Here is a 144,179-nt window from a genome sequence, read left to right as displayed (position 1 = left end):
CAGAAAGCTATGCAGCATTATGTTTGCCAGTGCCTTATCAACTGCACCCTTGGTAGACAAAGGGTGCTAAAATGATCCATTGACATGCTGAAAATTATGTTTTTAGCTAGATACAGGTGTTTCAGCATTTCTAGCGTTATAACCCTTGGTCGCCTATTGGGGCGCCGATTGTTTTCCACTCTAGTGGGCGTGGTTTTCAAAGTATGGCGCATTGCGCTCTGTTTCTAGGTTAGCATGCTCATATCCAATAAGGCTCATTTGCATTCCATGCATACGAGTCTAAAATGTGTGTGTGTGTGTGTGTGTGTGTGTGTGTGTGTGTGTGTGTGTGTTCCTCCTTTGTGGTGTGTTTGTCGCTATGCACTGCTCCCCACAGTTAACTAGGCCACACAGCAACGTGAGGTATGAGGGGCCGCTGATATAAATACGGGGAGAGTGAACTAGTTTCAGTGAGTCTCTGGTCGGAGCTGTGCAGATGGCGACGCCTGCAGTGACCCACTTCAGTTTCAGCCGAAAGTCACTGCGGCAACATCCAAATGATTCTGATTCAGGGTCATGTGTGTGTGTGTGTGTGTGTGTGGGTGGGGGTGTTGTTTTAGCGAGCCACCCTCACCTTACAACCCTCACAGGCGTGGACGCCGTAGTGGAAACCAGAGGCCACGTCGCCGCACACCTTACACAGCAGCACCAGGCCGTTGATTTCTGATTGATACAAAAACATTCTTATAGTTCACCTGGAAAAAGGAACACACTAGTGACTTTGTAAACGCCTTAACTAATATTTTACATTATTTATTATAAGTGTAAAGTGAAGTATTTAAGAATAAAATCTTACTCGTGATGCCACATTTTGCAGTGGAGGAGGCGCGTCCGCTTTTCTTAGTCCCTGGAAGGTTTTGGCTGCCGGTGGGGAGCGAGGGGTCAGCCCGCTGACCCGGCTGGTGGCGGCTGGGCGAGGAGCCGTGGGGCGGGGAGGACGACTGGTAGCTGCCGTTGGAGGAGTCGCTGTGGCACGACTCCGGGCTAGAGCCAGAGCCAAAGCTGGACGAGCTGATGTAGGCTATTACACCTCCTGGTGGAGAAGAGAGAGAAAATGGGCCATGACCACAGGGAATCTACTCACAAGTATTGTGTGATATATCTACTTCCTCTGTGCCATAGAGCTCCATTGTTGTCCAAAAACTATTAAAAACACACCAGTTCAGCCACACTGCTGCACTGGCTGACATGTTCGTTCATCACCATGAACACACACACACTGTAGTTTGTTTTGACTCAATCCCACACACCGTCCTGTTGCCACAAATACTCAATAAATGCACAAATGTGTATTAATCCGCTGCAGAAAATAGTCCCCAACAAATACACTATTTCCTCCTGTTTGAGTAATAAGCTGTAACAATTAATCGATTAATTGCCAACTATTAAATTAATCACCAACAATTTCGATAATCGATTTATCAGTTTGAGTAATTATTTAAGGAAATTCACATTAAAGAAGCTGGAATCAGAGAATTATGACTCGTTCTTTAAAAAATACTCAAACCGAATATTAAAATAGTTGGCGATTAATTTAATGGTTGACAACTAATCGATTAATCGTTGCAGCTTTAATATCCTTTAATTCCACTTTATCTTTTCTACTATGGTAATAAGATGCAACCCAAACAGATGTGTATTCTCGGTTAAAATACCCAATATTTGGTGCCAAATGACCTAATAATCACCAAATGCTGTGACATCTTAATCCTTTAATTTTCTGTTGATTATATTCAAGTTTCTGTAGGTGGCGCTTTATTCATTGTCAGATCTGTCATTGTGGCTGTCACTGCTCATGCCAGCTCCCTGCGGTTTCCTTTCCCTCTGATGAAATGTAACTGTAGCTTTATCACCAGCTACCGGGGAGATTCACGTTGAGAGGGCCGATCACACTGCTACGACAACAGCTTCCTCAGCCAGTAGGAGCTGAGCAGACGGCCTGCTGCTGTCACTGAGAAGGTTTTCTCCCTCAACATAGGCTGGCCTGATTTCTCCCCCCTGCCATTCTCAGTGATTAGGTAACAGCCATTACATAATGTCAGCCTCACAAGGGTGTGAGGTAGGTAGTCTGGCATGTCCCCTGCAGCCATCCACGTACTGTATATACAGGCTACATCACAACATGCCAAATCACATTCCTAAATACTGACCATCAATAAATACCTATCATTATATGTCTGTGTGTTAGATAATATGGAGCATTTGAAAAAACAGGACATAAAATAGTTTTCAGAATAAAACCTTTGTCAAAATGAATCACATCAAAGTGTATTTCAAAATGCAAAGATATTGAAGCTCAACAATCCTCAACATGTAACAGTTATTACTCCTGCTTGGTATATAATGGCATAGTACTATAATGCCAAATTAAAGTGACAAATATAACAATATAAGATTTTGTACGGAGGATTAACTTGCAATACATCTTATTGTCTGTTTGATTTATTTGATACAGATTTGACAAAGCTGGAAAACTGCATCCAGAAAAGAATTCAATTGGAAACCCGCAGGTCTAGTTAAACCACATATTTTGGAGAGATTATGTCAATTGTGTCCTGTCATTTGGGTTTGTAAGCAAAAAAAACAGAAAAAAAAACATTCATTTTAGTTTTTCAAAAGGAATGTAACACAAACAATTCTATTATTATAAACAATGGTAACAGTTCACATAATATATTATCACATAAAAACTGAGTTGGGTGTCATTTCTAGAAATATTTTTCAGCCAAGAAGAATTGCTGCATTCAGGCCCCATGGGAAATGTTAATCTTTCAACTTGTAGGTCTAGTTAAATCACATTATGTCAGTTGTGTCCTGTCATTTGGTTTTATAAGCAAAGGGAATGTAACACCAAATATTTATACTATTATTCTAAATTCACTGAATAAATCGACGACACATAGTGTTCGCATAATATATTATCGCATAAAAACTAAATTGTGTGTCATTTCTAGAAATATTTTTAAACCAAATATGTTGGAAAAATTATCATGTCATTTGGGTTTATAAGAAAAAAAAATCTACACAAAAAAAAATATTATTTTGTTTTTCAAAGGGAATGTAACACAAACTATTTATATTATCAATCAAAATTCACTGAATAAATAATGTCAAAATCATAATGAAAACTCAGTTGTCATTTCTAGAAATATTTTCCAGCCAAAGCCCCTGAATAACACTGTACAATACACAAAGCGCATTGTGTCCCATGGGCCCTGAATGCACCACAGCAATCTAGCTTTTTTTTTCCAACTTCTAACCGCCCCCACGTGGAGCTGGCATGTTTTTCCCCGGGAAAACTGGGTCACCGCGCGCTGCTGTGAGCAGTCTCACGTGTACCCGTGGCGAGACCCCACACCATCCTGACGCCACCAATTATGCAATGTTGACGTCACGGCGCCTCTCGACCAATGAGCGTCGACGCACGTGGAGCGTAAACACACGGGCACATGGCTAGACGGACGAGTCCATGTGAGACAGACTGACTGACTGCTGCAGTCATCTACTACTGGGGCAATAACAACAGACCCACTGGCACCCAGTAACACAGGTTAATACTAACACACCAGCACACAGTTTAAAGGGTTTTATCAGGATATAAAGATATCATGCTAGTAATAAACATAACAGCAGCACAATTAAAGCCCACTGCAACAAGCTGCTGCAGCTACTATTACTAAAGTGTATTTAAAGCACACTCACCAGCTTTGGTTGACTCCATGTCCTCTGAGTTTTGGGGGTTTTCCTCCTCCTGTGCTACCTCAGTGCTGAAGCCGTGTTTCTGTTTGTGTTCAGCAACTGAAGAGTCGCTGATGGATAACTGGTTTAGCAAACTGCCTGTTAAGCTACAGCATTTAAATTAACAACACAAAAACAAAACCACGATTTGGGTGTCAGTGACAGACAAGAAGCGATAATAATCACTGAGAAAATCTCACATTAAAAACCGAAGCAGCAAGTTTTCAAAATATAAGCGCAGTTTTTTCGTCGTCGACGGTAATACTAGCTTAAATCTACTAAAACAAGCAAAACACAACTCGTTTCAGTGTAATTGAGTTAAATGTAGAAATCTGCCGTGTTCCATTCAATGATAGTAGTTCTGCGGTATAGAGAGAGGTGCAGCTCGGCGGTGTGAAGGACTGGGGTTTTTTGCAGAGACTGTTATCCGAGTCCAGTGTGCAACCATGTGACCCAGTTCATCGGCTCCTCCCTCCCTGCAGCTCTGCACTGGTGTCAATGTAACCCACTGACATACTTTCACCAGTCAACGTGAACAAAGACAGTTGGGGAGTACATCCGCTGGCCACAAAAAACTCTAGTTGCAGTAGAATTATAGAACTTATCATAGTTTGGTAATATCCAAATGTGTTCTTGTTATTTTTTATTAAAGGTCCCATATTATAAAAAAGTGAGATTTTCAGGTTTTTCTTTTTACTGTGAAAGTATCAAAACACTCAATCCACAGGGAGATACACACAGCCCGTATTCAGAAACTCTGCATTTGAAACAAGCCGTCAGGATTTCTGTCCATTTGTGATGTCACAAATTTACAATATTTAGATCCTTTACACAATTTTAAACGTAAACATTCTAAATGTGTCCCAGTTTATTACTGGTTGCAGTGTATGTGAATGTCATCAGGGAATGTCATGACAGGAAGTACACATGGATCCAAGCTGTTGCCTAGCAACGCAATTCTGTTGCAATTCCGTCGCCATTCCGTCAAAATGCACTAAAATGGAGCGTTTAAGACAGAGGGTAAATGCAGGCATATTCAGGCCGACAGTATGAGGAAAATAAAGTTTTTTTTTAACATTACAGCATGTAAACATGTTCTAGTAGAAACATAAAATCAAGTATGAACCTGAAAATTAGTATAATATGGGACCTTTAAAGGTCAAAGATGAACTCAAAAATGTCTGATGACACATTTATTTCTAAACACAAGTAAAAATTTCCTCTCATCTGCTTTATATATTTTACTGGCAATATACTTTTTTATATTGCAAAAAAATCCTACATAAAAGTCATCCTCTCAGTGTTTACGACGTTCTTTTAATCAGGGCCATATAGTCAGGATTTTAGAAATACTGAGGTCATGAATCAGACTACTGGTGCCTTCAGATGAAACTCGTGAGCTTGTGTTTACAACATGGGAAGTCGCTGCTAAGCAACGACAATATTAACGTTACAGTCGGCGTCTAGAAGCCACAGACGATAACAATTTAACAAGCTAGCAAGCGGGTAACATAATGCAGGAAATGCAAAGGCATAATGACAGAGGAAAAAGATGAGGCTGTTGAGAATATCTGTCATATTATAAAATTACCAAGAATTACAATATACGACTAAAATTACAATATATTAACTTTAAAAATTAACTTCGAAGGCCTCCACCATTTCTGACAATGTCAACGAACACGTCACAATTCGTAAACTCTGAGCTTTCAGAAACTTTTCATTTACGAGGTCGTGAATACCACAAGAGGGGGGCGTTCATATGTACTCTTCTCGTGAACACGGTAAACACAACCCCATTTGAAGGCAGCATATGACTTAGGCTACGTTACAAATTGCATATTTTTTCTTTTTTCTTTTAGTACGTACTGCAGCTGCCCTTACAAAGTACGTACCGTTGCATGCAGTATGCATACAATCAGGACATACTACTTCCTCATAGCATCCCGCCTTGAACTTTGACCTTTTTGCTCATATATCCACTGCGCAGAGGATTGTGGGTCAGAAAAGCCAGAAAAGCATGCTGGCTTGCATACTGTAAAATGTGACCGGATGTAGTAGGACATCCTGGTATTTTTGGCATACTGCTTTGACATACTGTATTGGAACATACTGAATATTTATCTGGCATACTATATAATGTAGTATGGGCAAAGAACGTATATTGCCAAGAAGTGAGAGTCAATTGTACGTTCCATTGCAACATCAGCGCTCAGCAATAAAGCTACGCTTCCACCATTTTGGACTAAGAGCGTCTACCGGACGCCAGTAAAACGTTCGCCTGAAAAGTGCTGTCCAAATGTAAAACAAAATTATTTTCTATACTATTGTCATGTTCTACCGAAATGGTGTGTGTTGAACAATAAGATATAATAATAATAAGTGTTTTCAGTCCAAAATGGCAACAGCGACTGTTCAATTTAATTTAATTTAATTTAATTTAATTTAATTATTTATTTTGGAAATTTTGCAACATGGAGGAGGCAGGCTTTATGATCTATACTGCAGCCAGCCACCAGGGGTTGATCGAGATTTTTTGGCGTCACTCTTGTGGAGCTGTCATGTTGTCCATCTTTATATCAATCTCGAAGATCTACACTTTGTTCTCTTTGGCAGCGCCTATGGTGATAAGCGGTAATTGCTGACGCCTTTTCCCAGGATGTCGACTTGTCTTACCAGTTCGTCATACTGTAAATGAAGGGGCTTTCATCAGTGGGCCATAGGCTCCCTATACTTAGAGACTTAACAGACATTTATTTAAATGAAAAACTTTGAGATTATTACTTTAACGTTGGAGGTCTAAATGATGTTTAGAACATTCTCCAAAGGGCCAGATGCACAAAATTTTTCTTCGTGTAAATTCACGGCTAAAACTGTGTGTACGCTCAAAGACAGAAATATGTATGCCCAGATAACTGTTTGCCCGATTCTGTTTTATAAATCTCAATCATTGTGGACCTGGATGCACATGCACAAGCCTCATTTCCACTCCCATATTAGCCATAAATGGATTGTAAATACGCCCCGAATCACTTGTTTGCGTAAGGATACTGAAAAATTCCCAAATCTGAATTATAAACAAACAGAGACAAGACGAAAAAAAGGATACAGACTGCAGGTAAATAACATAAAGAGCTGTAGGTCCTGGTGAGTTCTTGCTGGTTCTTATACTCACCGTTGGTGCGTGCATTTTTAGCTAGTTTACAGTTAACGTCTGTACAGTCAGTACTAGATGTTTGTGGAAATCAACACAAACAGCACAAAAACACAAATCACCGCAGTGACAATTCAAATAACCGCGTCTCTGAACGCACGTTAACTCCAATATTTACTCTCTTTTAGCTCTGTTTTTGGTCGCCACCAACTCTTGAGACACATCTGTCTCTTTCGCTGCTAAATGCTCCACTATGTTCACCAGCTAGCCTCTAAATCCCTTTTATGCTGAGCAGGTAGTGTACATTGAGAGTGAAAATATTTTTAATTTCTTCCTTGGAAAGGTTAAAAAGCATTTGAAACATCATTTCGAGGACCATAAGTGAACATTTAAACACTCCATACCATGGACAGTTGTTTTCTGTAACTTCCCTAATTAAACATTCACCATCTGAGCCCTGCACAGTATCACATGTTTGTGTTAATTGTGCCATGTGAGATTACTTTACAAACACACCAGTATTTGGCAGTGGGTGGATGCTGTTTAAATAGGATACGCACCAGACTAGCGGATCCAGTTCTGAGGCTTAATGTCAGACAGCTGTCGGGTCGTTCTCCCCCACCGCTAAATTCTTACTGGGTTAACGTGACATGGAAGAGCTTCCCTCCTCTCCATCACCAAACAGAAGGCAGGAGATGGCCAAAGCTCCACACAAAGATGTAACACCAGGCATTTCCCAAGGCTTTCTCTATCCCAGCTAATGTTTCCTCAGTTACTACAATGAAACCTTTTAGGAGTAAGAAATCCCACGCTGTACCGTCACGTTCTCCACTTTCTTTTTTTTTTTTTTTACGGAGCAGGTCAGAGGTTACTGCTGCCCCGTAAACTAATGTATGGAGAGACAATAGAGAGGAAGTAACGTGAGAGATGAATGTCACTCCGCCCTTCCATGTTCTCAGTTGACCCTTCCGGGGAAATACTATTTTAGTTAAGGGCTTGACTATGTTGTCACTATGACCCAGTGAACTAATTCAGTAGCAGTTTCATAGACGGAAAATAAGAAGTGGATGTAGTCACCCTGACGTCACCCATTTCTGGACTGTTGTTTTGAAGCCTCGAGTTCAGCATTTTGGTCATTTGGAACCAGAAGTGACACTATAGGGTGGAGTTAAGTACAACCGAACGCTGAAAAAGACATTATTTTGGTGACTAAAGTGTTATAATTAACTTTGATGAACTGAAAACACACCGTGAAAGAAATAAAGTTCTAACACGAAAACATGGACAACTCCCAGACTGGACTAAGCCGTGGTGGCGACCTTTCAATCACAAGGTAGCCACGCCCTAAAGCATCCCCTGCTTTATGGTCTATTTGACTCTAAATGGGACCGTAATTTACTAAATGAACATCATGCTGTATTGAAGAAGACTTGAAACTAGCGATTGAGACCTTAAACTCATGTTTACAATGTTTACTGAGGTAATAAATCAAGTGAGAAGTAGGCTCATTTTCCTCATAGACTTCTTTTTGCAACCAGCGGAGTCGCCCCCTGCTGGCTGTTAGAAAGAATGCAAGCTTAAGGCATTTCCTCATTGGCTTCACTTTTCAGACCCTGAGTTGACCACTGAGCAGTTTACCTAAAGATACATAAACACATTAATGATCCCTATGGCGACACTGGGGGCCTCAGAGTCCCATCCTCCTGTAGGACAGCAAAAAGGACATAAAGACTACAAATAGTAACAGCCCACAAAATTGAAAAGACATTTTAATCAACGCCTTATTTCCACATAGCTTTGTGTACGTATATGCTAGTCAGTCGAAAGTCCATTCATTCTTATGGGAACCTCTGTGATCTCTGATGTGTTTGTGAAACTCCTTCAATTTATTTCGGTCCATAATTTGCCTCAAATATATTGAAAAGGTTTTGTGTGTGTCACATGCTAACTTCCTGTGGAATTAGCAAACTAATAACTGATTGATGAATGTGATAGAGTGCTCCGGGGATGACATATTTTTGTAGGCCAACCAGGAAGTTAGCATCGCCCTGGTTCCGTTGACAAAAAGCCAATGGGGTTTTTTCCATTGGCTTTTGGATTATTGCAGAAAATAAGCTCCGTGGCAAACACACGTTTATGATACTTACAAGTTTTGTTCAGTAAGATAATCTCCACAAATGAACACCATTTTTATGATTTTTTAAGAGTGAATGCAATCGCCAGAAGTAAAAAGCTAACCCCTGGGGGTCCCCGGACCCCACTTTGTCACTGTACTAGGCTGTACGGATTTACAGACACAAAACTGTGTGGAAACGAAGTAATCATTGTAATTTTGTTCATGATCGCTACATTTATGCATGAAGAACTGCACCAATTTACTATTCTGAGCCAGAAGCCAGCAGATTTCCTGCTAAATCTGACCTACTGGCACTAGTAAATGTAAAATAAAGCATAGACTCCAGGAGCCAGATGTATAAAAAAACATGCACATGTACTCTCAAGCAGGCACACAACACGCATGCATGTTGACAACCAGTTCGCTGTTTTTGTGTCTTTGTGATTCATTCAAATGCAACTTTTAGTAAAAGAGACGAAACAAAACTTCTGTGCTAGTTCTCTGAATTCACCCTGGTTTATCCGAGACCTCACATCCAGCTGGGTGTACTACTTTAGAGGCGCTTGTTGCCTCAAAACCATAACCTAATTTTTATGTCTCACCAGTAAAATGTGCACAGCAAGGGAAAGTATATGATGCGTAATGTGGGACAACGGTGGCCTAAAAGGTCAGAGAGGCAGGCTTGTGTCCATTCCAACACACAGACTAAGTGGGGAAAGTGAAAGAGCAGGGCCCCTCGCCGTAACCTGAACTGCTCCAGTGACCAACACATCAGACTGTGGTTGTATTGAGTATTCTCCAAGTGTGAATGTGGGTTACTAACAGAAGAGCATTGCATACAGTGATGCTTCGCTGATTAAATAACGTTTAAAAATGACGCTTCTCTTGTTTGACTTCAGGCTACATAAAAGGATCATACCAAACTAACAGGTGATTGTCATAATGACTGCTCAAAAATACATGTCCAACTTGAAGAACAGGAATAATGTGCTGCATAGCAGACGTTCACTAGTTATTGTAAAACCGGTAGCTCAAATCAATCAAATCTGACAGCATCCTATAACCACATACCACTGCTACGATGTCTAATTCCATTATAAAGAGGATGGTAAACAACAATAGCATTTTAGCATCAGCAAGATGTGCAAAAAAAATAGCGTGATCCAACTTAATCCTAACATTAATCATTAGTCAGCTGATGTGCTGTCTTGTCACTTAATGCCTGGAGGGAAAACTCTGATGAAGATTGGAAAGCAGCTTGTGCTGATGATCATACTAAGTCTATAAATTAGGGCTGTCAATCAATTAAAATACTTAAATGTGATTAATCGCACATTTTTTATCTGTTCAAAATGTACCTTTAAGGTAGATTTGTCAAGTGTTGAATACTCTTATCAACATGGGAGTGGGCACATATGCTGCTTTATGCAAATGTATGTATATTTATTATTGGAAATCAATTAACAACACAATTCAATGACAAATATTGTCCAGAAACCCTCACAGGTACTACATTTAGCATAAACAATATGCTCAAATCATAACACGGAAAACTGCAGCCCAACAGACAACAACAGCTGTCAGTGTGTCAGTGTGCTGACTTGACTATGACTTGACCCCAAACTGCATGTGATTATCATAAAGTGGGCATGTCTGTAAAGGGGAGACTCGTGGGTACCCATAGAACCCATTTACATTCACATATCTGGAGGTCAGAGGTCAAGGTACCCATTTAAAAATGGCCATGCCAGTTTTTCCTCACTAAAATTTAGAATAAATTATTAACCTCCTTTGCGACAAGCTAGTATGACATGGTTTATACCAATGGATTCATTAGGTTTTTTCTAGTTTCATATGATGCCAGTATCTTCACTCTAGCTTTAAAACTCAGCCCACTACAACCTAAAAATCGCAAGTTGTGTTAATGCATTAAAGAAATTAGTGGCGTTAAAACAAATTTGTGTTAACGCGTTAACTTTGACAGCAATACTATAAATACACACCTTAAACTAATACAGTATAAATGGTTAATTCAAGCTCTGATTTGATGTCCTTTCTAAAGCTGACTAATGATTAATGTAAGGATTAAGTTGGAAAATATGTATATCAAAATACAGTTGTAACAAATAATCTTGTAACGGCATTGTAACATTTTATATTCTTTACAATTGTTGGAAAAATAAGTCAAAAACCACTAACTTGGTTAAATCTCAAAAGATGATATGCTTAGCACTGTACTGTAACCAGCAGATATGTGGTATTTTTTACTTATTAAATGTCTTGAATTATTATTTGAGCAATATTCCTCACATGAAATCCTCCTGATGTTCACTATAAATTAGTTTTTGCTCCCTTTGTTGATTATAACTAATTCTCGCACACCTTGCTAATGTTAAAATGTAAGTTACAGACATCTTTATATAAAAGACTGAAGATGTCTGTTCAGTAATACTTGAACAGTTCACTCTTGGAGTGGCTTTCTTGGATTTGTATTTCCCTTAAAGCTGATTTTTTTACACAGAAGATCCTGTTTAGCTTGTTTAGGGAGGTCAGAAATGATTGAGAGACTGGCTAACACATGGTTGGTTTTGGGCTTTTTTAATGGGATTTGCTGACCGTAGGAAGAATATAGAAAACTACCAAGCTTTAATCTTTAAGTTTCCAGATATGGTGGAAACCTCACACCCAAACACCTCTAGGATTACACCTTTCCCAGACTGATATCACACCCCTTCCCCCATGCAAATCAGTGGTGTATGTGTGTCGTGTATCCTAGCAGTTAAATCAATGTAAAAAACACAAGGACTTACACACACATATTAATGATAATAAACTCTACCAAGGCTGTCTTTAAATGTGACGTAAAGTAGTACAGTGATAGCAGGCGTGATTACAGCACAGAGAAGGTCACCTTTGTTTGTAATGTCGTCTTCTGCCAGAAGCTCTGATGCAGATAGACTGATTAAGAGTTGAAGGTCTGAGAGATATAGATAACTAATAATGTCAGCACAGCGTCTGTGCTGTGCTAATGCAAATACATGACTACATTTCAGACAACCTATTTTAACACCTTAAAGAGGCCTGAAGGTTTAGAAATAAGGTCAGTAATTCCAAGAAGAACAAGAACAAAAGGGTCCAGGTTGGGTTTCTTCTCGTGGTTGTTACTGAAATATGCTTTTAAGCCTGGAGGGGAGTCGATCTGTTCACACAAAGAATTAGTTATAATCAACAAAGGGAGCAGAAAGTCACATGAAATGAGTGATAGATCACTTCAAGTGAACATCAGGAGGATTTCATGTGAGGAATATTGCTAATAATAATCATTCAAGACATTTAATAAGTAAAATACCAAATATTTGATGGTTATTACTTTCTTAGTCCTTGTTGCGCCTGGTGGCACATAGGGCAAGGACTAAGGATCTCCACTCATCTCTGTTGTTTGCTTTCTTCTCAACGCTGTTCCAGCTGTATCCTCTCGTCTTCATTTCTCCTTCGATGGTTCGCCTCCAGGTTGTTTTGGGCCTCCCTCGTTTGTGTTTTCCCTCCGGTGTCCAACGCAATGCCACTTTTGTCATGTCATCAGATGGTTTCCTTAATACATGTCCAAGCCATCTCCATCTTCTTCTTATCAATATTGTTTCCATGTCCAAGCACCCTGTCGTTTGGTGTAGTTCATGGTTTGTGATCTTTCTAGACCAGAATAACCTCATGATCTTTCTTAGGCGGGTATTGTGAAAGCTGGAAAGCTTGCCTTTGTCTTTTTCAGTCATTCTCCAGCACTCAGCACCATATAGAAGTACAGATAGTACACAGATGTTGTATAGCTTTAACTTGGTGTTTCTAGTTATGTGTGTCGACTTCCAGATGTTTCCAAGTCTTAGAAAATGCTGCCCTTGCTTTTCCTAATCTGGCCATAATGTCAGCTCCACCATCTGATGTTACCCAGCTTCCGAGGTATGTGAAACATGACGTACATGTCAGTTGTTTTCCATTTAGCTTTATGACAGGTGGTTCTTTCATGTAGAGGGGCATGACTTCTGTTTTCTTGATGTTGATCTTAAGTCCCAGCATGCTTGCGTTCTTCTATAGCCTAGATGTTTTGTCTTGCATGTGACTTGGTAGATGTGATAGGAGAGCAAGGTCGTCAGCATAGTCTAAGTCCTCTCAGTTGGAAAAGAGGGTCCATCTGATGCCAGTGTTTGAGTTGTTTAGGGTTTTTCGCATTACTAAGTCCACAACTACAATGAACAACAAGGATGACATCACACACCCCTGTCACACTCCTGATTTAACAAGGAAGCTGGTGTCATTTGTGCATCCTACTATGCATCTAAAGTCAGTGTAGAACACTTTCACAAGTGATACTATCTTTGCTGGTATTCCATAATGTCAGAGAATTTTCCAAAGACTGTCCCTGTGGTGGCTATCAAATGCCTTCTCGAAATCAATGAAATTGATGATGAGTTGTCTCTGCCACTCTGTACATTGCTCGATGATATTTCTTAATACAAAAATATGGTCATTGCAGCTTTTTCCTTTCCTAAATCCTGCCTGTTCTTTCCTCAGTATGTTGTCCACTGCTGTTTTCATTCTGTTCATCAATATTTTGCAGAATATTGTGCTTGGGATGGAAAGTAACGTAATTCCCCTCCAGTTGTTACAATTGGTTAGGTCTCCTTTCTTGGGTAGCTTGATGATGGTTCCTTCTTGCCAAGTATTTGGGATGGTGTCATTTTGCCATATCTTCTCAAACAATTGATGTAGAATGTTAGCCGCAAGGGTTGATGGTTATAGTTAAGGTATAAGAATTTTTTTATTTTTTTTTACTTGTAATGGCATTGTAAAGTCTTCACAATTGTTGGAAAAATAACCAGATGAATGTTCGCTACATCTGTATTTGATATATTTTGAGATAAACTACTTTATCGTCTTATATTTCAGTCATGGTGCCACAATTTTATAATTTATGGAAATGATTTTGCTGACACCGACACGCACCCCACTTTGAGAATCACTGTTCTAAAGTACAAATACATGACCATCAAACACTCAACAAAAGGTTTACTGTGGAGACAGACGCTCTTAGTTTCATTTTCCTCCTCTGCATTTCATTCATTACATCCAACGTGCGTCAGTAAATATGTGCAGCAGTACATTTTGTTGCAATGAGACACTTTTTTTTTTTTTTTAATGAAACGGGCGGGCACACTGAACTGAAGTAATACGTACTCCCATCTACTTAAGAAATAGTAGCAATACCGCATTGTAAAAATATTGCATTACAAGTCCTGCATTCAAAATCATACTCAGCGTACTCGTACTACAAAAGTATTAGCATCAAAATATAGTTAAAAGTACCAAAAGTAAAAGCACTCATGCATTAATTATTAATGAATGCATTAATGTGTTCATCACTTGTAATGTTGCAGCTGGCGAAGGTGGAGCTCATTTTATATACTGCTGGGTAGCTTAATCTATAATATTATATCATAATTTATTAGTCGATTTATATGTAAGCGATAATTTACAGCGAGCAGGTCATTGTTATGAAATAAACCCCGACAGGACGATGCAGGATGCAAAGCGGAGAGGTCTTGCATCGCTCTGAAGGGGTTTATTTCACAACAATGACCTGCTAGCTGTACATTATCCTGCTTATTGCACAGCTACTTACTTAAGAAATCAATAATTTGATACCAAAATGGTCCTTCAGACTCCAACATCAGAACTGCGTCCATAGCGACAGTCTGCTATAAAGAAATAACAGACCACAGAACGCTACATTGACCAATCAGAATAGAGTATTCAACAAAGCCGTGTAATAATTTGCATTAATAATCTGAACCTGCAGTTACTTGTAACTAAAGCTATCAAATAAATGTACTGGAGTAAAAAGCTCAATATTTACCTTTGAGATGTTGTGTTTTTTTTTAGTGTAGAGTTTAAGTATAAAGTTGTATAAAATGGAAACACTCAGGTACTTCAACATGGTAAAATACTGTATGTGAGTCGATGCTTTAGTTACTTTGCAACCCCAAAAGAGCCCGTTTTGTTTAATATTCTAGCAGCTGAATGAAGCAGACGGCAGACAGGATTTTCACCATAAAAAGGTTTATTTGTTTAAATGTACAGGCGTGCTCTAACGATAGCGATGCAGCTGCAGGGTGTTGCGCCTCTTCCAGGCGGCACGGCGGGAGCCTCCGATGGTCAGGTGGAACTTGTGGCCCTTGCCCAGGCCTCGGCTCTTCTTTCCTGCAGATGTCAGGCCACGCATCTCTCTGTGCTTGTGCACAGCCTTTGTGATCCATTGGGTGTCTGGGTTGCGTCTGATGGCCTTGTGGAAGGTATCGACCAGAACCACCTCGAAGAACTTGTAGGTGGAGTCCTCGCCCACCCAGTAGGAGCTCAGCACTCGCAGGCCTCCGCAGTGACGCCCAGCACGCTCCTAGGAAATAAAAATATAGATATATTGAATGAAAATGGACTAAAAATCAATCCTATTAAATTAAGCAAATCAACACAAAGTAATATGGCTCCATCTTAAAAGCTGCAAAACCAACTTTGTGCTTTGGCGTCTCCCAGTGGCAGCAAGAAATGTTTAACATTCACCATCCTGAAATGTTATTTAAAATAAAAAGGTGCTACCAGTAAACTGAGATTACATTCTTGTATTCACCAACCGTGCTGGTCTGGGATCACACTGTATAAAAAGGAACTGAGGCAGCAAATCCATGTTTAGTTTGAGTAGGAGACACCTTCACCTCCACATTAATATTCAGTGAAATTGCCCCACAATGTGGATGCTCTTCATTTCACACCAGCAATAGGGCTGAACAATTTTGAAAAAATATCCAATTGCGATTATTTTGACTGATATTGAAATTTCGATATGATTTGCAATATTAGAGGGAATCATAATTTGTACATCTTCATTCTTGTTTTCATTGAATAACATTAAAATGATTATGGTGTGATTTTTGAGGGGATCTGTACCAAACAAAGATGGATTCTTAAGTCTGTAGAATATGATGTGTAGGCCAGGACATCTCTGCAGCATTACAATATTTAATTTAAAATGGTATTTTGACACACATTTCCCCTTAAACTACTGCTGCACCTCCTGCGATTTGAAAAGTGCAAGGGGCCATATTGTGATTTCGACAAACTCTCGATTAATTTTGCAGCCCTAACCAGCCGTTGCAAGTTTAATTTGGGCAAATATGAAACAACTCCCATCAGTAGCGACTTGACGCTTATGTGAACTAAACTGATACCAGTCTTGACCTTGTACTTTTAAAATCACCATTTAGTCATGTTAAACATTGTGTTCAGTTTAAAAAAACTCCCTGCATTGTTACATCAGGATTGTTACCTTGTACTGTGAAGTTATTGCAATGCATTAGATACACTAAAGTGTTGATAAACAATGTGGATATGAGACAGTAGACCATTTCCCTCATAAGCATTTTGTCTGGTCATAGCAGGAAACCAATGTAACATTAACTATGTAGCACATTTCCAATTAAGTGTTCCAATAATTCCTGTCTGTGAGCCAGCACGAACAATACCAAGACCCTGAAACTGACGCACCTAAATCTTAGCTTTTCCTTTTAGTGACATGTCAAAAAATGTCTGAAAAACACTCATCAACACCATTCCTATTGAGGGTGAACTGTGGTGAAAATTTCAACTCCATTCACCGATTCCAAATAACATTACAATTATATCCAAATAGGTATGCTGTGCTTCTTATTTTATGCAAAACCAAGTATGGGGTTTGGCCTTGTAGGAAATGGGGTGCACTATACAGAGCAGTTCTGAATAAGGTATTTCAACCAGGATTTTTGGGGCCGATCACAGATAGCTGGAAGCGATACCAGCCGATCCGATCACAGAAGCCATTTTTCTGCGCCGATCAACAAGCAATTCTGCTCCTCTGCTGTTAGTACAGGTGTGTCTGCTCGTCTCTCTCACTCTCCATTTAGACAACCAAGCTAGTTATCGTCCTGATTCAGCCAAAGTTTCCAGGACACTTTAACACCTTTTAACTGCTGTGACACAGCCACCATTAGAATCTATTGTAATCAGCATCAATAGAAATTGACTCATTAAGCTGTCCTAGACAATTCTGGAAATTTCATTAATCATGGAAAATATGCGCCAACATTTTAGCATTTGCAATCAGAATGGTGACACTTAAACAAATCCATTTCAGATGCAGTACACACTGTACATCTAAAGTTCGTCTGAAGCATTGTCAAAACAGCAAACATGTTTCTTCTGGCCTTAAAGCCACTGTCTAGTGAAGATGAACGTACCTCAGCAGTTGACTGCAAGCTGCGGGCAAACTTGATCTGGTTGACACCATGGTGCACTGGCTTGCCGTAGGTGGCACCCTTGGGCACAGGGCGTTTACGACCTCCACGACGCACGCGGACACGATATACGACGTAACCTATTTGAATAAAACAAAGACATGATTAGCAACTCAAGCATAGATGATGACAGATCACAAAGTGTGCAGGAGAACAAACTCTGGGTTCAACACTCACCCTGCTTGGCCTTGTAGCCCAGTCTACGGGCCTTGTCTGGTCTGGTGGGTCTAGGAGCCCGGTGGAGGTTGGACAGCTGACGGTACTGCCAGCAGCGGACGCGGAGGAGGAAGCGCATCACATCGGACTGCTTCTTGCGCCATAACTCCTGCATATACCTATATGCTCCCATGTTGACTTATCTGAAAAAAGAAACATCAGTTTTTATAAGTTTGATGTCAATTTATACTAGGGCTGTCACTAACACCATTTTTTTGGACTTCGAAGCTTCAGTGAGCAATATTTGAAGGTATTTGAAGCTTCGCTTTGCAGCGCGACGGACATGTTCTCTTTATCTGTTTCCATCTCCCCCGTTACAAATGTTTACATTTTATTTATTACATCTACCCTACCTATTTTACAAGTGCAATTACCTCCGTTTACATTACATCTATTTTTACATTTTATACTTCTAGTGTAACTTCTGTTTATATTTATCTATTACATCTACTTTACCTGTTTTATTTGCTTTATAACTGTGTGTGTGTTACCTGTTATATGTTTTATCTGCCTCGTTTAATTTTGTCAAGTATTTGTTTTAAAGCACTGACCAGAAGTGGCAACTGAATTGCGTTGTATTTAATACAATGACAATAAAGCTTTCTATTCTATTCAGCGCCACTGCCGCACTACTGCACACACAACCACCTCTACACAACAAGCGGCAATATCTGTCTGAGAATAACAAATAATTAATGTTAATATGAATTGTGGGATTATTCCTTATTTCATGGGGTATTTAAGGATTTATACAAGAATATAACACTTATATATAAAACCCCCCAAAACAAAGCATTCAAATACTGACTTGTCAACTACCATGACAATGGTTGAAGGATTTGGGTCAGACCTAGTTCATAGCTTGTTGATGTCTAATAATGGTGCAATTAAATACCCAATATAGGAGTAATATTGGACGAAGTGCAGCCAGCATCTGCAGTTCAATCTATAACAACATGAGACTGTCAAGCTGAGCAACATTATTAATACAGAAAACAAGGAGTTTCAGTCATGTGCCATGTGAAAGTCTCCAAGCAAATAGATGGACTAGCTGCTGCTTTGCTCAGGTTAAAAAGTGACTGTTTTAGATCAATCAGTTTGAAACCCCTGACTCTCAACAGCACATGGTTCAAGACCCCTGGATCTCCATTCATTATATACAGTAGTGACACCAGTCTGTTTAAATGTTTCCAGCCATGATTTAATGCCTTTAAACCAGCGTGATTACAAACACAACGCATGGTATGGCGACCCAGGTGCCTATCATATTAAAGCATAGGTTGGAGATGTCTAACTTGAAGTAGAAAAGATGTCCATGCTGGTTAGGAATGCTGGCTAAAAGTGAAGCTAATGTTAGCATGCTAGTGTTAGCCGCCAAACGTCCGCTTCACCAGAGTGTGACTAGCATTAAAGTTACCACAGAAATCACTCATTATAAATGGGACAAACAAAGCGACGACTCTGTTAACTTTACACAAATGTGAAGACAGCGTGCTACAACATATTAGCGTCATACTGCGGCCGGCAGACTCAATGGTCCGACTGCATCTCAACACCATCAGGTTATATAGCTATAATGAGTGTTTTAACAATGTTAGTCAGAAAATAATCAAGTGGTAGAAGTACGTTATTAAGTCGCTACACAATGTCCTAAGTTAAACAGTCAGATGGAAGGACATTCATAATGATTTTTATGGATTACGTTTTGTACAAAGGTATAGAAACACTCGCTTACATGATGGCGTACCAGCCGGAAAGAGAGAGCGTCATTTCCCAGCATGCCTTATGAAAACGACGATGACGTATTTCCTCCGTTGTGCTCATGGGAAATGTAGTCTTCGTTTTTTTGTTTTTTTTAAATGTTCTACACTTTTGATGATACTTTTGTTGTAATTTGCAAGTTCTTCGTGTTTGTAAATTGTTTTCATGCTTTTTGGTTTATAGTAGTGGTATTATTATGATTAATAATAATCATAATAATATTAATAATAATGTGGTGGTATTATTATTATTGTTATTAGTAGTAGTAGTAGTATAGTAGTGGTATCATTTTTAAATTATTATTATTATAGTATTGGTATTATTATTATTATTATTATTATTATGATTATTATTATTATAGTAGTGGTATTATTAATATATTATTATTATTATTATTATTATGGTGGTGGTGTTATAATTATATTATTATTATTATTATTATAGTAGTGGTATTATTATGATTATCATAATAATCATAATAATAATGTGGTGGTATCATTATTATTGTTATTGTTATTGTTATTATTATTATTATTATTATTATTATTATTATTATTATTTTCTTTCTTTTCATTTTTTCTAATGAGCTCGGTCGCGCATGCGCAGTGACATCATAAGACTCAGCGCTAGCAGCAGAGCAGGATGGATTTGCTGGTTGTGATGCTGCGTCTAAAGACTTGATAGACAGCTACTTCTCCTCCTGATTCAAGTAAGAAACATTAGCCGAATATACCAGCAACTAACACAGAGTGGTTCACAACTAGATCAACGTGATTCGTGTGTTTAAATGAGCTCCATGTCGCAGAATGAGCTGCTCCGTCTACTAGCCTGTTAGCTACACAACAGCAGTCTGTCACAGAGATCCATCATTCAGGACAGAATCACAGCAGTCTGGGAGCTGTCTTATAGGAGCTCTTGATGGTGTTAATGTTATCCTAACATGTTTAATATATATAGCATATGAGATCATAAACACTGTGACCTTGTGTGTTCATACATTGCAGGCTCGACATGGGAAAAGGCTGTAAAGTTGTGGTGTGTGGCCAGGCAGCAGTTGGGAAAACTGCCATCCTAGAGCACCTGCTGTATGGAAATCACTCTGTAGGTAAGTACTGAACTTAGTTATGATGACATCAGTCATGAGAAAATAACATAGCTGCAATATTATACACACACAGGTAACATTATGGGTTCAATATAGGAGACTTTTGTGGCTCTATTTTAGTGCACCTTGCTCTGGTTCTGGAGCTCTCATTGATATTTATTATAATGGTTTCCCTTGTGCTGAATACTGATTGACTCCCTGGTTTGCTGAAAATCTCTTCTTGTTGTGTTGTCTTATATTCCCCAGGCTCGGAGTCCAGTGAGACCCAGGAGGACGTGTACGTGGCCTCAGTGGAAACTGACCGTGGTGTGAAGGAACAGCTGAGGCTTTATGACACCAAAGGCCTCCACGATGGACAAGACCTCCCCAAACACTACTACTCAGTGGCAGACGGCTTCGTGCTCGTCTACAGCGTCGACAGCGTGGAGTCTTTCAAGAAGGTGGACGTTCTGAAGAAGGAAATAGACAAGTCCAGAGATAAGAAAGAGGTGCGGCGGGTTCAAAGTATGCTTTAATGACCAGTAATAATATGTGCTGTCCTCTCTCCTCTCTCTTAGCTCTGTCACAAAATGTATTGCTGCCTTTTATATTTGCAAACATCCACACCTTGTAGAATATCTTAACTAACAACCCTTACTGTATTTTCAGTTCAGTTTCAGTTTGTGTTGTAGCTCTACAGCTGTACATTGTTCTACTACCTGAACACATCAAGGTGTGATAGTGAAAGGCATGAACAAATATAATTAGGACATAAATGGGAACTGAAACACTACATAAAGATATGAGAAGGCTAAGGTTCCTAGTTTGAGAAAATATAATTTGCATTTATTCAGATGGTTTAACTGCCTTTGCATGTTGGCCCTCACAAATTGAGGATGTGGCTGCAGCAGAGATGCAGAAAACTCATTGACACAATAGATTTTTATTTAGTATGTAGAAATAAAGCAACATGATGGAAACCAGTAAAAATACTTTTCAAGAGGTAAAGTTGTATGGAACACTCATTGTTGCATTCCCAAAACTTTTTTTTGCTGCACACCTTGTGTTGAGATAGATATGTCAACTCTAGCTATTTAACATGACCAGTGGCGGCTGGTGGATTTTTTTTTGGGTAGGGCCAATCAATTTCAACAAACATCCTAGTACGATTCAATGCAAAAAAAGGTATCAAAAAGCGCTACTAGTGCTTGGCTGTTCCATTGTCATGCCGTTAAAATGGGCTGTGAGAGAAGAGAAGTGGAGAGAAGCGAGAGACGAGAAGACAAGATCACGCGAGAACTGACATGAGCCCTGACGAGAACAGAGAGAGACACACGTGAACGTGCGCGCGCACACCATGGGCCAAATCAGTTTGGCCCTCCCGGAAGTCTTTTTTACGGCGCTGATTGGATGAATTGTATGTCATTCATGCTTGTAATCATATATCTTTAATCAGTGATTGGCTGTACTGCTTATTAGACCCGCCTTCCTTGGGCCAAATCCATTTGGCCCCAGAAAGTGCACGTGCAGCAGAGCAGCTGAGAGGTGCACTAGCAGAGAGTTCAAGGAGGAAAGCAGATATTTGGCGCAGTTATCCTATTTTACAAATATTACGGGTATATTCCATAGGTCAAAAACACACATATTGACAATTTTTATAATTTTTATAATTTTTATAATTAATAATTTTATAATTTTTTTTTTTTTTTTTGGTGGCTCAAGGTGGGTGGGGCCAGGCCCCGTGGCCCTCTATTGGCCGGCCGCCACTGAACATGACGCATAGAAGTCTCATGAGAAATGGGAGCTAGTAGCAGTTATGACGCTAACCCAGACTGCACAAAGTTAGCACTTCTTACAGTTCTTGTAGTTTGCTGTGCATATCCCAAACTATCTACAGCCAGCACGGGCTAATATGACATGTAATGTTAGCATGTATGAAATGACTGCTGTTTACTGTCATTGTTGTGCAAAAATATCCACTCATGAGAAACTATGTAAATACAGGAAAGTAGTACTTATAAAAATACAGGGCTCTGATTAGATCACTAGATACTAACAGTTAAATCTGAAGGTGTCCTTCTTGGGATGTTTCACACATTAGTTTTGCTGTTCATGCACAAATCTTTGCATAAGCTCTCAGTCATTCTGGTTTGTTTGCGATAACGTTGTTGTAAGTTGTCTGTTATATTTATCTGTTAGATGGCTGTGTTGAATACTCGATTCTGATTGGTCAATCACAGCGTTCTGCAGTCTGTAATTTCTCTATAACAGATCGTTGCTATGTATAACAGACCGTTGCTATGGGCACAGCGTTGGTGTCGGACTCTGGAGGACAGTTTTTGTGTCAAAATATGGATTTCTTAAGTAAGTAGCCGTGTAATAAGCGGGTAATGTATAGTTAGCCGGTCATTGTTGTGAAAGAATTCCCTTAATCCCTTCTGCACCCCGATGCTAAGCAGAGGGGTGCAGCATCACCCTGTCAGGGATTCTTTCAACAGCTCGCTGTACATTTGCCCTTACGTATCTGCACACTGTGCACAAGATGTATGATTGAAAATTGGGCTTTTTTTACTGTCCAAAAAGTATAAAAAAAAATCCACTAAAGATTTAAAGACATTTTGTTCTACATTCTACTGAATTTTGACAATTACCCAACATTTTAACGTCTGTTTGTGCCTTCAGTATTTCTTGAGGAGCTAGAAAAACAGCCACGCTCTAAACTTGATCACAAAGCAATTTAACTTCTGCATTTAAAGTGATGTATGAGGCTAAGAATTTGGATTATCTGGTTTTGTTCTTGCAGGAGCATACATTGTTCCAATTTATGTGAAAATAATACCGGGTTTTCAGCCAACATCAATAATAAAACTGTCTGAAAAGCAAGGCAATATTAAATCTAAATTATAAATAGATTATTGTGTCAAGTTCTCTCCATACAGTAAAGTGCATCCCGTACCATCTTAAATCTTAAAAAAATGTTATTGGATCTGGTGTGTTGTTCTCAGGTGACGGTCATAGTGCTGGGGAATAAGACGGACCTGCGGGAGCGTCGTCAGGTGGACCAGGAGGTGGCGCAGCAGTGGGCGCGAGGCGAGAAGGTGAAGCTGTGGGAGGTGAGCGTCACCGAACGCAACTCCCTCATTGAACCCTTCACGCAGTTGACCAGCCGCCTCACACAACCTCAGAGCAAGTCGACCTTCCCTCTGCCGGGACGCAAGAGCAAAGGCACTCCGTCCAACGACATCTGAAACTCCGAGGATCCCCTCGCTCCTCTCTGCTCCTTTCAGTAGGCTGCGTTCACCTCAGATGGGAATAACGAGACATGGACAGATCATTAGTTTAGCGACATGATTTGGTTGCTTCTGTGTAAATTTGACCATTTTACACACATTCATTCAATTATAAACAGTGTTAACATCATTTTCAGGGGACACGTTCAACATGTTGGGAAATATTTTCTTTCTTTCTGAGAGTTAAATGAGAAGATCGATATCAAACTCAAGTCTGTATGGTACGTATCTTCTCATCTCTCTTACAGAGAGAAAGCAAATTTCTCAACGTGTTTACTAATCCAATGAGGATACATGTTGTATTTCATCTGTCACAAGTAACACCTCTTTTTTTGTACAGTGTGCTCAACACTTTAGTGTGTAGCCAATCAGTTTTTCTTTAAAAACTTAGCACTTTAGTACCAAAGATTTAACTCAACCCAAACACAGATCTTGTGGATTTACACTTAACACAGTACGTTATGTTCCTTTTCAACTGAAATGTGCATACCGTTCCAAGTTAAAGGAATACTTCACCACCAAAATGATCATTTGTATATCAGTTACTCACCGTGTGTTACCTTGAAAACTTTGTTTTCCTCTCATGCCTCCACGGTGAATAGAGAATCCTAAAACAGAGAAAATTCTTGATGAAATGAAGTAAATGGAGGCCGCGTTTAACAACAGCAAAAGTATATCAAAACATCTGTTTAACTCTCACACAGCTCCTGCAGTATAATCCAATCCCAAACACATGCATGTTCTCTAAAACCTGAATATTTAAAAACGCTTCTGCATAAACAGTCTCACGTTTGCGAAGACGCGATACTCGTCCGTGCGAGTACTGTTTATGCTGAAGTGTTTAAGTTATTAAAGGGGCTCTTAGGTAAGAATCAGAAATGGCTTGTTAACAGTTACACCTGTGGCCGCTAAGTCAAGGACAGTCAGCATCCTGTTGCTCATGCTAGCTCTACGTAGACGCAAGCAAGCATCGGTCAAAACAGTGAGGCGACACAAACGAGACTGAAGGTGATTGACAGCTAAAACCACAATATCACTGTATATGTCACATGCTTGTAGCAGTAGTGCTAGCTTACCTGTCCAATAGGAATCTTTCAAGCTCGGGGTCTGTTTTGATACCCAAAACCAAATGAAGGTCGCTCCATGAATCGAAGGCCCGGCCGATGTTGATCCTAGTTTCCCCCCCAACGTCGGTCACATTCCTGTTTAGCAAGACTGGCTTGGATTTTCCCGGAAAAAACGGCTCGCATTCTGCACACTAAAAGCAATCTACAGGCTGATAGAGGAAACCCAGAGAGTCGCGGAAGGTCTCATTTTTTAGGTTAGGTTACAACCTGTTCACACATTGGCAATAAAAAACATTTGAAAAACATTTATACATGTAAAAACTTACATACACTCCCTTTTAAGGTTTTAGCGAAGATGTTTTGATATAGTTTTCCTGTTATGAAACCCCCCCCGCCCCCGTTTACTTCAATTCATCAAGACTAATCTCATGTGAGAAAAACAGTTTTCTTCAAGAATTCAAGGTAACACAGGGTGAGTAATTGATATACAAATGATCATTTTGAGGGGTGAAGTATTCCTTTTAAAGGTTAAGTTTTTCAAGTCTATCTTAATGTTAATACAATACTCACATGTCCATATGTACATTGGTCACTGTAATCGATCCTCTCTATCCCAAGAGATCCCAATCTAGAGTTACTACAAAATCCACTTAATTTTTCTAATTCAGACTGTAATTAGCTTCAGTGAAAGCATTTTTTGCACCAAATAAACATTGGATTTGCGCTAGTAAGGGATCTCTTCATGGCCAGTGTGGATGATTCCAGCAACCTGTCACTCTTTTTAACCTACATATGGGCTTGTTGTATAAAGACAGACTTGAGAAATCTGAAAGCTGTGGCGCCAAACTCTTCGACTTCTCGAAATAAGCTCGTAAATGCTGAAGTCTAGCAGTATTTTCAGACAGGAAGTGTATCTATAATGTTATTTCCCATCTGATGTGAATGCAGCCAGCATGAATCCCCGTCCTCCAGCAGGACTCAGCTAGCCTTCGTCCAGTCCATCTCATATATATCCAGTATGGCCTGGCAGCAATAATACTCCTGGTGCTGCCTTTTACTTGTGATGTAAGAGTTCGTAATGTCTGTCGGCGTTTGTTGCACTCCCGTTGTCGTCCAGCCTGTGTAATCCAATAGGGCTACTAGTGAACGTCTTAACAGTAGAAATGTCAGTGTTGAGAGGAAATATTTATTTTTTAACTAATTTATTTTTGTCACTTTAATGAGCCACATTCCTTGACTTTTTGAAACAATGTGAAGGATGAGCTGCGCTGTTTTCTGTGTCCTCAATGTCTCAAAGTAATAACGTTTAATGTGCTGCTAGTAGAAACAGAGTTAGTGAGACTGTAAATGTGCGAAACCTAAATTATTCTCTGCTCTGTAACTCTTGTCTTAAGATGCACTGAATAAAATGTAGCCTCTTCATATTTAATCCTGTCAAGTTTTTGATTTTGCTGGTATTTTCCCATAGACTGTACATAAGAGGTGATATAAGAATCGCTCGTTTTACACAAATTTCCTGCAGTTATTGCGTTCACTATTTTGGGTTAATCGTACAGTTGTTCTGTTATTGTTATGCATTGAATATATTATGAAATATCCATAAAATATGTCACTTAGTCAGGTAGGAGGGGTAGAAGTAACACAAATTAATTGATTACAAATGGAGGTGATGAAAAAGCTTTTGATTTGAAAAATTAAGCCGTACAAATGGATGTGAATTGAAAAATAGTGATAAATTATTAAGTAATTTGATTAATTTAAAGCCGATTTGACTATAACAGTCGTGATAGGATGAAAACAGCCATTTTTCATAATTTTCCCCATCTTACATTCATCATTCACAACAAAAAATTGCCATTTATCATTTAAGGACAGAGGCCTCAAGGGTGAGAGTAACAAAAAATAACTGAAGACATTATTATTAGTGATAAATGCTTACGAATTAATAATGGAAGTGATGAAAATGTATGTGAATTAAAGAATAGAGTGATAAACTGTCAATTGATTTGATAAACTTGATTGACATTTTATTTTAAATTTAATTATGCATGAGTACTTTTACTTAAGTAAAATTTTGAATTCAGGACTTTTACTAGTAGAGTATTTACACTAAGGTATTGGTACTTTTACTTAAGTAAAAGATCTGAGTACTTCTTCCACCACTATGATTGAGACCACAAACTCATGTTTACAATGTTTACTGATGTAATAAATCAAGAGAGAAGTAGGCTCATTTTCTCATAGACTTCTATACAATCAGACTTCTGTTAACAACCAGAGGAGTCGCCCCCTGCTGGCTGTTAGAAAGAATGCAAGTTTAAGGCACTTCTGCATTGGCTTTGCACTATACACCCATGACAATGTTTTCACTGAGAAGAACAACATCATTATTAAGTATGCAGACGACACAACCGTCCTCGGCCTCATCCAGGGTGGGGTGGAGTCCGCATACAGGGAACAGGTCATAAAAATCATCAGCTATGGAGAGGACAACAACCTTGTTCTCAAAATAGAAAAAACAAAAGAACTCATCATGGACTTCAGGAGGAGAGCCCCCCCCCTCTGCAGACTCTCATCATCCAGGACACAGAGGTGGAGCGGGCTGACAGTTTGAAGTTCCTCGGCCTTCACCTGACCTACAACCTGAGCTGGGCCAAAAACACTACTGAAACAGTGAAGAAAGCTCAGCGGCGGCTGCACTTCATTAGGCTGCTGAAGAAGGCTGGACTCAGACGTCAGCCTCTCACCCTGGTCACGGTGTGGTTTGGGAACGCTACCCAGGCTGGGAGGAAATCCCTGCAGCGAGTCATAAAAACTGCAGAGAAAATCATTGGCTCTAACCTCCCCTCCATGGACACGATATACACCCAGCGCTGCAGGAGAAGGGCACAGAGCCACCTCCCAGCTCACTCTCTGTTCAGGTGGAGGGAATCAGGACACAACCTGAGGCACCACAGGCCAGAGAGCATCTCCACTCACAGAGCACCTCTGGTTTCACAACAGCTTCTTCCCAGCTACAAAAAGACTGGTGGCAAAGGACGTTAAAGAGGGACACAAATACCCCACACCGCACTTCACCTCCATACCATTATTGACACAGTACACCTGAACTGAATGGACTGAAATGCTGTGCAATATGCTGCCTTCCACTGTGTAATCCTCTGAAATATATTATTATTTCTTTTTAAATATTTATATGAGAGCTACAAGTTCTTTTAACATGGTCATGGAGCATATATACTGTATATATATATATTTGTATTCTGTGGGTATCGTTCCTATGCAGACGGTAGTTTAGTTTATTTATTGACTACACTGAGGGCGTTTTATGTTTTAATAATTTATTTATTTATTGTGTTGAGTTGAATGTGCTACTTATTTTGTACTGTAATTAACTTGTGCCTTTTCTACCTTTTTCTTTTCTTAAAGCTGACTGAGTGCAAACTGCTCAGAATTCCAATGTACTTAGGTGCAAATGGCAAATAAAACTCTTGAATCTTGACTTTTCAGAGAAGAAGGTTGCCACGTAGTATTTCCTGATGATCACAAAAATGTTGGAAATGATCAAACAAAGTCGGATGCTTCAGTTGGTCATGTTTAATTCTTATGGGGAGAAACAGAACAGCTTTCTATCAGTACAGAACACAAATCACAACCAATAATCCATCCATATCTAAACATGTCTACATCGTGTGAAACACCTTTTCAAAGAGTTTGGAGGGGCAAGCAAACACCAACTGGAAACTTAATACATGTGAGAATTTACACTGACATAATTGACTGGGAATCATGCTGTGACACATTTCATCTAGCAGTTTTAGTATTAATGTCCATCTTCAAGCACAAGCTAAAAATCCAAAAGAGAAAAACACTGAATGCATTATTGCCAGATTTGATTATATAGTTGGGCCGGAGATAACTTAAAAAATACAATAAACAACAAAATGTCAGGAGTTAAGACTTCAATTCCCAGATAAAAATCCACCCGCCCCTCTATCTTCCCCCGCCTCCTCCCTCCCATCCCCGAGTCGTCCAATTCAGCAGCTCCTCTGGTGATTATGTGGCGTAGCGTTTGGTCCACTGTTTGGCTATCCTGTCGTGTTCTGGTCTGTTTGTTGTGTACTGTGTGGCGATGCTTCCAACCAGAGGGTCAGCTGGGAACGGATACACAAAAACATCAACATTTCTATATGCTTGTTTTTTCCACATCTGTTCCTGGATTATTGTAGTTAAAGATTTCAATCTTTGTTCAGAAAAATGAATAGCTAAAAACATTTTAATTCAAATTCAAAAGGACTTAACACACTGGTTCTTCAATCAATGGTTCTTTGTGGCTTTATGGCTGCCAATACTAATTACAGTTTTCTTAAAAAATATGAAATCTAGTTTCGTCATACCCCTTTTCCACCAAAATTAGCGCATATATGCAGGTTTTTTAAACACTGGAAAACCCAATAAAAATAGGCGATAAACTCCTTTCCCATTGCCAGTAGACGAGTATGCCTTTCTTTGTTTTTTTTTCCTGGTGTGTCATGTTTGACGTCACAATCGTGCCGGAAAACAGGGTTAGTGAACAGTGAAAATGTTACTGTGGTTACTTCTTTTTTTATATCCGTTACTTATTCAGCCTCTCTTTCAAACCCTCAAACCAGAGTTGGTGATTGTTGGAACAGTAGAAAGACTAACAAAGACGGTTTTGTTGAGTTTTATTTTGTTTCTGTCGAGTTTGGATGAAGTGTGTTTCTATGATCAGCGAGGTAAAATTACTGACTGGAGTCTGGTGGCTTTGAGGAGAGCATAGTAATTGTAATTTTTGTACATTAATAAATTATAATACATTTAAATCCCTGATGATTCTATTTATTATATATTCATTTAAACGCGCATCACATAGCATTGTTCCAGAAAAGGTGCGAAAATTAGCGCATCCACGTGGGTGTCATGTTTCCATCACTGCCCATCGGAGCTGGAGCCGATAAATACCCATGACTACTACAGTAATTTGTCCCGGGAATAAATGCCAATTGTTAGTGGGTGTTAGTGTTTTTTTGTCCAGTAGGAAAGGGGCTTTAGTTTATATTCTGGGTCCATATTCCTAAATAATAGGATAGGAACGCTGTTTTATGGTCTCTGGGCAGATTAAGAAGCTATCATGTATAGTTTGTTTAATATGTACTTGAACTTGGAGGTGACAGTTGGGTGGGGATGAGCTTTAATGGAATATGTGTTTTTTGTCTAACCCAGTAATTAAAATACATGAATAATGATTGCCGTAAAGCAGTTCTGCTCATGTATTTGTAACTGATTAACGGTTTGGCAAAATCCATGACGATTGACAAATGTATATAATCATTGCCCAGCCTACACCACAGGGGTCATTATGGTTTCATCTATTAAATACCTGCTACAATAACTGTATAATTATACTGCTATTTGTGTTCAAAGTCATATACTGTAAAATGAGAGGATGACTTCTGCTGTTAAATCACAAACCTCAACATACATCTTACATTTCAAAAGTCGCTCTAAATGCTGCGTAAATCTTTTTCCTGCGGCAGTCCGAACACAAATACCGCACCGACTTCTGTCTTCAGTCTGGATTTGCGAGACACTCAAGAGGAGCTTAATCTGGAGATATAAGACTTTAAGGCTCTTTGATATGAGCTGGAGTCAGGAGAAGATTTAATGAACTGAAGCTTAAAATCCTTAAAGTGTAGTCCTGTATATCACGTAGGGGCTGCCTATATATGAGAGTTAAATGGTCTCCAACATCAGAGATTACTGGATGGAGAGGAGTTCCTGCTGATAAGACCTTTAAGGAGGAATATTGACTTATTGCAGTTAATGAGATGAAACAAACCCTGGTCCAAAATTCATTTTTACTTCATATTATGCATTCATTGTTTCATTAATAGTACCCTGCATTTACATTTATTTAAAAAAAAAAAAAAATTATTACTACTTTGTTGTGCTGTAGCCTGCAGACAAAGAACGACATGGATCAAAGATTTGTGGCTGTGTTTTAGTTGTTATAAATACATTCATCCTCATGATTATTTTGTATCTGTAGTTCACATACAGTGCCGTTAGCAGGAGGTTCGCATTTCTACTACTTGAAAGCTGAGCAGAGCTGAGAGACGCTTCTGAAACGCGCTGCTGTGTGCAGAGTGGCCGTGATCAGCTCCAGCGGCCGCATCGAAGACGTAACATGGCGCAGTTGAATCCGGTGTCAAACTATCGTCATAAATAGCCGGGTTTTCCAGCGGTTCATATCAAGCTCGAAATTGAACCAACCACGGGTTATGTGCGCAGTGTTTCATTTGATGTTTCTCAATAAAAGTCACAGGTGTCTAGAAAACGTATTGACTTTAAAGAGGCAGAGGAGAAAGCGGTGAAATCAGCTGGGGCATTGTGGGCTGCAAGGCATACGATTTTCAGAAGGGCATCAAGGCCAGATAGAGGGGCCGCGACGGCCACGGCTGCTGGTTATAAGTCAAAACTGTTACACATTCAAAAGTCAAAAATATAATTTGAAATATAAGAGAATAAACATATTTAATATTTGCACAAAATAAAGCAGTTGTCAACAGATTGTGTGTGTGTGTGTGCGAGTGTGTTGCATCTCTCACCAGGGTTGCAGTCAGTGAGCAGGGAGCAGATGGACAGTAGGACCTTGGAGATGGTGAGGGCAGGACTCCAGTTGTCCTTCAGGATGTCCAGACAGATCACCCCCTGACTGTTGATGTTGCAGTGGTAGATCCTCGTACGGAACGTCACCTGGACACGGAGACAAAAAGAGAAAAGATGAGTCCGTATCCCACGGCTTTTTATACATTGTTTTTTCTCTTATAGAGATGTCACGATACCAGAAATTTAGCAGTGTATACCAATACAGGTGAAACTCCACGATACCAATTCAATACCACGGTAAAAAAAAAAAAGTATAACATTAATTCTCATACTTAATACATTCAAACTCTATTACCGTTTGCATACCGTTTTTTGTTATGAAGTTAAATAACGGTAGTGTTAAAAAAAAAAAAGATTACTGCCACGTTTTCAGAATTTGGAATCGGTTCTTATGGCATCCCTATTCTTGTAGACTAAACTCTAACGAAAAAAATAATTAATTAAAAATCAGGTACTCTAGACCTTATTTGAATAGGTAACTGTAATTCAAACATCCAACCCACCGAGCAGCAGTTTCATCTATTAGAAACTAGTTTGCTATTACTTTCACAGCCTCATGCAGAATGTGGACATGAATATTGTCAATAGTACGGCTCAATAAGATTACACTAATGCCGAAATGAAGAGTGGTGGCTAATGATTTAGAAAAGCCATCAGGTAATATTTTATGAGGTGTCTATGTTTGGAAACATGCGAGGTCAGAGTACATTTCTACATTTTTTGAATGCAGTTTGGCTGATTTCATTTAGCTGCATTCCAAAGAGCAACGGTGCCCTCTAGTGGCGACATACCAGAATGATATACCTCTTTGAAAATAGAGCCATCTGTGCTCTAGTTTACAGAACAGGCTTTGCCGGATGCCAACAACCGTTCACAGCTCACCTTGGGTGGTTTGAAGGGGTAGTCTGGTGTGAAGGCGATGTCCAGGAAGAACACTCCTCCCTCGTACACGGAGCCTGGAGGGCCCAGGATGGTCGACCTCCACTCATAGATGTTGTCTCCTTTAGGACCGGCACTGTCGGCACACAGGAAAACATTTATTCTTCGTTAACATTTGCGGGCTACAAAACCAGACGGCGTCTTTCACAGAGGAAAACATCTTTAGTCACCCAACTTAACCATAAAATTTAAATGATAGTGGTTATGTGACTGTGGGATTATGATTCTAATTTCTCACTAGAGTGTCTTTGTTTATTTCTTCAATAAAAAACTTTTAAGTTTTTTTTGGACCAAGACCAAGTCAAGTCTCAAGTCTATGAGAGTCAATGACGCAATGGCTAAAATCACACCAAATACTGTAATACTTTTTAATGGAAACATACAGTTGCAAGAAATGAATCAGAGCATCTGTAGGTGTCAAATAGTTCAATGAGAACACTCAAAACAAAAGTGCAACTGTGCAATGAGTTGGTGAGTTTCTGTCTGTTTGAACACTTTCTATACGTCACTGCTCCTGGTTTTGATCTCAACACACAACCATTGAAACTAAAACATTCCAGCAAATAATTATAACAAATCAGCAGCGTAGAGCACCGGGGATTAGTCCTGAAGCTGCTTTACGAGCATAACTTGAAGTCAAGCTTAACCGGCAGCTTTTTGTCAGTATAACTGGGGTTGCAAAAGGATCTGTACATTTCCAGAAAATGTCCAAGGGAAGTTTAGCTCAGGAGTTTTTGCACAATTTCAATTTAAAAAGCTTTTAATAGTGAACTTATTTTGGGGGAAAATGCACATAAAACCTATACTAGGTATTTATAGCGTGTTTTATTTAAAAGTACGAACATTTACTTGAATAGTAACACATGGACTGCATTCAGCAGCGCGCTCTTTCATCACACGTACAGATCATTTGCCAGCATCCCTCATGCATGCACGGTGTATTCTCACCATCACATGTGCAGCCCACACTACTGCCAACACTACTGCACTGTCTGAGCCAAAGGAATACATGCTTTGTTGTAACTTTTGATTATATTACTGGAGTGAATATATCTGATATATTTAGAATATTCCAGTTAACTAGCAGATGGTAGCCTGAAGCAAAGTACAGTTTAGAACTTGTTAACACAGTCTGCTAGTTTTTGGGAGTTAACAATTATCATGTGGGATGAAGCTTGATGAAGCATGCTAATTGAGGAGTTTTAATTCATCTATTTCCATTCATTATTTATTGTAAATCATTTATTTTATAAATTAGTTGGCTCACTTTACACCCCTACGTTTGCACACAGCCCACAATGTTGAAATCCATCCTGAGCAGATAACCCATATATTTCAATTTTAATCCCGTTGATTTCCTGTTAATTCCCATGGAGAGTTTCCACTTTGAATATTCCCGGAATTTTGCAACCGTTAGTAAAATGGAATTAATTAAATTAATATTACATTTTATATATTTTTGTAGTTAAATTATCTTATTTTGTTTTTAACATTATAATCAGAGCTGTCAAAGTTAATGCGATAATAACGTGTTAGCGCAAATTCGTTTTAACGCCACTAATTTCTTTAACGCATTAAAGCAACCGATCTTTAGGAGGTTGTAGCTGGCTCAGTTTTAAAGCGAGTTTAAAGAGTGAAGATACTGGCATCTTACGAAACTAGAACCTAAGAAATCCATTGGTACCAACCAGGTCATACTAGCTTAATGGGAAGGAGGATAAATAACGCTCCAAACTTACGCTAAACTGTCATGGCCATTTTCAAAGGGGTCCCTTGACCTCTGACCTCCAGATATGTGAATGTAAATGGGTTCTATGGGTACCCACGAGTCTCCCCTTTACAGACATGCCCACTTTATGATAATCACATGCAGTTTGGGGCAAGTCATAGTCAAGTCAGCACACTGACACACTGACAGCTGTTGTTGCCTGTTGGGCTGCAGTTTGCCATGTTATGATTTGAGCATATTTTTTTATGCTAAATGAAGTACCTGTGAGGGTTTCTGGACAATATCTGTCATTGTTTTGTGTTGTTAATTGATTTACAATAATAAATATATACATATATTTGCATAAAGCAGCATATTTGTCCACTTCAATGTTGATAAGAGTATTAAATACTTGACAAATCTCCCTTTAAGTTACATTTTGAACAAATTTATTTGAGATTAATCACAATTAACTATGGACAATCATGCGATTAATTGTAATTCAATGTTTTAATCAATTGATAGTAGTAATAGTTATTATGAAAAGGATTAAAAAGAGAGTTCTATTTCAGACTTTCTAAGTGTAAATTGAGTGTTTGAAATCAAGACACACAAGATAGATAGATATATATAGTTATATATAGATATAGTTTCACTGTACATTCTTCACCAGAGGAGCCCTCAATACCTCTGTATTCTCATTTTCTTTTACCGTTTAGCTTATTCTGCTGTCGCACTCCACGTCTGCCAAGTGACTAAATAATTACCATCTTTCTAATGCTCCGCAGTCAGAACTCTATTCCATGTCATCTTATTGGTAATTCATTAAAAACGGTGCAAACGGCCGTGTGAGTCATTACGCCGACGCAGTGGGAAGTGATAAAAAAGAAAAGATCAACACGACTTCACTGGAGACAAAGCTGAGGAGAGGAATAGTGGCTGACGACTACAGCCGCTTCACAAGAGCCTTGATTCAACAGCAGCAACACAGTAAGTCAACAGACGCTTCTGTTAGCGTTTTTAATGCTGCACATACTTTCACACAATTGGCTGCTTGATGAAGCGCTCCAAACAACACTTTCCCAGTTTGCCATTTTCATTTTTAAAATGATAAGTGGGGCTCTTAAAAAGCATGTTTGACAGATCAAAATAAAAGCCGGGTTTCAGTGGGGAAATCGTAACAGCGTTCAGCCAGAGAAACCAGATCAACAAATTTAAATAAATAAACGGAAAATAATCGTATTATTATTCAGACGCAGCAATTCCAAGAATAATTCAGTGCACAAATCCAGTTAGTCTGCACAGAGCTGTGTAATAATCAGCAGCGTCTACTTCTGTCTGTTCTGAATAACGACACAAGAGGTAAATGTCAGGCAATAATCTCACTTTGTGAGGCAGACGCTGCACTCTGCCGCTCTCCATCACGACCGAGAGAGAGCGGAGACAAACATACAGACACACAGTCGGGAATCTAAACCCACATTCACTAGTGTGACTGACTGTTTTACAACCTTTTAGACGGCTCTCAGAGCAGCGGCAGCGCTAAATGTAAAACATTTATTGTTGCTGCCATATGAACTTCAGCAGTAAACAAGTGGCGAAGAGCCAAGAGATCAGAACAGTCCACATTCATAAAGTTAGCACTGTAGCTCTCCTTTATGGCGCCTTTATGGCTAGTGATGTAATTAAGTCCCCATCTCTCACCGTACCGTTTCCATTCACAGTACAAGCCTTCCAGCCATCAGCGGGGAAGGATTAACCCCCTGGATGCCCTAAAGACAAATCATTATTCAGGAATAAATGCCATAAATATGGTGCTTCCAACTTGTCCTCAAATGTGAGGATTCATATTACGGTTTATTGAATATCTTTTGGTTTCATACTGTTGCTCACACAAAAGCAGAAATTAAAAAAAATGTTATCTTGGGCTCTGGGAAGTCACAATGGGCATTTTTTTTTGCCATTTTTTCATTATGTTTTGCAGACAAAACAATTAATTGAGTAGTGGTGAGATTCATCAATAATGAAAATTATCATCAGTAGTAGCTTATGATAACTTGATTAAGCACACAATTATATAGGAATATGCAAGATCAATATTGAAATAATAAAAGGCCTTAATATAAAATATCATCACTTCATTTTATCCTGTTAGACATTTGTGTGAAATTGTCATAATTTGCAAATTAATTCTTGAGTTATGGCCAAAAACGTGACCACCAAATTCTAATCAGTTCATCCTCGAGTCCAGGTGGACGTTTGTGCCAAATTTAAACAAATTCCCTCAAGGTGTTCCTGAGATATCATGTTAATGAGACAACCCGAAAACATCAAGTCTCCGCGTACTTGCCAACCGTGAGACCTCGTAAATAGGGAGGATTTCAAAACCAAAGCTGGGGGTCTGACGGTCGTCCCCGAGAAAGATTTTAGTGTCTGCATTCTGGTGACATTTAAAAATTAAAATTAAAATAATTAAGTACACTGCTACAGCATGTTTATGTTAAATAGAGCCTACTTAAACTTCACTTCTCAGGAAAGAAAACGGAATAATTCGGCCTTCTGGCGTAAACTTATGTGAATCTCTGGCCTAAACTAATATTCATCAGTATTCATTCATTCATTCATTTTCTGCTCCTGCTTGAGTATTTCTTTCTCTTAGTACTCTCTATTTCTCTCTTCTTCTCTCACTCACTGAAGGTCCTTTGCAGAGACAACGCGACAACGGAAATGACAATTTGGTGTAGCTGTATTGTCATCCGGGTGGAAACAGTCGGGCTTATACAAGTTATACAGTTCCAGGAACATGTTGAGATAACAAAAAAGGTAGATTTGCCATAAATCGGGAGAAATACGGGTGGATAGTGACCCCAGGAAGAAACCAGGAGAGAGGGGCAATGAAAAACAGGAGTCTCCCGGGAAAATCAGGAGGGTTGGCAAGTTTGTGCCTCCGGCCACGGCTGTCGCGGGCGCCGAAGCGTAGTGAATGGATTTTTAGGTCATATAATAAAAAAGGTCAATCTTCTTAGTTACCCTCACTGCTACACTGCAAACGCTGGCATGAAGCCAGTGGTCTACCAGGGATATGTGAACAGTCTTAGTATATTTCTTTTAAAGAGAGCCCAAAACAAGATCATAATATTCAGATTTGATGTAACAAACCACAGTGTGCTCTCCAGATGTGAAAATAACTGAGGAGAAACCCCCTCCTGGTATAAAACATACCACATGTTAGAGGAATACCAGCGTTCCCTGACCTCGGGCCGGGACTGCCGATATAGACCTCAGTCAGGGACCCTGCTGCTGCTGCTGAGCCCAGAATAGATATTATATCATTTCCCACTGAATCAACCAGACTGAGGTTTCTCTTCGCCTGACAACAGAGGCGTCTCACATTCACAGACGACGAGCCACAGAGAGCGCCCGGGCTTCCTCCCCGCCTGCCTCCGTCGCACACAAAGGCTACCCAGTGCCTTTGTGTGAGGCAGTAATATGCCATGCTATCACTGTTGTCATTCACTTCAATATCAGGGGGGGCGGGGAGGCGGGGGCTCCTTCTGCCACCTCTGTGTACACCCGCACTGCAAGAAGAGTGCTGACATTTCAGCTGTTTCATTCTCTCTAAGCCTTTAACCTTTCAAACAGGCACACGGCGGTTTGCCCAAAACTGAGGAGAACAGTAGACGAGTATGTTCAGATGGCCGACAGCAGCAGCAGCAGCAGCAGCAGCAGCAGCAGCAGCAGCAGCAACAATGAGGAGCTCTGACATGGAGATCTTAAAAAGGTTCAATATGCAACTTTTCCTCATGACATAAATAAACAAATTTAGCACGAGTAATAAATGAAAATTAGACAGAAGTATTTATTGAAGCAGTAAGAACTATTTATAGAGCCAATCCGACCACCCAACATGTAAAAATATGCGCTACTCAACCACCCGAACCCGACCCGACAACCAACAACTTTATGCATAGCATAGTAGTAGCACAATTGTCAGGACTGAGGGGTGAGACAAGAAGGACCGAGACGGACGGAGCGTCGCTGCCGTGCGTTGTGTGTGTGTGTGTGTATATTTGAGACAGAGAGAGAGAGAGAGAGTGTGACAGAGAGGAAGAGAAGGTGGAAAGTAACAAAAAATAAAGAGAGTTTTTATGTTTTTAAACTACATTTTAGTCTCGTCTTTCTTCATCAACGATATTGCATGTTTGATATCGCCACCGTTAGTGTTTAATTACGTTGATGCCGTCTTGTCATCATCTCGTCTCAGTCATGGAAAAAAAGGATGTTGACGAACATATTTCATCATAGTTTTCGTTAATTTCGAAAGTAACACCGTTACAAATCAGACGACAAACCTCTGGCACCCTTTTGCTGGCAGCTACATCTGAATAAAATCCAATATCAACACTAATAGAATCATTCAACTAATTCAAAAGGTATCTGGTTTTCACATGTTCACAAACTGCTACAAACATGTAAGACAACAAAAGAAGCTAATTTATGTTGTTCATCTGGTGTGTGACTACACGGCTGGCAGTGGGTAGACATGTTGGAATAATGCATGAACACTCCCAAGTCAGATTAACGAGAGGTTCTTTTTCTTCTTCTTCCAATATTGCTTTTAAAATTTCAGTGATGCAACGTTCATTTTTAATATTTGCCCACACAGATATTGATTGCACACAATCAAATTAAAGTACTGACATCACCATTACGGGGGCCGTTACCACTGCAGAAAAACAAATACATCTGAATTTCATCTTTTTGGTAATTACAGTTTTGACCGAATAAGTATACAAGTCAAAACAAACACCGGGGAGATTTACTGTTATATTGCTTTCTACGCTTTCAGTTTGACTTGAAGTATAAAAGCTTCACAAATGATCGTGAAAGATTAAAATGCATGTATTCTCGCCTCTGTACTGAGCTCTTGTTATCACTCCTTATGTTTAAATGAATCTCTCTTTGTACTGTTTCACGGAGCCTTTTTACTCCAAACGACAGTCTCATCTCGTCAGTGTGTGTAGACCTTAATATACACACTGGGCTTCATTTTCAATCACCACTATCTGCTAGCAATGGTATTGTGATGACAGGGAGAAACACTGTAATAAGCTGCCTGACTGAGACAATATAATGACTCCACTTCACTTGAGTGCCGAGGAGACTCTACGCAACGGCACCCCACACACAAACACACACACACACACACACACACACACACACACACACACACACACACACACACACCCCGACAATTTAACACAATGGCAATCAGCCTAAAAATGTTCTTTCAGAGCGTTATGAGGACGGTGCAGGATGAACATCATATGGTAGCATTTATATTCCTCCACTGAGAGAAAAGTGTCAGACTACAGTTTGATAGTTTCTGTCTTTAAATAGACCTGATTCATTATTAGGGCTGAGTGAAACGGATGAAATTAATGGGTATTGTTCATATTTGAACCGATACCGGTACCCAAAGATACCATTTTTAACTCTGTAATGACAAAAATGTAATTTCAGTTGTCAAAAATAAGTCCTAACCAGTGGACAACCACTGGGTCTGTCAAGTGAAGCCAATGCTGAAGTGCCTTAAACTTGCATTCTTTCAAACAGCCAGCAGGGGGCGACTCCTCTGTTTTATAAAAGAAGTCTGATTGTATAGAAGTCTATGAGAAAATGAGTCTACTTTTTGATTTATTACCTCAGTAAACATTGTAAACATGAGTTTATGGTCTCAATCACTAGTTTCAAGTCTTCTTCAATACAGCATGATGTTCATTTAGTAAATTATGGTCCCGTTTAGAGTCAAATGGACCATAAAGCAGGGGATACTTTAGTGTGTGGCTACCTTGTGATTGACAGGTCGCTACCGGTCTGGGAGTTGTCCGTGTTTTCATCTTACAATTATGGCCGTCATTCTATTAAAATATTTAATCGTAACTAATCACATGATTGTCCATAGTTAATTGCGATTAATCACAAATTAATAGCACATTTTTTTTATCTATTCAGAATGTACCTTAAAAAGGGAGTGGGCAAATATGCTGCTTTATGCAAATGTATGTATATATTTATTACTGGAAATCAATTAACAACACAAAACAATGACAGATATTGTCCAGAAACCCTCAAAGGTACTACATTTAGCATAACAAATATGCTAAAAAATGGCCATGCCAGTTTTTACTCGCCAAATTATAACCTAAGTTTGGAGCGTTATTTAACCTCTTTCGCGACAAGCTAGTATGACATTGGTGACAATGGATTCTTTAGGTTTTTTCTAGTTTCATTTGATACCAGTAAATCTTCACTCTAGCTTTAAAACTGAGCCCGCTACAACCTAGAAATCTAAAGTTGCGTTAATACGTTAAAGAAATTAGTGGTGTTAAAACAAATTTGGGTTAACATGTTAACTTTGACAGCCCAACTTACAACTTTAACCCTTTCACAGCGTGTTTTCAGTTCATGAAAGTTAATTATAACCTTTTTGGTCACCTAAAAATGTCTTATTCCGCGTTCGGTTGTACTAAGCTCAACCCCCTCTTCTGGTTGCAAATAACCAAGATGGCGATGGCCAAAAGGCCAAACTCGAGGCTTCGAAACGACAGTCCACAAACCAATGGGTGACGTAACAGCGACTAATTCCACTTCTTATACACAGTCTATGGTCCTACCTTCTCAACTTCAACATTGTTATTGACTTAGAACATGTTACACACCACCCCTCCCTCCTCTGCCCTCCAACCACAGAAGTATTGCGGTTCAGGTCTACCTGTAGCAGACGGGAGATAAAATGAAACTTCTACTTCCCCTCGCTGCCCAGCTAAAGCCCGACACGCAGAGGGGGAGACTTCTTCATAACTGCTGCTGCTGCTTTCGGGGCTTTGTGAAGTAACAGCGCTGTAGTACAGGCCAGCCACTTCCTCTCCAGGGAGGAGGCTTTTTATAGATATGAAGAAGCTGTTGAGAAACCCTCAGTAATCTCAAACAATGCAAGCCGGCAACACTGTGCAGGGGTGTGTGTGTGTGTGGAGGAGAGACTGTTGCTAACATCAGTGACTGTACAGCAGGGGGATCAGATACAGGCCCGGCAGACTCTAGCCAACACACACTGGTCAGTCCTTCAGCTGTATCACCAGGAGAGACTAAAGCCGGGGTTTATGTTCGCTGCAGTGTCCTCTTAGTCGATTACTCGACTAATCAGTCATTTTGATCTTGGTCGCTAAGATTTCTTTAGTCAATTAGTTGTTTTTTATGCGTTTTTCATGCTGATTGACTTATTTCTAAGACACTTTTAAGCACATCTCCCGTAAACACAAGATTTAAAGTGCTTTTGTGTGATTCTTTCTTCTTAATCTGTCGATTAAATCAACTAATTAATTAGTGGATAAAATTGTACGAGTGTTAGTCGACTAAGAATTTCTGTGGTCGAGGACAGCCCTGCTTTTCAGACACGACTACCACAATAAGATAAAAGCAAATAACTTCAATTGAGAAGTAAAATAATGAATAAGAAAGACGAACAATTCATTTTTTAATGCTTAGTAATCTACATTTGTGTAAATATTTTTCCAGCCAAAATCAAACTGTTTACAGGATATTAAACCTTTCAACCTTCGCTTCATTATAATATATTTAATACTTGACTGAACACTTTCTTTACAGGGATTGTATAAAAGGGTAATAAAGTACGTTTATGAATATGAGATATGAGCTTACAGTTAATCACAATTCCTCCTCGGCATTGAGGAGTTTGGTTTATGGCGTTTTTTGCCGATAACACTTGTTGACTTCTTGCTTCTTGTTGACTGTCCTGAATACCATTTTTTGGGCTCCGGAGGGGGCCCGGGACTGCCGTAACTGGAGGAGCACTTTAAACTCTTGTTTTTTTTAACAAAAAATGTGTCATGATGGGTCCATGAATTGATGTTTTTACGCTTCATGTGGACGGTGCACACACGTCTGTCTGTGCTCAGCGTCTTGGGGGCCCTCTCCCCTTAACGGAGCCGTTTTGAGGCTACTGTGTCCACGCTAAGCGCCTCCTCTCCTCATCCCTCAGTGTGTGCGAATGTAAACTTACTTTAAAGTCATGTTTACGGGCCCTCTCCCCCTAAACGGCAGCGTTTGAGGCTGCTGTCTCGTGTCTTTCGGTGTAATTGAAGGCCTTCATTTTTAAGGATTCTGTTATTCTACAGTATTGTTTTTTGTATTGTTATTGAATAAGAAGCAATTTCCAAAAGGTTTTGTGTGTTTTGTTCATGTTTGTAATCCCGAGGGGTTAAAAAAACGACAAGAACGAATATCCGAATAGCAAAATTGAAAAAAAGACTCCCTAACCGACGAACAAATAACCGAATAGTCGAATATTGGGGTCCAGCCCTAGCTGAGCATCAACACCTCTGTGCATGCTCGTAGCATATGAACAAAGCTTAAAGAGGCACAAAAGACATCAAAATGAAGTAACTTCCAAATGGTTCAAGCTAAAAATATCATTAACAGTCTTTAAACACCAGATCTGTCAAACTCCACTTAGCACTAATTAACCTCCTGTAGACGGCGTCTAACTTTCCTTAGCTGTCATGAGCCCCGACCCGGGAATGCCAGGAATCTGACACCCGAGGGCAACAACTTCAGGGGGAGATATAGTGAACGACGTCAGCTTCAGAGGAGTTAAAGATAGAGAGAATAAAGTGTCAGGAAGAGAGCAATAAATACAGTAGCTGGTCGAGAGGAAAAAAGGAATAAAACATGGTGAATGAAAGCAACACAGGGAGGGGAGGGGGCGAGGAGGCCTGTGATGTTTCAGTTCACACTTCAGTGGCAACGAGGCAGCAGCAAAATAAAAGAGAGGGCCTGCACGGCATTCCCTGTGTGGAGTATAATTAGATTTTGATAAATGACAAGATGAAAGACTCATAGTGCTCATAAAACAAAGTTTGCTACAAGAGAGGCGCTGATGATAATGGAAACCAGTCGGGATAAGTCCTTTCTTCATCAGTCAGTGTCCATTTTAAGAGCGAGGAGGCCCGAAACAACCTCGAGAGAAATGAGACGACAGCGAACTGACTCATCGATGTGTAATCCATTAAAACAGCATCTGCAAGGCGTAGCTGGCCAGCTCCATTCATACACTAATGAGTAGATTCTGTGCTAAATGAAGCAGAAAGAAGCAAAATCCACTAAAAAAAAAAATCCCCTTTTCTGCACGTGGTGCTGAATAGAGGGATTTTCACAGAGTGGAACAGAACCAAATGAAGAGATGAGGCTTTTCTCCACGCTGCTGGTGAGATGGAAAGATAAATCACTCAACGCGCTTGTTTGAAGCCGTTTATCTCAACTCTGAAGCATTTCCTTCTTTAGTTAATTTACTTATGGAAGAAGACTGGCGCTATTCTGTTCTTCTTTTAGTCAACAAATCAGATGAAAAGATCAAAACCAATATGTTAATACTTCCCTACGCTGTCTGTGGCACAAAGCCACAAGCCCAACAGTTCCTTCAAATATCAGGCCTGTCCTCGATGTAAGAAATTCTCAGTAGACTGACACTCATAAGATTTTGACGCCTAATTGATTAGTCGATTTAATGGACAGATCTGTGAAACGGAGTTTCTCCACAAAGAATCACACAAACGCACCACTTTAAATCTTGTGTTTACCAGAGATGTGCTCGTAAGTTTCTTGAAAATAAATCATTCAGCATGAAAAAAAGCATAAAAAGGACTAATCGACTAAAGAAATCTTAGTCGACTAAGACAAAAACGTCTGAAGAGGAGGCAGCCCTGACAACCATGTAGTTTCACTTGTTTGAAGAGGCTCAGTAGAGTCCTAAAACAGATATGCAATGTCATTTTTTAGCATACACTACTTAAAAAGAAGGAAACAGTGCATTTGTTGGGAACTATTTTTAGCTGCGGATTAATCCAAAATATGACAGTCTCGAGTTTGGATCTGGTAAAGTCACAAGACAATCACAAATATATGAGACAAGCCTTGCTTAGCCACAAACCTTAAATATTTAATTGTTAAGGTGTGTATGGCTAAACATAGAAAATAAATGATCTCAGGGCTGGGCAATATGATGATCTACATCATCAGAACAATATTAAAATATGTCTATCGTATATATTTTTCTATACTGCTTCTATCATGATATAAGATAGGTCTATATTTATTTCTTTTTTTCTCTATAATTTCACTTAAAACTGTTATGTTCATTTTGCACTCAAGTTCAGAAAATGAGAAAATACTCAGTACTTTACATTTGTCCCAGTTTGTCATAGGCTTTACCATGTGGTTATTTCATGTAGACTATTTATTTACTGAATTACCATGAATTCATGCTATATTGTGATGTATATCGCTATCGTGATATGAAATTACCTCTATTGTGATAGAAGATTTTGGCCATATTGCCCAGCCCTTATCTCACTTATGTAAATAAAACACTATTACCAGCTTTAAAAGAAAATGTTCAAATGCAATGTGTCATTTTTAATGGTCACCATTAAGAGAAAAACTGGGGGGCCATTTTTCAAAATGCTTATGAAGACTTGTGCCTTGACTTGGACTTGTCTCGACTGACTTTAAGGCCTCATTTCCACTGCGGGTACGGCTCAACTTGACCCGCTTGGAACCGTTCTTGTTTGGTTTGTCATTGGCAAAAGTTGTGGATACCTCGTACTTTTTTTGGCATCACATCGATCGAGGTTCAAAGCGAGCTGAGTCGATACTAGAAGGTGGAGTTAAAACACTGCAGACCATTGACTGGTCAGACAACATCGCTTATCAACTTTATATCTGTTACCTGGCAACCAACGCTACGCTTTTATTATCTAAAACAAAAACAACTTTGTAACCATAGTTTTTTTCTCACTGAAACATATGTTGAAATGTACAAAAAAAATGGAGCAAAATCAACAGGGGGCAGTTAACTTCAAGACAGATGAGTTAGAGGCATTGGTAACATCTGTAGAGAAATCCAAAGATGTTGTTTTTGGGGAAATTTACAACAACGCTAACTCTGGAGATAAAAGAAAGAGAGTGGGCTAAGATAGCAGCCACAGTCTGTGCAATATCCGGCTTCCAACATTGCATTGATGCTATCAAAGAAAGAAATAAGTCCACTGACAAGTGCTATGAAGAAGAAAGCAGCTCTTACTTCCAAAGATTAGAAGAAAAGTGAATTGCTTAACGGTTATCCTAAAGTTAGGAGAGTTTACACGACACTTTTCCTATCTTAAAGGTCCCATATTGTAAAAAGTGAGATTTTCATGTCTTTGATATTATAAAGGTTTAAGTGCTAAATAAATACTGTTAAACTATCAAAATGCTCAATATACGGAGAAATACACGCAGCCCGTTGTTGTGCGTTTGAAACAAGCCGTTTCTGTCCATTTGTGATGTCACAAATATACAATATAAAGACCATTACACAGTTACGTAAACATTCTAAATGTGTCCCAGTTTATTTCCTGTTGAAGTGTACGTGAATGTCATCAGCTGACCGGAAGTACACATGGACCCAAGCTGTTGCCTAGCAACGCAATTCCGTTGCAATTCTGTTGTAATGCACTAAAACGGAGCGTTTCAGACGGAGGGTGAATAGATATATTCAGGCAGACAGTATGAGGAAAATAACGTTTTTTTTTTGTATTACAGCATGTAAACATGTTCTAGTAGAAACACAATAAACAAGTATGAACCTGAAAATGGGCACGATATGGGACCTTTAAGTTATGATAGGAACATTGACTTAGGAACTGTTCATCTGTAATGGCTTTTTTTTTTCCTAAATCAGGTCTTAACCCTAATTACCATGGTTACCAAACAGTTACGATTAGATCTGCAAGTTAAGAAGTTTCTGTAATACCGCCCCTGGTACCAAAAGTGAGTCGAGTCGAGCCGTTCCACACAATGGAACTGAGGATTACGTTAAGTCACATGTCTGTCGAATCAAGTCCAAGTCAAGGTTCAAGTCGTTTTGAACATCAACTGAATGGAAACTTGACTTGCACCAGAAAGACCTAAACACACCAGTGTCTTGTATTCCAGTTACTTATGTCCATAAATTAAAAAGAAGTGAAAGATTTCACTCTATGGAAAACAAATACAGTTACAAGGTTGTTTCAGTTGAATCTGTGTCAGTTGTGACGAACTCTGTTTTATCTAATCTACAAGCAACCAGCATGTTTGTCTGTGATGCAGCAACTTTAATCTGAATACGATTATAAAGTCAAACTGCTTCCCTTGTATAAAACAGAACTTCAAAATAAAATCTCATGTCAACAAGCCTGCATTCATCAACCCGTTTCCTCACTAAGCGATCAGAGCTTCCAGCTGGCCTCAGTGTAAGGAGTTAATCCGTGACGCCACAGGGGGCTCGGGGGCGTCCATTTTCCTAAAGTTGAGATTTATGACTCACACAAACACACAGACTGTGAAGGAAACGGCTCCTGGTGAAGCCTAAAGCGCCTCTGTGGCCACGGTTCATCGTCTAAATGCTTGTTTTGGAGCTCGGCTGCGCAACTTGTGGTTTGGAGCTCGCCGTTATGCAATCAGCTCGCCTTTAAAAGGGGCTCGTCATCATGATCTGCAGTTCAAACACGCACCTCCTCACTGGATTTACTGCCGACAATCAACAACACACCTGTCATCACTTCAAGATACCTGAACTGTGAGAAAAGGCTTCATAAAAGGGACGTCAAGTCACCCTCAGACATTTTTATTTCCTTCCTTTGAACACCGTACACCTCTCCAACTCCTTCAATAAGGACACAGTACAGAGGTACTGGGCATGCATTTAGCAACAACATTTTTGTAGCCTATGTTTTAAAGTTAAACGCATCAATCCGGTGTGGCAGTAGGCAGTATATTTTTGGCATCATTGGGCAAAAATTCCACAATAACCTTTCAGCATATTGTAATTCAAGTGTTCTGAGAGAAAACTAGACTTCTGCTCCTCATGGCTCTGTTTTCATGCTTTAAAAAATGTAGCCCGTGCCTAGAGACTTTGACCAATCACAGGTCAATTTCAGAGAGAGAGCGTTCCTATTGGCTGGTCATGTGACCGGAACTTGGCGTTCCTTCACCAGATTTCACAATGGCGGCGGCGACGTCACAAACTTTCTCCTTTTACAGCTAAACCGTACACTACAAGATGATTCTGAAAACATTTGAGGCGAGATATAGGCATTAACGTAACAGAATATTGATTCATATTTGATCAACGCTGCCTAGTTTGACCGTTTGGTCGGAGTTCGCGAGTTATTGACAGCCGGCTCTCTTAGACAGCAGATGGACAGCAGACCTCAGATCAGCTCTTACTGCTTGTTTTCCTCCGGTCTGTGAAATCTTGCAGATGCCGTTAGGAGCACCGGAGGAAACAGAGGAACATGATTTTTTTCCAGGTTACCTGTTTTATGTACTACTGTCACGATATAGCAACCGTTTTATAAAAACAACTTTTTTTTAAATTATATTTGCTCCAATCTCACCTACTTCAGCTTTAAGAAACATAAACATGTTTTTCTACGAAACCCTTTTTTATTGAACAAAAGAAGCCAATTATCTGAAATATTGAATGGTTTCTATTAAAAGGTAACATTGATAACATTCAGCCACTACGTCTCATTCTCCCTCCACCGTCCCATTGCATTCACTTCACAACAAGTCGTTGCCAGGCACTTACCATCAATCTCAGCCATTTATCCTGTTTTTTCCACACCAACTGACGACACAGAGATACCACGTGATACCAACGTTGTTTTACTATTGGCTCACAAGCCTTTATAGAAGTGGGAACCAAACGTCAGATAACTTCCACAGAGATAAACAAAACATTAATTTTGGACCCGCCAAATTTTTTTAAATGATTAATTCACAATAATAATAATTATTTTCAGGAAAGCCATACTTTTATTCAGCACCAGCTCTGTGGATGTATTTTTAAAAAATATATATATACATTCGTCTACATACAAATGCTATCAATAAGACCTTTAAACATGCAGCTGTACAAGAAGTCAGTAAAATAATCTAAAATCTGCAACATTTTGATTGAAATCTCTTAGAATTTGATGCCTTTCAATACTTGGTGCCAGGGACATATTCCAGTCTGTACCAATAAAGTATTCAGGTTTAATCCTCAGCCGTAACAATAATACTCCACTGAAATGTGAAAAGAGCAAACTGCAACAAAGAAATGGCCTTAGCTTTCTATGAAAAGGTAATGAATGGTAAACCTTGAACTCTGTCCATCATGGACTGAAAAGTCTTGAGATTCATTCAGTCTGTCACAACCTTGGTATTTTTTTTTGTCTTTTGATTGACGAGACATGCAAGCAGGGTCTGAAATCAGCACCCGCCAAATGGTAAAATTGTCAGGCCATCCACCACTTTAGCAGACGGTGAAAACAACAGAAAGACTCGTTTGATAAGTTAGCGTATGACTGGATAAAGCTACACATTAGTCACTCACGACTGTTATATATAAAAGCAACGGCGTAGTCATTCCTTCATTTAACGTATACATTTCAAAAGTGGCAGAGAAGAAAAAAGACCCTGCATGCGAGGCAGTGAAGCAAAAAGACATTTTTCCATTCTGGCATACAGACGACCTTCACATTCAAAACCCCCACATTGAAGGACCACTTGCATTAATTTCTCATAAAAGACTTAATGTGCTCTTTAAAGAAAAAACTACCACACTGTAATGAAATGTACGCATGTCATTGACCCACATGTTTCTAATGCCACATCAGTGTTTCTCCATTAAAAATAATTCACTCACCTGCAGTTTGGTGGCGGATCCAACGTGATGTCGGCCAATTCCTTCTGAATTCTGCGAAAGCAAATCAAATACATGCATCAAAAGCTAAGCTCTGATCAAACACTGCAACTACAAACTCATAAGCCTGGATAGAAAGGCAGAGGAGGCCTGATGATGGATGGGAGAAAAGGCTGCTTTGCAATAAATTCTTGAGTTAAATCATCTTATTCTGTGTCAAACTAAAAGGCAGAAACTTCACAAAAGACTCACACCTGATACATCATACGTTAGACAGGACACTCAACTTGACAACTCGTAATGTTAGAAAATAGAAAAGCAAGAATAGTCTGGTTTTGGATAAGTGATTGGGCAGGAAGAGGCAGAATATCCAGGGTCAAACTTTGCTGTTAAACTGTAAACTGCTCGCTGTGGCCTCTGCACCACATCCCTGACTCCGACCCACCTTTTAGCACTAGTAGAGAGGAGTTTGGAGGTCTTGCTCATGCTGGCTTTGCTTTCTCGTTTCTTTGGGGTGTTGATTTCCTGCTGTTGTTGTGGTTGATGATGAGCTGACGACGAAGAGGAGGAAGAGCTGGTGCTGGCACGGGAATCTTCATCCGACATACCGAGCCTGGGGAAACAAGCAGAAACACAACATTTAGAAAGGTATACACAAGCCAAACCACCTTTGCTCTCCGACATCTTTACTCCACTACTAACACCATTTAAAAAACATGACATCTAACTGCAGATAGTGGCTTAAGGGTAAATGATTACAGCTTGTGCAAGACTTGAGATCTTTAAACAAATCTTCAGGTTGCACTTCAGAATTCGGCATGAGTCCAAAACACTAATACTTATTCCTACTGTGTTTTTCTACTAAAAATAACCGTGGGTTGTGTTAAAGGGATTGTTTGTAACTTTATACACGTATAATCTACCGGGTCGGTGTCCCATGCTTGCTTGCCCATGTGCGCTCGCGTGAGGCTACGCTGTTCAGACTCAGACTCCAACACAAACTACACAGAAGCACCAAAACCTCAAAGTTCTATCTAGTGAAGCCCGTCTGTTAAACAGTGTTGGCCGCGGTCGGAGGACGCGGGGGAGACCGTAGCTTTGGTCTCCAGGACCGGAGTCTCTGCTGTACTCTGCTCCTCTGCCTGTTTGCCTTCACTCACTCACCGCGCTCGTTCTCGCTCCACCTCACATGCATGCGCGCACACTACACACTGCAGGAGAGTTGGTTTAGCTCTGAGAATATCTAGTGAATGTACAGTGGACGTTTGTGCAGAAATAACTGCTGCAGCTCCTCCAGACCAACAGAGGTTTCTCGTGTCTTGTGAAGTGACGGGGCTCCGCAGCGAGTTACGTTATCGTCTCCGACTGGGTGCCGGTGTCTCCCCTGTTCCCTCCGGCTGCGGTCGGAGACGATAACGTTTCTCGGGGCTGAAGCAGGAAAAGCCAACACTAGGATCAGCATTGATTCGTGGAGAGACCTCCGTCTGGTCAGCTAACATTACTGCCAAGCAGCTGAAATATAGAGTGATATTGTGGTTTTAGCTGACGTGTGTCGCGAGCACAAGCGCGAGCCCGATGCTGACTTTCGTTGACTTAACGGCCACAGGTGTCGCTGTTAACAAGCATTTCTGAAAGTTACAAACAGTCCCTTTAACAACTAGATTTGATGGAAATGTACAGCTGAACGGTGATACACCTGTGTGCCGAATTTAACAGAGGATGCTTACAATTCCTCTCCAACCTTTGTTATGTTTTTATTAAGTAGCAACCATCGCCAATACACGCGTAAACTTTAAATTTAATATTTTTTGAATGGACTCTGGCACCGTCTTCCACACATACGTGAAGGACACATAGTGGCTGATAGGATCTCACGGTGCCGTCACGGACTCCATAAACGTTTCCGTCGTTTTATCCAGCAGGCCCGGACTACACGGTGACCCGGGTTAAGTGGATCCATCACTTTAAATCGCCACTGTGTGGATGTTATTGAGGAACTTATCGGCGGGGTGTTTTCTCTTCTTTTCACACCGCTGAGTCCTGACCTCAGCTCATGTTTTGCAGTCGGGCGTTATTATTTTTAGCCTCGTCGGGGCTGCGACAAAGGAAATGATTTGGTGGAATAGTTGGGCTAAAGGCCTAGCTACTTTCTGCCTGACACCACACAGCGACACACACACACACACACACACACAGGAGACCTCTCTGCTGCTGTGGACTGAGTGGAGCAGGTCTGGATCAGGTCTGGATGGGAGCAGCAGAAACGCGTCGACGGGTTCATGTCGCAGTCTGAACCCAACAACTACAGCTACACCTCAACAACCTCCAGACGGATCAAACTTCACCCTAAACAAGTCATCGAGGTGCTACAGCGCTGTCAACCCGTTCCTAACACCTTAACCCCCAAATAACGACGTTAAACACAAACACTGGAAGGTTTTAGTCGCATGTTTAGAGCTATTCTCCGTCGACATGCAGCTGATCTCAGAGTCACAGGACGGAACGACTCCTACATTCTCACTCTGACGGCAACACGGACACATTTAGAGGTACACAACACCCACTAGAATACACGCAGTACATTAACTATTACAATATGATGCGCCCGAGTACAAATATTGAGTATTTGATACCTTTCTTTGTGTGTGTGCGCACAGCCTTATGTGTGTGTGCCTCCGCCGCCTGGACGCGCCAGTGTCAAAACACCAACAAAGAAGAAGAGTGGAACTTCCGGTCATCATTTAAAGAATAAAAGCACAGAGGAAACAGATGGTAGCAATGTGATGAATGCAGGTCAGGAACACAGAAGTGTAGGAGGAGCAAGAATAGTATATAAACGTAAAAAACTGACTACTATACTACTATATTCAGTTTGAACAGTTTTCTTCATCTCCTTATATTTTTATATCTGGTATATTTTTTTGAGCTTTGCACTACTAACCTTTTTACTGCCTTTTTACTAACATGTTTTGCACTATGGAACTGTGATGCTGGAAACTTGAATTTCCTTCGGGATCAATAAAGTTACTATCTATCTATCTATCTATCTATCTATCTATCTACTCAAAATTAACGAAAAACAAGAATAAAATGAACCAGAAGTACTCAGATCTTATAAAATAAATGTATTGACATAAAAAGTACAATATTTGCTTCTGAGATGTAGTTGAGTAGAAGTATAAAGTAGCAGAAAATGGAAACGTTCAAGTAAAGTATCTTGAAATTGTACTTATGTATAGCACTCAGGCCTAAGTAAATGTACTTATTTGCTTTCCACCACTGAAAGGTACTAAATACTATATTCAACAATACTAACTACAAAGTGTATTTAGACACAAAATATCACAAACAATCTGTAGGATCGGTCTTGACTTTTAAATGAAAACTGATAGGGTCGATGGGTTTGTTCTTATTTTTTTTATTGTTATTAAATATTTGCATTATTATCATTAGCTATTATCAGTGATAGACATGTGGCATACATTAAAATATATATAGATAGATAGATAGATAGATAGACAGATAGACAGATAGATAGATAGATAGATAGATAGATATATAGATGTACTTTATTGATCCCAAATTGGGAAATTCTTGTGTTACAGCAGCAGGTTATCCAGGCAATGTACATGTAACAGTAAATACACAGTAAATATACATATCAACTCTACAGATAAATATCTATAATATACACAGTATAAATAATATATTAAAATACATTATAAATATACCAGCCTATTACAACTAACTTAGAAAATATAAAATATAAGCACAGAATAACAATAACATACTAAATACTATATTGCTTGAATTTTGAATTACTTTAAATAAAAAAATCTAAAGATTATTATTATATATATTCGGTCTAATATTTGCCATTTCGCTTGAAAAATCCCATGTCCAATACAATGTCCATCCATGTCAGTAATGTGATAGTTGTCAATAGCTTGAGTTGGGGGTTTGGTGCTTTTATTTTGCAGAGTTCAATCGTCCCTCTTCCGGGATTCTCGTGAAGCATTGACGTGAACTTGACGCTGCCGCTGGACGCGTGCCTCTTCTCGCCGGAAGTGTTGGTCCAGCAGCAGACAGACGTCCTGACATTGTCATCTCCATTCATCATCTTTATTGTACACACAATGTCAAAGAGATAGAGGCTGTAATGGGGGATTGAAATAAAGAGCTACATTATATTTAATGGAAACATGGCAGCAACAGTTGTTTAAGATCATTATTAGAAAAGAAAGACATTAATTCATCCGGATCTTTCTCCAGAATGAATATACCTTTTAACACTCTGCCTATTAAACTCACAACAGCAGGTGTTGATGGTGAGCTTCTCTAACAGGGACTGCAATGTTTCATCATTTTGCTCAAAGTAAATAAGAACATTTAATCCAGTGGGACGGTGAAGATACTTAGGGTGTGATGTGACAACAAAAACTATGCTCAACTTTGTGTAATTTATTACTAAGCCTACTCATTACTTGGAAGTAATAAAATCCGGCTACTGTTAGCCATTAAGCCTGAGTAACTACCCAACACTAAAACAGGGCACCCAAGAGTTGAGTGATAGTTTTAAAAGGCCATTATAGGCTGCCGCCTGATATAGTGGCCTGAAATCATGTGTTGTAGGTTAAATAAACGTTAAACAAAGTGGTATTATAAAGTTGTCACAGCTTATTTGGAGTTCAGCTTCTCCAGAGGGAAGTTTCTGTACTCTTCATACTTTTTATGTGGGATATTTTATAAGCTGATTTCCCTATTTTCATACTCCATTTAAATTTGACTACTTGTAAGCCAAAAACAGGATTAAAGATTCCCTGTTGTCCAGCAAATCAGAGGGATTTCTCTCAGCCACATGCTGAATATACAGTGCGTGACCGCAAAAACTAGGCCGGCTTGGTTTGTCAGGGCCTTAAAGGGACTGTTTGTAACTTCTTACACGTATAAATCATTGCGGGTCGGTGTCCCATGCGCGCTCGCGTGTGGCTACGCTGTTCAGACTCAGACTCCAACACAAACTACACGGAAGCACCAAAACCGCAAAGTTACATCTAGTGAAGCCCGTCTGTTAAACAGTGTTGGCCGCGGTCAGAGGACGCGGGGGAGACCGTAGCTTTGGTCTCCAGGGCCGGAGGCTCTGCTGTACTCTGCTCCTCTGCTCCTAGGCCTGCCTTCACTCACACACCGAGCTCGTTCTCACTCTTTCGCTCCAGTCTCACGTGCATGTGTGCACACTCCACACTGCAGAAGAGTTAGTTTAGCTCTGAGAATATCTAGTGAATGTACAGTGGACGTTTGTGCACAAATAACTGCTGCAGCTCCTCCAGACCAACAGAGGTTTCCCGTGTCTTGTGAAGTGACGGGGCTCCGCAAAGAGAAACGTTATCGTCTCCGACCAAAACTCCGGTATCTCCCCTGTTCCCTTGGGCCGCGCTCGGGAGGCTGAAGCAGGAAAAGCCAACACTAGGATCAGCAGTGATTCATGGAGAGACCTTCGTCTGGTCAGCTAACATTACTGCCAAGCAGCTGAAATATAGAGTGATATTGTGGTTTTAGCTGACGTGTGTCGCCTCACTGTGTTGAGCGATGCTCGTTCATGTCTATGTAGAGCGAGCACAAGCGCGAGCAACAGGACACTGACTTTCGTTGACTTAAGGGCCACAGGATTCGCTGTTAACAAGCAATTTCTGATTCTTACAAACAGTCCCTTTGAGGGTGAGTGGTGGATGTTAGCAGATGTGATGGCTAACACCTCTCCCTAACTGGATGGGATGCGAACGAACAGAGTTTTTCCCAATGAAGATGTCCTAACCTGCTCCGTGCGTCAGCAAACAGGCAAAGTGTGTCGCTTGTCTGAAAAAAACGCTCGCCCTGGCTCTATTTACGCTAACTTTTGGTCACCTCCGACCTATTTTCATTGGTCAAAATGGCAGTAGACCGTAGCTGACCGTTAATCCAAATCACTTTCTCTATGTAATAGAGAGTGACATCGCTCGTAGTGTATCTGGACAATTTTCACGCTCCATTCGCCAGAGTTCGCTCCCTCGCTGTATGTGAGGAACAGTTGTGAGAGTGAGTCAAAGACAGAATTTCAAATTTCACATAATTTCCTAAAAAAATTGGAGATTTTTCTTTTTGTGTCCAGTCAGAATGTTATGCAGTTTATGTCGGGGTACTTGTGGCTCATGGCCTCAGTACCGGTTAGATCCTGCACGGCCCTGAGGCCAACCATGTGTGTGTTGTCATTACTGTGGGGGTCTGTGACATGAAAACTTATATGTAAAACTAAATATAAAAAAAACATGAGAGCACCAAAAAAAAAGTCACCAGCCAGTGTTGTTAGCAGTAATGAGAGCACGTCTGTCCTATAATTGCAAATAGTCTGTCTCCACTCCAACACATTATACCTGCATAATATATGTACATTATTATACAGACACTCCTATTGATCGTCTCATTGTTACACTATTATCCATGCATGAGTGACTTCTCCTTTTCTGTCAGACTCTCCCTCCCTCAGTGTGTGAAGGAGGAAGGGAGGCGGGAGGATGAGGACGAGGACTCTCCCTCCCCCCCGATGTGTCAACAATAATTAACTCTGCCACTGTTGCTCCACTTTGCTGGTTTTGCAACGCAGTCAGAGACTAAAACCACAGAGAAGCGTCGTCTCCGGGCTCAGAAACGAGGCTGTGAAGAAAGAGGGACGTCAACGAGGGTTTTCTGTTTTCAACACATGACGAAGGCTGCAATCACAGACACACCTCACTATACACCTAGCAGTTAAAACCAGGTAGTTATTGGAGCACGTTCATTCTCCTTCTCTTTGGGCTGTCAAAGGGTATCCTGGTAAAATGTAGGAATCACTGATTAAAGTAGAAGAAATGGTAAGTCCCATAAAATATAATTTTACACGCAAAGTGGGCACACAGATTCATATCCAGCACCCACAAAACTTATTATCTAACATCTTGTTTATGTAAGAAAATCTTTTGCACGAACTTGTGCTCACAAGATATTAACATCTTGTTTGTTGAAGATAATAACTCGTTTGCACAAGTGTGCAGGATAATGACTTGTGCAAACTTGTGTGCACAAGTCATTATCTGACATCTTGTTTGCGTAAGATAATTATTCTTTGTGCTCACAAGATCCATCTTTGATAAAAATCTTCTTTCAGGACTTCAGGGACTCTGTAGAAAATTAAGTATTTTCAGAGAATTATCGATTACCAAATAAATCCACTGAACGGTTCAGACTGGTGATATTTGACAGTATATAGGGAGGATTTTTACTTCATTACAGGTTTCATTACACTGTCCGTTAACAACATGAAACTAAGATACGATAAGAAGATACGATACGATAAGAAGATACGATACGATACGATACGATATGATACGATACGATACGATAAGATAAGATGATACGATACGATATGATACGATACGTTACGATAAGATAAGATACGATACGTTACGATAAGATAAGATAACATAAGATAAGAAGATACGATACGATATGATACGATACGATACGATAAGATAAGATAAGAAGATACGATACGATATGATAAGATAAGATAAGATAAGAAGATACGATACGATATGATAAGATAAGAAGATACGATACGATACGATATATGATAAGATAACATTAAGATGATACGATACGATACGATACGATACGATAAGATAAGATAAGATAAGAAGATACGATATGATACGATAAGATAAGATAAGATAAGAAGATACGATACGATAAGATGCAATACGATACGATAAGATTAATGTATAGGTAAACAGTGTACACTAGAATCATATGTCCTGTGATTAAGTAATGATACTTAATGGAAATATACTCTAGTATATGGTGTTATAAGACAGTATAACATATTAACTTGGTATAGTATGATATAGTAGTCCAGTATAGTATGAGGCATAAGATACAGTATAATGTGCAATATAATAGTAATAATGATAATATAATATATAATATAGTATAACGTGATATAGTATAGTGAAGCAGTATAACATAATATCAAATGTAATATGGTATAGTATGGTACAGTTTAGTATAGTGAAGTGCAGTATATAATATAATATACTAACATAATAATACAATATATAATAATAATACTATAATGTATAAAGATATATCAAATGTAGCCCCCAATCAATACAATCATTAACCCAATGGCCAAATATAAACCAGTTGAAGCAGAGGTTTCCTCTTTTTTTTTACTTTAATTTATTTAGTTATTAACATATTTTCTTATATATAAATATATTTTTAAATATTTTTATTTTATATAATTTTAATCAAATTTATATATATATGTATGTATATATATGTATATATTTTTTCTTCTGTAATGCGCGTTGTTGGTCGGGGGTTTGGCGGGGTAGAAGGATGGGAAAATGAAAATATGAAAACTGGTGACCTGTAAACCCGGTAGTGTGTTTATTGTTTGCTTATGTTTTCCACAAATAAAAACTATTTTGAAAGAAAAAGAAAAAAAAATATCCAATTAGATAAATAAATTAGCTGTTGTATAGTGTGATGGCAGCGGGCACAAAGGAGCATCTGAAGCTCTCAGTGTTGGAGCTAGGTGAGATGATCCGGTGACTAAATAATGAGCTCCCATCTGCCACAGCTCGTCGTAGAGAGGATGAGAGCGGTTATCCAAGATGGCTTTGACTTCATCCTCATCCTCCTCCTCCTCCTCCTCCTCCTCCACCACCAGTGACTCCAGACTGTCCAGTTCCAGCCCGACCATGGAGCTCACCTTCCTAACCAGGAAGTTGACTCAACAAGACTCTGCTGGCCTCCACCAGCCTTGATGACACTACCTGCAGTGAAGAACAGCGATGAACAGAGCAGCAGCTACTACAGACTGGTAGAAGATCTGCAGGAGTCTGTTGAACACACCGATGGATCTGAGTCTCCTCAGGAAGAACTAAACGACTATTCCACAGTAGGAGTTCACACTCCTAACAGCTAACAGTCCAGGTGCTGCTTAACTTCCACAGAGCTTTCATGAAAACCTGCAACACATTACCTCATGTCTGTGCTGCTTTACAGGGTGGCAATTAAGTGGTGTTTGAAATGCAGCGCCTTACAGTGATTTAGCTCATTGCTGCAGACTGAGGAAAACATTATGTTTGAACTGAAGTTAAGAGCTACCAATCAGGATAGTTGTCCTCTCAGGGCATTATAAATCCATTATAAACACATTGTGAGCGCATGAGGATGATGTAAAATTAGAGAGGAATATAATAAAAATGCAGATAAGGGGTTAAGTATGGTTTGACTTTACATTAAACATATTGGTTCTGATGATTATCTAATTAATTAAAGCCAGGTTTATCTCTTCTGATAGTCCTGTAGGATGTGAAGTCTTAATGCTATTTACAGTTTCAGTTGGAGCGACTATATCTGCACGTGCAGAAGACTGACGGCCCCCTCATTTGAATAATGAGGCAGAAATGCATAAAGAAATGTAAAAAGAAAATAATACAAAAATAAATAAGTTTGGTGAAATAAATGGGGGGGAATACGAAGGGAAATTCCTGCAGAAATAATAAATAAATACAATGAATAAATACATTTAAGAATAAATTGAAAATAAATAAATACATTTAAAAGTTAATAAAATAAATAAATATATACATACAGTTTAATAATGAATACATTTTAAAATAAATACATTTACAAGTTATAAGTTACGAATAAATAAATAAAAAGGGAAATTAAATTAATAAAGAAGCAAATTAAAACAGATACATCACATTTTATCAATTAATTATTGCCTACATTTATTATTAATATTATACATTTAATTATTTTTCAAGTCATTTATTTATTCACTACTTACTTTGTAATTTGAACCACATAAATCTGCTGTTACATTTTTTGTAACGATGGTTAGTTTTAAAATCCTTTAAAATCAGTGTTAGGTAGCTCCGCCAAGGTGGTTAGGTTTGTTTGTCTGTTTGTCAGCAGGAATACGGAAAAACTTCCTGCCCGATTTTCATGAAACTTGGAGGTAGGGTGTAGCATCGGTCGTGGAAGAACCCATAAAATGTATATAAGATATTCATACTGTATGTCTAACCTGCACTCATTCAAGTTACCAAAATATGAATATGAAAAAAGATGAAGTGAGAATCACTCCTGTCTGTGGTGGTGAGCTGGTGATAACTAACAGGAAGTGGTCAGAGAGATGAGTCTGCAGCTACACACTGCAATCACACACACAGTCATATTAAAGCAAGACACTGAGACGGAGTCTGTCACATTACAGCCAGTGTTTAATTGAGTATTCAATGAGTATGTATTCTCACAAGGCATTAAATGTACAGCAAACTACCACTATCGTCATACATGGTGATGGGCTCACTCCATGCCAGAACAGAAATAATACACTACACTGCATGAACACACGTATCCTGATGCCATGCACTAATATTGACCATGAGCTGTAAAACCACTGGAAGAAAAAACAAACTGAATGCACTCACTCAGTATGAGCATTTTACATGAAACCATCACATGAAACGGGAATAGTACACGCACGCTTTTAGATAAGAAGATTGACGAGGGTGGCGACAATGTTATTAACAATGCAATAACGAGGAGAACGACGACGACAAGAACAATAACAGTATTAAAGCTTTTCATGACCATATCAACATTCAGTGTATTGGAAAATACAATCCCAATAGACTCTTTGTATAAAAAAGAAGCTTTTCAAGTCAGCATGGAACAAATAACAGTTCATTTCTCTGGGTTGGGGGGGGGCGGGTGGATGACAGGGAGCGGGTGTGCTTCCATAGATTTCAGAGGAGGGGAGGTGTGTGTGTGTGTGTGTGTGTGTGTGTGTGTGTGTGTGTGTGTGTGTGTTGGGTAGGGTGGGGGGATCCTGGAGGGGTGGTGCTGGTCTATGTGGCGTAGCGTTTGGTCCACTGTTTGGCTATCCTGTCGTGCTCAGCTCTGTTGGTCAGGTACTGTGTGGCGATGCTTCCAACCAGAGGGTCGGCTGTAACACAAGAGGAATGAACTCGGTGAGACTTAATACAACAAACAAAGTATTTATTGAGTATTTACCTTTATTTAATAGCAGAGGTGGGACCAAGTCATTGTTTCGCAATTCACAAGTAAATCACAAGTTTTTGCAATTCAAGTCCCGAGTCAAGTCCCGAGCCCTAAACTTGGAGTTTTGAGTCCTAAACAAGTCATAATGTGCTCTTCACTAAATGTAATACAATTTTAACAACAGAGTAACTGGCGCCAACTGATGCTCGGTAACATAACGTTAGTTCTTCATGGTTTTCTTCTGCAACTTGATTGGATTCTATTGGATTGGTTCCAACAAAGTGGAGGAGTGCAGGATAACCAAAAGCAGGTCCCAATAATATTCACCAGAAATAAAGAGTCCAGAGTTAAAACAAACAAACAAAAGCAATAAAGATAGGAATTCAGATTGTTCAGCTGCATGAAATTGAACAGACTTGACATTCCAGGAGACAGCGCTAAGCCGCAATTGCTTCACTAAAGTAGCGCAAAGATTAAACATTAAACATTCCAACACAGATCTCCAACCATGTATTTTAGGTAGAGTTGTTCCGATATCGATACCAGTATTGGAAATGGGTCCGATACCGCCAAAATTCGGGATCGGGTATCGGCGAGTCGGCCAGTCTATGCACCGATGCGATACCATAATCTATTAACCCAGAAAAAAATCAACTTGTTTAACCGTATATCAAAAACGTATTTGTTCATGTCTTACAAAGGGTTTAACCTGAGCCAGGCCGTACAGCAAAGATAGCAAACACATCACATCCATACATGGTCAGTAGTAAACAGCTGATAAAATGGAAAAAATGGTATTGGAACATCTCTAATTTTAGGTAAATTTTTTATGCATATAGCTACATACTTCTGAGATATTATACCTGGCCCTAATAAAAAAAAAACTAAAACTAAATATATAAAAACTGAAACTAAACTAAAACTAGCAAACATGATCTTAAAACTAACAAAAACTAAACTAAAATGAAATCGAAAAGAAAAACTAAAATAAAAACTAATTGAAAATTCAAAACTATTATAACCTCGGTATGTATGTATGTATATATATATATATATATAATTATGGACACTATCCTACACTTGAGCTGTTTTGAGTTTGAGTCTTTAATAATTATTATTACACCAAAAATGTGGGTGTGCCCCAATGTGCTGAGAAAACATCATGACATCTCCCTGTTAGATTTGAATATATCTTGTAGTACAAATTGTGATGGTGGCACCAGAAGAAAGGTCGAAAGGTTCACCAACTGCATTAGAATTCATCCGCCGGGGAACAAGAATATCTACAGGAAATCTGCTGGAAACCCGGCCGATAGTTGTAGAGATACTGAACGTTGTCATGTAAACCTCTCACACCTTCACTAACAGATTTCCTGAAGGGGGACGACACCGTCAGAAAATCCACATCTGTGTGAGTGATATTTTATTTATTAGGACATACGGCATGTTTACACAAACAGCCACACGCTGCTGTTTGACATCCAATTACCTGACGCAGGTCTGCGTCTGGTGAAACCTGCAGCCGACCACCTCGGCTCATCAGCATGCATGGGACTTTTATTACAACCAGTGAAAACCCACTGAAGAACCGTAAGTCAAACGAACGGAGCCCCTATCGCTCCCGTGGTCTGAAGAGAAGTCCGTATCATGTGACGTACTGGCGCGGCCGACACCTTTTATCGACAGCGCAGTAAAATGTGCATGCCGTTGTAAATCAGAGGTGATCATGGTGGGCTCCGAGCAGCCGCCGTCTGTTGATACACCGCACACGTCCGGTCAGTCAACAGCCACCGATATGAATTCCCACTGCTCTCGTATTGATCGCGCTTGCTGCTCAATTCGTTGTGCCGCCGGTCAATTTCTCAGTGAGGTGACAAGAGAGGGAAACACATTCCTGGAGCCTCACATGCACTCCGCCTGGCTTTCAGACCGTCTCCTGCAGGGCTCGGCCTGCTGACGGAGCAGTGTGATGAGCTTGGCTGAGCAAGCAGCACAAACACCCCTCAGCACTAATCCCCGCTAGGGTTTCAATGATGGGGGGGTTTTTACAGGCTTATACCCATATTTCTGGATGAATGGATCCTTACATATCGCGGCATTGTAGCTGGAAGCTGGGAGCATCTGACTTCTTAAGTGACAGCGTGAGTCCGAAGACAGAAATCCTGTCGGGATTGCTGGTTGGTGAAAGCTCGTGAAAGATGTCCTGAATCATCACGTCAATGACTGGCTTTATGCTATTCTTTCCTCGTTTGACCAATTTGTGTTTTGAAGGCCAAAAAGGAAGGTTGGCCTTTTTTTAGATCAGGTGCTCCTGAAGCAGCACCTGCGCTCTGCTCAGTGTATGAGCTCAAGGCGCCGGTATATTCAAACACAAGTACTTGGTGGATTGTTGGTGGTGGTGGGGTAAAGACAGGCAAGGTCAGGTGTCAGCTCCGTGTAAAGCACCGGGACAAAAACACAGACACGTCTCCGACAGTATGATAATAATGCGCTTGTCGTGCCTCGTTTGAGCCTGTAAATATGTAGCCTATAGATACAGTATATATGTTACTATTGCCTATAAATAGAATACAGTTGTACCGACAGAATACAGTAGAGCAGAGAAGCCGCTTCTGTGCCGCGAGGCAGACCAGCGCTCGTCTCTTCCAGTCTATTATTCACATGAGGAGCGCAGAGACCCTGCGGATCCATTTTTTTTACACAACTAATTCCATAATTTTTCATGTGCACAACCAAGTGCAACACTGTGAATGCCTGTGAGGAGAAACTGACAGTGTTTTACAATTCATTTTACAATTCATTGTGTCAAGTTCACAAAGGCTGAGCTGTAGGAGGAACTAGTTTGTTTGAAGCATACTGAGGCTTTTACAAAAAAAAAACCTTTTCCGCCGCAGGAAGGAGCTAAGAACCTTTTAAGGAACTCATTGAGTTTCGACTGCAGAGTCCAGGGTCTAATGAAGTTCTGGGGACATTTTACCCCCCCAAAAAAGGGGGCCCTGGTTGGGGGGATAGTACTTTCTGAAAGTAGAGGAACTTACGGGGTGGAGTTTGCAGGGATGAACGTCGCTGATTGGTCTATTGATTTAGGACCGTTTCAGGACGAGGTGGAGAGCATTTCTCTTTGTTTGATAAAATTGAAAGTAAAGTCAGGCTCTGAGGTCGATTTCCCGACTCATTAAAAGAAAATAGACAAAGAGAAAAAGAGAGAGAGAGATCGTGAGGGCGAGCGGTAGAAGAGGGAGACGGCGCGGCAGTGCCGTGAATGAGAGAAAGAAAAGTTATTTTCTGATTGTTTAACAGCGGTTTACGTTCTAAAGCACAAATAAATAACCCTCAAGACACTCAACGGATGATTCACTGTGGAGACAGACGCTCTTAGCTTCATTTCATTCATCATATCCAACGTGCATCAGTGAATATATGCAGCAGTAAATGTCGTTGCAGTGAGACGAAACCTTTATTTAGAGTGTGTTTACCACTGCGACCACCAGCAGCCACTGTCTCAGGTCATTTTGCTTTTTCATACGTCAGCGGACTAATTTGCCTAATCTACAAAGGTCTTTAGACCGCAGTGGAAACGCAGACAACAGTGTGGTGAAGGGGACCTTTTAGTTCCTTGAAAAGTAGTTCCTGGGGACTAAAAGTGAGGTGGAAACCTGGCTAAAGACTGTACAAAAGCAGCAAGGAACCTCTTCCAGGTGGCTTCCAGATGATGACTATGCTGTGTGAGATGTTCGGAGTAATTTTATGGTCTTTTTGTAACACCTAAGTACATGTTTTCAGTCACTTCAGTTGTTGAACAGGAGGCACACAGGCGCTGCACTAGCTGATAATATAAACAGTTTTTTTTTTTAATCTCACATATTCTGATATCAATCCAGATAGTAAAGCCTTCCTTTAAGGCCGAGTGAGGCAAGTATTATTACAGGTTTGACAGACTGACACCTGAGGGGAAGAAGCAGACACCTTCATTATAAAAGACTGGCCGAATATCAGCATTATATCAGCCTGATATACGATCGAGCACAGACAGCAGCGGCAGCAGAAATCGCTGCGGAAGAATCCCTCTGGCTTTGTTACACAAATTCAAGATTACTTTTTGGAAGTTACAAAGAGGTTGCGACAGGAAAAGACGCGGAGACATCGGACAGAGGCCCCCTGGGCTGGATTTGAGCCCCATAGATACGCTCTGACATGGCATGTGGCTTAGCCCCCCCACAAGCCACCAGGATGCCCCAGGTAGAGATCTGCTTGTGGGAGCTGATAGAGGGTTAAATGTGGCGTGACGGCGGGGCCGGCAGCCCTGGGAGGGTTGATTAACTGTCATTCCATCCTCTTCCCCCGCTTTAATGAGCTACATGCCAATGATCTCCGCCTTCCACGGGAAAGAAAATCTTCAGACGGGAGGCGGCGGAGAGGGAGGGATGAGATATTTTTAGGCTATTTCAGATCCACATTCAGCACTTGAGGCTGGGGTTTGAAAAACTTAAGCAAGTGGTGAGAAGTGTAGCGAGCGGACTGATTTTGATGAGGCAAGAGGCAGAAAGAGGGATAGAAAGTGCGTGGGTAACGGGGAGGAGGAGGGGTGACGATTTTTTTTTTTTTTGGCGGGGACGACGGGGTGTCGATCAAGTCTCTTTTGTATCATACTTTAAAGGAATCGGCTCATTTCATCTTGCCAACATCTGAAAAACGTGGAGGAGGAGGAGGAGGAGAGGAAAAGCTATTCTCATTTTCGCCCACGGTTGGAGAATCTCCGCTGCTACGTTATCAAAGAGCAATCCCCGTCGAGAGGACACAAGCTATCATCAGAGGTCCTCACAATCAGCACCATCAGCCCACCCCCACTCCTCCTCCCTCCCTCGCTCTTTCTTTTCTGTTGCCATCTCATTCCCCACTATTCACATGTGAAATAACCTGTCATTCTTCACTCCCCTTCTTCCTACATGTACCTTTCTCCCACTTCTTTCACTCTGAACCTCATCACTGTGATATTGGAGCTGCTTTTTACCACCTCTGCTTGCTCAATTTAATCCTTCATACCAACACACATTAAATCGTAAATGGCAGCTGAGGACCGGTCGAACTGGGAAACGACTGGTCCATAAAAAGACAGATTGAATCCCCGTTTCCTCCAGCGAGCGGTGGTCTTTGCTCTGCTGGTAAACCGGATCATAATGGATGTAATTAGCTTTAAAAATGTTGACGTCTTCTCCTCCGAACGGTTGTCGGCTGTTTACAGGGCTGTGTTTAGCCAGCCAGTCCTGGTTAAATATTGATTAAACTGCAGTGAAGGGAGGATGAATACACCCAGGCTCACTGTTTACCAGACAATATTGTAAGATGATGAATGCAAACGCTGTGAAAATGTTATAATCATTTTTCTGCTATATACCTTCACACTGAGGTAGTAATGGTTATTGGAGAAAAGAGTTGCTTTAAAAAGGCCTCAGTACGCTTCAAACAAAGTGGACTTGAAAATCTATTTCCAATGGGAGAATCAGGCACGGCTATGTCCAACAATTTCAAAAAAACAACATCCACTTTGCGCAGTGATTTGGCCAAGTGTGCAGAGGTGAGAAATAAATCAGGATCTGAACTTCTTTCTCAAGCTCTCTTTTTTTTTTTCTTTTACTCTTTGCACAACTACTGTCCCTTTTTGTATGTACAACAGAGTTCATCACCACATAGGGGCTGTCTGAAAGTGTGAGTTGTTATCCACGTTTGACCAAAAAGTAGTCACAGAGCTCTCGGAGATACTTTTGCTCTTTAGACTAGGGCTGACCCGAATACCATTTTTTTTGGGCTCCGGAGCTTTGGTAGTAATCAACACCAAATTGAGAGCATGTCTCTCATTGGGGCTTAATTCATAGAGTTCCACCCAGATCAACTAGAGGACCTTGTTCAAGTTAAGGCCTCAGTCTGCTTCAAACAAACTACATCATACAATGTGTCATCTGATATAATTGTGGCCGCGGGCCATCGGGCCATGGTTTATGTTGAAACCTGCCGATATCTGAGTTTAAAAATATTAGTTAATGCATAATATTTATATATTTTGTGGTTTCTTTCCTCCTCTATCACAGTAATCTGAATATCTGAATATCTTTGAGTCAAAACAAGACATTTGAGGACGTCATCTTGGGCTTTGGGTAACACTGATTGACATTTTTCACCTATTTCTGACATTTTATAGACTTAAAAACAAATCGATTAGTCGAGAAAATACTCAAAAGATTAATCAACAATGAAAGTTGCAGCCTAAATATATCAACTATAAGCTAACGCGGGCCAATATTTTGACCCAGCCGATTAAGTCGTCACCTTAAAAGGCAACATAAGCACAAGGTTAATGCGCATAGATTTAAATGTTCCACCTTCTTAACATAACTGTAATTGATTTGTAATGATTCATGTTTGAATAAAGCCATTACAGAACATTTCAGACCCACTTCAGAAATAGATGAACAACAGATAGATGAAGAGAGTGATGTCACACAAACCAGCAGTGTTTTCCATCACTGCAACCTGCCTGTCCGTCCTCTCCGACTGCTGCTGCTACAAAGAGGACGACTCAAGCCTCAAAGTGACACACTTCCATGTACATTATCCACACAGAATGGACATGTCAGTCAACCTGCCACAGCTAAACCTGCAGGGAGATATGACAAGGAGACGTGTGTGTGTGTGTGCGTGCGAGTGTGTTGTATCTCTCACCAGGGTTGCAGTCAGTGAGCAGGGAGCAGATGGACAGTAGGACCTTGGAGATGGTGAGGGCAGGACTCCAGTTGTCCTTCAGGATGTCCAGACAGATCACCCCCTGACTGTTGATGTTGCAGTGGTAGATCCTCGTACGGAACGTCACCTTGACACGGACGGGCAGAGGGTTAGATCAATACTGGTTTCTACAAGATAACCACATTATCGGTTTGGTTTCAAGTTGCATAATTGTGTGTGGACTATTGATAGTGGGCTTCTTAAAATAGGATTATTATTATAACAGCAAAAAGGGCCCTATTTATTTTAAATAAACAAATGTAATTAAACACTCTCCAGGTAGTAAATGTGTTTAAATCAGCATAAAAAAAATTACATTTAATGTGTTTAAAGGAGGAATTGAAGGCAGCAAGACAGATATTAATAAATAAATGAATAATTCTGCAGCCTCTCTGCGAAGACTTTTCACAAAGTGGTTTGATCTCTATTGTTCATATGAAAATATTGATTGCATATTGCGGCGTTAAATCTGGTGGAAAATTAGGCCGAGATTATGACAGTCATGATTGTCTATCACAGAGTAATTTCCAGATCTTGAAAGATCAGATGAAAACTAATATTTCTAAACATTTTCTATTATCAAAATCTAAAACAAACAGATGTGCGGCCTCTACAGCAGTATTGAGTGCATTCTAATTTCAGCCAAACCGGTCAACTCACTTTTACTTTTTTATCCTAGTACATTATAATTTGATGTTTTGTCCTTACAGCAGCATTTGCTTAGGGCTGCAGCTAATTATTATTTTCATTATCAATTCATCATTATTTTAACCATTCAATCAAATAATTGTTAAGCCATGAACTGTTGGAAAATAGTACAATATCAACATTTTCCAGAGCCCCAATAAAGATATTTAACTTAGAGTGATATAAAATACAAAATCTGCATATTTGGGAAGCTGAAAACAGCTCATGTTTTCCTGCATAAATGACGAGAATCACTGCCTTACCATTAAAGGGATAGATCGGTGTTTTGAAGTGGGGTTGTATGAGGTACATATCCATAGTCAGTGTATTACCTACAGTAGATAACGGTCGGCATGCCCCCAGTTTGGAGAAACAGACAGGAGTACCGACACGGGAGCAAAAAAAATACACTGCTGTGGACGGGGGCAGCAGGAAAACGTATTTTAACCACCTAATAAAATCTTTATCAGTTGAAGTTTAAGCTATATTTAGAATATTTTCACCGCCTAACCTTACCGTCAGACAGCCCTTTCCGACGGGGAACTGAAGCCGGTGTGCTCTCTTCAAAGCCACCGGACTTCTTTGACAAAAATAGTAATTTTACGTCACAGAACACAGGTGGCTGCTGGTCTAACGCTGTCTCGATTGGTTAGCTTGTTTGTGTTATTGTGTGACTTTGGTGAATCCAAACTAACCCTTTAAAACACCAAAGTCACACAACAACACAAACAAACTAATGGATCGAGGCAGTAGTAGATCAGCAACTCCCGTGGTCTGCAAGGTAAAATTACAGTTTTTTTCAATGTAGTCTGGTGGCTTTGAGGAGAGCACAGATGGATAAACGGCTTTAGTTCCCCGTCAGAAAGTGCTGTCTCACGGCAAAGTAAAGTGGTAAAAATATTGTAATTATAGCATACACTTAAACTGATATTGATTTTTTTGTAGGTGAGTCTTTCTTTTAGGTGGATAAAAAACAGCAGCACATTGCTTTGCTTCCGTGCTGGTACTCGACCGTCAAACTAGAACTAGAATTAGAACTAGAATTACCACCTCACACCAAGAAGTCAAGTTGCAGTTTACATCCCTGTCTGTCGAAAAATGTCATCACTTCATCATTTTATCCTGTTAAACGTGTGTGAAATTGTCATAATTAGCATATGAATTCTTGAGTTATGGCCCGCTTTGACAACCAAAATCAAATTAGTTCATCCTTCAGTCCAAGTGGATGTTTGTGCCAAATTTGAAGAAATTCCCACAAGGCGTTCCTGAGATATCACGAGAATGAGGCGGAACAGCCCCAAAACATAATACCTCCGGCCGCGGCCGTCGCCAGCACGGAGGCATAAAAATCCAAATTATCCCTTTAAGTGATTTTCTGTCGATTGACTAATCAATAAATTGTTTCAGAAAAGGATATAAGCGACCTTGCAAACACACTACGCAGCCCCTTCCAGGCTGCCTGAGCAAAAACAATTTTAACAGTCGGCTGTAAAACACATTCCGATTGATTTCCAAAGTCCAAACAAGCCTATAATGGATGTCTGCCAATATACTAATGCATTAATAAACATCTGACTTATCTCAACTCCATCTGAAGGCTACTCTAGTAAATGCACAGGTCAATACAGCGGAGGATCGACCGAGATACATGTGTGTGTCTACACAGTATGGAGGTGATACTGACGGTCCCTGTGGAACCGCCTTAGCCAACAGTCAACAATCCTGTAGAGCTCTGCATCAGCACAAGGAGCACAACATCATTAAGGAGTGACCTTTGACCTCTCTGCTTCCTTAAAGCGAAGGTTGCAGACCAGGAGAGGCTCCATCCCCCTTTTCTGCTTGCTTTGTGACTGCAGCCTCTCCTCCCCTCACTCCCTCTTTTATCCTCTCATTAACTCTCCAGAAACAAACAACCCTCGCCGTCTCGTCCTCACATTTCACGCTGTTATTACCGCCGACTCGTGATAGACACACAGAGCAATAAATAGTACGCTTTTCATTACACGGAAAGGATTTCCGGAGATGTGACAAGAAAAGGCAGACACGGGAGACGAGGTGATTGATGGCGACTGGCTGGGGGTAGGTCTCGTGTCTGAGTCGCCCCCTTCTCCTGTTCTTACGCCTCCGCTGAGACGGGTTAGCGTTGGCATGCTAATGCAGCCATGAAAAAGATCCTTGGCCGGCCTGTGTGGTCTCATTAACAGCCTGTAATCCCATCATGGCTGATGCTAATAGATTATGATGCTGCCTCCGCGTAACAAAAACTGAGGGTCTAATCCTACATCCCCTCTGTATTATGGATTCATCCCTCAGCCTCTAAACACAACCTCTGTATCCTCATTTTGTAACGGCGCTCATTCCGATCAACATTTATGCGTTTCTAGAGTAAATACAGCTTTCACAGGAACACTTTTCAAACACCGGGGCAATCCAGATATTAGTTTTCAATATGTTTTGTTCAAAGTGGACAATTTTAACTAAAGGAAGCAGTGATGCTAGATTGGGCTGGTTTTCCGCCCTGCTTGGGCAACTTTTGATTAACTTTTGGCGTGGGAAAAAAAGCATTGGGCTGGAAGATGAAATTTGGCGGGGTTTTGAAAATATTGTGAAAACAATATTACCAAACAAGCCGTCATTTTATGGTTAGAAAAACAGAAATATTTGATTGGCATGAGTTGTATTCAATCGTCGTTAAGGATAAGGGAGGACCTATTTCCCTTGATGTTATCATCATTGACATTGACATGGGAATTTGTCTATTTGGTTGTCTGACTGCACTCTTTGTGGGTTGCGATAGCCTTTTTTCTTAGATTATTTGATGCAGATATGAAGCCTGTATGCTTATGATGTGTTTTCTATTGTGCATGTAATGACTATATATGGTTTTACACAGGTTTCTGGCAAAGTTAGGACTTTTTTTTAATTGAATTGGGCGAGTTTTAAGTTGTGATTGGGCCCAAACCCAATCTGCCAATCTGATCTGGCAACACCGAGCACTACAGGAGAGCGTCCAAAATAAAAAGTTTCTCCTCTGGGGGAACATGTGCAGATAGATGCCTGTCTTTAAGCTAATTCTGTGAATTACATACCTGAAAAATAAAAGTACTTCATCGCATTGATACATGAATCACATAAATCGAATATTGCAATTATCACTAATTTCGCTGATTTGCAGAATTGACCACAGCGGTCTAACACAACCAGATATATTAAAAGGAAAGCCACGTAGCTACAACAATATCAAACAATCTCTCACAGTTGACAAAATGTGTGTCATCTCACAGTGTTTTTCATCATGTTGCCCAGCCCTATTATGCTTTTGTGTTTTTCCCCTTTACACTAGTGTTTTACATAGCTTTTTTTCTGTGCATGTAAAAGGTCTGTAAAGTTACATAACCCAAAGTCCACGCCAAAGCGAGTTACCCTCCCCCACAGAAACACTGCTCCTGAACTGCCTGAAACGCCTCGCTTGAATTCCTGCCTTTTCTTCCGTAACCTGGTGATGTCACCAAGTAACACGTAAGGGATAATGTACATCGAGCCGAGTCATTTTTGTGAAATAAACCCCTGACAGGCCTTGCATCACCCTGAAGGGGTTTATTTCACAATGACCTGCTAGCCGGACATTATCCTGCTTACACAGAGCGTTTCAGACAACCGGTATGAGAAAAATAAAGCTTTTTTTTAACGTAGGTGATAGGTAATAATAGGTCCTCTTTAACCTTTATTTATCCAGTATAGTCCCATTTAAATTTAAATTCTCTTTTCCAGGGAAGTCTTGGCCAGACAGACTTGTAAACAAAACAGCAAAAAGTTAAAAACAACATAAAAAAGGTAATTCAAGTTTGGTTTTGCAGGCCGCAAAAGTTCCCTACACATTTACACATTTGGCTCAACTATGATAAAGCATGTTTTTCTATCATTACCTCAGTTTTGTTCATTTACAATGTCCACATTTAATAGACATTTTGGGCAAATGGAATGAAAAGCAATTGAACCGATTCATAGTTTTATGACGAGGCAGTCATCATGACGTTTCTTAATTGAGAGAATTGGTTTAAAGGAGGGAATGCGTTGAATGGCTGATCATCCGCAGGTCTAACTTTGACTTTTATGGCGCTCCATGGCACGTTAGACGGTTTGAAAATGAGAATGATGTCATGCAGAGGAAGATAAAAATGTGCAGTTCAAAGCTATGAGGAAATTAGAGTTGATAGAGTGGGATAATGTTAGTCAGAGGAGTCTAATCTCTCAGCCCGTCGCTGGGTGGTTCTGCTGCCGAACAGGTCCCCGACCAGTGTCCTTGCCACCCTCAACCTCTATCTAAGAGTATCAGTGTCAGCCTTAACTGGCCTTATCATCCTAACATTAGTGAGTGAGCCAGTGTAGTGAGCAGCTGCAGCTGTCGGATTGGTGGCGGTGAGCCGGTGAGCTGCTGGATGGCACAGCTCACAGCCAGACTGGAAAAACAAGGCAGCAGGATGCCAAGAGTTTACACGGGCTCCGTTCCCCCCTCAGCGTGGACTGCCAGGAAGGAGGCAGATTTAGCTGGTCAGGAGGGAATGAGGAGAACGTCGTTGCTCATTGGGAGTCATATTTCGCACCAGACTGCAAATCAAATACCCAGGGCTGTAACAACAGTCACAATAAGTTTGATTTGTTGTAAAAACATTCAATAATTTTCAACATGAAATGGCCAATCAAACCATAAATCAAATCCACAGCAGTTATATTCAGTCTACGGGTGGAAGAAGTTCAAGTTACTAATAAGGAATTTTCATTTTATGTAGATTTTGGCGGCCTCTGTGGACAAAAGGGTTGAGCACCACCGCTTAAAGATCTGCATCTGCCAGACTTCCTTTAGAAAACCTCTCATTTTACTGCAGCAGGGTCTGACAGTCTGCCCCACTTAGTCCTGGTTCTGGTTCTCCCGTGCCTCCCTTCCCTCCAGCGGGCCCAGCAATACGGCCTGGGCCTCCACCAGCAGCGTGGTGTTGGTGTTGGCTCCCAGGAAGTGGGCGTGAGAGAGACCCCACACATAACCAAACGTTATGTTAAATTTAACAGTTTTGCAGTTTAGCTAATGAATTAGCCGTGGTGTGGCCATGACGGTATGTGTAGTATTCACGGTCTCTACAGCACGGTTCATAAAGATTTTCGTGTCTCTATGACTCTTAAACGCCACAGTCAGTTTCCCTTTAACCACAACTTTTGGTCAATCTAAGTCTATACTGTTGCTGCTGTTAACACTCTGTCACTTCTCAACCATAAGTGCCTCTCCATACTGAATGGTCCATATATAAAAACAGGAAAAATATCCTAAAATATTTTCCTGTTTACACTTTTTTCGGTATATTTTTACTACGTGTCTCTAAATAGCTGACAGAGCGCGAGTATTTCTAGACTCGAAACCAAAACCCAGGAGCACGACTCAAAACTGAGAGAGGTGGCAACCGCTGTCAGCCAGTCGAATGTGTAAATACTGACACACACTTGCATCAGCAGAACACACACACACACACACACACACACATAGCCACAAACCCACAGCCTCACTGGAGGGAAGCCAAATGCTGCTGAATGCAGCACATCAGGAGGGGACACAATAACAAGAAACAGTTAAAGGTTAAGTCTGGTGATAGTCTATATTTTTCTTGTTGTCAGCGAATCCCATGTGCAGCAGAAATGAACCAGTAACGTATTGTATCAAAGCCGTAGTGATATAACTTCTTCCTCTGTGCCATAGAGCTCCATTGTTGTCTAAAAACTATTAAAACACATCAATGAGTCACACTGTTGCACTGGCTCTGACATGTTCCTTCATTACCATGAACACACACTGGAGTTTATTTTGACTCAATCCCTAACCCCCAACCACATACACCGTTCTACTGCCCAAAATACTCACTATAGAGCACCAAATGGGGATTAATCCGCCGCTGAAAATAGACCCCAACAAATGAGCTATTTGCTGCAGTGACCAGCTGTTTTAGGAGATTAATCCACCTTCTAAATAAAACTCTATATTTGTGACTCATATATATATAGTTATACATGTGGGTCCTGATGTTGTGCTGATAATGTATAATAATAATAATAGGACAGTGATTCTGAAATTGGGGTCTGTCAGGAGGTCTGCGAAATAATTTGCTATAAATTATAAAATGATGCTGCATCATTAAATAGTGCATATGTACAGATGGCGACCATTTGCACCAATAAAACAAGCATACCGTGTCCATTACTCCCATCCATGTTAGCTTTGGGCCAATAGAAACTCTGATATGATTGTGATACACAGCAATAAGTTTATTATTTTTGTACATTTGAACGTCTGGATTTATTAGGACTATGCCAGTCTCGCTGCTGTTCATTTTCTGAAAGCTTTCAAGATCAATTACTTGAAATGTATAGGCTATAAATCCAGTCAAGTTGAATCCAAATGCAATTTGAATAAAATCACCCTCTGTTTAAGTTAAAAAGGTATTAACAATCAATTCTAATTGCTAATTGTTAAAAGCTGACAGCCCGCTGGGACAATGGTGACATTGTTCAAAGCTCTGGATGAAGGAGTGGGAGAGGGGGGGACACCACTCACCTTGGGTGGTTTGAAGGGGTAGTCTGGTGTGAAGGCGATGTCCAGGAAGAACACTCCTCCCTCGTACACGGAGCCTGGGGGGCCCAGGATGGTCGACCTCCACTCATAGATGTTGTCTCCTTTAGGACCGGCACTGCAATTAGGAAAATAAAAAAAAAAAGGAGAAATTTAATCTACCGGCTGAGGGGGGAAAAGACGCTCTAATCGCGTAACTCAATTTTCTCTGCAGCAGCAAGGGAGTGAATAAATAAAGTGTGTGATTATCAGCTGTTAAATCAGCCGCACAAAGCTGCCGTTTAAAGTTCTTATCCATTAGAAGATTATTACTACAGTGTGTACAACAAAGACCGCATCTGTAAGCCAGGAGAAATGATGAGTATGATCGATGTCGTGTGGATGACTGATCTGTCTGGGATGATGTGCAGGCGAGCACGAAACACACAAACAGGAAGGTGTTGAGCAGCAGCAGCGGCTCGGTTTCCTCACTGTTCATCAGCGCTTCACCGTTGGGCAGCTGGCTGCCGCCGAGCTCCATTGTTGCCTTGATTCCCGCTACAAACAACGCACACATGTGCGCACACTCACACACAAAAACACACACACACAGCTGCGAGAAGGGAGGCACTAATCCAATTCCATTTTCTATTGGAATTAGGCCAGATGCCCCTGTCGGTTTCTTGTATTACTTTTACTTTCATCATTTACACACAGAGAGAAAGCCAGACAGAGAGAGTGTGTGTGTGTGTGTGTGTGTGTGTGTGTGTGTGTGTGTGTGTGTGTGTGTGAGGCACATAAATGTAAGATGAGAGTGTGAGTGGAGTTGTTCATGTGAAACAGCAGCCTGTTGTAAAGCACCGGCCCACTGCAGACCTATTTCTTGTCAGCGTGTGTTTGGACACAGTGAGGAATTATGGGAGCGGGCCGGGGGAAAGGATGCCGACATGTTCTCCTGGATGGATAAAAATAGTCCGGAGAGCGATAGTGTACCAGGGGCCGGCGGGGGACGAGAGGGCCAATAAATCGCTCTGCTCGGCATCAGGCGGTGGCCTGACGTGACATCGATGGGGAAATCTATGTTTGTGTATCAAATAGTTTTTTAAATGGTTGTAGAGCAGCATTGCCAGATTTGATTAAACCACAATATGGTGCCTACATTGAACTTTTATTATTGTAACAGCTCTATTTACTCTGGACCTGAATACTTCAAACATACACTTTTAAAGGAACAGTGTGTAGGATTTGGTGGCATCTAGTGGTGTGGTTGCAGATTGCAACCAACTTGAGTACCCCTCCGCTCACTCCTCCCTTTTCCAAGACTGCGGTAACGTGAGCCGCCGAGTGCAAAACCTCGGTAACGCCCTTCACCTCGCTCAGAGAAAGGCTCTCTCTAGAGCCAGTGTTTGGTTTGTCCGTTCTGGGCTACTGTAGAAACATGGCGGAGCGACATCGCGGACTCCGTGAAGAGGACCCGTTCCCTATGTAGATATGGAGGGCTAATTCTAAGCTTACGAAATAAAACGATTCTTAGTTTCAGGTGATTATACAATAATGAAAACATAGATATGAATATTATAATGCATTTCTGCTAATAAATCCCCTGAAATGCTACACTCTGGCCCTTTAAAGAAACTTCGATCAATGACTTCAGAGCGTCTAGACCCATCTCTAAACTGCATTTTTGTGGCCAAAATCTTGGGAAAAAGTAAACCTCTGTGTTTGAAAAGTGCTACATGAATAAAGAGTATTATTAGTAGTATTATAAATGGTTTCAGTGGAGAGTTATCGGGTTTTACAATGGTCTAACTGCTTTTTTAAATGCTTTTCTACACAGAAAATAATAAAACTTGGAGTGAAACACAGCTTTTATTACAATGATTATTGCTTTTATAATTTCCTCTATTACGCTTAATGTACCCTTTGCGACAAACCACCAAGTCGAGCTTGTTACACAAGTCTGGTTTATTTTAATGAATAGCAGCACATAAATGCAACTGTTGGTAATCCACAAACTACCAGTGTTGGTCTTGAAAAACCCGCTATTAGTCAATTCCTATTGCAAGGTAGACGTTTTAAATCATCCGCTAGGCCTCTAAAAGTTGGCCAACCACTGATTTTTCTCTCCACCGAGTTCCCACAGTTCAGTCTGCAGCATCTGGAAATGTTTAGAGCTCTGCCAGCAGCAGCACCACCTCCTCCTTTTTTCCTGTTCCTGCTGCCTGGTACAACCCGCTCTGACAGGAGGAAAGATTTGGGATCCAGTAAGAGAGGGATCTATATTTTTACCACCTGTCTAGGCCTGTCAGAATGATGGAGGACACACAAATCCATAATTCGCCTCATGGATATGGTATGCTCTCTTAAAAAACGTCACTGTCTTTATGTCCAATTGCTGGGGAGTTATCTTTAGGAATCTGCTTCGAACGTACCAAAACTCAAGCGTGATTAAAAAGAGTGCAGCTCATAATGAAGGCTAAATGACGATGATGGACCCCGCTATTTCCCACGGTGTCAATTTCCACACTAAGAGCCATTAATAATGACCCTGGAGCACTGAGCGCACCCCGCTAGAGGAGCTCTATAATTAAGATGTGGCTGTTTCTGTATCCTTTAGCGCCTCTGTTGCAACTGTGAATTCTTTATATAGCCTGGAACTGAAAAATGAAATATGTTGAGGGCACAACTGACCATCAACTGCAAAAGGTAAAAGGGACAATTTGCCATGCAAAAAAAGGCATTTCCTAGATAGCCTAGAAGCATGCTGTGCTCCATCCCATCCCACACAAGAAGACATTTATATCATGCTTACAGTTAGCAGTCAGATGCATTGATCTGATTGGATGGAAGCAGCCAATCAGTGCTATTTTATGCACGTTAAAAACTCCAACCATCTGCACATACACGTTTTTCTGCTTTAGATTAGTTTGTCCACCTGAGGGTTTATTTTCCATCCATTCCAAATACATCTCTTGAATACATCGTCAGAACTTATTATCTAGTTAACAAAGTTACTAACTAACTGGCATTTAGCAGGCGAGCTAGCACAGAGAGCCATTGTGATTGACTATAGCTCTTGTGTGTTCCTAGTTGGCTAACATGTTAGCGAGGATGTGAACTTTGCTTTGTATATTTTCTAGGGTGACTGGGCCTTTAGATCACATCATCAAGCGGTTTATGAACCACAGACTATTTTCTGCATTTAAACTAAAAGGGGTTTTCGGTTGCTTTTTTCAGAGAAAACACATTAGAAACCTGGAAAATGAACCTATAATGGAACATAATGGATTACACGGCTTTGTTGAATACTTGATTCTGATTGGTCAATCACAGCATTCTACGGTCTGTTATTTCTTTATAGCAGACCGCTGCTATGTATAACAGACTTGTTATGGACACAGTTCTGATGTCGAACTCTGGCACAACTACTTAAATACCTTTGAGTTGAGGACTACAAACTGTGACTCTCTATGTCAGTGGTTCTCAACCTTTTTTGTGTCAAGGAAACCCCTAATTTGGTACACATTAGGTCACAGACCCCCATTTGATACGATTTTGCTTCAGGGAGCTCCAACCGAAAACATATCGGTTGCTAGATGATTCAGACCAGACGTCTACAGTTGTCAACAACAGATGAGGAGATAACTGTGGAGGAAGGGAAACCTATGATCAGAATAGTCACTCTTAGGACTCTATTACTCACATTGGGCTCACTTCTATTAATTACATAGTGAAAATAAACTATTCCCCATTTTTCTCGGGACCCCCTGGAACTCGCTCCCTGGACCCCTGGTTGAGAATCACTGCTCTATAGTGTCTTACTTTGCTGGTATTTCTGTGGTGATTGAATCCTAAAATAAAATGTCCTCTTTGCTGTGCAGGTCATTCAGCATAACGTCAGGATAATTAAAGATTAATAAACAGATTGGATGGAGAGTAATGATGAATTAATAAATTGGGTTTTGCTTCGGGTATTAAAACCTTTAGATGTTATCACTGGTCAGAAACAACAACAGGCACATTCAGACTAAATCGTTTTATATATTCAGACTGCAGCACTGCAGGAATCTGCACATCAACTACTTATGGCTGCATGTTTTTTATCTGACAGCTCTTCCAAGAACTCTTATATATATTGTACTACTTTTGAAATTCAATAATATGTTACTCTCACTATTGAGTGCAGTGCCATCCAATACCTTTATAACACTGCTTGGATCACCCGACCGCACCATCTCATACTATCTCTCACCCTCTCTCCCTCCCTCCCTCCCACCTCTTTTGTAGCTCTTCCTGAAAACTATTTTTACTCAGGCAGGGCACACACACATACACACACATACACACACTGCAATATAAAAATACAGGAACTTTCACTGGTGGCTACAGAGGTTTGAGACTGCTGCGTTTCCTTGCCCAGGGCCACGGGGAAGAACTCAGCTAACAGAAAATCTCACTCTGCAGTCTCGCTTCAGCACAGAAATGCTGAATGCGACTAATGTTTGAACCGAGTGGGTGTTTGTCAGTAGCCTTAATGTGACAACTTGTTAAGACATCACAGTGAAACAACAGAATACAGTGTACGTCAGATTACCCTTTTATACCTTTATTTAGAAAGGAAAAGTCTAGTGAGCTCTTTCACAGTAATTCCCTGCTGCACATTCACACACACACATTCATACAGACACAATCACAGCCTTGTGCTGCCGCAGCAGCAGCTGGGCCTCAATGTCCCACTCAAGGGCACCTCCACAGTGGTTGGCTTTTCTTCACACACACTTTTCCAGCCAGTTTGGGGATGTGACGAAATATTTGGGGATTTGAAATATTAACCATCTGTCACTTCAAGGCTACTGCTAATTCCAGATTATTGACTCAGTGATGATGATCACACAAAGGCTCTAATGTATGTTTAAGGGATGATGATGTGTACTTTCTTGAAAATTGTTGATGAAGACAGAATTGACCAAAGCAACTTTTTGATAAAAGGCACATTAGCTTTCAAACCTTGGCTTTTGTTTGAATCATAATAATAGTTAATAAAAATTAGGGATCCACCGATACCATTTTTTTCAGACCGAGTACGAGTACAAGTACAAGTACTTACATTTGGGTACTCGCCGATACCGAGTACTTCTCTGTGCCAAAAGACCCTTGTTAACAGCCAGCTGGAGAGTGTGAGCGACACACGGCAGGCTGGGGAGGCAATATGTTTTCGGCTGAGGCGGTGCGCCACGACCGGCTCTAGGTCGGCTTGGAAAGGCTCGGGGCGAAGGTGCTTCCCAGGGCCGTGGCCAAAGTGTCACCGGGGCGGACTGTCCTTAATGCGCCCCAACCCCAGAGGTGGAGCGTGTGCGATAGGACCTGAAAGATGGTGACGGGAGGTTAACGTCACGCTGCCGTAAAGTGGTATCGTTGCCGTTGTATTGGAGCCGTTTTGTGAGTACGAGTACATGAGCACAGTATCGGACCCGATACCCGATACTGGTATCGGTGCATCCCTAATAAAAATAATAATTCAAATAGAATAGGAGTAGAACTGACAACTGTTTTCTGTGGTCATTTGACTAGTGCAAAAATTGGCAATTGTTGTGAGTTGTTATAGCGACAAGACAACACGTCAGTGGGGCTGTAAATTGTGGTCGTAGTCCGTTGGGAAGAGACCGGACGCAGCTCCGGAGACGGATGGAAAAGGTGTTCAATTTTACTCATTCACTCTGGCTTTCTTTGCTTCGTAACATTACTACTCCACTGCTTGTTTTAGTAGTTACTGCAAACCCCGACTTGCCGTAAGTTGGTTTAGTTTGTACGGAAGTTAGCCTGCTACAAGGGTTGCAATGGCAACAGTACACATAAAAATGGTCGCCGTTCTGACCATCCTGCAATGCTGATTTGAATGTCCGTTCTAATCCTATTCTAATTCTATGGCTTTAATCCTTGATGTATGCAAGGGAAACTTTTCTAACTTAAGTGAGAAGGTGAAGCGTAAAAGTTAGAAAAATCTTTTTTGAATTTTTGATGTGTTGGATTTAACATGTGCTGCCTTATATAATTTTCTATCTGTGTTTACCCTTTCTATGGAGGCATGATTTGTCCCCTACTGTATGTGGGAGTATGAGACCAGTATTGTCCAGCTCTGCTCTGATCGGGTCACTTTGAGAGTTGTTGACCCTCAATCATGCACATCACAATCACCTAGGTGATGAATATGTTTGTGTTTATTGCTCGCTCTGCAATGTGACGGTGATTTGACAATGTCTGATGAAGCCCTCTGTTAGATAGAAACGTTGCTCTATTAAATTAAAATAACCGGGAGCATGTGCAAATCTTTTGTCCGCATTTTGTCTTCATCCTCAATGTCACGGTCTTTTCACACAAAGTCCAGACCAAGTTTGAAAATAAATACGACCACAATTGTCAATCACGTTTACACACTGACTCCAAAACTGTTTACAACGCAGCACACTTTCTATGCAACCTAGCAGTTAGCAGGACTCTTTGTGAACTATTGAATTGTGATCGTCACAAGATTCCAACAATCAAAGTCCTAACTTCCTGATGTTCGATGTTTGTCCGACATTCAAACTTTCGGAAAACAGGTTCAATTTCCTTGACCACTCAGAGCCACCGTAAATGCAAACGAATTACGAATTTTCGCAATGAATATAACAATAAAATGCATCCGACTCAGTGTGCAAGGTTTCTGTGCGTAACAATTTTCATGAAAAATCGTATCTTTCTCTCACATGATCTCACAGAAAAATCCTACTGCTATGTAAGACTGCTGCATGAACCAACACTTTCAATTCAGCTTTAAATTTCCACACAGCATGAGGAATGGTCAACATCAGCAGCTAGTCAAACACTATAACAGTTTGCACATTGTGACAATTCATGAAGGGAGCGTTGCATTTTTTCACTGATTTATGTTTTTTTCTCTAAAATTTAGAAGCCTGTTCTCGTTTTTAAAGAACGAAAGGACAGACATCTGAGACAGACTCCAGCTCTGTGAAGCCACAATAATAAACAGTCTTTTAAAAATCTCTGTGCCATGTCGAGACCAGTGGAGCCGCATTCCTCTGCCACACACCCACACATATGCAGTGATGCCTACAGTGAGGAGAGGGGAAGTACAAACAAGACCGCTCGCAGTTCAAACAGAGTGCTCAAACACACTGGAGCTAAAAGACAAACTGATGAGCAAGTGTACTCAGCCTCATCATCCCCCTATTCCTCTCGTCAGCCCCGATTTCCTCAGGCTGACAACAGACAACAGACAACAGACCCATGAACCAGGACGGAATATACATATGGAACAGGATGATGAAGGACATCGAATCGATCGCTCAGCATCTTCAAAGATCTCTTCTAGGACACACCGGGCTTTCTCCTAATCTGCATCTTTAATCTGTGGTTGAACACTTTGGCTAATAATGGTTTGTTATTGAGAAGTGATCTGTCAGTTTAACGGAGGTAGTTTGCCTAATATTGATTACGCCAAAGATCAAAAATCTGATATGGTCCAATCAGTCATGTCCACCTGTTATAAGATGGATACAATGTAGTTTGAATGACTGCAGACTTCATGTGCAACTGGACCTCAAAAGGAACTGATCCTGAAAAGACAGCGTTAACACTGGAGATGTCATGATACCAGAAATTTAGTAATCGATAGAAATAGCAGTGAAATTCCACGATACCAATTCGATACCACGAAAAACACACACTCCTTTATTATGTTATTAGGAAGTTAAATAGCTCATAATTCCCTCTCTATTAACTATTTTATATTGCTGTGAAAACATCTCCTTCAAACAACTGGATTTATTCAAATTTCTCGCCTAAAACTACATTTTACAAGATTACATTTGAACACATCATGATAACGTTAGAATTTACATTCGCCCCAATACTCATTTTTACTGAATAGAGACTGAACACATCACAATGGCCTTCCGTTAACTAGCTCTGTGCAGAACTGTGCTGCTTAATGGGTTCCAACAGATAACGCTAACTAGCTCTCGTCCTGCCGATTTGAACACAGATTTGTTGTTCACCAATGTTGCATTATCAGGTAAAAAATAGGGTGCTTGCCCTGGACACGTCGATAGTGAGTTTACTGCGTCCCAAACACATTTTCTATCGTCCCTGGGACGACGAGACGCCGTTAGTCTCGAGCCCTGACAGTATCTACGGTACTGTAGAAAAACAAGTAACGTCGAGTTTTCAGAATTTTAGCATCAACTTGGTACCAAACTTTGTACTGAGAGGAGACTCTTTATCGGGACGAGATCCAGAAAAAAACTTAGGTGGGCCTTGAGTCAAGGCTTCAGTTCAAATTCAAAAGTTGGTATTGATGATTATATTTGAGTCACAGAAAAAAGGCAAAGTCTTCGTTAAAAAAATCCAGTTGCCACCTTTTTTTGGGTTCAAGGATTTTTTTTTAGTGACAAAATAAAAATCTTTACTGATTATAGAACTGTTGTAAAAAAAAAATCAAAAGTCTAAAAGGTACAAACTGTGTATTCATGTGTCAACTTGAAACACACCAACAAAAACACCAGTTATTAGCTGCTTTCCTCCAAAAATCAGTTGCACCCTTCAAAGACCTCCAACTATACGGAGCCACATAGATCTGAAACTTATGCACTCAAGTTCTTATCTTATGTGCACAAGGTCCATATCTTGTGTGCATAAGATATGATGCAAGATAGGGTCAAACCCATACTGCAGGAAAGGATTTCCAAAAGTCATACAGGAATAATAAATACAATTCCTCATAATGATTACTTGTAAACAGTAACTAAACTAACTAAAAACATAACAGCTAAAACATCAGCTATAAGCAGCTCCACAAAGCTTACAAATACAACTGCTTTGGTTTCAGTTTATAGAGCTTCAGCCTCTTGAGTAAGCAGTGGCTCTGTGACCTCTGTGCTCAAAGTGGCACCATTTATCATTTTCCCCTGTGGGTGTATCAATGATTGCGTTAACTAATCAATTCAGCTAATGAGGGTGAGTGACAAAGAGGAGGCCCGACTGTCCATCTCTGTCAAGTGACTCAAGTCACATACGCTAACAGTTTTAAAGCTCGGGGGTTTTGCGAGGGATTTAGGGATGGCTGCACACTGATACATCTGCAAAACCTTTGCCCTTTTCTTTTAATGATTTTCTCATCATTCTAGCTGGTGGTGGACTGTGAAAATGACGTGAAAGTAGTCACAAACTGCACTGTACACTACATGCTCAAAAGTATTCTTTTTTTTTTCTTTTTACCAGAACTTAAGTCTTAACTTAATTGTTGTCTAAACTAGGGATGCACCGATAAAGATACCAGTATCGGGTATCGGGTCCAATACTGTGCTTATTTACTCGTACTCACAAAACGGCCCCGATACCACTTTACGCCAGCGTGACGTTAACCTCTCGTCACCATCTTTCGGGTCCTATCGCAAGCGCTCACGCTCCACCTCCTCGACGGTGCGGGCGATACGGGCCGGTGGTGTGCCCGACACCGCGGGGCCGGGATCCCACCTCAGGCGGCGTGCTCCGGCCCTCACTTTCATTGTGCCACGGGGGTTTGCTTGCACCCTCTGACTCGCGCGTGCGTTAGACTCCTTGGTTCGTGTTTCAAGACGGGTCGGGTGGGTTCCAGACATCGCCGCAGACCGCTGGCGCCTTTTTCCGTGGGCCGAGCCCCGCCCTAGGGGCACGACGCGGTTGGGGCGCACTAAGGACAGTCCGCCCCGGTGACACTTTGGCCACGGCCTCGGGTAGCACCTTCGCCCCGAGCCTTTCCAAGCCGACCTAGAGCCAATCGCGACGCACCGCCTCGTATGAGGGACCCCCCAGCCTGCTGTGTGTCGGTCACACCCTCCAGCTGGCTGTTAACGAGGGTCCTTTGGCACAGAGAAGTACTCGTATCGGTAGTCGTTATCGGCGAGTACCCGAATGTAAGTACTTGTACTTGTACTTGTACTCGGTCGGAAAAAAGAGGTATCGGTGCATCCCTAGTCTAAACCAGAACTTCCAAATAGCATTTGTTCCTCTGGCTGTGAAAAAAATCTAACCGAGCTCTCGGTGTGTTTACAGTGTCTTTGATGCCTTAAATACGTCAACATCTAGCCCACCAACATACTGTTATTATTATTATTGAAGCACCTCAGCTATGTTTCTACGCTGAAGGGCACTGCGCAAATGTCAGTGACTCACCAGGGAGAGTAGAGAGAAGCTACACCACACAAATCTATTACAAACAGGTAAATGAAGAAAAATATGTCTCACAGGCAGAAAGCCAGTCAGGAGAAAGTCAGAATCACGGTAGACATTTAGACATTGTTCAAATGATACTGGAGTCGTCTGTTTGAATCACAGTGGATATTCCCCTTGGTGGGCGTGTTTGACCATGTGTGAACGATTCCATTTGAGCTCTAAAATCACTCATCACAGCTTTTTGATCCCTTTCCAAATGTTTGTTAGTATAAAAAAAAACAGGATTACCTCTAATTAGGAAGTGTCAATTTAAATAAACCAAATACAAAACAATGGTTTCAACTGCAAAAAGGAGGGGAAAAAGATAGTTATTATCTTTGAAAAAAAAAATCATCATTTGCTGCGCTCAATAAAACAGGAAATTTTACTCAATAATCCCAGTGAGATTAAATGAAGTCCCTCCACTCATCATCCCCCTGGCAGGGCCAACAGTTTTACCCTCTAACAGTGGACTGATTAGATTGTGATCGCACCCTTTGACAAGCAGGGCAGAGGTGACTCATAAAGATGGGTAAAGATCTATGTAAAATGAGATTCAAAGAGACAAGCCGGCAGGACGTTGTCAGCCTTAGCTCAGCTGTTTGCTGCAGTAAAAGACAGGACCAAAGAGGAGAGGGCAGCGGAGGATGAAACCCCGACTGGCAGCATTACCATCTACTTACTTTCCAGCCTGGATGGCTAATCCCCCACTCCCATTCCAGATTACAAAGTAACTGGATTAAAACCTGATGACGAATGATACAGCACTGCACTGACTCAAATGCATTCCGTCTACACACTTTAAGGGCCTTCAAAAACACAACCGAAGGTCCATTAATAGCCGTCCTGGAGCTTTTAATCGTATCACAGAATGTCATGGAATTGTAGATGTTCAAATTTCTGTTTTTTTCTGAGGACTTAAAGGTTCAGTGTGTAGGATTTGGTGGCATCTAGTGGTGTGGTTGCAAATTGCAACCAACTGAGTACCCCTCCGCTCACTCCTCCCTTTCCAAGACTTTGGTAACGTGAGCCGCTGAGTGCAAAACCGTGGTAACGTCGTTCGCCTCGCTCAGAGGCCATCCTCACCATAATAACACTACTTTAGGAGCAACGGAAGTCATACGGCGGCTGGTGGTACCACAGTCTCACCCTCTGCTGTTTTGCACCACTACAGTGGCTTTCAGGTATCGTAAAAACACGAAAGGCTCTCTCTAAAGCCAGTGTTTGGTTTGTCTGTTCTAGGCTGCTGTAGAAACATGGCGGACTCTGTGAAGAGGATCCGCTCCCTATGTAGATATAAACGGCTCATTCTAAGCTAACGAAAACACAACAATTCTTAGTTTCAGTTGATTATACACTAATAAAAACATAGGTATGAATATTATATTCAATTTCTGCTAATAGTTCCCTGAAATGCTACACACTGTTCCTTTAAAAGGACTTCTTGTCCATCTTGGCTTAAAAATTGATATTGAAAGATCACTGTTGATCTTGGATATGATCCTATGAGCTCTAGAACAGCTACTACTGGACCTTGTGGTGAGATTGTTTTGTCAAATTCTATTTCCAAGGTCAAGAATGAACTTCTGATCTCAACATTTGTGGATGATTTGCTGCAGCATAATCTTTAAAAACCAACCTATCCCCCAGCAACTCAGGCATGAGCCCTTGGTGCAGATCCGACTGAGTGCAACAAAACGCAAACGTCTTTGAGGAAAGACAGTCCGAAAGTGTGCGCCATTATCCCGATTTGTAAGATTCATCACTTGTCATAACTACTTAGAAAAGCCCGGGTTCCTGGTGACAGATCAGAGAGGCAGCAGGGAGTGTGTGGCCACTGGAATGTGTTTCTTTTCGATGTGGTTTGACGACATTTCGTACAACCTATTTAGTTTCAAGGATGTTGAAGTTTTCATGATCAAACCCCAACCTACATTGGGCAACTGACCGGACAGTGTAATCCCCTTTAAAAGATGCATTTTATTCATTACTAATTAACTACAAAGCTACTTACTCAGTCACCCAAGGCTCTTAGAAAAATCTCATTAATGAAAACTCACCAGGTCCCAGGTATTGATGGACAACCATCAACTAGTTATAGCAGGTATTATTAAGCCATAAATCTCTGGAGGCTGTTCCTTGCAGCTTAGCAGGATTTCAAAGCCTCATTAGCGAACCCTAACCAGCATCATCACGTCAGTTCTTTAATGAAGGGTAGACTCAAGGTCTCTGGGAATGATCCTTTGCAAAAAGGCTCCTGAAAGAGGTGAACTGCTTAAATCCCCTCGAGATAAAAGCTCTTTTGATTCCTTTGTTGCTTTAGCTAAAAGGACTAAGTGTTGGCTTGCGCAGGCCTTTGTCCCCCTTCGCTTGGTTCGCTTGGCGATATATTCACGATGCACAAGTTCACTGGGAGCGGAGGTGACGAGAGCATGCATCAGAAGGGCTGATTGGAGGAAGGTCAGCCCTGGTGTCACTCCAACACCCTCTAACCTTTGAATCAGCACTAAACCAATTGCACTTCCCCATTGTCTTGAACATGTTGCCTAGCAACATTACATCCCTGCAGTGACTCGGTGCATGTGTGTGTGTGTGTGTGCATGAGGAATTTCCATGGAAACAACAACAGCAGTACAAGCAGACACAACAGCGCTGCTTGTCTCACCTGAAAACTGTTTCGCCGACGGATGGAAAAAAACAAAACAATAAAAGAATGAATTGTCTCACACATTCATCTTTGCTTATGGCTCATAATCTCCAAATAGGCCCTTCAGGGACAAATCAACAAACATTAAGCTATCAAATTAGCCAACGAGAGCATATGAAAGGAATCAAGACACAGATTACTTCCTAAATGTTGGTGACAGCCCGTGAGCAGGCATCAAATCTAATACACTCCCCGCACGCTCGTTCTAATGATGCCTCAAATAAGAAGTGAGATTTGCATCAATACGAAGCAGTTCGAAATGAATTAGGCCATTCAGGCTTTGTGGATGATTTGCTTTGATGGCGAGCACCGACAGTGCAGTCATGGGAAAAGCTCATCATCCCCAAGTCAGTTACCTCACGTCTTATCTTTAGAAAACACAGCAACATCCTGACGGGTCTTTCACAGAGAGTAGTTTGGTTAGAGCTTACTCGGTACGGCGCGACACTTGACTAGATGCTTAAGGAGGTTAAAGTATAAGAATTAGATGAGATAGCAAGGGATAAAGTGTCATGATCTTTTTTTTATACCACTGCCACCGCAAGTGTCTTTTCAAAAATCCTACTTCAGAACACCTCACTGATTTAAATCAGTGGATAAGGTAACTGTGAGTAAATGCCATGTTACCAATTAACTCGCTAGTGAATCTAACTTAATCATGGGTTGAACTGACAATGGATAGTTTAAAGGGCGGGCCCACTATTATTATTATTTTCTTTTTTAGGTTTTTATATCATTCTGTAGCTTCCCAGTGGTGCTTTCCCACATGACCTGAGGTAGGTTTGGGCATGATGACGCTGCTACATGTACAGTATATATACATCCTTATAGTCAGTGTATTACAGTAACTTAGATGGCGGTCTGTATGCTCCCAGTTTGGAGAAGCAGTCAGGAGAACCGGCATGGAAGCTAAGCAATATACTATTGTGTGGATGCCACATTAGTTTGGATGCAAAAGTCACACAATGACAAAAACAAACTAACCAATCGAGGCAGCGGTCCTGTGTTCTGTGAGGTAAAATGACTGTTTTTGTGAATGGAGTCTGGTGGCTTTGATGACAGCGATATAAGGGTTTCCCTATCGGAAAGGGTTGTCTGACGGCAAGGTAAAGCGGTGAAAATATTCTATATATAGCGTATACTTAAACTGATATTGATTTTTTTAGAGTGGTTAAAATAAGTTTTTCTGTTGCTCCCGTCCACAGCTGCTTTACCTTGCCGTCAGACAGCTCTTTCCCGGGGAACTGAAGCCGTTATATCGCTCTCTTTAAAGCCACCAGACTACATTCACAAAAACAGTAATTTTACCTCGCAGAACGCGGGAGTATACATACAACTCCACTTTACAAATTCGGAACTAACACTTTCAGTTATTTCCAAACTCACACAGCTAACGTTGACTCTATTCATAACCTTATTGATTAGCTTACTTTGGTAAACTACGTCACTGCTTTTTGCTGAGGGGCGACTCCATTTGAAAACCCCCCCAAAAAAACCCGGAAAAGAACGCTCTTTAACCCAAAACTTAAATAGATACAATATAGCATGACCTTTGTGGTATCTTTATCTACACTAAGTGACCCTTTTATTAGCCATCTCTGTACAATCTAATGCAATAAAACAAAACAACCCTGTGATGACATCTATCTTTAAGAAGCTAATAATGATCAACACCATCACTAACTATGACCTCAATGCTCCAACATACGGTATCATTGAATTTTTAATCAACACATCTGTGAATTGAACATTATAGGCATCATAAAAGTAGACTTTATGGCAGAACAGTTGTATTGAATTGCATCAGACTGCACAGGTGCAACTAATAAAGTGGACACTGTATTATACAGTATGCTGCCATGTTTGTTTTCATGTGTGCCAGACCAGACCGCAAACCATTTTGTCAATGACAGAAACATTACAGTATACAGGCAAAACAAAGCTGCAACCATACTGCTGACTCTGAGGAAGGAGGGGGGATTCTCTGGCTCTGTGTCTTCATTTTCTGTTAGTCATTTTGTTAGCTTGGGTATTTGCTTTAGCTCCAACCCCTCCCTCTCTCTGCTCTCTGCCTATATGTGTATCCAGCCTCGCTCTAACACACTCTTCTGCAGACACACAGATGGGTTTTTACTCTTCCAATAAATCAGCTGGAAATGGGAGGAGGAAAGAATGTCGTTCTGCTTTTCAACACGGTAAATTATGCACTCAGTTTTTCTATTTTGAATATGAATTGTTACTGTGAAATAAAAACAACTGATCATTTATTATTTGTGTGCACAGACAGCTGACAACATACTGTAGAAAGTAACTTTATTTAAACACCATACATTTTGTAGGCCTTCTCTTTTTGTACTGAAGCTGACAATAGTTTTGGTGCTTATATCTATCCATCAGGTTTGGGTATCGGACTCTTACTGACAGAAAAGACTAGCTACGATTATCAAAAACAGTCAAGTACCGAAAGTTGACATTGAATGCTTGATCAGATTGCCTCTTTTATTCATTCTTTTATTAAATATTTCCTGATTTTGATCTGTTTAGACTGTATTTTATTTAGGTTAAGTTCTCGTACTACTGCATTGTGTTAAGACAGTTAAATACTGGTTTGATACGTTTTGCTAATTTTGTTAAATAGAAAATGATGTATATATTATTGAATATAAGTGTGTTATTTTGAAATCTGGTTGTGTGTCATTTGAAATATTCTAAATTAATTGTCGAATGCAAGACCTGAGTTTCAGTACCAATAACAAATTAACGTTCTGTGGTTCAGCTTGAAGGTTCATTCTTGACCTTGAACTTGCAAGCTTTTTCCGAAGCTTTCAAACACATCTTCGACACATCCATCAGTGGATGGAGTGTGCTCAGTTGCTCAAAAATTTAGATCAAGAAATGAGGTGAAAAGCTTTCGAAAACGCTAGTGAGTGGACCTCGAGTCAACATTTATTTATCAATAGGGATGTCAAAAGAACCAATACTTCGGTACCAAGTCGATGCCAAAATTCTGAAAACATGATCGTTTTTTTACACTACGTTTGGTACCGTTAGGTCTCGAGACCAACGTCCACTCACTGTCGACATGTCCAGGGGACACACGCTATTTTTCCCCTGATAATGCTACATTGCAAACAACAAATCTACGTTGAAATCGGCAGGACGAGAGCTAGATAACGCTAGCTGTTAGCTCCGTGCAGGACTGTGCGGCTTACCGGCTGCTAACAGTTAACGTTAACTAGCTCTCATCCTGCTGATTTCAACACGGAAGGTGCCATTAATTTACATTATGTTGCGTTCAGGCTCTATTCAGTAAAATTGAGAATTGGGCAAGGGTAAATTCTCACATTATCATGGTATGTTCAAATGTAATCTTGTAAAATGTAGTTTTTGGCGAGAAACTTGAATAAATACAGTGTTTGAAGGTGATGTTTTCACAGCATTATAGAATAGATAATAAAGAGGGAATTATGACCTGTTTAACTTCTTATCAAAAACCAGTATGCAAACGGTAACAAAGGAGTAGATGTTGAATCACATGGGATTTATTGTTTTACTTTTGTTTTTTTATCATGAATGATCCCTGTTGCTCTCTCAACTAGAAGTGCACTCGGAGACCTCCACCAAGGCAGGTTTCATGTACGTCGCTAACCCCCCCACCCCCCGCCCCGCCGTTCATCTTGCGCTATCATCCACATGTGTTTTTGTTTATGTTGAGATGAGCGGTACCTCATGAACGCGTCATCAGTTACACTGCACATGTCTTAAAGCCTGTGGTGTTAATGCACAGGCTGAGCGGAGTTATTAAAAAAATTCCCGAAGCTTGATCATGATCCGGATCGCCATCCAAAATCTAATGGATTGTTCATTGTGCCACACCCCACCCCTCCAAAACATTTCATTCAAATCCATCACAGACTTTTTGAGTTATCCTCCAAACGGACAAACCAACAAACGGACAAACCAACGCCGGTGAAAACATAACCTCCTTCCTAGGCCTTCGGCCTTGGTGGAGGTAATAACTAGTTGGCATATGTCTCCCATGCAGCCTATTATGCTGCATCCATAGTGATAATTTAAGTAAATGATAATGTTGGGTATGAGTCATTTCTCCCTCATCTACTCACATTCAACCACTAAAGGGAGGCAAATGTGTTTATGATAACCTTTACTGTTGCTGGAGCCATTAATGGCTCCCATCACGGTACAGAAATGGTAATTCATTAACCCTCCTCCACTAGCTGCGAGGAACTACAGCCAATAAAACAGAGATAGAGAGAGAGAAATGAAAAAATAAAGAAGAAGGAGAAACAATAAAAAGAGAATGGAGATAGGTTTGGTAATGTTTTGCTTGGTGAAGACCCAAAGCTAGGGGAACAAAATCACTATATCAGGAATAAGTGGATGAATCAGGTTAGGTAAGTGTGCACACCATAAACGACAGCAGTAACATGACTCCTGTGCTAAATCACAAATGATCATCATCATCATCATATATTGAGCATTTTCCTTTAATAAAATGAAATAATAATTCATGACCTAACAAGACATGTCGCCCTAAAACCTTTTCTTCTCAAAGAGCAAAAATGTTTCTCTATTTTCATCCTGACCAATAACCTTTGTTTCACAGTGAATCCTGTTTTGCTGTCTTTAAGGACATCAGTTGACTCTGAACCAAAGAGATCAATGGGACGGAATCTTTAGTCATCTCTGTGATACTGTTCACCAATCTTATTGAAATCACTGCGCTGAAAAGAGGCTGGAAATCTGCATTGCTTTTAGAGGTTTTCACATGCGTGTTTGGCCTTGGACTTGGTGCAGATGTAAAAAGGGCTTCCACACCACTTTCAAATGGAAGGACAATCTTACTATGCAGACACTAGGGTGTCTCAGAGTAGAAAATAAGTTCCGATTGACCAAAAATTCTCAGAGTGATGCATATTTGGTCCTTTTCTTAGGCTTAGGAATATGCTTTTTGGTAAATGAAGCTTTGCAACAGCCATGATTTGGGTCTGTTACAACATACTATTTAGCAATAGTAAATCAAACTTTGATAGCTCTTACAGCACCAGCAGAATGTGCTCATTCCTAAATTTCCCTAGTAAGCCTAAAGTCATAGAAAAACAAGCTACAAATCACTTTATTATTTCAAATTACAGGTAATAGGAACACAGGCTAATAGAGAGTTTAGTTGGGGCCCCCCGTAGCTGAAGGGTTAAGATGCCGACCATCAACCACAACGTCCCCGTTTCGAGTCCGGCCGGAGACCATTGTTACATTTCTCTCTCCCCTTTTTTCCTGTAATCTCTCTACTGTCTGTGCAAAATTTGAAGAAATTCCCTCCAGGCATTCCTGACATATCATGTTCAGGAGAATGGGTCGGACGTACGAACGAACAACCCGAAAACATAATGCCTCCGGCCATGGCTGTCGCCGACGCGGAGGCATAAAAAGGAGTTGTGGTTGGGGATAAAGTGCACAGTGGAATAAGAAATACTATGTCCTGCTCTGATCACTGCTACAGTATGTGGGCAATAGTGCAAAATATATGGAAAACACCACAAATCCCACCGTCTCCTGGAGACAAAGACCCAGACAGGAAAACGATAATGAAAATAATTAAGATTAGTGTTATCTAACTATTTCATTTTGAGACGTAAGCTATCTACGTAACCTATCTATTAGTTTTGGTATTCTTCTATACCCTAAATAAATCAGTTACCTAGGTTGGCTTACACCCCTTTTTGTATGTGCAGGCTTTATGTGTTATTTTCTACATTTAAAATGTTTCCACTGGACGTAGTCACCATGACGTCATCCGTTGGTTTGTAGACTGCTGTTTTGAAGCCTCAAGTTTGAGTGGTGGAGTTAAGTACTCAGGTGGAGTTAAGTACAAGTACAAGTATGAACGCTGAATAAGACATTTTTAAGCAACCAAAAATTGTTACAATTAACTTGTTTCATTTCTGGTCTATTTGACTCTAAATGGGACCATAATTCACTAAATGAACATCATGCTGTATTGAAGAAGACTTGAAACTAGCGATTGAGACCATAAACTCATGTGTACAATGTTTACTGAGGTAATAAATCAAGTGAGAAGTAGGCTCATTTTCTCATAGACGCCGCTGTCCTATTTCTACCATGTCAAGTCTCCAGAAGAGCATACATCTGAATCACATTTCCTCCCCAAATCAGCACACACCTTGACTACTATCAACTGATGTAGGGGTGATTAATTAACTGATGTAAAACTAAGATGGGAAACTTTGTCGGTGTTTTACAGGATTGTGAACTACTTACACTAAGCTGGAAGGATCCAACGTCCACTACAACAATTCAGGGGAGAATTGGACAAAATCTAATTTTCTCATGGACCAGCACTGCTTTGATTTACTGGAGTGCCATTTGCCCTTGTGCTGGATCTGGTTCTAATGAAATCTTCAAAAGCAACAAGTTATGAAAGTCAGTCCTCAGAGAATTTCAGGTCACTCCTCGTGGCCTCAGTTGTGGTCCTGAGAAAATCAGACCGGTGCCAGTGTGATGTTCAGTTCCCAGAAAAAAACAGGCCTCTGAAAGGCCTCTTTCATCTTTTGTAAAATGTCTTAAGTCAAAGTGCTTTCATCCTCTTCAAAAAAACTGAGGGCATAAAATCCACACTGGAGAGAGGATGGATATTTGCTGGCAGTGTGTGTGTGTGTGTGTGTGTGTGTGTGTGTTTGTGTGTGTGCAGTCGGCAGTGTCTCATCTTGTTGACGGGGAATAAAATCCAGCAGCTGCATCACAACAGCGAGCTCTGCGGAGAGGTGAAGCTTCTGTTTAGAATTAATTCAGCGTTGCCTCCAGGGCCACCTCCACCTTTCATGCTCCGTGCTACAAGCAATAAATGCTTTAACTGAAAATGTTGAGACAGCGCTCCAGGTGAGAGCGCTTACACTTTAAATAATTCTGCAGAAATCGAGGAGTGACGGGAAACCCGCTGAACACAAATGCAGCTTGTACTTTATCTTCAGACAAAATGATATCCGACACTCAAAGTGTATTTCTGTGCTGTATGAGCTGATATATTAAGTCACTGCCACTTTTGTCGAGTGTATGACCCAATCCAAGCCCTGGCTGTGGGCTTGATCACCCAGATGGGGCCAATAAAAAGATTCTTTTCTTACCATATAACAATAAAAAAATTACGTTCTGTTTAATGTCATGCCAGTAACCATATCTTTGCCCCATAAAGTACAACCTCTGCCAGTATCTAATGTGTTAAAGGGTGGTCCAGTGATTTAGTATTGCACCTCTAGAAAGTTGGAGGATTTACAAGAGACAGAATTCGGTCACAATCGAAGCAGCAGATATCCTGACTTTTAATCATAAGTAAGGCTGTCCTCGACCAAAGAAATAAGAAATTCTTATTCGACTAACACTCATACGATTATGTCAATTAATCGATTAAATCGACTGATCTGTGAAACTGAGTTTCTCCACAAAGAATCACACAAAAGCACCACTTTAAATCTGGTGTTTACCAGAGATGTGCTCATACAATTCGTGGAAATAAGTCATTCAGTTTGAATAAAGCATAAAAAAATGACTCATCGACTAAAGGAGAGGGGGCGGCCCCAGTCATCATGCAACTCGATAGTGTCTGTTCTTAGTAGGGTTGGGTCGGCGTAAAAAAATTAAAAACTGGTTTGATATTAAGCCACACACCCGGACCGGTTTAACAAATTTTACCACTAGGTTTCGCACTTGACTCAGCAGCCGTCCATGACTTTTTTCCTGCAGTGTTTACACGTTGCCTCTGATGATCCAAGATGGCGACATGCGCAGACGCAGCGGCGCTCTCTTAATCCAAAATGTTAGCAAATTGGTGAAATTTTAGTTTTCTTCAAGACTAACTCTGAATGTCTCATCATGAACTTTCTTGTAAACAAACACGTGTGCCTCCGTGTGCATCTTCCCCCCCTCCTACCTCTACTGATCTTCTTCATGTTGCCAGCCTCGGGTGCGGCAGAAAATTGCGTACGTCCTGTCAGACACCACAGTCTCTCTTAAGACCTTTACACACCGGGTGAGTGACTATTAAACAACACTAAAATGTGAAATACGCACCTGCGAATATTACATATCCAGGGATTTTGTTAAAGACTTTTTTTGCTCTATATTATTGACCTGAGGTCTTCTCCTACGCATTTGTCAACCTACAGGTGTGCAAAAGTTCTGCTCTTCAATTTTAGGGCGTTTTTTGGATCTGGTCTGCGCTGCCTTTGTCAAGGCTGAAAGGAGTAATAAAGTTTGCCGTCCTGGTTTGGACTATGGAGCCTCCGTGCGGTTGTTTCATAAATATAGGCACAACTCAACCTGTTCCGCACAACGTCATTGGTTCATGCCTTTATTCGCGTTGCAAAAGCTCAGAAAAACAAACCTCGTTCTGAAAAAAAGGTATTTTGCCTTTTTCACCGCGTAATATTTGCATTCCGTGTGAAAGTATTTGTGACAAAAACAACAGTTTGAAAAATATATTGATGTGTGATTATTCCTTAGACCCACCCTGCCTGGTAGATGCCCACTTCTTTCAAACTCCATGCCACAAGTTCAAAACACAGGCTTACTGTTACCTGATGGCGTCACCATGACAACATCATGAGGGTTTTTTTCTCAGACCTTAGAAAGCTCTGAAAAACTGATTATTTCAAGTGAGAAATTGGTGGAGTGTCCCTTTAAAATGTCCACATGTGCAAACAAACAGTGTGGCCAATTAAAATCAAGAACAGGGTGGGCTTTGTGATCTCATTATAGCTGCGCTCAACATGAGGCTGATGCTATATTAAACTCTTGAACCTGGAATTTCCCCCTCTAATTTCCCCGAAAGTAACGCTAAAGAATATCCACACTGTTGCATATATTCTGTACAGTATCTGCTTGTTCTTACACTGCTTTGAAGTTACCATATGATGTTAAGTGACACACGCTTATAGAGGATTCAGAAACAGTCAGCTTGGCAGATCATGCTTGACCTTGGAAACACAATCTCCACTTGATCTGGAGCTTCCCACCGTCTTCATTATTCTGAGCACTTCTCGTCCGTGATTAAGACGCGATGAGAAGTTTTAAAGTAGTTCCTTGAAACTGAGCCAACATGCATGTGTAATAACGGACCACACAGTGAGCCCACCACGGTTCACAATGCTAATATGAACTTGGCAGTTAATGTTGGTCTCGCAGTGTTGCTGAAAAAGCTGCTGGAACATCTGACAGGCGGTGACATAATCCACCTGTGACAACGAGTCAAAGTGATTGACAGCTAGTGCATGCAGGAGAGACAGCCAGCCAGTCAAACTGTTGACACCGCTGTAGCAGGAGTGGAAACAACAAAAGGTGGAAATGAAACTTCCCAACTTCAGTTATATATTGGCAGATGGGGTCTGTCCATAAGGGTGATGCTTTCACATCTAACCTGTCTGGTGTGGTTCAGATAAACTCTGGTGCATCAATTCACTCACACCAACTGCACTGACCACATTAATGTGTGATAATAAATGTAAGTAAACACGATAATAACGCGCTAATGCAAATTCCTTTTAACGCCACAAACTATTTAAACGCATCAACACAACTTGTGATTTTTAGGTTGTAACGGGCTCAACCGTGTCATACCAGCTTGTTGGGAAGAAGGCTAAATAACGCTCCAAAGTTACGCTAAATCTCGGTGAGGAAAAACTGTCATGGCCATTTTCAATTTCACTTCTGACCTCAAGATATGTGAATGACAATAGGTTCATATTTGCCCACTCCCATGGTGATAAGAGTATTTTTAATCGATTGACAGCCCCTAATTTTTTAGAACAAATATTTTTTGGCCATTTTTGACAGCCCTAGTGCACTGTAAGCACCGACAGCAGTTAACAGTTGAAGTGTAAAATCTGAAAGTAGTTGAAGTGGAAATTTAAGGATAAAGATCAGTTCAAGGGTCAGGTGACATATACAGTAGGTATTGGTGGCATCTAGTGGAGTGGTTGCAGACTGCAACCAACTGAGTACCCCTCCGCTCACTCCTCCCTTTCCATGACTGCGGTAACATGAGCCGCCGAGTGCAAGACCGTGGTAACGCTGTTCTCATCGCTCAGAGGTCGTCCTCACCATAATAACACTACTTTAGGAGCAACGGAAGTCAGACGGCGGCTGGCGGTTCCACAGTTTTGCACTCTGCGCCTCATGTTACCGCAGTTTCACAAGCGCGTCGGAGAACTACGGTGGCCTTCAGGTAACGTAAAAACGTGAAAGCCTCTCTCTAGAGCCAGTGTTTGGTTTGTCCGTTCTGGGCTACTGTAGAAACATGGCGGAGCAACATGGTGGACTCTGTGAAGAGGACCCGCTCCCTATGTAGATATGAAGGGCTCATTCTAAGCTAAGGAAAACACGACGATTCTTAGTTTCAGGTGATTATGCACTAATGAAAACATAGATATTAATATTGCGTTCTCTTTCTGCTAACAGATCCCCCGATATGTTACACACTGCTCTTTTAAATGTGAGTTAAAGTGTTGGTTAGTAAGACAGTTGAATGGTTCTCCTGTTGCTTTTTTTCAATTATGTGAGAGGATGACTTTGTCAGTGTTTTAATGCATAAATTGTCCATGAAGTGTGGAAATTATAGGAGTAAGAAAAGTTTTTAAAGTTGAGCTGGAAACTATCAAACTAGAACTGTGAAAGTGACCCCAGACACTTTGAAAAGTACTCCTCCTTTAGTAATCTGCCACCTCCACCTCAACTTCTGTCAGATCCTGTACTTTATACTGTCCTCTGATTCCATTAATCACCATGCACTCCCTGCACGCGCACACCGTAATATACTTCACATGCCTTGTAAGCACCACTTCAAGTAAAGTGTAGCTATTATTATCTATATACAAGATGAAGTCTAGAGATGAAGTCAAATAACGTTTCAATAATATATCAGGCTCTTCCTCGGGCCTCTCTGCAAGGCCTGGCTCTGCCATTACATGGTCCTCAAGAGGCACGCACACACACACACACACACACACACACACACACACACACACACACACACACCAAGGTCACCGAAACCTGCCGACTCAGCTCGCCATTGTGAGTAAATGTCCTGAGCTGCTCGTTAGCTGTTCTTTCAATATCGTTTTCCAGAGCCGATGGCAGCCCACTCTCGCTAAAATGAAGAAAATTAAATGACTGAGGAAAATTGCCAAGTTACTGTGAAATAGAAACAGTCTGGGTGAGCAAACACAGTGCTGTCAAAACTGCAGCACTGTTAGGATAATAAAACACGCCGTCCGCGCTGAGCTTGTGTTGTGAAAAAGAGCGCGTGCATCAAAGGAAAACACGGGGTGACCTCCCAGGCTAACCAAATAAAACAATCTCTCAGCGCCCCCTCCGTTAGCCATCATGGCAACATTGATTAGGTTGCACTCTGAACATCGATTTCACGTCACTCTTCTATTGAGATGGGCTCCCATAGACTGCAATCACTCACAGCCAGAAACATTCAGTCTATCTATAATTCACTCTGTCCTTCGTCCTCCTGATCGCTCTCACCGCCCCGCACAGATACATCTGCTCCGAGCTGAGCAAGAAAGAGAACACGTCTCCGGGAGACTTTTCCACTCCTCAATTTCCTGATATTAAAAAAAAGGGCATATAAGCTCTTTTCAGACATGTAATTTCTCACATTGCAGGCTTCATCTATCTGGAAAAGTAATAGCTGGAGGGCTTTCAAGCATATAGGTCTCCTTTATGTAAACGTTCCCTATCATGGCTATCTAACTATAAAGCAAGGAATCTCTAGTCTGTATGTGTGTCCTTTGCATAGCTCGAGAACCGCTCATCCGATCTACTTCACACTTGGCGGGTATATTGCTGGGGACCCAAGGACGTGCAGTCAAAGAGTATAGAAGCAAAGAGATGAAACTCTGGCGCTTTTTTTGACAACAGACGCTACATGGCGCTGCAGTTGCGCTGCCGCCATTTTGGGTTGAAAACGCCAACCAGTCTGTGGCCATGGATGTATAAAGAGACGTCTGTAAATCAGAGGAGAATTACATTTTTTGCTTAAATCAACTTCCCAGTACGAACACTTAAATAGCCCAAATTTAAATCATTATGTCCTAAAAGATGTCAAATTCACTAACAGCCGAATCCAGAGTTATTTTCCTCGGCATAATGAACGTGCATCAGACCCACGGGACTGTACCGCCCTGCACGCTCATTTGACATATCCTGTTCTGCCAGCTTCCTGCTAGCTGTAATAATGGATATATTGGCTGTAATTCATCACTTTTATTATCTTCTAATACACCCATGGGCTGTATGATGTAAGCCTGTACCGCGGTGGATGTATAAACGTCTCTGTTCCCAAACAACCTGGAGTCGACGACAGATGAGCGGTCCTCGACAACGAAGCAAGCAGCACTTCCGGGAGCCGAACAATCAGCCTGTTCCAAACGGGGCACCTCTGAACAGGCACTGAACTAGTTCAAAGAAAGAGCCACAATGCTAGCTCAATATTTGGCATCTGACATGCAGAGGGAGCAGGGGTGCTCCTGGTTCTCTCATAGGCTGCATCTGTGACAGATTATAAAACTTATTTTGCAGGAACCTTTATTAATGACCATTGTGGGTGTGAGATGGCCTACTCTTCTCACTAGCGGATGCCCAAACAAAATTTCAGTTCAATTCAATTTTACGGAATTGTGCTCCAGATCATATACAATCTGACAGCAAACCAAAAGCAACAAGATGTTAGGTTGTAACTCATTTCATTTTTGTTTGCTCACATGTTGTCTGTAAAGCTTTTTGCTGGATATTCATAGAGTAAGATGTCAGCATGAAGTAAAGCTAAAAAAAAGCCAGGAAGGATATTGATATTTGAGAGTTTAAAAAAAAAATCTGGCAACGAAAAAGCGGCAGAAGATAAAAATGTAGTCGTCTTTGGTGGTGTGCCAAAGGTTTCTTTTTTTTCCTTCTGATATCGAATGAAAGCACATTTTTATTTACTGATCTGATGTAAGAAGAATCTCCTGTACTATTTACACTACTTAAAGTGATTTAATTTTCTTTGTGGATAAGAAATGATAATTAAGTGACAAATGTATTACAACGATCTTAAGTGGGTGGAGCAAAATGTATTTACTATGTAATTTAATGTTATGCTACTGTAGCCTTTCTGCTAATGTGACGACATTCAACACAGACCTGAGCCGTATTCTAAGTTACCAAGGACAAAATTGCCATGGAAAAAGCGACCTGACTGACCAGTAAAATTGCCCACATTTTTCAAGTAAAGTGCATGTCTGAAAGGGGTTTGAATGTTTTTGTAAAGCTATAACATTCCTTTAACTTGCACGCAAATGCCGGACACATTCCAGTTGCATCAATGTGTGCAATTTGAATCAATACAAAGCAGGCCCAAGTCAGCGCTGTCAGTGTTGTTGCAGCTCTAAGTCTTAAGTCATTATCAAGTCTGCAGCATCACAAGGGCTCATGTGAATGAGCATATATGCTCAGCCAACTTGTATAAATAAAAGGTCAAATATTAAAGCTGGTAGAGTCCTTTAGCACTCAACGGCCTCGTCAATGCTTTCTTATTGATGTCAGCTAGAAATGCCTTCATAACTAACATCCTCAGTTTTCACACTCCGAGTTATACTTATCGACAGAGGCTGTCAATGTGAATGAACGTGTCATTATTTTATAGACACGTGTTAATTAGGTTGCTTATACAGAATTTTAAATTATGCATAGAATAAGATGGAAATGATGGTGAAAATTAACCAGAAGAAACTATGTTTACAGTATATTGAGCTGTGTCTCAAGGTCTCAATGTCCCCATTTTGATAAAACTTTCTGATTCTGAGAATGTTATCAAAATTGTATGGGTTGTCAAAGTTAACACGATAACACCTTAACGGATATTCGTTTTAATGCTACTAATTTCTTTAACACATTAACACAACTTGCGATTTTTAGGCCAACAAACTGTCTTTCAGAGGTTGTGGCGGGCTCAGTTTTAAAACTAGTGAAGCTACTGGCATCATATGAAACTAGAAAACCTAAAGAATTCATTGGTACCAACCATGTCATACTAGCTTGTTGCAAATGAAACTTCAAAGTTATGCAAAAGTTTGGCGAGGAAAAGCTGTCATGACCATTTTCAAAGGGGTCCCTTGACCTCTGACCTCAAGATATGTGAGTGAAAATGGGTTCTATGGGTACCCACGAGTCTCTCCTTTACAGACATACCCACTCTATGATAATCACATGCAATTTGGGGAATGTCATAGTCAAGACAGCACACTGACACACTGACAGCTGTTGTTGCCTGTTAATAAGAGTATGAAATACCTGACAATTCTCCCTTTAAAGGTACATTTTGAACAGATTAAAAAATGTGTGATTAATCACGATTACATATTTTAATCGATTGACAGTCCTGACAGCGTCATATATTGTAGAGAGTATTATGTACATAATTTACATGTTACATACTCCTTTATTCTATTTTTCTTATATTTCTTTATGCTTCATATAAGAGCAACTGTAACGTTCCAATTTCCACCCGGGGATCAATAAAGGATTTCTGATTCTGATTCTGAAGGATTTATCAAAATGAGGAGGAGGAGGTTCATTTGTGCATCAACATGTCATTTTGTATATATCTCCGAGTGTCTTGGACACAAGACCCCGGTGTCCTGCCGTCCCCCCCCCTCAGTGCCACCTGCTGGGGATTCGTCACCTGAATGAAATCAAAGCCCTGGCAGGAAGCTGATCCTCAGTGTGTGTGGTGGCTGCCGAGGCCGGTCTCGGCCTGGCTGTCTGTGCTAAGCCTCCTGCCAAAAAGGTAATGAAATCTCACCGTAGCCTTTCTCTGCATTTGACCTGGTGCCAAGATGTCAGTGTTTACCCACACATGAGCCCCCTTTGGGCAGAAGCTAACCCCCCTCACTCCTGCAGGAACGGGGGTTACTTGTCCTCACAGCGTGGTGGAGACACGGGAAAGGGAACGAAGCGCGATGATTTGCGCTGATCCATTAACTCATCTTAAAACAGCATTAATGGGGTTTTTTTTCTGCTGAACTGCCTTGAAAATAAAAGAGGAGACACCCCCCATTAAGAGCCGAGGCTTGAAGGTGATAGCTGTTGAAAGCTGACCACAAAAGGGCACATTAAGAATTCAACAGCCAGCGCAGCCACATCAGCTGGAAAACCGACTGAGGCATGCACGGAGACAATTAACCCGAGATTCACTGAGCAGAGGATGATCAGGTGAGGTATGGGGAATCTGCCACTTCCCCCTGTGGTCTCCTATGAAACACACACTTTGATTAATGGTAGCTCGGGGCCTTGCCAGTGCAGTGAGTGGTATCAGGATGGGAAGGCCGGTGGCGTGAATGGCTCCCACAGGCTCCATCGTGCTGCATCTGGCGTGCAGGTGACCTACAGCCGGCTTGCCGCAGTGCAACTACCTTGAAACTCCAACTATCTTTGCGCTGAGCGCTTAATTAATCTTATCAAGGGCAGACGTGCGTGTGTGTGTGTGCGCGGCGAGGACAGCCGAGCCGAGGCGACTGAGTGAATGAAAATACTCTGATGATAAGAGCTACAGACACCTTTCAGATGGGCAGCGGAGACGGATCAGAGCTGCCCGAGAGGCAAAGAGACGGGATGATTTGGAACCCAATCCGTGAGTGATAAAATACATCATTCCCACGCCCGCCGCGGCGGTTGTCTGCTGACTGAAACACATTATGGGCTGATTTTAAGGCGGCTGTGATGTGTATGCTACAGTGGAGTCTGTGGGTGCAGCCTGGCTCTCACTGCACTATTGATTCAGCAGCACTGCAGTTTAGAGAAGCTTTGGCTGGGAATGAGAAATGGAAAATAAACAGAGGGAACCAAGTGGGAGCTGTGGGAGCTCCATGGGAGCCGACCAACAGACACTGAACCAGTTAGAGAATACAGATTCATGGTTATAGTCCAACAACTACCCACTGCAGAAACATTTCAATTCAAAAGCTTTCAGTTTTCAGTCCTTTTAATCTCAACTCTCTCACTTCACACGGCCTGTTTCAAATTGGCAAACCTCTCAGACTCATTCACTCAGTTTAAGTCATTTCAAAACCACAAAACAAAACAGTTTCTGACAAGGCGTCCACATTGATCTGTCAGGAAATGGACAAAACTCTGAAACATTGCTGTTAGATTGTTTTGGATTGTCAAAAGGGAACTTGTCAAAGATAATTTACTACTATTCAGTCGATTAAAAACAGTTGTATAATGTCTTCTGTGGCTCAGCAGGAGCTTTGACAAGTCCAATAAAGTCTGCTTTACAAACTGGAGACTTGTAATTATCTATATTTTCAGATCGCCCTGATGTTATTGTATTTGGTTACCAATAAAAGAATATGATACGGGGTCCCCCATGGTATTCAATTCAATTCAAAGAACTTTACTTATCCCCAGCGGGGTGATTCAAATGTACATACAGCAGAGCACACACATCTCAATTAAAACACATTGTTAGAGCCATTTGTTCAGTAGAAATATCTGTGGTTAATTTACATTTTGTTTAATTTGCTTGAGATAAATAACTCTGTAGTTTCACTGCAGTGTGCTCAATAAGGACCAATTGTGACTGCAGCCAGCCCTGTCTTCTGATTGGGCAAAAGCTAAATTGTGCTGCATGTGCTCCTTAAACGATTCAGTTGAAGCTATGGCGTGTGTGGGATGGGCGTGATGCACTCGCACTTCTCCAAAGGTTGATTCTGTTTTTACTTTTCCACTGCAGGCCGCTGTGTTTCTGCAGCTGCAGCCGCAGGCCAAGTGCACTACGCCCATTCAAAATGAATGTGAAGACTGCACTGCCTTATTTCATATGAATACAGCCTAAGAGACGACCAACAGTAAAGCAAAACAGGTGAAGAAGTGACAGCTTAAAACGCCAGATTCAGAAAAATACCAAAACGGTAGTCTTGTTTTCTTATTCAGTGACGATGAAGCGGTCCAAGCCGTCTGGTGCACAGGGGAGAAGCGAAAGAAGGAAAATGATGAAAAGAAAGCAAAATACAAAGGTATGTATAGTGGCGCTATTATTATTATTATTATTATCATTTAAGCTCCTCTAACAGCTAGCTAATGCCCTGTCCTTATTCCTGGCCATTTCATATTGTGGGCGGCCGCCGCTGAGTAAACTTGTTTCCCACCGCAGCCGACTCTGCATTAAGTGTAGGATCCAAGATTAAAGTTAAAGGAGTACCGGTTTAAAACAGTATCAGAAGTATAGCAAAACATTGCTGAGCTTGTAGCAGTACTGTAGTAGTTCATAGAGAAAAAAAGGACATGCTCCACTCTACCTCTAAATGCCTAAATGGACAGTCATGAATCTGTCTGTTCAACTGCATTGAACTTTCTGTCCATTCAAACAGAAATGAATCTAAAATGGACAGCTCCAATGAATCTTGTTGAAAATTAAATGTCCGTATAGCAAACAAGGACGCATATGTTAAACAGAAATTGTACACAATACCAAGATAGGTAGTGAAACAAGGTCGAACCTGAAAAGCAGTATTTGTGTTTCAGGCATCAATATCTGACCTTTGACCTAGAGACAACAACACTACAGGCAGTGCAGTGAGTGTATCTGCCAGGTTTTCCTCAGGCCACACATTTCTGTGGCAGTATCGGCCTTCAGCGGTGCACGATGGTGTCAGTGGAGCACGGCTCACCTTATCTCCCCTCTCTCACAACTGGTTGGTTGAGTTAAGCTGTAACAACACAGGCAGATAAAGAGACGCCCAGGACTGTTTTCTGTCGGCTGTCTGCTTTATCACTGTGATGACAGTGGGACTCTGGCTACTAACCAGCCACACATACACATGACTTAGCCGCTGACGTTCAATTGCTCAAATCAACTCGCTTTCCCCGTTATGTTCGCAGCATAACGGGGAAATCCCCTCAGGTGGGGGACACAGAAAAGTTGTCTGAGCTCTGCAGCAGCATCCTGCTGCGTGTTTATACAGTAGCACACGTCCACTTGTGCTCACAAGCAATGTAGCATTTAAAAGGCTATTTTTTTTAAATGGATAGTCAGGGGGAGGAGGGTTTGCAGTTCGGTGTGCTGAAGAGCTCATCGCTGCTTTTTGCAGATGATGTGGTCCTCTTGGCATCATCGGTCTGTGACCTCCAGCACTCACTGGATCGGTTCGTAGCCGAGTGTGAAGTGGCTGGGATGAGGATCAGCACCTCTAAATCTGAGGCCATGGTTCTCAGCAGGAAACCGATGGATTGCCTACTCCGGGTAGGGAATGAGTCCTTACCCCAAGTGAAGGAGTTCAAGTACCTCGGAGCTGGGTCATGACCGCGAGTTAGGGGACTATGGAACGTGAGATTGGCCGGAGAATTGGAGCCTGGTCATGACCGAAAGAACTAGATCGCGGGTACAAACGCGCAAAATGGGTTTTCTCAGGAGGTCGGCTGGCGTCTCTCTTAGAGATAGGGTGAGAAGCTCAGTCATCCGTGAGGGACTCGGAGTAGAGCCGCTATTCCTTTGCGTTGAAAGGAGCCAGCTGAGGTGGTTCGGCCATCTAGTAAGGATGCCCCCTGGGCGCCTCCCTAGGGAGGTGTTCCAGGCACGACCAGCTGGGAGGAGGCCAGCATAGTTATTTGTAGTGTGTGGTTGCCCACAATGGTGCCAGGGCTCAACCAGTGTGGGTTTTAAGCGATACTTTACATCTGGATCGGTTTTGTGCCGCAAATCATTATTTTTAATATGAACATTTTCACACGGGTAAACTTCAAAAAGTCGGTCTGAGGTGTATTATTGCAGGCTATGAAACAGCATTTACACAGTACTGAAACACCTTAGTATCTGACCATCTTAACCTAGACTGATGAACAAAAGCCCTTTCAATGAGAATTAATATCAAAGAAATGCTACTTATCAATTAAATGAATGACTCAGACTGTGGGCATGTAGCTGCACTCAGGGAAAGAACCATCGTATCAGAAGTGGACGACATGTCTGCAAGAGAGCTCCTTTCATAAAAGACCTATTACGGCTGGAGGCATCAGTCTAGTCCTAATGGGTGATGCTCAGGAAGTCAAAGTGTGTTTCTGTGTCTCCGACATGAATGAAGTTTCCTCTTAAAGCGTAGGAGAGGAAGTGGTACATTTATGTGTGAGTGCAAATGTGTTTCTGTTTGAATAATATGTGTGTGTGTTTGTGTGTAGGCAGAATATGTAACTGCCTGTATGCGTTCCTGTAAGAGACTGAGTGGCGCTGTCGGAGGATACTGCAGTCCTTCCTCAACAGAACAGGACGGCATATCTAATGAGAGGCTAATCATTCATCCAACACAGAGACACGATGTGCATAGCTGATATACGCACACTGATGATGACCTCATTCACACACACACGCACACACACACACACATGCACAAGCACACACACGCATGAACACATGCATGCACACACACACACACACACACACACACACCACTGCAGAGACAGGCTTAGTCAGCTGTAGCAAACTGCAGACAAGAGAAGGGAGGAAATGAGTGAGGATGGAGGAGCAGAGACGGGCAACGAAGAGGTGGTGTAGCATCAGTTATATGTCAATATCTGGACGTCTCTGAACACAGCCAATAAAAACACTTCTTATGATTATTTTTACATGAAATGTCAGAGCATAGGAGAGTATAGGAGGTTTTCAAGCACAGAGTTTTAAATACACAGCACAGTTTGATGACCTGAAGAGAATAACTCCCCATCCTACTACACACAAAAAGTACAAGGGCACCCTCCTTTGTGTGTGCAGACTCCAAAAAAACGCCGCAGTAATATTCTAGACCAGCTGGTTGGGTCACATAAGGGTCCTTTACACAAACCCCACCTTTCCCTGCTGTCTGATGGCAAGTAGAAGTGCAGTGACGGTGTTTTTTTTCCGCAAAAACTGCAGGATAAAAACTGTGGACATGATCAGAATAAGAGACCTTCACCCCATTAGAGCTATTGGATCCACTCTAAATAGTACCATAGATTAAATGTTTTAACATTAGGGTTGTCCTGGTGAGCTAGTGGTTAGGGCGTTTTTTATATTAGGTATGATTGGCTGCTCAGCTTTCACATTAGTAATGTTGTTCCATACCTGAGTACACTAGCGTCATCATCTCTGTGACATTTGTTTATGTTGCCGCTACAGTGTATAAAAGCATTACCCAATCGCAAGATCCTCAAGCTCATACATGGAGGTAACCTCCCCATTATGCCCTAATGTTTATATTTTGGAGACACTGACCACGTTTACATGCACAAAATATTAAATTATTGCTCTTATTCTGAAAAAACGTATTCCTACTAAGCTGTTTACATGAAACATTATTCCATTAATATTCCCGTTTACATACAGCTGTGCATACTCTGACTCTTACTCATACTCTTGTTTGACCGTGCAAACACAGCCTCCCTCTTTCATTCCTTCAACCGCCTTCTTGAAAAGGTCGGGGTTGTGATATTTGCGCATATCAAAAAAACCTGTTGATATCCAAGTCTTTCATGATGTTTAAAAGTAGGTGTGCTTCTCCTTCCGACCAGAAACGTGGGCTTTTCTTTTGGGGCATGCATCTCTGCAAACTGTTGGCTAATTGGTTTGTGTTCAACGTACAGAGCTGGCCGTAAACAGGCAAGAGGCCGTGTTTCGCAAACTGCCGTAAAAACCCCCAATTGAGACGCACATTCTGAATGTGCTGTACACATGTCCAAAGAATGCTCCTAAAACGTGAATAATATCAGAATATCCCACATGTCTTAATCAGAAAATGCTCCATTCAGAACAAGGCCTAATTAAGAATATCCAAACAGAATATGCTGTTTACATGACCCGTATCAACTTCACAATATTGTCATATTCCGAATAATAGTGGAATATTAGCGTGCATGTAAACAAAGTTATTGTAAAGAACGACCCTCTCGCCTGCCTTCCGGCTTTACCCCCCATGGTAGTGCAGTTCAGAGGATTGAGATCGGGTGCCGCAGGCGTATGCAGATTTCGGAGGAGAACGGCGGCATAGAGCCTTTGCAAATCTACTCGCGTTAAATAGTAGTCCAACTACGTGTTTTTCACACCTGATGTGAACCGTACTCGAGATCATCTTGTCAAGTGTACGGTACACGGTGTTCACACTAATCAAACCAACTGGACTTTGGGGTCAAGTGTACTCAGATCCAGGCCCGGGTGCCTGATGTGAAAGCCCCCTCAGACACATACCATGTAACTGTAAGTGTTTGATTCCAGCCAGGGACATTTGTTGCATGTCATCCTCCTCTCTCTCTCTCTCTCTCTCTCCACATGTTTCCTTTCTGTATCTACAAGTCATTATTAATATATAAAGGCGACATGCATTATATAGTTTAATATTAAAGCTTTTCTTTTAAATTGAGCTAGAGGTCGCCTTTTGAGATGATTTTCTTATTGTACAGAAAAGAATGGAAAATACTGCAGCACCTAGATTTGATAGCAAAGGTATGCAAGGTAATAAGGATGGGGTGGGGAATGTAAAGCGAGTGAGAGCTGCACAAGGTGTGAAACTAAAAACGGGTTTCACAGTCAGCCAGTGGGAGAGCAAAGCTGGCTGCAGAGATGGAGAATAATTAGTATTTCCATAGTGCCGTCTCCCTGCAGGGGGGCTGCAGAAATCTTTAAGGGGCCTCCTCTGTTTCATCTCTGAAGCAGATGGGTACGTCTCTCTCTGTCACTCTCAGCTCAACTTTCCATTTTATTCTTCATTTTTCTCCCTCAAACAATCTGTGAGTCTAAAAGACAATGATTTTTTCCAAAACTCTTTCTTTTCTTTTTTTTGTGGTCCAAATCCCCGTGGATTCTACCCATGTAGCAGGCATCACTGCACAAATCTGGAGTGATTTGACAGATCATGATATCTACAGCTTGTTCAAATCCTTTACAGCAGAACAAAGTGGCCCTAAGCAGCACCAATACTGTAATAAATGTTCCATTAGACGTACAACCACATCATCCCTGATAGAGTCACTGGGATGAGTGAATGGTCCACTTGTGTGTGCTTGTGTGCATCTGTCTGAATCATTCTTTTAGGCTATTGTTTGTAATATATAAGAAAGTACCACAAGACGGATTATACACTGCACAGAGTACGAGTGTTTTATATTATATTCTACTTCTAAATGTGTAAAACTGATGTTTAGTAGAGCTGTCACAATACATCTATCTCCCAATTCGATACTATCACGAGACTTGGGTGCTGATTCGATATGTATTGCAATTTTTAAATATTGCAATTTTACAAGTGTTGCGATTCGATATTACGATTTATGTTAACTTTTTTTCCGTTCTCTTTATTCATCCATGGTCAGCTCCATCGGGGCCGTTTGAATGCATTTAACATAAATGTCAGTATATGGGTGCTCTACAGTTGTAGCTCCGGCTGATTTGACCACGGAGATGAGAGTGACGGCCGGCTCGACCGCCACGTTACCGCGATATGATAGCGTTTTCCTGTCCATGACAGAGTTAGCATGCAGCTTTAGCTGTGATGTCTAGCTCTGCTTTTCCTGGTAATGTATGAAACCCAACATGTTTCCATACTTTACTGGATGTGTAGTGTTTACCACGTTGGATTTAAAATGTGAGGGTGCAGGTTGTATCCACGCAGACCCTCTGACGTTTTTTACTGTCTAATTTCGGCTTTGTTTTGGTTGAAGGATACGGAACGGATATGACGTCACGTTACTCAGACTACAACAATAAAAGCGGTAACTTCCTTCTACCTCCACATAGACTCAAATGAAGCAAATATATCGATTCTGGCATTAAAGAATCGATTTCAAAATAATAATAAAAAATCGCGATACATAGGTGAATACATTTTTTTCCCACCCCTAATATTTAGATGTTACTAGTGGATTATTAGTGGACAATTCTCAAAGCAGATTGAGTAGGATTTTTATACAGCTCATAAAAACATTTTGCCATTTCTGCCCAACAAATAAATAAATCATCTTAAAAAGCAATTGTCTCTTCAATTTTCTTGAGAAAAATGTAAAAAAAATATCTTTGACAGCTGCTATCGAGTGACACACACTAAGTCAACCGTCAAAGTAAACATCGCTAACAGCATGAGTGCTTTCTAATATTACACAGGCGAGGGAGGATGACGAGCAGGTTGAGTGTCCTTGTCAGTAACAGTGAGGACGTCTCCGGAGCTGTAACCTTGAGCTCGAATGAAGAAGACAGCTCTGATAAAAGAGCCGTGTTGTGGAAATATTTCAGCTATTTTAAAGTCGACATCATAAACAAAGATCAGTGGCAACAAAGTAAAGGAATACAGCGACCTTGTTTTCATCATCTCAGACTGCATTGTTATCATACAACAGCTGATTGTTATTATAATCTGTGAGCTTACAGAGTAGCTACACTGGTGTTTCTCAGCAGTAAAACCACAGCCTCCACTGAACTACATAGTCATTATCAACGCCACAGCATGCTGCAACCATACTGCTTGCTTAAACAGCCTTTACTTAATAGAAGTAATCATTTGATTCATATTTAAGTCGCTGTCGTGATTACATTTAGACTGCATCGCCCCTCCTCTCGGTGTCCGTGTATGAACAAATTCAGCTTTTAGTCGGAACGGTGAGTAGCTGGCTGAACAGCTGGTGTGCCCACTAGCCGGCTGTTTCACCGCGGGATGTTTCCTAATAACAAACTGGACCTCCTCCCATTTATCTGACAAGACCACTACAGCTACAGCAACTCGCTGGGATGCTGAACTAACAGGCCAGACCACTTCACTTCACACAACCACTTCAACCTCACCCCAAACAATCCAGAGGAAAGGGACTGGACCGCAGATAAGGAGCTGCAGTTCTGTCAAATATCTGACAATACATTTATAGCTAAATACTGTCAAAACAGCCTGCCGGTGGGCCGACATACTGTCCTTCAGAGGCTGTAGCGGGCTCATATTTAAAGCTATAGTGAAGATACTGGTATCATATGAAACTAGACGACCTAAAAAAATCCAACCATGTCATGCAATTTGCTTATTTTATTTTTTTACATTTTTTTTCAGTTGTATTACATTTAAAGTTCAAGAAAATCCACTTTTTTTTAAGTTCAATAAATGCATGATGTTCCCCAAAGATAATGAGTTATCATGTTAAATAATCGTGACCTCAATATTGACCAAAAATAGTCATGATTATGATTCTTGCAATAATCGAGCAGCCTTACACAAGGATGTTGTTGATGTTGATGATTGTCTCCAGTTACAGCATCATATTACCTCGGACATTGAAGAATGATTGTTATCAGTTCCACATGTAGAGGTTTGCTGATTTTAAATTTGCAGCATGAAGAGAGCTGGTATCGGAATCAGTATCTGGTGAGAAAAGATTGGATCGGTGCATCCCTCGTATCAGATTTATAAATGTTTTTTATGATGGGAAGTATGTTCCTGTGAGTTTCTTACTGGATTGAAGTGTATTTTATGAATGGATTGTGTTTTCAGGAACCTCTTGAAAAGAGTCCTGCATTACATCCAGTTATAAGTGAATCTAAATTGCTGATTTAAGTCTCAGAAGTGGCCAACAACGCCACTTAATCCATTAAGTCCCCGCTTTAAAAAAATTATCTTGAATGGTTGTTTGGTAGAAGACGTCTCACAGTCCGTGGATAACATTGGTTCTGACATGTACACTTTGTTTGCTTTTGGATTTATCATCTCTGTAGTAAAAGCTCCATTTATATGTATTTTATATTTATTATAGCTGGAAAGGAGCTGACAGGCAGCACAGCTCAGGAGTCAATAACATCCGCCACTAATTTTTCCTCCGTCAATCACTGCGAGTGAGTGAGGGCAAAGTGAGGGGAATATAATTCATATTGTCCATTATACTGACACCTTTACATTTTGTCTTGTGGCAGCATTTAGACACTTGAGAAATATTTATAAATGATACTAATACAGGACTCCTATTTATGACTTTGACGTATTACAGTTCTCATAGCTGTTAAAGCTGCTGAGAGACAGATGCTTCTCACAAAACACAAAGTTATGAGAGAAAGATGTATGACCACTGTATACTTCACCAAGACCAATAAAATATCTTTTCTGCCTTTTACTAAAACAAAAGTTGTCTGTAAATTCTGGAAAAAAGCAGCAATAAGGAAAACTTGACTCAGAGTCAAACTACTTTCCACTGTCCAGCTGGCCAGACCAGAACCAGGAAAACAGAAGACATCTCAGTACTCTCCTGCAATAACCAGACGGGACTTTTGGACAAAAAATGAATTTGAAAAAGACACAAAATGTCAACTATCGGGGACCAAAGTAAACACTGATTTGTTTCTTACGATCCTGCCTTCACACAGTTTACATGTCACATGCTTTTGATAATCATCATCCTCAAACACAGTGGAATAGACCCCAGCTTTTGACAACCACTGAAAGTAAAATGACTGATGTTCATGTAATGGATGCAAACATGTTCAGTTGAATGTATCTCTTCTTTAACCCAGTTCCCAGAATGAAATGTTGGCTTTGTAAAATGCCAGGGATACGTTGAATCTCAATGTTTCTGAACCAAAAATAAGTTTCAATCTTTCTATATACATGCCTATGTCAATGTTATAGTGTTTAACAAGGGCTGTCAATCGATTAAAATATTTTATCGTGATTAATTGCATGATTGTCCATAGTTCCAATAACTCTGTAGCGGGCTCAGTTTTAAAGCTAGAGTGAAGATACTGGCATCCTATGAAACTAGAAATACTGGCATGGTCATTTTCAAAGGGGTCCCTTGACCTCTGACTTCCAGATATGTGAATGAAAATGGGTTCTCTGGGTACCCACGAGTCTCCTCTTTGCAGACATGCCCACTTTATGATAATCACATGCAGTTATGGGCAAGTCATAGTCAAGTCAGCACACTGACACACTGACAGCTGTTGTTGCCTGTTGGGCTGCAGTTTGCCATGTTATGATTTGAGCATATTTTTTATGCTAAATGCAGTACCTGTGAGGGTTTCTGGACAATATCTGTCATTGTTTTGCGTTGTTAATTGATTTCCAATAATAAATATATACATACATTTGCATAAAGCAAGCAGATTTGCCCACTCCCATGTTGATAAGAGTATTAAATACTTAACAAATCTCCCTTTAAGGTACATTTTGAACGGATAATAAATGTGTCATTAGTTTGAAATGGGCACAAAAAAAGCCTAAAATGTGACCTCATGACACGAGGAATGTCCTTGTAATGTCGTGCTATTTATACGCCTTCCTACGAGAATGGGTCGGAACAACATACCAGTCCAGTCCATGTTCTTTTTTTTATTAATTATGAAATCAGCACAGAACGTCTGGATCAACCTAAATGACAAATAATTCACAACATGTTTTTTTCGCCTGTCTGAAAGTGAACCAGCGCGTCACGGCATCACAATGATAGCAGAGTTGTGTTTGAGTCAATCATATCTACAACCTGATAGTCATGGATGAATTTACATTTCCCTCATTCAACCCATTCTGCAGCAACACTTTCATCTGCCTTATTGCTTTCAAATCTTGAGATCGTCACCGATATTCGTCTGGAACACACAAAGTCTTGCTGGGATTAAGAAGGAAAGAGAGAGAGACAGTATGAATGACAGTGAGAGTAGAGAGAGCGTGGCCAATTCCCCCTTGGAAACCACACATTGTTTCCCCTCAGCCGATGGGGGATTCTTATCAAAACGCTGCCAGGACTATCATGAAAGGATATGGTAATTATGGAAAACACACACACATACACACACACAGCCAGGAAGGCCGACCAAGCACCGGGCTAATATAACGTGTCTGGTGTGGGGGCTATTTACATACCCTTCCAGAGTGCTTGTCACATTCAATTAATTACTCTCTGGCAGGGTGACAAAGATGATTAAAAAGAATGATGAAAAATATTTCCTCATATGACTCCAAAAAAATCCTTTTTAAATGAAGCCAAATGATCTCTAAAACAAGCCATGATGTCTTAGTAAAAGTTAAAGGTGTTTTTTTTTTTTTTATTCCCAAGAGAGATTACAGTATCCTTCTACTGCGGGAGGGGAATGCAGAAATTGAGTCGGAGAGGATGTTTTGTAGGAGCGGCTATGATCATGAGCTGTGCTTTATTCTGGCGGGGGGAAAAAAGAGCTGAAGCCTGTGGGGTAATGAGCTGCATCACAGCGTCCGTTCACAACCCCTCACATCTGATGTCTTTCAGCCAACACAGCCTATTTAACACTGTCAGATCAATTAGTAGGTGAAGAAAGGGGCTGCGGAGACGTGGCGCCTTTTGTTCAAACAGACACCGGCGCGCGAGGAGGTACAGTAAGGGAATTTATCTCGGCAGAAGTTTTTTTTTTTAATGTTCACATTGTGCTTTCGCTTATCGTACAAAAGAAGACTGAATCGGGATTGTTGTGGTGAAACGTGTAGGTAAATCAAACACCGGGGGGATGCGACAGCCTTGAGGAGGGGGGGAATCGGGAAGCTGTTAGATTGAGGCAAATACCCCAAGGGGCATATGAATACAGAAATCTACATTTCAAGTAGCGCCGTGCCTCTCCGCCGGCTCGTATCTCTGGCTGCCGCTGAAATACGCTCGAGCAGCCTAATTTTTCCACATATGACTGACTGAGGACTCCCGGCTGCAGCCGAGCTCAATCCATTCGTCACGAGGGTTCCTTTCAGCGTGGACATCCTTCAAGGAATCACAAAAAATGTCATTTTCTATACAAACGTGTGCCCATGAAATTTCTTTTCCCCCCTCTGCTGTTTGGCCCCTTTGTCAGGAGACATAATGGCTTCAGCCAGATTAGCCCCCGTCTTTGAGATCGGAGCACCGACAAACAGATTGCGACGTGCCGAGGAGATCTGTCCCCGACTGTGACAGATAGCACCTTCATAAAAACAGGTTTTCTGTCGTTCCTCGCCTGATAAAATACACTGAGGCTGTGCGTTAACACTGCAGGCAGCGTGGCTGAGCAATTGTTCTATTGTGACAGGTGAGGAGGCTCAATCTCCATTTATGTAGCTGTCTGCAGATATGAACTTTTCACAGGGGAAATGGCTTCTTTTTTTCTTTTTTTTAAAGCTTTTCAAGATGTTACATCATTTTGATGAGTTAACATAGAGAGCCAGCAGGTGCTGAACATGTAGCATTTGTCAAATGTTACAATAGAAGAGAAAGAGTTCACATAATCCATGAAAACAATGGGATGCAGCTGTTCACTTGAGAGGTTCATTCTTACAGTCTTCACAAAAAATAAAGCTTTGAATTGTTGCAATCATCCGAAAGTCAAATTTCACACTGTTGCAGGAGGAATTATTGTTCGTGAAATGAGTGATCTAATTGGTAAAGAGGCAGAACAGAAATCTGATTGGTGATTGATGACTGAAATCTCAAATCAGGCTTCAGTGTTGTGCTGGTTATCACTTAGATTTAGAGATCTTTTTCACAATACTGATTCTGAAAATAAGGGCTGGATTTACATCTAATGAACGATGATGTTTTAGCAACAGGAGTGAAATCTAGAGAAGCACTAATGCAATCCACTGGATTGGTTTCGGTTACCTAATGAAGCAGATCGGGGTAACTGCCAGATGTGACTGATTCACATTAAATACAGTTTTGTTCATAAACATCATTTTAAAAAAATCTGTGTTTCCACTTAGGTAAATTCATTGAGAGACACCAACTAAATCTTTAGTGGCACTGCAATCCTGGTATATAATATTGCCTTATTTATCAATATGCCAGGTCAGTATGAGTTTAGGTATCATAATATTGGAAGAAAAATATGCTGCAATTGTGGATCCCTGATTAAAACCCTATTAGCGCTGCAGCTAACGATTATTTTCACTGTTGATTAATCTGTCCATTTATTTTCTCAATTAATCGATTCGTTGTTTGGTCTATAAACTCCAAACCCTAACCATTATGTAATGTTAGTTTAAGTAAGCAAGTTGGTTTTGGTTTATGAGAAACAAGAAGATAAACAGAGCCATGTTCATTTGACATGATTGGATGAAGAGCAGCAGAAGTGCGTAATGAATCTAAATGACTCGGGATGCGGACGATTATTGTCATTATCACAGCAGCTCAGAACAGTTTGCAAGGTCTGAACGCAACACCTGTACTCCTACAGCACAAAATGTGCATGTTACATATATTAGACGAGCTGAACATGATGGTGCATCTGCCCCTTGGGTCAGGGTATGGTACAAATATATCTGAAGTTGATTTATTATAGCAACACAATCTTATAAACTGTCTAGGAACAATACAAGCCTAACGCCTCGTTTCCACACAGTTTTGTTTTTGTCCGTAAATCCGTATAGTATTCGGATTACGCCCCCTGGTGTTCAGCTGTTTACTGTCTGTTTTTCGCAGTCCAGTCTAGATGAGTCACATTTATAAAAACAAATTCTAGGTGAAAAGTTCAACGGCATATTTAGCTAACTTTGGTAGCAAGCTAGTTGTGTAACATAGAGGGCATATTTTGGTTCATATGTCTTCACAAAATAGTTCACAAAACTGCTAAATATGCCGTTGAATTTTTCACTTCGAAAAACATGTATAAATAGACCTGTATTCAATCAGTTTATTCATTTGCTAATTTCACAGGAAGTTAGCATAAAATTTGAACTTCTCGTGGCACATGGTGCATACGGTCTGTCTATTATCTGTCGCAAAAGTTACATTTTTACAATGTACTCGAGGCTAATTACAGACTACAGATGCACCGAGACCGAGTAATAGTACAAGTACTTACATATGGGTACTCGCCAATACCGAGTACCGATATGAGTACTTCTCTGTGCCAAAAGACCCTCGTTAACAGCCAGCTGGAGGGTGTGAGCGACACACAGCAGGCTGGGGAGTCCCCCATACGAGGCGGTGCGCCGCGACCGGCTCTAGGTCGGCTTGGAAAGGCTCGGGGCGAAGGTGCACCGTGACGGGGCTCCCTGCTCCCGGTGCGACTGTCAACCGGGGCGGACTGTCCTAAGTGCGCCCCAACCCCTTTGTGCCACGGCCCACGTAAAAGGCGCCAAGGGTCTGTGGCGTTGTCGACAACCAACCCAATTCGTCTGGAAACACGGACCAAGGAGTCTGACGCACGCGCTACTCAGAGGGTGCAAGCAAAACCCCGTGGCGCAATGAAAGTGAGGGCCGGTGTGCAGCGGCTGAGGTGGGATCCCTGCCCAGCGGGGTTGGGCGCACCAACGGCCTGTCTCGCCCACACTGTCGGGGAGGTGGAGCGTGAGGCCCCGAAAGATGGTGACGAGAGATTAACGTCACACTGCTGTAAAGTGGTATCGGTGTCGTTGTATCGGAGCGGTTTTGTACAAGTACGAATACATGAGCACAGTATCTGACCAGGTACCCGATGCCGGTATCGGTGCATCCCTATTACAGACTGAAAAAAACGTAAGGAGGAGTTAATTTTTTTAGTTTTGCGGAATTAATAAATTTCCGGTTGACTCATGTACGTACACAGTGCTATGATGAAACGAGGTGTAAATGGTATGATGGTGTATGAATGTCTCCACTTCTAATTAAGAAGTTACAGGCTCATGTTAACTTATATAAGAGTGATCCTACTATGTTTCACACGGTGAGATTTATAGATTATAAATTTGGGTAAAAGAGCGCTGAGTTGAAATTTGAGGATTGGTTTTGAAAGAGACATCACTGGATCGGCGCATCGGGGTAAAAACATGTGGAGTGACTAAACCCAGCTGTGACCGACATTTCTCAGTCTACTAGCCTGTGAGCGTCCACGCATCAATGAGTTTCCCTGCTTTCTCAGCTCCGACAGGAAATGCCTGGACTTCAGTGACTTGCTGCCTTGCACTGCACCGCTCACAGTCAACCTCCACCTTCCCCCTCGCCCTCTAACACTGCTCCCTAAAGTCATCAGTTTGAAGAAGAATACCGAATGCTGACTCAACGTAAACCCGACACAATGAAAGCTCTTACTCAGATCTTGATTGGCGGGAGCGTACCTCTGTCTTTCACCTGCACGCTCGGAGGAAAATAAACCAGTCGGGCCACAGCAGAGTGCCTTTCCCACCCTTAGGGAGTGTGAGCAAACACAGCACTGTTGCTACAGCGATCCTAATGGTAAACACTGCCAATCAGGTCAATGGCACAGATATCTATTTAATTTATTTTTTCGTGCCTCAGAACTGCTTACAAGGTCCATTCATTACGCTTCAGCCTGAGCAAACAGTGGTGCACAATAATCCACCTATGTTATTCATGTGACTCATTGAGCCGGCACAATCCATTCACACAGGCTCATACACACGCACGCACGCACGCACGCACGCACGCACGCACGCACGCACGCACGCACGCACGCACGCACGCACGCACGCACGCACGCACGCACGCACGCACGCACGCACGCACGCACGCACGCACGCACGCACGCACGCACGCACGCACGCACGCACGCACGCACGCACGCACGCACGCACGCACACACACACACACACACACACACACACACACACACACACACACACACACACACACACACACACACACACACACACACACACACACACACACACACACACACACACACACACACACACACACACACTAAAGTGCCTCAGGTGTCGGGAGAAAATAGCCCTTTTAAAACACACAATCAACAGGCTCCTACCTGCAATTTGGCGGCGGGTCCAAGGTTATCTCTGCTAGCTCTTTCTGGATTCTGAAACGAGAGGAAGATCTGTGTTGTAATCACAGTCTCAAACACACACACACACAAAAAGAAAACACAGACAGTTATATAAATCCTACATGTAAAAATCAATCTGTAAGCGTATACACTGAATACCTCATTGATTTTCTAATGAGCTGCTGAGCACCGCGATTGAACACAGGAATGATTCCTGTCACGCAAGATCAACACGAGGATGCACGGCTGAATATTTGCCTTTTTTTTCTTTTTTTTTTAAACTGCACGGGCATGAATTTGATATTGATGTCAAAAAGGGCATGTCGGAAAAATGAATCATATCACATAATTAATTTGGCTGCTGATCATGGTCCTGTCTCAGCCCTCCTCGTGCTTTCGGGGAGCTGTGAGGAGCGTTTCCACATAAAAAAGGGTTTAATGAATAGACCGTAGAGAGGTCAGATTTCTCCCTGGTTAAGTATTCATTACATAACAACTATGTTAGTGATTTGCCAACAAGGATCCAGTAGCCAGGTGTTAAACTTTACAATCACTCAGTCAGCTATAAATGCTGCTGTTAATCCTCTCAACCTCACTCCAGGTTTTTTTCCACATGGTGTTCTTGAAATATCTATATTTTAGAGCTGCGACAATTGGTCAACTAATCAGTTAATCAACAGAAGAAGTTTTCTACGACGGCGTATCAAAGCCATTTTTGGTAAAAAATTAAAATTACGGAGCCAGGGGAGGGAGGTAATATTCAGAGAAAAAACTCTGAGATCAAAGTCGTACATTTACGAGAAAAAAACTTGAGATTAATGTGGCAAATCTACGAGAGAAACCTTACACATTTGCAAGATTATAAAGTCATACATTTTCAAGAAAAAAGGTGTGATGAGGTTGATCCAAGCTTGCAAAGTGATGCGATGTGGTTTCTAAACCAAAATATGCCGCTATTTTTTATTACCACTATTTTCCGAGTTTTTTTCTCGTACATTTACGACTTTATAATCTCGCAAATTCTTTGTTTGAGTATTACTCCTCTCCCCTGGCTCCGTCATTTCTTTTTTTTTAACCTACAATGGCCCTTATATGCTGTCGTAGTTTTCAGCCTCTCAAATATGGAGATTTCCTTTTCTCTGTTTTATATCATATTAAAGTGTCAATTTATTTGCTTATTTGTATAGCCCAATATCACAAATCACAAATTTGCCCTCAGGGGGCTTTAAAGTGAATATCTTTGGGGTTTGGACTGACAAAACAAGATATTTAAAGACATCACCGAGGACTTTGAGAAACTGGGATGGACATTTTTCACTAATTTCTGACATTTTAAAGAACAAACAATTAATTGATTACTCTAGAACTTTTTTTTATTAATTAATCAACAATGAAAATAATCATTAGTTTCCGTAGACTTTAAGTAAAAGTGCTTCTATGACCTAAAATATATTTTTTTCTTCTGGGTTTGTTAAGTTGGTTGAATATTATCATTCTGTTGCGGCGGTTGAAAACTACAACAAAAAGCGTTGAATATGCGAAAGTTTGCATCTTCTATTCCCAAATTTCCCTCTTTGGAATAATCTAAATTCAAATTCCATGATATTCCAGAGATACTGAATCAGGCATCTGATTTATGAGTTACACTCTTAAGTGCCGCCGCCGCCGTTATTGTGGCGGCAGAGTTCAACTAAACACATTAACACTGACAGGTGAAGCGGAGACGTTTGGGTTAATCGCAGTCGGCAGCCAGTCGCTCCCCTCCGACAGGCAAAGATAGTCTGTGTGAATGTGCAAGTTATTCAGTCTCAAAGCACTCGTCTGAAATTAGTTATGACACAAGCTTTGGGAAAAAATAACATTAACATATCGCTTCTGCCCGACCTCCACAGTGAGGATGTGAAAGTGCTGCGTGGAGGAGCTAATTAAACCCAGCAGGAATTACTTGCTAGCTTAAGATTTAAATCATCAAAGCGCTTAAAAAGTGAAAACTACTGAGTGAAAACTATTCCAGCATATTGAGTCAACCCTAAACTGTAGAGTTTCATTTTCCTTCTCTAACTGTTAATGTGTTGTTTTAGACAAGGCATTAACCAGTTGAGAAAACAATCTCCCCCCCAGGGTCCACTTCCTCTTCAGTAGATGGAGTTTGCCCAGTTGTCATGGACTTGTATGTTCAATTTTCCTTTTTCTTTAAGCACTTCTCGTCTATGTTGTTCAAAAGCAACTGGTCAAACGCCATGTCCTGATGAAGATCATGAGATAATATCAAAAGCCCCAGAACAGGTACTAAATTGAGGAGCTAATTAGGGCTGTCAATTGATTAAAATAGTTAATTGCAAATTAATTGCACATTTTTTTATCTGTTCAAAATGCACCTTAAAGGGAGATTTGTCAAGTATTTAATACTCTTATCAACATGGCATGTCTGTAAAGGGGAGACTCATGGGTACCCATAGAACCCATTTTCATTCACATATCTTGAGGTCAGAGGTCAAGGAACCCCTTTGAAAATGGCCATGACAGTTTTTCCTCACCAAAATTTAGCGTAACTTTGGAGCGTTATTTAGCCTCCTTCACGACAAGCTAGTATGACATGGTTGGTACCAATGGATTCCTCAGGTGTTCTAGTTTCATATGATACCAGTATCTTCACTCTAGCTTTAAAACTGAAACCCTCTACAACCTCCGAAAGATCGATTGCTTTAATGCGTTAAAGAAATTACTGGCGTTAAAACGAATTTGCGTTAACACGTTATTATCACGTTAACTTTGACAGCCTTGGTACTAACAGTTTGTTTTCTCAACGGCTGTTTCACAGGTTAAGAATGAACTTTAAAACTGAATAAATGAAATGTTCTGTTATTTCTCCGTCATCTCAGACTCCGACAGTGGCCATAGTGTCTCAAAGTGCAGCTGCAGGCTACCAGTAAGATACTGTACACAGTGTCGTCTTTGAAGTGTTTTTTAACTTCGGATACATGCAAGTAGGCATGGGGCGGAGAGAAAAAGAAAACTGGTAAAATCGCAGATCCTGCTTTTGACTTGCAAGCTCAAAATCTAAAGCTTATTTAGATCGATTTTCGATTTTGAATTGAAATGGTGACACCCCATTTGTGTCCTTTTCCATTCCCCCTTGCGTCTTGTTTTCACATGCATCCCTGCTGTAGCTCAAAATATTCAGGGATGCCATAAACACAACAAAACAAAACAATTGACTATTCTTATTGATCATGCAGTCAGTTCACTCAGCTGTTTGTTAGCTGGGACATAAAAATAATTTGCTTTTGCAAGCAAGAGGGAGAAGAAAGACAAGCAGTCGATGGTGACATGATATATTGTTTCAGCATCGACTTGGCAATGAATGGATGTGCAACAGTCACACTGCAAAGCAATGTGAGGCTCATTTACATTACACTACAGCGGCTGGAGAGAAGAGTCTTTTGTCAAACGTGTTATAAAATGCTACCTTACTGTACACTGCTGGAGAGAAAATCTACTGTATGTAATGTGTCTGCAGAAGAGTCGTAGGGGATTGTACAAACATGCTGCATCTTTTATTTTTGAGGAAACAGTATCTTATTTCTGTCAATCAGGCAAGGCAAAAGTCTCAAATGTAAAAATAGTTACTAATTATAAGTAAATTACTAATGATTTTTTCAAATATTACCTACTGGTTCCCCATGTTGAGATAGAATGAGTACTAACTATCAAGTTACAATTGTCTCGCCACTACAACCATGGCTTAGCAGCAACGAAACAAAATTGATTGTTCAGTGATGGATACCACCACTACTTCATCTTGGACAATGATGATGGAACTATCTATTAAACATAATTTGCAAACCTAAAGGCCCTGTCATACCAAAAAGTGGAAAAGCAAAGTTTGTTCATGCATCCTTGTAAAATAGCTGGTGCTACAAGCTTGGTGAAGTGGTGACTACATACAGGACTAATGCTTGCTTAATTAAGGCGGTAGGCAGTATATTTTTGGCATCATTGGGCAAAAATTCCATAATAACCTTTCAGCATATTATAATTCAAGTGTTCTGAGAGATAACTAGACTTCTGCTCCTCCTCATGGCTCTGTTTTCAGGCTTTAAAAAATCTAGCCTGTGACGGGAGACTTTGACCAATCACAGGTAATTTCATTGAGAGAGCATTCCTATTGGCTTTGCTCCGATCATGTGACCGTACACTACAAGATGATTCTGAAAACATTTGAGGCTAGAAATAGGTATTAACATAACATAATATTGATTCATATTTGATCAGCGCTGCCTAGTTTGACCGTTTGGTCGGAGTTCGCGAGTGATTGACAGCCGGCTCTCTTAGACGGCAGCTGGACAGAAGACCTCAGATCAGCTCTTACTGCTTGTTTTCCTCCGGTCTGTGAAATCTTGCAGATGCCGTTAGGAGCACCGGAGGACACAGAGGAACATGATTTTTTTCAGGTTACCTGTTTCATGTACTACTGTCACGATATAGCAACCGTTTTATAAAAATAACTTTTTTTAAATCATATTTGCTCCAATCTCGCCTACTTCAGCTTTAATGCTTGGTGACTACTGTAACTGTAAATATGTAGGTGTCCTCAAAAAAGCATTCAATTTTAAATACATACCCATCTGTGTTTCTTATTTATGCAAACCAGCTAACACAGTTTGCAGACACTGTGTCACTATACGACTTTCCAGCGCTGTAATGGCAGCCTCGCAATGTAATTGGTGATTTGGGCAGACATGGAGGAGGAGAGTGAAGTTACCAGACATTTGCACACAGTAGTTTATTTTGACAGTGTTTTGTCAGCTTTTTTTAATTGAAAGATGAGCAAATCCTGCAGGAAAAGTCAAGTCTTTCTTTCTTTTGGTGTACTCTAAAATACAAATTTGTGTGATTTTTATATTTGACTGACTGAAATCATGCAGGTATTTATTTTTCTGCTGTTAACCTTAAAACCTGTCACACTGAAATTATTGTTCTCTGGAACCTTAAAGCTTACATTTTGAATGAATTTTAGTTTTACTGTTTACAAGTGTTGTTTCATGTGAAGCAGTTGTTTTTGTTTCTATGGAAGTTCCAAATAAAAGAAGAAAATAATAAAATGTGATGAAGTACAGTTACAGTATGGTTATTTTAAACCATTTCTTAATTGAATTTACAGAACAGTAACTGTGTCGTGATATATAATTACATATACCGTGAGGATTTTGGCCATATCGTCCACACCGTGTGTTGTGTGTTTGAAATACATGTTGTCTTGTGTACAAAAAAACTGTACAAAGTGCTCCCTTGTGCGAGGTTTTTGTTGTATTCTGGGATAAAAAAGAAAACAGTAACTGAAGAATACAAGGCCAGCTACAGGAATGTAAGTACAAAAATGTCAATTACAACACTTCCCCATGAAAGAACTCCAGGAATGGAGGGAACATCAGAGGTTGGTTGATGATACATAACTAAGAGTATCCAAAGGGGGATTTTCCTTTTAACTCTCCTCGGTGAGGAAATGACTGCACACGACTCACTTGGGGAAGGAGGAGGAAAAAAAAGACATATATTTGCAAAGGAGCCTGTAATACAATCTCCACGGTTATGGAGTCATTCTCAGCTCGAGTGCGTGCTGTGTAATTTTATCTGCAGTATTTCCTGAGGTGGCACATTTTGACGGCTGAAGCTGGGGACCTGTTAGGGAGAGTGCTGCAATGAACAAGGCCGGGGAATCCAAAAGGGAAAAGAGCTGATTATACTGCGAGTTCCTCGTGCTCGTGCATTGCCTCTTTAACCAAACACTTGCTTTCTCTAATGTTCCACAGCTCATTGCATTTGATAATCCCTTGAGACACTGCGAGAAACTATTACATTCTGCATGCCTCGACAAATGCAAATAAGTCAATATCATCTGAGCCTAGTTTTTATGATGGAAAACACCAGCGTTGGCTTGTGTGTGTGGAGCAGCCGGTGATTTATTAGAGGAACTAGCACTGAAAAGCAACTAAATAACGCTGTGCCTGTCAACCTTCCTATAAAATGTTAACCCTCGAGCTCCTTATTTTTTATGTTGTGGCCAACTCTGGTGATAAGAAGTCATCTCTGTATTTATTTTCAAACTGTCTGCTGTGGCCACAGGATTTTTTTCCCCCAGGAAATATCTGGTGCAGAGTATAGCTACAAGAGCAACGGCAGAGGCTTTCATTAAAATAGATCCCAGGGAGTTATGATGACAGAGAGCCAGTAGCTAGCAGACTTCATACTGAGTAGATGGCTTGGATTTACTTTTATGCCACTGAAACAAACAATGACCAATTCATATTTTGGATGGCAGGGACAGAAGGGCACTTGTTTTTTTTCCCCCACATATGACACTTAAGATCTCACTAGCTTCAACCAAAATGCTTGTTGGATGGTCAAATGGTGTGTGCCTGTCCACACCTTTCCAAATTCAGAACTGGGATGCTGTGTCAGGTGATTTTTAGAGCTGCAACAATTAATTGATTAGTTGTCAACTATTAAATTAATCGCAAACTATTTTGATAATCGGTTTGAGTCATTTTTTAACAATAAAACTGTCAAAATTCTCTGATTGCAGCTTCTTAAATGTGAATATTTTCTGGTTTCTTTTACTCCTCTATTACAGTAAACTGGATATTTTTGAGTTGTGGACAAAACAAGACATTTGAGGACGTCATCTTGGGCTTTGGGAAACACTGATTGACATTTTTAACCATTTTCTGACATTTTATAGACCAAACAACTAATTGATTAATCGAGAAAATAATCAATGGATTAATCTACAATGAAAATAATAGTTGCAGCCCTAGGGGATTTTTGTAATTTTCAGAATCTGATAATCTGGCAATCACACCCACTTCACACAGAGATTGACCTGGGACCTGTTCTTCAAATGTATATTAACTAATTCAGGCTAACAAGCAGATATCAGGGTAAACAAGTCCTGTTTATTCTCATCCAGCTAATTTGGCTCTTTGAAAGCAGTTTGAGGATTGATTTGTGAATCCTGGATGAAGTTATCTTGGGTAAAGAATATCGAATAGTCTATTTCTCTTCGGAATAGGGATGCACCGATATCGATACCAGTGTCGGGTATCGGGTCCGATACTATGCTCATGTACTCGTACTCGCAAAATGGCTCAGATACAACGGCACCAATACCACTTTACGGTGGTGCGCCCGACCCCGCTGGGCCGGGATCCCACCTCAGCCGGCGCGCGCCGGCCCTCACTTTCATTGCGCCATGGGGTTTTGCTTTCACCCTCTGACTCGCGCATGCGTTAGACACCTTGATCCGTGTTTCAAGATGGGCCAGGTGGATTGCCGACATCGCCGCAGACCCCTGGCGCCTTTTACATGTGCCGAGCCCCGATCTGGCAGCACGACGCGGTTGGGGCGCACTGAGGACAGTCTGCCCCGGTCGACAGTCGCACCAGGAGCAGGGGGCCGCCCCCGGCGGGGAGAGAGGGCCTCGGCGAGAACTTTGTCCACGGTGTGGCGAGGTCCAGGCAGGGAGCGTTGTAAAGCTGCAGCCGTGAGCCACCTTCGCCCTGAGCCTTTCCAAGCCGACCTAGAGCCGGTCGCGGCACACCGCCTCGTATGCAGGACTCCCCAGCCTGCCATGTGTCACTCTCACCCTCCAGCTGGCTGTTAACGAGGGTCTTTTGGCACAGAGAAGTACTCGTATCGGTACTCGGTATCGACGAGTACCCAAATGTAAGTACTTGTACTTGTACTTGTACTTGTACTCAGTCTGAAAAAGTGGTATCGGTGCATCCCTACTTAGGAAGGTTCCTAATTGAGTGAAATAACCCAGAAGAATTAAGTGACTGAGCTGTTTGCATTCTCTAAATATCAAGGAAAAGTGCTTCAATGCTTCCTTTCTTACCTCCTTTAGCATAGGATACACTGGATCATCATTTATGAAAGGAAAACATAGGCACACAAACAAAGCGACGCATCATTTGGCCTTCAATACCATCCGCCGTCGCCGTTTAATTGTACATTATGGATAAATTGAAAGCTTCCCTCTTAGGGGGTGTGATTCTGTTTTGGACAGGATTCCTTACTTGAATCGTAACTTGATTTGAGCCAGGGTTTAAATTCCTCTCTTAAGCTCTCTTTTTTCATTCTTTCACAACTATTTCTAACCCTTTACGTGTGAACATCCGAACGAGTGCCACATGTTGTTCGCTGAGAGACCATTCTGAAAATATGTGTCCTTTTTCCCATATTAAAACGATATCTCATATCTCCCCCTTCTTCTGTTCTAGTATAATCCGGCCCTTAACTTACTGTCCAGTTAGCAACCAAGAGCACAAGTGGACAGTACCTCACCGAGCTTCCAGCAACACCTACGTCACAAAGACACCTTAGTGAGTTCTGCTGTACCACTTCATGGTGTGACTGGACACTTACAGTACAGGTGGTCATGCTCCTTTGGTTACACTGGAGTGGCTCCACCCGCCCTTCAATGTTTGATTATAAAACACTCCATGTACTGATTTGAAAACGAAGAGAAGTTGAATTATGCTCCGTTATTTTGGCGACATTGCTTCTAGCACTTGTAATAAGTGGCCCAGTGTAGAGAACAACGAGGTCTCTCTCAACAGCTCTGGTATCAGCATCAACACACGAGGTGAACTGGCTGCGCTGCTTGCCAGGCTTATTGCCCAATCAGATAACAACTGCTGTTGTCCCCCTGTGCCATCACCCCATGATGTCCGATGCCAACCCGCTATGAAGTGGTTATAAACTGAGTCAATGCTGTGTTACATCAGGGGGACTGGACAAAAACACCAGGGGGGTGTTTAAAGTGAAAACGTCTGGCACTGGAGCTTTCTGGATGAAATTATGTGTTTAATCCCGACGGTGCACATCATTTATCAGCAGCCTTTAAGTCAATATGTTGGTGGAAAGAGCAGTGACATGTGTTAACACAACCGACTTCCAGACAGCTATCAGCACATAATGGAGCACGTTTTAGCATAATGAGCACATATTTAAACCTCTCTTTCAGTGCTCTCTTATAATGGATCAAACAGGACGCATAAAACGGTGTTCCTTCGCTGATGTATACACCTGACAGCAAGACGTTCAATAAACCAAAAAAAAAAAACAATTCCTTGCTACCATTTAGGCTATGTTCACATTACAGGGCTAAATGCCCAAATCCGTTTTTTTTGCCCAGATCCGAACTTTCTGCTTCAACAGCTCATATTCACGTTTTAACTGACCCATATCTGACATCAGTGTGAACGGATCTCTGCCCTGAAACCCCTCACATGTAACCAGTAACGTCACACACACGGGGGACTGTCGTACGACAGCCCATTGTTCCAAAAATACACACTAGAGTTGTTGGACTGCCAGACTCCTTTAACATATTGCTCAATTTAACAGATCTGGGTTCCCTGGCTGTTACACAGATGTTACTTCTAAATCATAACGTATGACTTTGTATGACTCCTAAAGAAAGACTTTTCATTTCGGTTGATATCTAACTCTAACAGCTCTTCTGTGAACTAAGTTAAAATAAACTAAAGTAAGATTTGTGACGTTACTGTTTGACATCCCGAAACACCGCCAGTCAGCGCCTCGACGCAATTTTTATAACGTGATTTAATTAAATCTGGATTCTGCTTTGCGAAACATGACGAATTTATCAGATGAACTGAGTAAACGGTGAAAAAGTCAGTTTGCTAAGTTAATTTACATTTTAAATGACTGACGAGGTAAATAAAGTCTTCATCTGTTTCATACTGTCGGAACAAAACCTCTGTTAACATGTTGTTAAATTTAACGGAGCCAAGCTTACCGGTAAACATTTGTTCCTTCTAAAAGATCATTTATAATTTCATATGACTCATTAACAGACACTGACTCATTCGGCGAACATGATTTAATATAATTTGGGATTCATTATAGCTCCATAAACATGATGTTTCCCAGATGATGCTCATCTGCCTCAACGACGCAGTTGACACAGCTGATTCTTTAAATCGGAGTTCTACTGAAAGAAACATGACGTCAAAGAACTCGGTCATATAGAAAAAGTTTTTTTGTCAGGTAACAAATATTATCAGTGGCTGATTGACACACTGCAGTTCAGTGGAGAGAAAGAGGTTCTTCTTTTTCTGTAGTTTCAACAGGCCGCTCTGATACCGTATGGTGAGTGATCTGCAACTGTGCAGTGAAGTATAACGTGGAAAAACACACATGAATTCCAATATGACGGACACATTTGCTTGTAATGTGAACGTAGCCTTAGAGGCATATGTGTCTGGTGGGGCCTTCTCAGGAAAATTCACAAGAAGTGATGCTTTTATGTCCAGTAGTTTGTGTGGGAGAATTAAATACAAGTCAGTGGCTGACTCGACAAAGAAAATAATGTCACCAACAAAAGAATCAAACCTCATTAGCACCGCAACTAAAGACTATTTTCATTATCGATGGATTTCTCAATTATATTTTAAATGAATCGACACAGGAATGGATTTCCCAAAGCGCAAGGTGACATTTTCAAATGTCTTGTTTTGCAGCACATCCTCACATTTGAGAAGCTGGAACCAGAGAATCTTTGATATTTCAGCTTGATATAAACTACTATTTATCACAATAGTATTGTTATTTTTTCTGTGGATAAACTAACAATTAATCAACTAATCAATTCAGCTGCTCTAAGCCTCATCCACAGAGAATGACAGCCTCCGCTGCTTTGATTGACAGATGATCTCGGAACACAACACAACAGTGAAGCAGAGCCATCGAGGCAGAGCGGACCCAGCTGAGGACACAAAGTAAGAGAGAGAAGCAGAGCAGCAGATCTACCTCTTGGCGCTGGTGGAGAGCTTGGCGGCGGTCTTGCTGGAGATCTTGGCCTCCTTCTTCTTGGGCTGGGTCTGGTCCCGCTGCTCGGGGCCCGGCTGCTCCGGAGGAGCCGCCTCCCTCTGCTCGGCGTCCGAGCTTCCCCCACTGGTGTTGGGGCTGTCGTCCGGCCTCGGCTGCACCTCACTGGACATGCTGACACTGCGTGCAGACACACACACACACACACACACACACACACAGCGTTATGCATATTGAACACACAAAGACAGCTCCTTGAAAACAGCTGACGAAGACTCTGTGATGTGGTTGAAAGGCCCACAAAAAGCTGATAAGTAGACTTTGGGTTTGGATTGTTTTGGAAAACTACGAATTTCAAGTAAAGTCGCAATGATTACTCAATCGACAGAAAAATAATTGCCAACTATTTTCATAAAACGATTAATTATTTAAGTAATTTTCTAAGGCAAAAATGGCAGAAAATGCTGTTTTCAGCCTCTCAAATATGGAGATTTCCTGCTTTTCCTTGTTTTATATCATCTTAATCTGATCGTCTTTGGGTTTTGGACTGAAAAAACAAGACATTTAAAGACATCACCTTAGACTTTGAGAAACTGGGATGGACATTTTTCACTATATACTCCAAACGATTAATCTATTAATCTAGAAAACCATCGTTAGTTGCAGCCCTAATTCCAAGGTCAAGAATGAACCTTTCATGCCTAATTTAAGGATGATTTTGTGTTTAAAATGTCAGAAAATAGTGAAATGTCTCGTTTTGTCCGACCAACTGTCCAAAACCCAAAGATATTCAGTCAGCAAGGATACGAAACAGAGAAAAGTACTTTTTACAGTGAATGTTGGACATGAACCATAATGCCCCTACTTGGACTTCAGCTGCAGACCTTTGTTTAGTGTCATTTCTCATCTCTCTCCCCTTATTTCCTGTCATCTCTCTACTGTCCGCTCTCAAACAAAGGTGCAAAACGCCCCCCCCCCTCCCTCCCCTAAAAACGCTAATTTTAACCGTAAGTCTAATATTCAGGGTTTATGGCAGACGTGTAGTCGTCTCCATCTGGGACATTCTGCAGTCAGGAATGTAAAAAATGTTGAATGAGACTTTGCCTGTAATATCATGCCCATATCTACTAATAGTTTCATCATTCTTTAGATAGTGTTGAGTTTCCTTCATGAATGAAGAAAAAGTATTCGTTAAATTTAGAGGTGCAACACATTATGAATTAAAACGGCTGCTTATTTTCTTGATCAACTGTTCAGTCTACAAAACATCAGAGAATTGTGAAAAATGGCAATTTTTCTATTTGTTTAGTTTGTCTGACCAACAAAGACACAGAGGAAGCTGAGGGAAAGCGGACAATTCTCACATTTCAGAAGAGGTAGCCATAATGTTGCGTTAAATGCATGGAGGTGCAGTAATACTTTGTTAATGAGAAAGCCCCGGGCTACAGAGATCAAGAAGAAGGTTGTTGAATGTAATAATCGGTAAAGAAGTTGACTCCGCAGGCCAGGAGGATAATTGCATTGTTCTACAGGAATACATACATTGAACAGGAAGGTGAGCAAAGGAACTCACAGCCCGTCTCACTTTGGAGAGACTGACATATTTGTTTTTCCTTTTGGAAGAGCAAATATATTACGGTACAAGTTAAATATATATATATATATATATATATATATATATAGAGAGAGTTTATTTAAGAAAAGATGCATCCTTTTAACTAATTACCTGAATGGCAATGTGTATGTTTCATCAGGGTGTTTCATTCACCAGTTAATCTAATTTTTGTGGTCCTTTGATTGGATCATTTAATCGTCAGCATCTATGTATAATTACAGTATATACTGTATATGGGACTGTGGTGAAAGTCATGTAGGACTCTTTTCACTTCTATACAAAAGTAGCAGTAATTTAAACAAAAGACCAGTGGAGAAATGTAACTATGTACTCAAGTACTGTGCTTACAGTTTTTTTTTTATGCTACTTCTACTCCACTACACCTCAGAGGTAAATATTGTACTTTTTACTACATTGGCAGCTTTAGATATTTTGCAGATTTTAGATGATTAATACAAAATAATCATCAAACTATGACGTATTATTATAGATTAGAAACCAGGGTTGGTAATTAGCACCAGCCACCAGCCAAATACTGGTAAAATATGCAAGTGGCTGCTAGATTTGCTTCACTCACCAGCCACAAAAACAATGGTGATCTATTGAGTTACTGGTAGATTTTGTAATCTACCAGCCACAGTGGCAGGTGGACAAAAAAGATAAATTCCAAGACTGTTAGATACCCAGCAGTATATTATTTAATTAAATGAGCTCCACCTTTACCAGCTGCAATTTACTGTAAGTGATGAACACATTAATGCATCAATAATTAAAATCCAATAATATAATATATATAATTCTGAAATGGACCATTCTGCATAATGAGTACTTTTACTTTTGGTACTTTAATGTTAAGTCTTTTGCATATTTACTTGAGTATGATTTTAAATGCAGGACTTTTACTTGTAACTGAGTATTTTTACATTGTAATATTGATACTTTTACTTAATCTGAGGTCTTCATCCACCACTGCAAAAGACCAACATCCCCCTGATTAAAAGTCCACTCTTATTTAAAAGAAAGCATGACTTTTGAAAAACCTGAAGATGGATTAATGGTCATTTTTCACAATATTTCACTATTTGCAGACATTTTACACACCAAGTGATATTTGTAACTAATTGATAATGAAAACAATCATTAATTGCAGCCCTAGTGAGGTCATTCCTCACTAGAAGGGCTATTCTGTATCCTCCTACAAATATCTGGAGGGTAAAAAGTGAAATAGACTGCAGATCTTTTACCACTCAGCCTCAGGATCGGTCGAGGTGAACGTCGGCTGGTCACAAGCCTTGAGTCTCAATAATAAAAGACACCTACAAGGTCATGTTCAGTCAATCCAATCCCTCCATCACTCTGTGTGTCGTTGTGTCGGTGTGTGTGTGTGTGGGGGTGGGTGTGTGTGAACGTCAAGGTGAATGCCTCTATTTACATTCCCCAAGTCCGGTATGAAAAATGTATGATACAGATGAATGACTGTGAGGGCATTTTTTTCTGCTGCACTCTGTTGAGCTGAAATGAATATCAAATTGGACAGGAGTAAGGACAGGTTGTTCAATAAACATGACAGTGGCTTTGGCAGAGCTGACTCTGGCGTCTGACATTTGACAAACTGCCACTGCACACAGGCTATCTGATGCAATTAACTGCATTTGGTGGTGAGCTGATATGGGAGATAATTGTGGGGATTATGTAGGTTAGGATGACACAGAGGAGGCGTCATTTCAAAAGGTTATAACATGTACATGCTCTGGTGAGTGGAACAGGGTAAGCTGTTGTTATTATTATGTGGGAAATGGTGTGTTTCCAGTTGTCAGGTGAGGACAAAACACTGAAAGTAAAAGTTGCAGACAGAGCAGTAGATCTAGCTATCAGGGAGGCGTTTTCTTCCTATTCAGGCGTGAAACTGTCAAAACACCTCAACCATAACTATACGCTTCCCAAAGTGTGTGTTATTATTGAGCAAGGCCTACAGAAAAATCACACCCCACAGAGATAACCAACAGTCCCAATACATTCAGTCAACCTTAATTGAGGAGACCATCAAATTAATTTGGGCAGCTGGCTAAATGAAGCATCGCTTTTCAAGATTCAAGAGTTTTATTTGCCATTTGCACCTAATATAAGTACATTGGAATTCTGAGCCGTTTAAGAAAAGAAAAAAGCTTTAAGAAAAGAAAAAAAGGTAGAAAAGGCACAAGGTAATTACAATACAAAATAAGTAGCACATTCAACTCAAAACAATAAATAAATCAATTATTAAAATATAAAACGCCCTCACTGTAGTCAGTAAATAAACTAAACTACCCTCTGCATAGGAACGATACCCACACAATACAAATATACAGTATATACAGTATGTATGCTCCATGGCCATGTTAAAAGAACTTGCAACTCTCATAAAAAATATTTAAAAAAATAATAATAATTAATATATTTCAGACAATTACAGTTTTACAATATATTTTAATTTTACAATTATTTCAGCTAACACGTATGATATTTTGTTTTTACTTTAAAACCTTTTTTTCTAAATGTCAGCATGTTGTAGTAAACAACCCAGCTATTGAAAAAACATGACAATTCAATATTTACATTTGTCTCGCACTGTTTGTTAAGCTACCGTCCATCATCAGTGGGGGAAACGTGTTGGGACTATATCTGGTTACAGAAGTTTATTTTTTACTGTATTTAAGTGCTGTTTGGTGCAATGGGTGTACGCCGAATGAAACAGTGGCTGTTAACGGTCTTTAAATGTCTTTTACGGTATCAAATTGCAGTAAACACACACGGTTTAAGAGGAGTGGGTGTAAAATGAGTGATATTTTGGACGTAGTTCGGTGAGACGGTCTGTGTTTTCAGCACCACGCAGAGCAGCACGTATCAGGCTCATGTTGAGGAGCCCCCGGAGCTCTCACCCCGGTCCCCCTGGCTTACTAGCTATCAGCGAGGAGTTAACAGCAAGACAGCCTCGTTATGAGACATCTTGATGAAGATAGATGAAGCTCACTTATCCGATATGTAGCCTATCCGGTATCGGAGCTCCACAGCGCACTGACCGCTGCCAGATAATGCTCCAGCACAAAAGACAGAATGGTTGCCCCCCTCCTCTCTCTCTCTCTCCTCCCTCCTCTTCTCCACAGCTACCACCGCCGCCCCCTCCATAAGATAACCTAATAAACCCCTATTCTGTTCATAGAGTTGAGTCTTTACGGCTGGCTCACCTTTATAAGCAGGCTGGACGCTCGGCGGCGGGAGAAATGTGTGATAATGTCCGCTGTATATTCCGTAATAATCCGTGTAACGCTGGTTGTCCGGTTGCTTTCCGCCCGTTGGTTGCTTTGACTGACTGCGAGAGAATGTGCCAACCGCGACTGTCAAGCTAGCGGAAATGATAACGCATCGTTTCCGGTTTCAAGCTGGCAAAATAAAAGCCTGAATAATAGAATAGAATAGAGACTTTATTGTCATTGTCATTGAAAACAACGAAAAACAGTTTAGCAGCTCTTTGCAGTAAAAGCAAACATTAAAAGCAAACATAAAAACATTCAAATCACAAAGTAGACAAATAAATGGATCATAAAGTGCAGGTGCCATGATTATGGTTCAGCAGCTAGTGTCCTCAGCCTTTGGTGGGGGGGGGGGTTCTACACACTTGACACCCTGTGGGTAAAAGCAATTTCGTAGTCTGTTTGTGTGTGTTTTAATTGTCCTGTATCTCCCGGAGGGAAGGGGAGTAACAGTCCATGTCCAGGGTGGGTGGGGTCTGGCTTTCTTGCAGAACCGGACAGCGTATAGGTCACTGAGGGGGGGGTAATGTGGTCCCAATCACTTTTTCAAATGTGCATGTCCTTGGTTTTTTTTTTAAGAGAAACATGAGGGGAGATGGTGACACATTGCAGATAAAGTCAGACTGCATAAAGTCAGACTTACTTGCTTAGTCCTTGTTGCGCCTGGTGGCACATAGGGCAAGGACTAAGGATCTCCACTCATCTCTGTTGTTTGCTTTCTTCTCAACGCTGTTCCAGCTGTATCCTCTCGTCTTCATTTCTCCTTCGATGGTTCGCCTCCAGGTTGTTTTGGGCCTCCCTCTTTTGCGTTTTCCCCTCTGGTGTCCAACGCAATGCCACTTTTGTCATGTCATCAGATGGTTTCCTTAATACATGTCCAAGCCATCTCCATCTTCTTCTTATCAATAGTGTTTCCATGTCCACGCACCCTGTCGTTTTGTGTAGTTCATGGTTTGTGATCTTTCTAGGTCAGAATAACCTCATGATCTTTCTGAGGCGGGTATAGTGAAAGCTGGAAAGCTTGCCTTTGTCTCTTTCATTCATTCTCCAGCACTCAGCACCATATAGAAGGACAGATAGTACACAGTTGTTGTATAACTTTATCTTGGTGTTTCTAGTTATGTGTGTCGACTTCCATTTTATAAAGTCAGACAATGCCCATAAAAGCTGATAAGAGGACTTTGAGTTGTTTGGATTGTTTTGGAAGACTACTGATTTCAAGTAAAGCCGCAATGATTACTCCAAACTATTTTCATAAATCGATTAATTGTTTAAGTAATTTTCTAAGCCAAAAATGGCAGAAAATGCTGTTTTCAGCCTGTCAAATATGGAGATTTCCTGCTTTTCCCTGTTTTATAGCATATTAATCTGAGTGTCTTTGGGTTTCGGACTGACAAAACAAGACATTTAAAGACATCACCTTAGACTTTGAGAAACTGGGATGGACATTTTTTTTTTACTATATATTCCAAACGATTAATCTAGAAAACCATCGTTAGTTGCAGCCTTAATTCCAAGGTCAAGAATGAACTTTCATGCCTAATTTAAGGATGATTTTGTGTTTAAATTGTCAGAAAATAGTATATATATAGTAGTATATACTATATGTAATAGTTTATTTATTTATTTATTTATTTGATAGGGACAGAGGAACTGGATCACTAATGATCCGGCTTGGGGTCCTTCTGTGTGGAGTTTGCATGTTCTCTCCATGTTAGCGTGGGTTTTCTCCGGGTTCTCCGGTTTCCTCCCCCAGTCCAAAGACAGGCAGGTTAGGTTCATTAATTGTTGATTCTAAATTGCCCGTAGGTGTGAATGTGAGCGTGAATGGTTGTCTGTCTCTATATGTGTCAGCCCCGTGACCTGTCCAGGGTGAATTTGCCCTCTTCAGATCAAAAAGTGGCATCTTATCCTTAAATAATATGCTGTATGTTGTACTTACAGCATATTAGTCAGTTCACCAAATAATAATAATAACACCAGGATACGGATCTTACCTGCACATGTATTTTATTTCCATTTACTTTTTCTCTGTCAGTTTGACCTTTCCTTTTTTCTTTTTTTTACTAAAAAAAGCAAATAAAAAATAAACATAAAAAAATGGAGCAACGACCATTAACTGACAATCTAGTATTTTTACATTTTTTAATAGAAAACTTTAAATTTACAATGCCCTTCTTCTCCTTTAAGTAGTTTTTGTTCAGTCCTTGTCTGGGATAGACAAAAACTATAATTTTGACTCAAAATTGGCAAACCTGGCCTTGCCTACATAAAATAACATAGCCTAATAAAATATAATTAAATAATACATTATCCTTTTCATCAGTCAGACTAGTGCATCTTTTATGTTTAGGCAGAGAAACCTCAGTTCCGATGTTCTTCTTTTGTTTCCAGCAGCTTGACAAATCAGACCGCCTCCGTGCGCGCTCCCACGCGAGTCCGCGCAAACGGTGTGCTCTGTGGAGCGTGATGGCAGGCTTTGATGATACTGTATAGACCACAAAGGAAGAGTGCAAAAGAGATGAATAGCCTATAGCTGCCAATCCGTCTCATTGTTGAAAAGTGTACATCAGGATTTCAAGAACCAATTTCCAGGAGATGTTAATAATTTACAGTCCATCAGATAGATGCACGGATTCCTATTACAGCAATGGAGATGGTAATGATGATGTGACCTGCTACAGTTGGGAGGCAAGGGCCCATTAGTCAATCAATCTAAAACACTGGGGCAGGTTAATACAGTTGAAATGAACAGAGGCTTTAAAACACCTCATAGACCTCTAAAACATCTTAAGTTGCTATCTATAGACAACTAAAGGAATATTATTTAATCCAAATGTTGCAATTCTTGTATTGTCTGTATCACATTTCTCTTGTAAATGAATTAATTGACATTCTAGAAACACTAAATTGTCCATGATTTGTCACCAGGTTCGTTACCCCGATGCGGAACCTTTTATCTGGTCGATGTTTCTCTGCGCCGAGTTCAGTGACGGACCGCTAGCTCCTCAACATGCGCCATTGAAAACAAACGCAGCGGATACGAGGCTGATTCATTTTAATGCAGACGAGCTAGAAACCTCAGATCTCGTCTTTAATAAACCTACGACACATTTATTAAACCATGGAGACTATTCTGGAGCAGCAGCGTCGCTACCACGAGGAGAAGGAGAGGCTGATGGACGCGAAGACTAAAGAGATGCTGCACAAGAAGTCCACGGTGAGAGACGCTCTGTGCTAACAGCTAGCACTACCGCTAATGATCTAGATAAACTCATCTGATAGGTAACTTCTGTTCTTTAAATGTGTCCTTGTTTGTTTTTATGACAGCTTCGGGAACAGATCAACTCGGACCATCGAACCAGAGCGATGTTGGATGTGAGTAAAGCGAGCATTTTGATTCTTTAACCTTTCCCTTAGCTTACAGCTAACCGGTTAGCTCAATGCTAATGCTACATGGCAACATTACTGCTGTTACTTGTTTACAGTATTTACAGAATCAGAATCAGAAATACTTTATGATCCCAGGGGGGAATTAGGGCGTCACAGTTGCTCTAAACTTCAAGAAATGTAAGAAAATAGAAATAATGGTAAGTAACATGTAAATGATGTAAATAATGTTGCAATATAAACATAATAACCTTCTCACACAAAAATATATCTTATACTGTATATGTTCTTAATGTATATATTCTTAATATGCCCTTGTCCAAAGTATTTCCTTTTATAATTGTAATATAACTTACAGTATTTGTAATTGTAATATAACTTAAAGTATTTCCTTTTATAATTGTAATATAACTTATTATTTTAATGGAGCTTCCCAGCAAAAAGCATTTCACACAATTGTACCTGTGTAACCGGCGTGACAATCAACATCTTGAATCTAATAAATGTAAAGAATTATAAGTAAGAACTAACATTAAAAATAAGAAAAATTAGAATATTAGAAATATGTACAAATATTTGCATTAAGACATGCAATATATAACAACAGTGCACATAAGTAAATATAAAATGCAGAGACGTGGGATCTATTAAGTGTGTTAAATATAAATGCCAGAATGGTCCAAATAAGAAATGAATATGAATATTTCTTGAATATTTGCAATTTACCAGAGATTAACAACGTAGCTACATGACTCCGCAAGGGACACTCTCGAGGAAAGAATGTCACAAAGAATTTCCATCCTAAAATATATCACTTAAATGTACCTTTTAATTATAAATTCACAAATATGAATCCGCTATATTGGCCATGTGTGAGTACACGTAACCAGGAATTTGAATCAGTTTTTTTGCTGTCATTGTACATAAAAACAAGGACAACAAAGCTGTACAAAGAGTAAACATAAATATTTAGCTATTATGTACATACCAGTAGGCGAAGAAGATAAATATGTATAGAAAGTATTTATACAACAAGGAACAACAACATACAATGTCTACAAGTCACACTGTTTCCGTAAATTGTAAACAATACAATACAGTAGTGCAAATATATAGTCAGTTTACAGTATATTCAGTATATACAGCAGCTTAGAGTTATATTTGACAGTGAGGTGTTACAAAACACCAGTGCATATTTAACTAGGGCTGCAACTAGCTTGATTATTGTCTCGATTAATCGATTAGTTGTTTGCTCTATAAAATGACAAAAAATGGTGAAAAATACCGATCATTGTTTCCCAAAGCCCGAGATGACATCCTCAAATGTTTTGTCCACAACTCAAAGATATTCAATTTACTGTCATAGAGGAGTAAAGAAACCAGAAAATATTCACATTTAAGAAGCTGGAATCAGAAAATTTAGACTTTCTTTCTTAAAAAAAAATATTCAAACCGATTAATCGATTATCAAAATTGTTGGCAATTAATTTAATAATTGACAACTAATCGCTTAATCATTGCAGCTCCAACATTTAAACGATGAAATATCAAATCGTAACTACGCTGCCATTTACTTTACGCATGACCTATACTGGTAGGGTCTGCTGGAGTTACTTCTCAACATCTGTGATTGGTTAACTCCTAAACTTCACCAAAGTACGAGCCTATACAACCGTGCATATTGGGAATGAGATATAAAAACATCTAAATCATTCCTTTGTGCACTGCTTTTAACAGAAGGTAATGGCCATGTTTAATGCTAGACATGAAAACAAAGACAGTCTGACGGTGTGTTTATCTTTTGACAGAGGTATATGGAAGTGAGCTCAAATCTCAGAGACTCCTATGAAGACAAAGACGGGTAAGTGACTAACCTGCTCCGGTTGAAGTGGCTATATCTACCATAACTCAAATCCAGATGTGTTAGAATGGTCCTTCTCCAAATTACAGATGTTGTTGGGAGGATTGTGTTACTTTGATGCAAGGTGTCCACAGGCTCCGTGCTTTCCACGCTCTCCATTCATTGTCTGTGTAAGCAGCAGCGCAATGCACTCTGGTAGCGTGGCGGCGCGATTCGAGAAAACGGAGCGGCTCGACGCCCGCTCCTCATTTGCATAAAGTTGAGGGCTATTCTACTTTATGCAAATCACGGGTGTCCGACGCGACTTGCCGCCTCTCGAAACTCCAGAGAATCTTTTAAAATAAACGTTGTCGATCCAAAATAAAGACAAATTTAGCAACTGCATGGCTTATTTCTCGCCTCAAATGTTTCCAGAAACACATCTCGGTGAACTATTTTCGTGAAATAAGAGAAGAAAGTTTCCAAACGAGCCTCCATACTGTTTCTGGTTGGAAAGCTGGAAGCAGCAGCCCAGGGCGGGAAAGCGTTCGTCCAATCAGGTGGGGACAGCCTGTGTCTAGTGACAGCCCACCAAGCGTCCAATGTTGGGAAGTGTCGCATCCCCTCGCGATAAAAAAACGCCCCTGTGGACACGTACCATGAGTTGTTAAACATGATACCTGTTGTCTGAAAATGTTTTCTTTTCTATTTCTTTTCATCAACCTGGAAACAGGAACCTTAGTCATGATATAGTCACTTAACCTGTTTACCTTGAACAACGAAATATTTGTCTCGTTGACAGAATGAGAAAGGATGAACTCGCTGCGATCTCGGGACCAAACGAGTTTGCGGAGTTCTACAACCGACTGAAACAGATAAAGGAGTTTCACAGAAAGCACCCAAATGAGGTAGTTAACCTTTTACTAGTAAATGGTGCAAATTACTGATCATGTAAATCTTTTGACATTTGAATATTAAGCATGATGCTATCATGTGTTTTCTCTAGATTTCCATCCCCATGTCTGTAGAGTTTGAGGAGTTGATGAAGGCCAGAGACAACCCCAGCGAGGAGGCTCAGAGTAAGTCTTCATCCAGACTTTTGTGGGCACTGTTTTTAGATTCAGTTAAATATTACTTCACATATAAAGGAGGGGACCGAAACAGCTTTTTATCACTTAAGAAACATTTCTAAAGTACGTCCGTGGCCTGGCCTGGCTTTATAATGATAGTTTGCTCCGTAGAAAGTCAGCTGACCATCATAGGGATCTATCCCACGTTAAAAAGAACGCTAGTTAAGACCGATGTTGCTGCTCTGATTTTGTGATTTTGGTTCATCTTCCACAGACCTGGTGGAGTTCACCGATGAGGAAGGATACGGCCGCTACCTCGACCTCCACGACTGCTACCTGAAGTTCATCAACCTGAAGGGAGCTGAGGTTAGGATCCCTTTTTAAAGTCTGCGTAATCGATGCTGTACCTCTAAACTGAAGTTCTTTTTAACCACGATCTCCACTCTTTCCCTACAGAAACTCGAGTATATCTCATACCTGTCTTCATTCGACCAGCTTTTCGACATCCCCAAGGACCGGAAGAATGCTGAATACAAGAAGTAGGTTCATCATGCTTATTCCCATCAGAACTGACCTGTATGGAAGTAGAAAAAAGCTGTAAAGATGAGAAAATGAACCCATCTTAACATGTGCATGTACTGTGCTTTTGGAGTAACATAATTTGGTGTGTGTTTGTGCAGGTATTTGGAGATGCTGCTGGAGTATCTGCAGGACTACACAGACCGAGTCAAACCTCTGCTGGACCAGAACGAGCTCTACGGCAAAGTGCTGATAGACTTTGAAAAGAAATGGGAGAATGGGACGTTTCCAGGCTGGCCCGTAAGTCCTCCTCTTCATACGTGATGAAGGTTAAAGGTTTCGGTTGTACGTCACATCTCACCTGTTCGTTTATGTTTTCGTTGTTAGAAAGAGACGAGCAGCGCTTTGACACACGCCGGAGCTCATCTGGACCTCTCTGCTTTTTCTTCTTGGGAGGTAAAACATGAAGTGCTCATATTGGAAGATTTATCATTAAGAATAACTCTAGTTGTTGCTCATTCAAACCTTCCGACTGATTTGCTTTTTTTCTTATTCCTTTCAACAGGAGTTGGCTTCCTTGGGTCTGGACAGATTGAAGTCTGCCCTCATGGCGTTGGGACTGAAATGTGGAGGGTGAGAATGTCGTTTGCACGCTGAAAAAAATAACATTGTAGATAATTATCCGAAACGTCTGAAGAAACTAGAACCAGACGCTCACAAGTTATGAGAAGTGGGAAAAGGGCTTTTTAAACTGTAGGAACTTTTCCAAGAATCTGGGAGCCCTTTAGACACGCTTAGTTACTTCATATTTCGTTGGCACATTTAACAGCATTTATAATATTTCAAGAATTTCGTTAAAGGGCGGGTCTATTATTTTTTTTTTTTTATCATTCTGTATTCTCACAGTGGTGTTCCTTATGTATTCAAATTCGAACATTCAAATTTTGGTGGAAGTACGTACGTTTAAGCGTAAAAAGGATATTTTCCCTTCAAGCCCTTCTAAAACCTTTTTCACACATGACCTGATGCAACTTTCTGCATGATGACGCTGCTACATGTACCGTGTATATATACATCCTTACAGTCAGTGTATTAACGTTACATACAGTGACTTAGATGACGGTCGGCACGCTCCCAGTTTGGAGAAGCAGACAGGACAACCGGTTCATAAGCTAAGCAACATACTGCTGTGGACGCCGCGTTAGTTCGGATCCAAAAGTCACACAATAACACCAAACAAACTAACCGGTCAAATGCAGCAGCATGGCTGGGCGCCTGGGTTAGCTCAGTTGGTAGAGCGGGCGTCCATGTATTAAGGCTTAGTCCTGACCGCGGCGGCCCGGGTTCGAATCCGGCCTGTGGCCCTTTCCGCATCCACTCTCTCTCTCCCCCCTTTCAAGACTCTATCCACTGTCCTGTCAATAAAAATGGAAAATGCCCCCCAAAAAATAACTTTAAAAAAAAAAAAAATGCAGCAGCATGACCAGCAGCTCCCGTGTTCTGAGAGGTAAAATAACCATCAGACAGCCCTCTCCAGCGGGGTAACCGAAGCTGTTATATTGTTCTCTTCAAAGCCACCAGACTACATTCACAAAAACAGTACCTCACGGAAAGTGGGACTATACATACAACCTCACTTGAAAAACTCTGAACTTACCCTTTCAGTTATTTCTAAAATTAGCAGTAGCACAGCTAACTTTGACTCAGCTAGTGCTAACGTTCACATTATTCATAACCTTATTGATTAGCTTACGTTGGTAACCTGCGTCACGGCTGAGTGGGCGTTTCTATTTAAAAAAAAAAAAACGGAACAGAAGGCAGGTGGACCCACCCTTTGATGTAAATGTTGCCTCGTTTTTTTATGAACTTTATTAATATGTATTGTTAAAAAAAATCTTGTGGCATCCACAAATATGGGGACCACTGGTCTAGAGAACACAAACTAATAACAGGGATATTAGTGCACATTCTGCACCAAGTAGAGACCATGGGATGCAGTCAGGACAGCTGATATAATGTGAGTGTGTGTGTGTGTGTTGGACAGGACTCTGGAAGAGAGAGCTCAGAGGCTCTTCAGCACTAAAGGCAAATCCCTGGAGTCGCTGGACCCTTCACTGTTTGCCAAGAATCCCAAAGCCAAAGGCCCGAAAAAGTAAGTGGGCGTAAAGAAGAAAAATCAATCTAATGCTGACAGTGTCTTATGATCGTGTTCATTATATAATTCATAACAATTTCCATCCATCACTTCTGCAGAGACACAGAGCGTAACAAGGAAATTGGCTTCCTGGAAGCTCAAGTCTATGAATATGTGGAGATCCTCGGGGTGAGTGAATATATATCTGCTGATGATTTCATGAAGGAAGAGAAGAGAAAAGCGTTACCCAGCTTATTGTTGAGCTCAAAACATGACGGTTCTATATCATCGTTGGGCGGTTACAGGAGCAGAGGCAGCTGACTCACGAGAACGTCCAGAGGAAACAGGCCAGGACCGGAGAGGAGCGCGAGGAAGAGGAGGAGGAGCAGCTCAGTGAGAGCGAGAGTGAAGACGAAGACAACGAGATCATCTACAACCCCAAGAACCTGCCGCTGGGCTGGGATGGCAAGGTGAGACGACCACACCTCCCGTCCTAAACAACACGACATGTGAAATGATTTTTAAAGCTGCTAAATGCAAGATTACAAGCAATTTTTATTGCCTCAACATGGCGACGGGTGAGTCTAGAGCTGGGCGATAAATCA

General features: G+C 40.8%; 5 protein-coding genes and 3 long non-coding RNA genes across 12 annotated transcripts in view; 4 read left to right on the top strand and 4 right to left on the bottom strand.

The window, feature by feature from the left end:
- nr1d2b (nuclear receptor subfamily 1, group D, member 2b) overlaps nucleotides 1-4,197 on the bottom strand; it is an 8,955-nt gene extending 4,758 nt beyond the window's left edge. The window contains exons 1-3 of the mRNA XM_037794879.1: nucleotides 3,742-4,197; nucleotides 836-1,072; nucleotides 614-702 (exon numbers count right to left, since the gene is read on the bottom strand). Of these exons, the coding sequence (XP_037650807.1) occupies nucleotides 614-702; nucleotides 836-1,072; nucleotides 3,742-3,760 (345 nt within the window). The 5' untranslated portion in view covers nucleotides 3,761-4,197. The remainder of the gene's footprint in view (nucleotides 1-613; nucleotides 703-835; nucleotides 1,073-3,741) is intronic.
- On the top strand, nucleotides 3,480-4,384 carry LOC119503228. Its single transcript, XR_005210281.1, has 2 exons — nucleotides 3,480-3,589; nucleotides 4,195-4,384. It is a non-coding gene; the product is annotated as an uncharacterized LOC119503228 (long non-coding RNA).
- Nucleotides 4,385-15,141: 10,757 nt separating this feature from the next.
- Nucleotides 15,142-19,398, bottom strand: rpl15 (ribosomal protein L15). The gene is made up of 4 exons (XM_037795026.1): nucleotides 19,374-19,398; nucleotides 17,600-17,781; nucleotides 17,366-17,502; nucleotides 15,142-15,492 (listed from the first exon to the last, which is right to left on the bottom strand). Exons 2-4 carry the CDS (start codon nucleotides 17,769-17,771, stop codon nucleotides 15,187-15,189), a joined length of 615 nt encoding a protein of 204 aa, XP_037650954.1. The 5' UTR covers nucleotides 17,772-17,781; nucleotides 19,374-19,398; the 3' UTR covers nucleotides 15,142-15,186.
- Nucleotides 19,399-19,989: 591 nt separating this feature from the next.
- nkiras1 (NFKB inhibitor interacting Ras-like 1) lies at nucleotides 19,990-25,137 on the top strand. 2 transcript variants are annotated; one of them, XM_037795027.1, is made up of 4 exons: nucleotides 19,990-20,108; nucleotides 20,404-20,504; nucleotides 20,751-20,992; nucleotides 23,489-25,137. In XM_037795027.1, exons 2-4 carry the CDS (start codon nucleotides 20,411-20,413, stop codon nucleotides 23,729-23,731), a joined length of 579 nt encoding a protein of 192 aa, XP_037650955.1. In that variant the 5' UTR covers nucleotides 19,990-20,108; nucleotides 20,404-20,410; the 3' UTR covers nucleotides 23,732-25,137. The 2 variants fall into 2 exon arrangements, with proteins under 2 accessions (XP_037650955.1, XP_037650957.1); XM_037795029.1 differs by having other exon boundaries at nucleotides 20,751-21,008; nucleotides 23,489-23,662.
- Nucleotides 25,138-28,422: 3,285 nt separating this feature from the next.
- On the bottom strand, nucleotides 28,423-134,712 carry ube2e1 (ubiquitin-conjugating enzyme E2E 1). 4 transcript variants are annotated; one of them, XM_037794013.1, is made up of 6 exons: nucleotides 134,556-134,711; nucleotides 129,699-129,896; nucleotides 118,842-118,892; nucleotides 32,413-32,545; nucleotides 31,470-31,617; nucleotides 28,423-28,994 (listed from the first exon to the last, which is right to left on the bottom strand). In XM_037794013.1, the coding sequence occupies exons 2-6, from the start codon at nucleotides 129,887-129,889 to the stop codon at nucleotides 28,897-28,899; spliced, it is 621 nt and encodes a 206-aa protein (XP_037649941.1). In that variant the 5' UTR covers nucleotides 129,890-129,896; nucleotides 134,556-134,711; the 3' UTR covers nucleotides 28,423-28,896. The 4 variants fall into 4 exon arrangements, with proteins under 4 accessions (XP_037649941.1, XP_037649943.1, XP_037649940.1 ...); XM_037794015.1 differs by lacking the exons at nucleotides 118,842-118,892; nucleotides 129,699-129,896; nucleotides 134,556-134,711 and adding exons at nucleotides 48,969-49,019; nucleotides 49,411-49,578; nucleotides 51,599-51,741; XM_037794012.1 differs by lacking the exons at nucleotides 118,842-118,892; nucleotides 129,699-129,896; nucleotides 134,556-134,711 and adding exons at nucleotides 48,969-49,019; nucleotides 49,411-49,578; nucleotides 51,167-51,529.
- On the top strand, nucleotides 51,624-53,166 carry LOC119502808. The gene is made up of 2 exons (XR_005210173.1): nucleotides 51,624-51,758; nucleotides 52,946-53,166. It is a non-coding gene; the product is annotated as an uncharacterized LOC119502808 (long non-coding RNA).
- Nucleotides 134,713-136,622: 1,910 nt separating the features above from the next.
- The window catches only part of LOC119502807, a 10,193-nt gene continuing 2,636 nt past the window's right edge, over nucleotides 136,623-144,179 (bottom strand). The window contains exons 2-3 of the long non-coding RNA XR_005210172.1: nucleotides 143,362-143,363; nucleotides 136,623-137,109 (exon numbers count right to left, since the gene is read on the bottom strand). This is a non-coding gene — a long non-coding RNA (uncharacterized LOC119502807). The remainder of the gene's footprint in view (nucleotides 137,110-143,361; nucleotides 143,364-144,179) is intronic.
- Nucleotides 137,595-144,179, top strand: part of sf3a3 (splicing factor 3a, subunit 3) — a 9,795-nt gene continuing 3,210 nt past the window's right edge. Inside the window, exons 1-13 of the mRNA XM_037794010.1 lie at nucleotides 137,595-137,841; nucleotides 137,952-137,999; nucleotides 139,820-139,872; nucleotides 140,654-140,759; nucleotides 140,858-140,930; nucleotides 141,196-141,287; nucleotides 141,378-141,460; nucleotides 141,602-141,740; nucleotides 141,828-141,896; nucleotides 142,006-142,073; nucleotides 143,485-143,592; nucleotides 143,694-143,763; nucleotides 143,880-144,044. Coding sequence (XP_037649938.1) covers nucleotides 137,746-137,841; nucleotides 137,952-137,999; nucleotides 139,820-139,872; nucleotides 140,654-140,759; nucleotides 140,858-140,930; nucleotides 141,196-141,287; nucleotides 141,378-141,460; nucleotides 141,602-141,740; nucleotides 141,828-141,896; nucleotides 142,006-142,073; nucleotides 143,485-143,592; nucleotides 143,694-143,763; nucleotides 143,880-144,044 — 1,170 coding nt within the window. The 5' untranslated portion in view covers nucleotides 137,595-137,745. The remainder of the gene's footprint in view (nucleotides 137,842-137,951; nucleotides 138,000-139,819; nucleotides 139,873-140,653; nucleotides 140,760-140,857; nucleotides 140,931-141,195; nucleotides 141,288-141,377; nucleotides 141,461-141,601; nucleotides 141,741-141,827; nucleotides 141,897-142,005; nucleotides 142,074-143,484; nucleotides 143,593-143,693; nucleotides 143,764-143,879; nucleotides 144,045-144,179) is intronic.

Source organism: Sebastes umbrosus, chromosome 15, assembly GCF_015220745.1.
Source record: "Sebastes umbrosus isolate fSebUmb1 chromosome 15, fSebUmb1.pri, whole genome shotgun sequence".
Taxonomy (NCBI): domain Eukaryota; kingdom Metazoa; phylum Chordata; class Actinopteri; order Perciformes; family Sebastidae; genus Sebastes; species Sebastes umbrosus.
The sequence above is the reverse complement of the archived record's forward strand: the minus strand, read 5'-3'. Positions and strand labels throughout refer to the sequence as shown.

Bases quoted from the DNA above. Each gene is read 5' to 3' on its own strand.
- nkiras1 (XM_037795027.1), top strand. From the start codon at position 20,411: ATGGGAAAAGGCTGTAAAGTTGTGGTGTGTGGCCAGGCAGCAGTTGGG. The intron at 20,505-20,750 runs GTAAGTACTGAA...TATATTCCCCAG, and splicing joins GTATGGAAATCACTCTGTAG to GCTCGGAGTCCAGTGAGACC. The intron at 20,993-23,488 runs GTGCGGCGGGTT...TGTTGTTCTCAG, and splicing joins AGTCCAGAGATAAGAAAGAG to GTGACGGTCATAGTGCTGGG.
- rpl15 (XM_037795026.1), bottom strand. From the start codon at position 17,771: ATGGGAGCATATAGGTATATGCAGGAGTTATGGCGCAAGAAGCAGTCC. The intron at 17,503-17,599 runs GTGAGTGTTGAA...TTATTCAAATAG, and splicing joins GGGCTACAAGGCCAAGCAGG to GTTACGTCGTATATCGTGTC. The intron at 15,493-17,365 runs GTACGTTCATCT...TTTATTTCCTAG, and splicing joins GCTTGCAGTCAACTGCTGAG to GAGCGTGCTGGGCGTCACTG.
- ube2e1 (XM_037794012.1), bottom strand. From the start codon at position 51,246: ATGAACCCGTCGACGCGTTTCTGCTGCTCCCATCCAGACCTGATCCAG. The intron at 49,020-49,410 runs GTGGGTCGGAGT...TTGCTTTCGCAG, and splicing joins CTCTCTACTAGTGCTAAAAG to AATTCAGAAGGAATTGGCCG. The intron at 28,995-31,469 runs GTGAGAGATGCA...ATCCGTTCCCAG, and splicing joins GCTCACTGACTGCAACCCTG to CTGACCCTCTGGTTGGAAGC.